The sequence below is a fragment of the Mus musculus genome, chromosome 6, assembly GCF_000001635.26.
Source record: "Mus musculus strain C57BL/6J chromosome 6, GRCm38.p6 C57BL/6J".
In the NCBI taxonomy this organism is placed as follows: domain Eukaryota; kingdom Metazoa; phylum Chordata; class Mammalia; order Rodentia; family Muridae; genus Mus; species Mus musculus.
Genome location: NC_000072.6, coordinates 121997610 through 122141788, shown reverse-complemented (window position 1 = coordinate 122141788; position 144179 = coordinate 121997610). Strand labels below are relative to the sequence as shown.

Here is a 144179-nt window from a genome sequence, read left to right as displayed (position 1 = left end):
GGAGAGAGTGGACAGCCTTGTCTGGTCCCTGATTTTAGTGGGATTGCTTCTAGTTTCTCACCATTTACTTTGATGTTGGCTACTGGTTTGCTGTAGATTGCTTTTATCATGTTTAGGTATGGGCCTTGAATTCCTGATCTTTCCAAGACTTTTATCATGAATGGGTGTTGGATTTTGTCAAATGCTTTCTCCGCATTTAAAGAGATGATCATGTGGTTTTTGTCTTTGAGTTTGTTTATGTACTGGATTACGTTGATGGATTTCCGTATATTGAACCATCCTTGCATCCCTGCGATGAAACCTACTTGGTCAAGATGGATGATTGTTTTGATGTCTTCTTGGATTCGGTTAGCGAGAACTTTATTGAGTATTTTTGCATTGATATTTATAAGGGAAATTGGTCTGAAGTTCTCTATCTTTGTTGGGTCTTTCTGTGATTTAGGTATCAGAGCAATTGTGGCTTCATAGATTGAGTTGGGTAGAGTACCTTCTGTTTCTATTTTGTGGAATAGTTTATGAAGAACTCGGATTAGATCTTCTTTGAAGGTATGATAGACCTGTGCCCTAAACCCATCTGGTACTGGGCTTTTTTTGGTTGGGAGACTATTAATGACTGCTTCCATTTCTTTAGGGGATATAGGACTGTTTAGATCATTAACCTGATCTTGATTTAACTTTGGTACCTGGTATCTGTCTAGAAACTTGTCCATTTCATCCAGATTCTCCAGTTTTGTTGAGTATAGCTTTTTGTAGAAGGATCTCATGGTGTTTTGGATTTCTTCAGGATCTGTTTTTATGTCTCCCTTTTCATTTCTGATTTGGTTAATTAGGATGCTTTCCCTGTGCTCTCTAGTGAGTCTTGCTGGGTCTATACTCTTAACGAAAACTAATTTTTCCCAATAGCTGTCATAAAAATTGCTCATCAGCTAGAAGTGTTACTTCATTTCCATCTACCTTCTCCATGCAAGGATTATTTTTTAATTTTATGTGCTTGTGCATGCTAACCCAGCTCTAAGTCCATATGGGCAACTGCCATGCTGTGTTTAGAGGATTGTTCCCTTGCATTTATTCTGTCTCTAATAGTCTTCAGCTCTGGCTCTTCAGCTTTTCCTTCGTCTCTGACAAAATAATCTCAGTGTTTCGGGAAGCGAGGATGTGATTTAGATTTCCAATTTAGGATTCCATATTCTATATCACGCCAGTACAGACAGGAACCATCATCTCTACTTGCTAGCTTCCATACAGCTGGAAGGTGTAATCCATAATAACAGAGGGGGAGATGATGATCTATCTCACCCAGCTGTGAAGCCTATGAACTATGAGAACCACTGGCTGGGTAAAACATCCCCACTGGTGCAGTATTAGGACAAATGTGAAGGAAGTGACCAACCTCTTCTGACTGAACTTAAGTCCCACTGTACAAGATGAAATTTACACACTTGTCATTGTAGAGCCAAGATTCTGAGGTTTCATGCATCATAGGCCCCAATCAAGAAGCCACTACTATTATGCTGCTAAAGGACACAGACAGGATTAAGCCAACTGTTACTGATTTATCTTTAAAGCACCCCTCATCCCTCATCAGAGAAGCTTCTTTCTCATATTAGAAGGAACTTAACACAGGTCCCCACAACTTGCCTGAGTACAGAGAAGAGACTGAAATGCAATTTTGTTCTTTAAAGACTGTATTTAGGGAAGAATCCAAGTTTTAAACACAAAGTTGTAAAAATAATAGAGACTGTGAGAGAAGTAACCCTGTTACACTAGAAATGGATTACGTAAGGATGGCACCAAGTAGCAGAATCTGCAAAAGTAATGACTGAAAAGCATAAGCAGCTGAAAGATTCTATCCAATAATAGTCTCCACAAAGAAAACCCAAAGATACTTAACCAATAAGCTACAAAATAAGGACACTCACATACAAAGAAGCCATAGGATGGCCAATGGTGAGTGAGGGGTATAAACGGGCAAAAGATTAGAAGAAAAAACAACTCATGCCTCAGAAGGGGCTGGAAATTATAATATTGCACTGACATTTTTGTCTTGAATAATCCACCAATACCCACAGGTTAAAGACTCACCAACTCATTCAGGGGGTGTAGAGTTTTATCCATAGAGACAACCCGAAATTTAACTTGAAAAAGAGAGAGAGAGAATTTACTAGTGAGGTCCATAGACACAGCCCTTCTTGCCATGTTCAGAATGGTGTCTTAATTCCTTTGTCCACAGTGGAGCTTCATACCTGATTGTCCTGGTTTGTACACGGGCTTATCTGTCTGGACAAAGACAACACTTTCTTTGTTCTTCACAAGCACTGCTTTCCTTTTGCTGAATTCGTGGGTTGGCCCTTTGATGTCCACGTAGAGAAACTCCTCCTCATCAGGAGAGTTGAGTGTAGGGATCTGAGAACATCAGGAACAAGAGACCCTTCACCATCTGACTCTCAGCACTTCTTAGAATACCTCACTAACCGTCTCTCCTTCCACCTCACAGGAAAGAGATGGAGGGTCCATCAGTTTCTCTTTAAGGATTACATGGAGGAAAAAACAGTGTCATGGAAAAAATAATGAAAAGAAAATAAAACATTTTGTGTAAGTCAATGTGAGTTTATATGGGCACAAAACACAGTGATTTTTATGGAGTAAATAGAATCTCAATAGAAAATTAACTCTCAGAAATGAAAGAAAATTAGCTCTAACTCTGAAACTGAGGTTGAGAGAAAGGCAATATATTACTGATTACAGGAATTATGTCTTGAGGATAGGTCCCAAAGAAGAAACCCAGCACTTACTCAGGATATCAGGGTTATGAATAGGAGATGTGGTTCTAATTAGATGGAGTGCTGTTTGAAAGTTTATTAACTCACTAGCGGGAAGTACTATGAATTGGCAAACCTTTTCTTTCTCTGGGCCGTAGGCTTTCTTTCTTTCTATCTTTCTTTCTTTCTTTCTTTCTTTCTTTCTTTCTTTCTTTCTTTCTTTCTTTCTTTCTTTCTTTTTGAGGCAATTCAATGGAAAAGCAGTGTATATGCACAAGTATGGTCTCTTCTTATTTTGTGGTGGGATGATCTATGCTATTTGTTTATTGACTAAATGTTCTAAATTTCTATTGTTTTCAGTTCACTGATATGCTTCTAGATTAACTTTTTAAGAAATATATAGGGATATTATATATACATATTCACAATATGTTCATAAATATAAAATAAAGCAGGACAGGTATATAGTACTCACAATGAAGGAAACACATTGGAACAAGTCCTTGTCAACCACAAGCTCATCGAACAGGTTTCTCCTTTCCAATTGAGATACCAAGAAATCTGTGATATGCTCATCGAACAGGTTTCTCCATCTTGATTGAGACACCAAGGAAGCTGTGACGGTCACTGTCTCATTCAGATGGTATAGATGGAAGCAGATTTTCTCAGGGGTCTCAGTGTAGAGCTGAGAAGGGACCAGCACCATATACTTCCTAGAAAGGAAGGAGATCAGGCCAGGTGATGACAGAGCTCATTGTCTATAACTGGAGTTTTACCAAAGTAACCATTACCATTCATATTTCGACAGCTTGAGATGGCAGGTTAACAGTGTGGCAGATGTCACAGCTTGCCACACAGCAGAGTGGCAAGACAGTTATCAGCTTATCAATCATCACATTCAGAAGTGATACCTGCTGCTGCAGGTTCAAATGCCATGTACTCCCTTCACTAAACTGCCAGAGTTCAAGTTCTAGAAAGTTTTTATTTTTTTAAATGAAAATATGAGAGAGATGAAATTGCTTTCATAAGAAATTATCATGAGTGCTTTTCATTAGTATTTACAATTCCTTTAAAATTATTTTTTTATTTTATGTATACGAGAACACTGTAACTGTCTTCAGACATGCCAGAAGAGGACATAGGCCTCCTTACAGATGTTTTTGAGCCACCATGTGGTTGCTGGGAATTGAACTGAGGAGCTCTGGAAGAACAGTCAGTGCTTTTAACCACTTAGCCATCTCTCCAGAATCCATATTTAATTCTTTTTTTTTTTTTTAATTAGGAATTTTCCTCGTTTACATTTTCAATGCTATCCCAAGGGTCCCCCATACCCACCCCCCAATCCCCTACCCACCCACTCCCCCTTTTTGGTCCTGACGTTCCCCTGTCATCACCCTGTTTCTATTTTTGGTTACTCTTCAACCTAAGATTTATAATGTGACAGTTAAATTCCAACTCACATAATTCACCTATGCTGTTCTTGGGCAAATATCAAAGGCTATCTGTAGGAATCATTCTCTTCTTTTTCCTAGAATTAGAGATTTTTGTCCCCCAAAATCTAGCCTGTCACTGCTATATCACAGTATGCAAAAATATCACTAGCTTGTTTTTTATTTTTAACACCTTGAATATATTTTTCTCATCACAGATACAAAAAAAAGTTACTCAACAATATAATCCTATTTTATGGTTATTTTTGACATTAAAATAAATTCTCCTGGTAGTTTAATCCAAGGTCTTTGATCTTAACCAATGTATTATTTTAGGACACAAACATCCACAGAGTTCTGATGTGCCTGAAGTTTTATCTGTCTCAAGGTTACACCACTGGCTAAACATTTCCAACCAAGAATGTTAACAGTCTATATGCTTACTTTTCAAAGTGATTACATAGTTTCAACACTAGAGAATGTCTCTGACCATTGGGATTTGAGATACTACTGGTTCAGTAATAAGGGGAAAGCTATTCTAAATCACACCACACCTCAGTTTAGTAACAATGATTGCTTTAGAGTAGGAAAAATGATTATCCAGAATCATGCAATACTAAAGTTGAAGCACACATATACAATTATTTGCTAGTTATAAAGCAAAAAGAATTTAAGGAGGGTTTCAGGGGAAAGGACTGTAAAGGAAAATTGATTGTTTTTTTTTTTTTTTTTTTTTTTGATTTGAGGAGAGAATATACGAAGAAGGCTTTGGAGGTACTCACGGGTCTCCATTGAGTGAAGATGCAGAAGGCAGGAAGGCAAGAAGAACTGAAAAAAGGTACAGCTGAGCATATCTGTTCTTCCACATGGTGTGGTAAGAAAGGACAGGAGGACAGAGCTTATGGTGTCTCCTCCTTAACACTGTCTCCAGAGTCCTCTACAGCCAGCTTATTTATGAGTCCTCTCTGAAAACAAAACACACTGCCCAAGGTGTTTAAATAACAAAATAGAATATTTGTTCTCTGTTAATGTCACTGTGTTCAGTGGTGGCCTGAGAATAACTCAAATAAATTACAACAGTCTCAGAAAATGTGCCAGCAGAGCTGTGGATGGTGTTGGTAAAGGGTCAAGGCCACAGAATTTGCTTCATCTGAACTAGAGAAGACTTTCTCAGTCTTAACTACCAGTAAATCTTTGCATTAGGTGGCTATGCTCTGACTATGTGTCATTTGTCACCTAACTGCTTTTACTCACTTATAATCTAGTAGCACTCTCTGGGAATGTGACATCTCCATTTCTCTCCTTCCTCATTTGAGTGTCACCAGAGTAGTCCACGTTGCAGATTTTAAGTTCTGTTTCTGATTGTTCAAGTATCTGCTTTTATGGGTTTTGTGTATAAAAACGGGACTGTAGATACTAGGTAACATTGAGTAAAGAGAAAGGACATGCTGGCAGGGGTGTGACATAAACATGGAAGAGATGAAAAAGAAAGAAAACTTATGCCTGACATGGTGGTGCACCCCTTTAGCCCCAAAACTAAGGAGGTAAAGGCAGGCATATCTCTGTCAATTTGAGGACACCCTGGTCTCCAATGCCATTTCAGAACATCCAGGGCTTGCACAGAGAAAAAAATCTGGTTTGAAAGAAAAGCCAACACAAAACATGTGTATTTCACTGATGGACCTCTGAACCCCAAATTAATCAATAGTAGACTATTGCTAGTTCCAGATGTGTTGGTTAACGCAAGTTCAGGGACATCCAGGTGTGGGTGAAACAGGACAGGCTTTAAGATTTATTGTACATTTTTGTGCTTCAAGTCATGTTTGATATTTATAAGAAACAAAGACAACAGTGGGGAAAATATACAAGGGGGTTTTGTATTTTAACTTAGCTTTAAAAGTTGTATCTTTAATATCAATAATGGATATTCTGGCTGAATTGGATGCAGAGATGAACATGTCCAGAGCCAAGCAATGGCCTCATAGCATAGGAGACTTTGTTCCTAGGAAGTGGAAGGGAAGTAGCCTGCATAAATGGATGACATTCATAGTTCCTCTGAAGATATCATCTCTCAGGGACTAATTTTTCTCGTATTTTATAAAATTAGGTAGCCTTTGTCTTGAGGAATGATGGGCAGATATATGACAGTTTTTCTGCTTACATGCTATGCAGACGAACTAACCTTATTCCTCATACTACCCATTGTGACAGAAATTTTATAACTATAGTCATCCTGAGTTTATCATCTCTTCCACTTCCATGTCCTCAATCCTTGTGAGTCAGGTTCTGAATAGTATCTATCTATCTATCTATCTATCTATCTATCTATCTATCTATCATCTATCTACCTATCTACTATCTCATACTTCAGGATCAGAGGTGAGTTCTCAACAGCTCTTTAGAGTCAGACCACTCTGCTTGTTGCCAAGTTCTCCTCAATAATGGTCACAGATTCTAATTTTCTTGACTGGGAGCCTCAAAATTTGATGTTTTCCCTTATAAATTACCCTGATGATGGTACTTTTGACGTGGCCATAGATTATAAAATACAAAAGAAGGAATGGGCCTCACCAGTAGGTGGATAGTGGAAGGGAAATGATCCAGGGCATCACAGAACCAAGATTCAAGTCCTTATTATAATTACCTGCTGTACTATGACTGTCTGAATGGGTGGGTAGAACAGATTACTTTATCAACTGGCTATAGGTGTAAGATGTAGCCAAGGATGTGAATTCCATAAACACTGATAAGCTGTTACAAATGACCAAATTCACATTGACCACAGCCAGCTGTCTGCAGACAAAACACAAATATGTCAGAGTTACATAAAGTCCAGGCTTCAGAAACTTATCTTGTGATCCCCACCAATTATAACTCTGCACTTCCTGTCTGCTGGGCAGCTTTTGTTGACTCAGAGAGCTGCTCCCTACCTGAAAGTTAGTAAGATGAATATAGTAGACTCCTAATCAGCAAGGCTCTACATTATACTACTTGCTCATAACTACAGATGCCAGAGCCAGCCAGCCAGTCAACATGGGAATCAGGACTGTGAGAGTTATGATGATTATAGGAAAGGCAGAAAGAAGATGCAAGAGACAGATATGGGATTGCCACTTGTCAAACCCAGGCCAGCAAGTGAATGTATTTTCTCAGTGTCTGTAAAAGGGAAGTAACACAAAGCATGAACATGCATGTGGGAAGATAAACAATGGACACAACTCCTTATGTGGTGAGTTTATGGTTCACAGTTATCTATGTTTGACTAAGGCCACTTCCTTCAGGCTGAGGCAGTCTCTCAAGGATATATGTGTAAGTGAAGGAACTTGGTAGGGTATAATGTAAACATGTCTTAATTAAAAACAAAGACAAATGTCTGCAGACTTATTCATAATCAATCACAAGCAAGAAGTCACACAAAGATAACTCCATAAGTGCTCCCTCTCCACAAGATCATGACAATTAAGGTTTCCTCTTAATTCTGATTCCAAGGTGGGCACTGGCCATAAGTAATTCCAAGGATGCTGCTCTTGTTGGGGCAGTGACTTCTACAGCCCTGTCAGTTCCTACTTACCTGTCTACAGTAAACAGAACTGTCTTCTAATTTTAGTCAAAGTCAATGAATTCCCTCATTGGCACATGAATTCATATCTATGTAAACCTTTGGATGGGGGAACAAGTCCACAGGACTTGGAGAAGATAAAAGTCACAGATCGTACCAGATCAGTCCAAGAATGGATAAAGCAGAAAAGGAAGAGGCTTCTGGGAAGAATGTAGCTTCTCTTCTCTACAGTAGTGTCCTGCCTCAGTACCTCAAGACAGGAACAGATTTCACACACAGCATCTAATTGGTACAACTTGGTATAAGCTGGAACCCAACAAGAAGATACACTCTTCTCTTTCTGAGTCCACATGCACTCCACAGCTCTCCTTTGTAGGGGAAGATTATTCCTGTTCAGGCTTCTCCATGGCACCTGTCTCCACCCAGCATGCTCATTATTTTCTTCTCAGATTCCTCACTGACATTTCCTATAGTAAAACTATCCTCCTTCCCTCAACTTCCTATCCCTTTCTCCTTCCTCTCTTATCTTACACCTTTCCTTCTCTCTTCCTCCCCTCCCTTCCCTTCATCCCCCACTAGTGATGGCAGAACCATGAACTTATGCAGTATGAGATAGTAACAACTTCTTTAGGGATAGGAAATGTAGAGAGCTTGTACTCTGGTTTCTGGGGGATGTCTAACAGGTTAAAATGGATTTTGGGGGTACACAGCCTTCTCAATTTCTGACCTAGCTTACTTCTGTGGCTGTTTGACTATACATGGTCCAACACAGACCCGTGGTTTAAGAACTACGGACCTGTGCCTCTTCTTAATCCCTGTATGGAGACACAATCAAAGGCCTCTTAGTGACTTTGACATAGGTAGGACTTAGTACTGGGCTACTCTGTTGTCCAATAGCACTGCTGTACCAAGGCCTCCCTTCTGAGCCTGTGAACCTTTCAGGAATCCTTATTCCCTCCTTCTTCCCTCTATCCCCAGTCCCTGGTCACATCCTCTGCTTTGTGTTTTTGGCTCAACTTCACCAGAATGCTGTAAGTGGGATTCAGTGGGAAATCTCCTTCTAGGGTCACACAGTCGAATGGTTTATGTCCTTTATAAATGGGTACAGCCTGTTGGTGAAAAAGAGCCTTGAAAATGCAAAGTTCAAATTCACAAATGAATGTTAGTGGCCACTCTTACACAGGTTCCCTTGGGGTGTCATTTCTCATACCCTGTTGTTCCTTACCTATGTGATGTGTCTCCTTTCTTAGGGGTGGGGAGGCAACAGCACAAGCTACATCCTCACTCCCTCACACCCTTCTTCAGTTATTGGTGTGTGCTATGAGTGCCTCCTCAGTCTGGTCTTTGCTAGATGTAGATGATAGATGCTTAAGGATATTTGTTACTTGGTATTTTTATAATTAGTGTTCCCATCCTGGGGAGGTTCCAAGAAGTCTATATTATTACATGTTGTCTTACTGAACTGTAGTTCAGTTCTATGCGTGTATTTAGTTGTGTGGATGCTATCAGTTATGTCAGCATCATCCTGTGTTTCTGGGATCCCATGGCAGTTGGAATCTTCCAGGATCCACAGTACATCAAGGGATGTGTGACTGTGATGGTTCTCCTAGTCTCCTCAATCTCTTCCTTCTATACCCTTGTCCCTTGGGGCTTAGCTCGAATACAAAGTCATGTCCTGCAGGTAGGAGAGGAGGTTTTTGGATGTGTCATCATATGAAATAGATGTGTTATGCATTCACAAGTTTCCCCTGTGGGTCAGAACTCCAAGGTGAGCTGATATCTAGTGTGTTGTATAAATCAGGTGATCTGAACCTAAAGAGCCCTTGATACTTATTTCCTTCACTTATTGCCTAACCTTTGTTTTCCTCAGATGCCATGATTGTGGGCAGGGAAGGTTGGATCCTTCCCCCCATTAAGAGAAAGAGGGATAGTTAGAGGACATGCAAAGCCAGAGTGATAGTTAGAGGACATACAAGGTCCTTGTTTAAATGGATCTTTTGAAGATGCCCTATTACACCAAGGATGTATCCACTAACTTTTTCTGGTGGAAGACAATTTTTTGTTAAATGGCCATGATATCATTAAGCATCTTTGTTTGCCCTGTTAGTGGCATGTAGGTAAATAAATGCATAGCATCCACAATGGTGGAGATGGCTCACCTAGAATGTCTTTCTCTAAATTCTATTGGCAAATTTGCATCACAGAAATCCATACATGGAAATTCCACCTCCAATTTCTCCACCCTGTAGATGGGAAATGACACTAATACAAGATGCTAGAAGAAAAAAAAAAAAGGAAAAATGTAAAGGCAGGTCTAGGAGCCAAGTTTATGCCTATCAGTTTCTATATCACAAAAATCACACATAACACAAGCATCCTAATGATACAACTTGTGCTCAGAGATTAAAAAGAACAACAAAACACCCAACTCATATCCCAAAGCAGTTATGGAAAGGATAGGTAGGATCAGAGCTGGAAATAAGCAGACATATATAAGATGAAACAAAGATCACAGAAACAAAGACCTGGAAATATGATAAGACAAACAAATCTGGCAAACCCTTGGTGTTAATCACTTAGAAGACACAAATTATTAAAATGAGAGACACAGAATACACAAGTTAGAATCCATTTGATCCCTAACAGCTATGAGGTAATCTTGTATTCCATAGTGTTGACAATCCTGAAAGAAAGATATTTCTCACTTCACAAAACAGACACCAAAAAACTAATCAGAGGTTATCTAATATGAACCACCTGCTACCATTCCACTTTTAATCCTTGGGTGTGATGATAAATTCTGGATGTTACAAAATATATGAAGAGATCAATAGAGGGAAAAGACGGAAAGAGGCGATATAATCTCCTCTAACTAAGAAAGCCTAGATCAACAGATTGATGGATTTGACCCACTGACTGTAAAGTGTCATGAAGAATGGTCAATCTTCTTCACCAGAGGGAGAAGGAGAGATCATTCTAAAAAGCCTGCAAAGCCAGTATTACTCTGGTGTAGGAGCCATAACAATACATGCACACATGTGCATGTACACACCCACGCACACACATATATGCACATACCAATATCCTTGCCGATTCACATGTACATCCTTTATGAGATTACTTGGTAGTTCAACACATGATAGAGATGCTGTTTCATGTTCATGTTGGATTCACCTTGGAATCTTAGGATAATTCCACACACAAAGTGGTCAACAACAAGTATATAAGGAGTTCAAGGAAAGAGATCCATGCTCAGCCATAAAAAATGAATTTTGTCTTTTTCTGAGATGTAAAATGGACTTAGGGTTGCTCGTCTACAACAAGCCAGTTCCAGAGATAAGGTGAGCATGGTCCTAGAGACTTCAAGGGTACTGTGCCTATTTTCAGTCAGATAGGTTCCAAGCATAGTCATGGTCAACATGGTCTTACCTGTGATGGGGTGGACACCATCATCTTAGCAGGGTTCCTTTTCTTAGGTTCCTTTTCATTCATTCTAAGGGCTGCTTCCTCCTCTCAGTTGCCTGTCACTGGCTATCTAGTCCATCACACTGGAAAGGTGAGGGACCAACCATTAGCTGGATTATTTTAAGGGTCGTTTGTAAGAATGTCATCAAAATCGTTTTCCAGATCTCTCATCACAAGCTGGTGGTAATGAGTTTGCAAGGGTTGGGCCTTAATTGCATCTATTTATCCTTAAATAAAGGCCATAATTTTATTAAAAAGAAAAGGTCTTAGTGATAGTAGAATTAGTAAGCCAAGTATTGGGTCATGGAAGGGGCAAAGGTAGGGTAGAATTCTTTTCCAGGTGTTCCACATGCGGTTCCTGATGTCTCTCCTTCCAGTGCCTGCAAGCTTCTTTCAGAATACCAAGGTCCTGTAATAATACTCACAGGCCATAAAAAGAAAAGTTGGTTGATATAAGTAGAGCCCTGGATATATAGCTGAAACCTTAACAAAAAGGATAGGCTTTCAGGCCTATTCCAGGGCCTTCTGCAATGTTATAGAGCAGAATATGGTCCAATATGTAAATATATAGAAGTGTCACAGGAAAATTCTTTACCCGTTTCAAATAAGAAAATGAAACCACAGAGAAACAAGGAAGACTCAAGCTGTTGAAAAAGGAAAAACTAAGAAAATTTAACATACAAGCAGAAATCAATGCTTCAAGCAAAAGTATGGAGAGTGTGACTAAAAAGGAAAATATAGAATACAATGACCAAACAAACAAAGAGGAAACCTGCCCATATCAAGGTCCAAGAGATTAGGAAATCCAAAGTTTATCATGGCCAATGCTAAGGTCTAAGGGGCATGTTTTGTTTTTTCAAGGAGTGGTCGTGGCAAGATAGTTATCAGAACAGGCAAAGTGTAAGCTCATCAAATCCTAGAGGATATAACAGTACAGAAGGTGTATCCAAGTGTATTGTACAACGAGATTCCTTATTGTGTACTTCTTATCACACTAATGAGGCTTTTAAGAACAGAAAAATTAAATTGAAAAAATATCAAAGAATCATGCTTGTTTAGTAATAGATTTATGGGTCTAGAAAACAGGAAACTCAAAGAGAACCACAAATCAGATCAATAATGTCTGGTTTCAAGAAATCAATAATACCAACATCTACAAGAACTAATATCTGAGTCCAACCTCTCTGTAGCCAACCAAACAACAGGTTCTCTTTAGTGAGATCCAGAATCTCCTCACCTGACCCATTTCTGGTCTTCAATGTGAGGGGTTTGCATTTCCTCACAATGTACCAATGAGGTCATAGCAAGCAATGAGTCTATCATCATGGCTCTTCACATCCAAAAAAGAATGTTTTCATTTTCTGTCTCTGAGCACCCCATTACTTTTATTGCCATGATCAAATCCCTGAGAAGAAGCAACATACAGAACAAAGGCTTCATTTTGGCTCAGGCTCTCGGAGAATACGGAAGGGATGGCTGAAGACTCTGGAAGATGGTTCTGAAGCAGCTGCTTAGATGGGTTTGCCAAGTTCCATCACCTCTAATGAGCGAGTTCTTCCTGATGGTTTCCACTGTCCTGGTGTTTAAAAACTTCTCCAAACACACACTTGTAAGAGTTAAGCAATTCAGAGACAGAAGGTGGTGTCACCTCTCCCATTCAAATCTTAAGGAGGACATTTTGACCTTGATAAGAGCAGCAGTTATAAGAATGGTGAGCTCTGTGCCAATTTGGATTTGAGATGTGGTTTAAAAGTGAACACACAGCCTTCTTTAAGGCTTTTCTCCAGTTCTTTTCAAGAGAGGTAAAGATTATTTAAGCTTAGACCATCAAATTCTCTAATGACAAACTACTGCAGACCTCCTATTGTCTACCTATAGGCATGAGACCTACTTCTTTTTTCTTAACCTCTTAGTTACAGACATCAAAAAGATGGTAACCTGTCTGTGACAATGTGATGCTGTGAGGAAATGTGCTGTCCCTCAAGAACCCCAGGGTATATTTTTTCTCCTGAGTAGCAGGGTGTGGGAGGTCTCAACATGATAGGGGGATTTATCACTGCAGGGTCAGGTTTGGGGATGGGTTGGGGGTAGTAACAAGCCAGTGGTTATGACCCAAGTACAAGGATAGGAGGAGGATTTAGATTTACTCTGTAATATGTGTTTGAGTGCATATATTCCTAATTAATAGTGGAAACGTGTTTGGTAACACATTGACATCAAAGGAATGTCCCCATTGTAAAATGTTCTGAGTCATCAGAAGCAAGATAGAAAAAATTAAGGATGTTATTTAATAGATGATGTCCCAGGGACAGGATGGAGACTTAAATGCCAGGGGCTTTTGGGCCCCACCAGGTCCCTCTTTTTTTGTAAACAAGGCATACTTAAGGTATTAGTGTCTAAATCAGCATGGTCCTAGAGACTTCAAGGGTACTGTGCCTATTTTCAGTCAGATAGGTTCCAAGCATAGTCATGGTCAACATGGTCTTACCTGTGATGGGGTGGACACCATCATCTTAGCAGGGTTCCTTTTCTTAGGTTCCTTTTCATTCATTCTAAGGGCTGCTTCCTCCTCTCAGTTGCCTGTCACTGGCTATCTAGTCCATCACACTGGAAAGGTGAGGGACCAACCATTAGCTGGATTATTTTAAGGGTCGTTTGTAAGAATGTCATCAAAATCGTTTTCCAGATCTCTCATCACAAGCTGGTGGTAATGAGTTTGCAAGGGTTGGGCCTTAATTGCATCTATTTATCCTTAAATAAAGGCCATAATTTTATTAAAAAGAAAAGGTCTTAGTGATAGTAGAATTAGTAAGCCAAGTATTGGGTCATGGAAGGGGCAAAGGTAGGGTAGAATTCTTTTCCAGGTGTTCCACATGCGGTTCCTGATGTCTCTCCTTCCAGTGCCTGCAAGCTTCTTTCAGAATACCAAGGTCCTGTAATAATACTCACAGGCCATAAAAAGAAAAGTTGGTTGATATACCACTGTTGCAGACTGTCCAGTGGCTCGCAAGAAACGGGGTAAGGCTGAGGAGGCAGAATCGAGCTGAAAGAGAGGGAACTAGATGGACAAGAGAACGAATGGTGCTAAATCAAGTTTTCTTGATCAAAGCTCAACTTTAATGTTGCTGAACATGATTTATAAAGAAGAGGGGAGGCCCATTTCCATTCATGCAAAGTTCCTTTGAAGTTGTCAGAACAGCCTTTTAGCAGGAATTTGTGAAAATCATAGTTTGGTGTTAACTCTGGAAGATCTTGGAGAACAGGTTTGGTCTCAGTCAGGTAGCATGCCATCACATATCAAAGGAGAGGGCTGAGAAGCAGCACAGCAGGTGGCTCTGCCTCAGTGGAGGATGGTCTGAGCCAGCCTGGCTAGGCTGGAAGGAGGTTACATTCTCTCTCCCCCCCTTAAATAATATTAAACAAAACTGGAGTGAGGCATAACATTTTTTTCTGCTCTAAAGTCCAGCCTGGGAGTTATGGTGGCTGGTGTCCCTGCCTGTCTTAGGATCTCAGATCCTCCTGAACCATCCAATTCTGTCCTGGAGGGTACCTTCAGCTAGTTTGTGTTATATTTCACACAAACATGGCTCTGTGGTGTATTATCAACAGCCACGGCCTTTTGGAATGTACCTCTGTCTTAGATTGGTATGATTCCGTAATCTGGTTGCCAGTCATTGACTGTCAGGCACTCATAGCACACCATACTCCCAATTCAGACCAAAGCCACAATATGTACTAGAATGCTTCTTGATGGATGGAGACTAATAATAACTGCCACCTGCGTTGTTGGAAGCAAGATTTTACTCCTGCTGCAGTCAGGCTGAACTGTGTTAAGTGACCTGCTTGAAAAACAAAGTTGGGACTGTGAAAGGCAACAGTATAAAAGCTGCTTTCAGAAGTCCAGGTACTCCATTCAGTTGCAAATTAGCAAAGATTAAGCTCAGGCTCTGGCCTCCCAGTGTGGGGGAGCTGTCTTTGAGAATTAGCAGAAAGACTGCAGCTTCTCTGGGAGTGGAGCCTGTGCTCCAATTTAACTTTTCGGCTAAAGAGGAAATTTAGCCATAATCAAGGTTAGAGTCTTATTTATTAGAAGATTCATGATCTGTGTCCAGTTGACGAACCAATCTCTCAGGCAGCCATCATGCTCCATCTTCTTTTTGTGAAAAAACACAGACCGAGAACCTTCCCCAGATCAGGACCTAGTCTGGACCCTTCCATTTGTTAGTAAATGGGTCCCTCCACTTTACCATGGCATAAGAACTAGAAGTAACTGGATGCCAGTGGCGATCCGCTGCAGACTGACCTTTAACATCAGTTTGCAAAAAATTTAGAATAAAGGAAAGGCAAGATGTGCCTTTGGTGACCTTGGGGGATATAACTGCCCCTGTTTTGTCTTAAAAAGCCAATTTTTAAAAGTGTGATGAGCACATTCAAATATTCCTTGTCCCATGGGGTTATAAGGAATTCCAGTTTTATGTTTGATTCCAAATTCTTTACAAAATGAAGTAAAATTTTTTGCTAGAATAGGATGGCCCATTATCTGTCTTAATAAGTTTAGGCAATCCTATGGCATTAAAGGCTTGTAGGCAATGATCAATTACAGTTTTAGAAGCCTCTCCTATAAGCAGAGAAGCAAATAAAATATCCTGAACAAGTGTCAATACAAACATGTATGTATTTTAATTTTCCAAATTCTGTATAATGAGTTTCATCCATTTGCCAAATATGATTAGGCATAAGACCTCGTGGATTAACTCCTAAATGAGGCACTGGAGATAATGTAATACATTTAGGACATTGTTTTACAATCATTCTTGTCTGCTCCTTAGTGATCTTATGTCAGAGCATTAAGGTATGGCTAGAGAGATGAAACTTTTCATGATCACGTTTGGCCAAAGCGACAGGATCCGAAATTAAGGCTTCTCCTATTAGAGCTCTGTTGCCTTCAGCTAAAGGTCCAGGAAGACCAGAATGAGATCGTATGTGGCCAATATAGAATGGATATTTCCGGACAAGAATGATGTTTTGCAATTGTGAAAACAAGGATTCTGCTGGTGTATTAAAGTTAAATGTACCACAAGTCTCCAATAAGGGTACTGATTGTGCAACATATAAGCTATCAGTAAAAATATTAAAAGCCTCATGCACAGACTGAAAGACATCCAGTACTGTTGTTAATTCTGCTAATTGAGCTGAGAGGCCAGGAGTCTCTATGATTACTTGTTGATTATTAATAAGATATCCAGCTTGCCCTTTAGAGGAGCCATCAGTAAACACCAGAAGAGCATTGTGTAAGGGTTGTAAAGAGGTCATATTAGGAAATATCACCTCATGAACCTTTAAAAATTTTTATCAACCCATCTTGAAGGTAGTGGCTTTCTATAGTTCCCTTAAACCCTATTTGAGGAAGCAACCAATCTTTACTGTGCTGTTTCAGCCAGGTGTCTTGACTTATGCTGTAAGGCTGAACAATAATATCTGGCTCTTTGCCAAAATAAGTTAGTGCCTGCTTCCTTCCAAGTATAATCATTTGAGCTACGCTTCATAATATGGCAAGATATTATGTTTAAGAGAAATCCTAGAATGTACCCACATTAGAGGAGACTTTTGCCATAACAATCCTCTAGGCGTATGAATCGTATTAAAATTAACAAATGTAAAGGCATAGAGAAATCTATATAAGTGACAAATTGCTCTTCAATAGGGTTTTCCACTTGTTGTAAGGCCAGCAATCCTTCTGAGGTTAAAGATCTAGGAGAGGTAGGATCAGAACTCCCTTTAAGAATATCAAATAAAGGTTTCAACTCTCCCGTAGTAAGCTTTAAATAGGGGTGAAGCCAATTAATATCACCTAACAATTTTTGAAAATCATTTAAAGTCATTTAAAATCATTTATAAATTTTTTTAAGTTGTCCCTGCGGATAACTGTCTTCTGGTGAAAAACAGCTTGATTAGTAAGTCTAAAACCTAAATAATTATAAGGGTCCCGAGTTTGTATCTTTTCAGGAGCAATCTGTACTCTTTTATCAGCTAAAGCCTTTTGTAAATCTCTATAACACAAAAGTAAATCCTGGAGGTCCTTTCCTGCCATCAAAACATCATCAGTGAAATGAATGATGTAGATCATAGGCCATTGTTGTCTCACAGGTTGAATGGCCTGTGCCACAAATTTTGGCATAAGGTAGGACTATTAGCCATGCCCCGTGGGAGGACTGTCCATTGATATCTCTTCATAGGTTCCTTAAAATGTATAAAAGGAACACTAAAAGCAAATCTTTCACAATCCTTGGGATACAAAGGAATAGTAAAGAGACAATCTTTTATATCTTTCACAATTTTATAATATCTTTTAGGAATGGCTACCAGAGACAGAAGCCCAGGTTGTAAAGCTCCCATAGGCATCATGGTCTCATTAACTTTTCTTAAATCTTGTAACTATCTCCATTTACCAGATTTTTTTCTTGATAATAAAAATAGGTTTATTCCAAGGGGACTGAGAGTCTACTAAATGTCCTGCTTCTAGCTGCTCCTGCACCAGCAAAGAGGCAGCTTCTATCTTTTCTTTAGGTAAAGACCACTGATCCATCCACACCGGAATATCATCAAGCCATTGAGTTTTATCAGCATGGGATGCAGGCAAGATAGTGGACACTACTGAAAATACCTCAAATCTCTAGTGTTAGAATAAGGTTTAGGATCTTCAAAAGTCTTAATTCTTTGTCCCTCCTTTTTTAGCCCATGACCAGGCAAAAGTCCCTCTCTGAGCATCTGTTTAATCACCATCTCTTAGGACTGCACATTATAACGTCCATCTGTGAGATTTCAATAAATAAACAGAATGGGAAAAATAAAATCAATACAACCTAAATACAAAATTAAATAGTATGGAAGAAAAAGTAATTTTAACATGACCAATCAATAACAAGATTTAGAGCCTTAGCACATGGACTAACGTTTGTTTGAAAGCCAGATCATGTCCCAATTTTATCTATTGCTATCATATCATCATACAGAACTGCAGCTAACTTTCAAATGTCTCTAAAAATATCCACAACCAGTCTTCCAAATGAAGACTGTTATTGCCAGTATTGGATTGAATTATAGACAAGTCCATGATCGAGTCAGAATAACTGATCATTTTAAAGGAAAGAGAAGAGTCATCATAACTTCCCCTTTTGATCAAGTTTTTGATGGCAGTTTCCACAGTCTCCATGTTTTCTGTCCCACAAGGTGTAAAAGCTTGAAGCAAGGGAGCCTGTCCAATCTGAGATACAGGCAAGCAAAGGTGAGTCAGGAACATATGTCCAAAACAACTTCCCAGTCACTGTTGTCAGGGCACTCTGAGAGCTCCCATCAGCATCATTCTTGGTCCTCACTTCAGCATGTCTCACCAATCACACTGAAAGCTAGCTTGATCCTTCAGCATCTTGAGGGGGAAAAACACAAACATTAATTTTGCCTAAAATGTTTACTATGCAATAGGCCATATATAAATATTCTCCAATAACCAATTTAATTATTGTTCAACACAATGAATAGATGTCTCATCTGGTTTTTAAGACATTCTTTCCAAAATACTTTCATGATTCTATCCTACAATTCTTTATTAACTCTTTCCAACTCCACAACAGCTTCATAGTAGGATATTAAAACTTTACTTGGAGATGAAGAAAGATGAATCCACATTAATATTCTTGTTTTGACAAAAAATTGCTTTGGGCACTTTGAGTAACAATAACTAAAATAAGCAGTTAACACTTGATTACAGAAGCTTCTGGTACTTTCTTCAAAGCTTGTATCTCCCTTGATGACATCCAACAAAGGTTTATATTCTCTTGTGGTGAGCTTAAGGTGAGGTCTTAGTCAATTAATATCTCCTGGGAGCTTTTGAAGATATTCTGAAGTAAGTAAATCATCTTTTCTTTCTTGAATTTTCTGTACCACAACTTCTCTAGGATATAACTGAGGCCCTAAATATTGAAGGAGATACTGCCTCTGAATCTTTTCTGGAGCAACAACTAGTTCTAAATTTTCAAAGCCCATTGTATAAGAGCAAAGGCCTGTAATGAAACTCAATGAATAATATACATGGAGAAATTCAAAGTTCTAACTTACTGTAGTGAAGGAGAGACAAATTTTTTTTTTCACATAATGTAAGGCTGTTATCCATTCTTCGGGCAAAACTTTGCAATGATACTGCTTCATGGGTTCTTTAAAATTAGCTCACTAAAAGCAAAACTTTAAAATTAGGTCACTAGAAGCAAATCCTTTCCAATTATCAGGATGCAAAGGACTAAGAAAAACAATCTTCCAAATACCTAATAATTCTATATGGAGTTGGTAGGCCAAAGTCTAATGCTTCTACAAGTTCCATAGCCTCATTAACCTTGCATAAATATTTAGTTTGAACTTTATTTTGAACAACACCTGGATAGATCTGTTAAAAATGTAGTTCCACACTGAAACTTTTTGTCCTGACCTGTAGGACAGTTGAACAGGGTCTGAGGACCCACCTTTGGAGAGAATGGGTGACAAGAATTACAAAGAACAGACAGTAAGTATTACTGATCAAGCTGGCAAATTTTATTTTTTCCAGGCAGGTTTTATACCCATGGAAGCAGGATATGGAGAGGGGGATGATCAGAAATGCTTTGTTTCTGGGGGAACGCACCTGTTCTGAAAAGCAGGATATTGGCTAGGTAAAAAGTTCAGCAGGAGGAACAGAACAGAGTAGTTTGCTAGGTAACTGTCCACAAAAATCTATAGCTATTTGTTGTTAACTGGGGGCAGTACTTTCCTACAGAGGCCTCAACTTTTCCCACAGAAATCTCAACCAAACTAGTACTTTCCCACTAAGGCTAAGACTTTCTATGTAAGTAATTATGGCTGACAAGGCAGTTAACATTCAAACAGGGTTGCTCCCAACATCTCTCCCTTCCTTTTAATATAGAAGGACTGTGGTGATTTTATTCTTTGCTAAGGCGAGGATAGAGGTCTGCCCTCCAGTGACTTAAGGGGACCTTGTAATGGCTCAGGTCCTCCTGGTGTTGTCCATGAGGCATGGGGGTCATACTGTCCCGATGTCTTTTTCTTGGAGAGGTGATAGTTTGTACATCAACCCCTATACACTAAGGCGTGTCCCTCTGTGAACCCAGAAAAAATGTTTTTAGTTTTTGCTTTATATTCCCTTGCAGCACATTCCCTCGCAGCCCAAGCAAGAACTTAGATCAGTGTTCAGAGGGGGTTCTGGGTGGCCCCTCTCTACTCGGTCCTGGGGTGGGAGTCCCCTTTCTTTTGTTGTGTGGACATGTCTTTTGGGAACACCCTGGAGGAAATAATATCTTTGTCTTGAGTCTCTTGGTCCTCCATAGCTAACTTACTATAAGGCACCCGGGTAGGTTTTGCTGCCAAATTATCTATGTGATGTTTCACAAAATTGTTAAGATTATTAAGCGCCCAAGGCCTAAGAGAAATAAGCAAAACCAATCCAACTAATGGTCCCAAAAATGGAAGGAAATAGGGTTGACAATCACAGAGACGTTGAAAACCACTTTTAAAAAAAGTCATCTCTTTCTCTCTGTCTGCCTGCCTGTCTGTCTGTCTGTCTTATTTCTAGGTCTTCTCTTACTTTTTCATGTTTTTTGACCATCCCTGTCTTATTTACATAAAAGCAACACTCTTCCCTAAGAGCTGCACACAGCTCTCCCTGTTGTAAAAAGAGTAAATCAAATTGGTGGAGGTCTTAGAACTGGACCAAACAAGATCATCTCTTTGATAGGATCACCCAAGTATAATTCCAAGGGAGATGTCTATAATTAGGAGGTTTGGGTAGAGGCAGCTGAAGGTTGGTGGTCATTGCGGTCAGCAACAGGATCAGGAGGAGTAGGATCAGGAGTAGCCTTGTTTGGAGCAGCATCTGGAAAGGAAATAACATTTGTCTCAGGAGGAGACAATTGCTCCATTCTGGACACAGACATGTTACTAGTTTTTACTCACTCCATCTGGACACAGGCAGGAAAACATCTTTTAGTAGCATCTCTGGTAACCATCTTGGGCCAGCGTTTTTTTTGTCATAAATGCAATCAGACTCTCGTCCCCATATAAGGACGGGATCTGGTCCTTTCCATTGCCCAGCGAGGGTATCTCTCCAACACACTAATGCGTGAGAATCTTGTGACTTAGGATGCCATAGGCAGTCAGCTGCTGACCTGCCTTCATTCTCCAGGGACAGGAAGTTAAGAACAAAGAAAACATGATTGAGCCTGTTTCAGGGTGTCATGTGGGAATAAGAATCTGTAACTCCATTCAACTGCTGAAGCATATTTTTTAGAGTCTGATGGACTCGTTCTATGTTGGGAGTTATTAAGACAACTCTATTGTCTTGATCTCCGAATTGGGCCTCTCCCCCTGAGAAGAAAAGGGGGTCAAAAGTGGGCCACCGACGCACCGTTCTGAGAACAACCACAGAATGTTCCAGCCCTAAGTCAGCACCAGACGTCCTGACCACAAGATGTACCCTGATACCACCAAGTTCCTGCTTCCACGTGCAGCTGCCAAAAGAAAATTTTTCACTGCCCCACCCCTCCTGTTGAGAAGTACTTCCTCTTTTGCTTGTGCATTTCTGCTGCCCCATTCCTCCTGCTGAGAAGTACTTCCCCTTTTGCTTGTGCATTTAAGCCTTGAGCCTTGCTGAATACAGTGAGACCTTGATGCTACTCAGGCTGTTTATGTGTCGTTCCTGCACTTGGTTTTCTTCTCTCCCTCCCCCCATTTTGGTTCTTAGGAGAAGATCCCCTCGAGACCCTCGAATAACTGGACCTGCTGGACGGGTCAAGTGGTGCCAGATGTGGGGCACGAGGTACGACCACCCTCCGGACAATGGATTCAGGAGGTATTGCATAGACAGTGAGACGGTTCCCTGCCACTTCGCTCAAGTGTAGCGGACATCGAGAGGTAAGCCCGGGCATAAAATTGTTGTCCCATTCACCATGGGGAAAGTTCTGTCCAAAGAGACAGTTTTTATTCAAGAGATAAAGGGGTCTCTTAAGGAGAGAGGGATAAGAATTAAGAAAAAGGATTTAATAATTTTTTTTTTTTTTGTAATGTGGACGAGAGATGTACATGGCTGGTATTGAATGGTCCTGAAATACGCCCTTTAACTTGGAATAAAGTAGGCAAAGATATCAATGCTTTGATAAAACAAGGAGAAAGTGTTCCTGAGTCCCTTTTTAGTTATTGGGGAATCATCAGAGACCTCTTTGAGCAGGCAGAAAAGGGCAGAGAGGGAGCTTGCCTCCTAGCCCTTACTGAAGATTTTTTAGAAAACTCCCGATCGCCGTCTTGCAAAAGCGAAACTAAGCCGCTGGCGAATTGTCAGTCTTGGCCATCATTGATTATTGATGCCACAGTCCCTAAGGACTCCCTGCCTTCCCCTCTTTCTCCCTACATTACATTAGATTCTAGAAAAGGGGCTACTCCTTGATCCCCTGTTAGACCAAAAATGATTTACCCCATTTTGTATAAGGAGTTGTCAGATGAACCCCTCGATCCTGCCTCGGAGGCAGAATTGGATGAGGAAGCCTTTAAATATGAACAAGACCACTATGGTCCCAGGCCCGGTGCCTATCTTACCATTGAGCCCTTCAATTTCCACCCTCCTCCTTATTTGCCCCCCTTACCCCAATCCTCAGCCTAATCCTCGGCCTGGTCACTTCGTCCGTTTAGTGATTACTTCAAACTAAAAGAGAACTTCAGACTCAGATCACCAATCTTAAAGATGTTCTAGGACCTCAAAAAGAGCTACAATACCTCAGTCTAGAGACTCAGAGTCTACAAAGGGCCCTCATGGGGGACTTTCAAGGTCCCATCCCCCAAACCCCTCAAACTGGCCGCAAGGGTCCTTCTCAGAAACAAGGGAATGAAAAATTGACCTTCCCTGTCCTCACCCGATCTCGAGCCTGTCAGGCTGCTCCAGGTCATGAGGATCCCCCCCCCACTGGCTCCTCTGATAAAGATCAGGGGAATCAGAGAGTGATGAGGAGGGGGATCAAGCAAACTCTGATTCCTATGAGGGTGGCATGTCCCCCAATGAAGGGTTGGACATCAACAGCCAACCAGTCTATAAAAAGCTAAAACTGAGACATGTATAAGATCTTCATTCAGCAGTCAAAAATTATGGGGTTAATGCCCCATTCACAGTATCTATATTAGAAGGTTTAGCAGGAGAAGGCTACTTGATACCCAATGAATGGAATAAAGTTGTTCAGTCTGTCCTCACTAGAGGCCAATATTTAACTTGGAAGTCAGAGTTTGTAGACAGAGGAAAAAATTTGGCTGCAAATAATAGAAAGAATCCTGCTAGTAAGACAGCTTCCTGGACTGCTGATAAAATCTGCGGTAAAGGCAATTTCACTGCAGACAAAAAACAATTAGGGCTCTTCCCTGGTGTCCTCGCCCAGAGGGCACAGGCGGCCCTGGGAGCTTGGCGCACTGTCCCTGCTTCAGGGGCACTGACTACGCCCCTAACCAAGATTATACAAGGGCCCCAAGAGTCCTATGTTCAGTTCATTGCCAGATTGCAGGAAGCAGCTGAGAGAATTTTGGGACCTAGGGAAAGTGAGGGTCTGTTAGTCCAACAACTTGCTCTTGAAAACGCCAATTCAGCATGTAGGGCTGCCCTGAAAGGTACAACCAAGAGTTTAGATATAAATCGTATGATCAAGCTTTGTAATGAGGTAGATGTGTTTTCCCAACAAGTTTCTAAGTCTATCAACCTGGCTATTGGGGCTACCTTACAACTAAATAAAGGAGAAAAAACTTGCTATAGATGCAACCAACTTGGACATTTTGCTAGAGGATGCCCTACACAAAGACAGAGCACCCTAGTCTCAACCATGCCTGATACCCAGCAAAAATTCCCCCCTCCCGTCTTTGCCCTAAGTGCAAGAGAGGCTGCCATTAGGCATGAGATTGCCGATCTAAGACTGATATCAATGGCCACCCACTCCCTGTGGTCCAGGGAAACGACCAGAGGGACCCCTGCGGGGCCCGTCTCCCCTGATGACAACTGCAGACAACTCCCTAGCCCCCACAGATGATTGTGCAGGGTTCCGGCAGAGAGCTTAGTGAGCTTGGGAGTGCGGCCTTCTTTGCCCCGGCCCCTCACGGCCTCGGCCTAAGCCGGGTGAGCCTGAGGGGCCTGGGAGCAGTCTCAGTCCCTACCCTGTGGACGCCAGGAGCCCTCGCCCTCAAGGCAGCCACCGGCTAGGCCACACGGCCATTCCGCAGTGACTCTTGCCCTGTCAACAATGCTGACTCCACCGGCGCCCTGCTCTCCAGGGTCGGGCCCACGGAGGAGCCCCAGCCAGGCCTTCGAGGACGCCTCGAAAGTGGCGCGAGCGTGGTGTGGCGGGAAGAATGGCGGCCACCTGAAGACCAAGGCTGGGCTTTTGGGCCTTCTGCGGCCTGAGGCAGCAGGTCTGAGCAAGAACACTCTGCCATCGCAGGCATGGGACAGGAGGCCCGCCCGTGGCCGAGCTCACAGACCTGGATGAACTGAGGCCTCGATGGGCCTGGACAAAGGTGAGCGGGGGGGGGGGCCTCTTCCACTGATTTACTGTTGTCTATATTGAATGCTTCTGCTTTAGCCTTGCTGGATAAGACACAAAGAGATAATGTGTCAGAATTTGCAGATTGTTGGATGTGCTTTTCTGCTTCCCTGCCCTTTTATGAGGGCATAGCCTTATTTGGAAATTTTACCCTGCTTTCAGATGCTAGGCAGCTCCCCTTCAAGTCAGTTCAGCTTACCTTGACAGAACTCTCTGGGATAGGAAGTTGTGTGTTGGGCCCAGGCATGCTTCTGCTGCGGCCCTTGCTAGAGATTTGCAATAACACATTTAGAGTAAATAAAAATGGGTTTTCTTATCTTCTTGCCCCAAATGATACCTTTTTGGCATGTTCCACGGGCCTTACACGGTACATTATTGTACAAGATTTTATAAATAATAGAGATTATTGTGTCTTGGCTCAGCTTCTTCCAAATTTTAGTATTTATGAGTCAGATGACTTACTGAAGTTTTGGGATGGAGGTGCCTCCTTGCCATCCTGCCACAAAAGAGTGCCTATCTCGGCGGTGACCCTTGCAGTCCTTCTTAGCCTGGGTGCTGCTGGGACTGGGACCGGAATCAGCATCACAGCCCTTGTGTCATCTCAACAGAATGTGTGCAATTACCATCTGCTCAATGAGGCTATTGGCCAAGATATAGAAAATATAAAAAGGGGTCTAGATGATTTTACTGATTTCTTGGTCTCCCTTTCAGAAGTTGCCCTTCAAAATAGAAGGGGATTAGATTTGCTCTTTCTACTATAAGGAGGCTTATGCGCTGCACTTAAGGAAGAATGCTGCGTATATGTTGATAAAACTGGATTAGTTAAAGATAGCATTGCCAAGGTTACTGCCAGTTTAGAAAAAAGAAAAAGAGAGAGAGAAAACAACAAGAGTCATGGTACCAAAATTGGTTTTCAACCTCCCCCCTGGCTTTCTACCTTGTTGCCCTCCCTTTTGGGGCCCCTATTGGGACTCCTATTATTGATTCCCTTTGGTCCTTGGGCATTTCAGAAATTTACCCGATTTGTTAAATCTCAAATTGAGTCATCTCTTTCAAGCGCATCTGTTTCAGTTCATTACCATCGGTTGGAGGTTGGCGATAACAAGAAGGTTACTGGAGAAGAGTCAGACGTGGATACTGCTTCATCACCCTCGACTCGGGGAGAGAGACTCAATTTCCATAAATGCTTAAGTAAGATCATTCCCCTCCCCCTAAATTTGGTCATCAGTCTCATGCCACGAATCATTTATAGATTGCCGTAGTCTGTGCTTCTGACATGGTAATATACATTCTTGCCACATTGGAAACTAAACAGTCATCCCAGGCTAGACACATCGAAAAATCGGAACTTGAAGCCGTTGCCCGTGAGAGTTGTAAGACTAAGCACTGCACAGAGATTAGTCTGGAAGCTGTTAGAAAGTCTCTGAGAGGCATGTCTGATTGCATGAAGGTTGAGTGCCCTAGGGTCCTTCCCCCAGGAAAAACTGCACGGGAGCAGGTCAGGGTTACTCTGAGTAAAAATCTGTGGGCCTGAAAGTCAATCCTGTACATGACGTCTAACTGGGAATCAGACCTCTACCTCTACCCACAGAGCTTGCTTTGTTCCTAAATCCCTTAGCTAGCCCAGGTTATACCAAACAGACTGGAACCATTAATTTAAGCCTCATAGATGACTTGTCCTTGTGTCCTTCGTGGTTTTAGAGAATCACCGGGTGAGCAAACAGATGTTTAGGTGGTCGTTAAAAATGTGGCTACAAATTTATTATAAAATATGCCTTTATAAAAATATTAAAACAGGGGAGATGTTGGGAGCGATTAAGACAACTCTATTGTCTTGATCTCCGAATTGGGCCTCTCCCCCCGAGAAGAAAAGGGGGTCAAAAGCGGGCCACCGACGCACCGTTCTGAGAACAACCACAGAATGTTCCAGCCCTAAGTCAGCACCAGACGTCCTGACCACAAGATGTACCCTGATACCACCAAGTTCCTGCTTCCCCATGTAGCTGCCAAAAGAAAATTTTCCACTGCCCCACCCCTCCTTGTGGGGAGCTGCCCTCACATTCACCATTACAAGATGGCACTGACATCCTGTGTTCTAAGTGGTAAACAAATAATCTGCGCATGTGCCAAGGGTAGTTCTCCACTCCATGTGCTCTGCCTTCCCCGTGACAACAACTCGGCCAATGGGCTGCAGCCAATCAGGGAGTGACACGTCCTAGGCGGAGGATAATTCTCCTTAAAAGGGACGGGGTTTTGCCATTCTCTCTCTTGCTCCTGAAGATGTAAGCAATAAAGCTTTTGCTGCAGAAGATTCCGGTTTGTTGCGTCTTTCCTGGACGGTCGCGAACGCATGTAAGAATTGGTGCTGAAATCCGGGAATCACCATCACCGGCGCAAGGAAGATCCCTCATTCCGGAACCAGAACTGCGGGTCACAGTCATAAAGGTTCCCATAAAACAGACTGTTGAGAAGAATCCGGCGTGGATTCAGAACTCTTCAGCTGGGGAACGGTGGTAATGAAGTGTTCCTGCAAAACAGACTGTAGAGAAGGATCCGGCGTGGATTCAGAACTCTTCAGCTGGGGAACAGTCGTAATGAAGTGTTCCCGTAACACAGACTGTTGAGAAGGATTCAACTGCGTGGATTCAGAACTCTTCAGCTGGGGAATGGTGCTAATGAAGTGTTCCTGCAACACAGACTGTTGAGAAGGATTCAACTGCGTGGATTCAGAACTCTTCAGCTGGGGAACAGGGGTACCCGTAAGTACAGCTTTACAAGGTACGTCTGGCCTTGAACTTTCTAACGAAATTCAAGACAGTCTATCAGAAGTAAAGTGGGAAATAGCTTTACAAGGTACGTCTGGCCTTGAACTTTCTAACGAAATTCAAGACAGTCTATCAGAAGTAAAGCGGGGAACAGCTTTCCAAGGTATGTTTGGCCTTGCGCTTTCTCCAGTGTTAGGAGCCTTTTTGTTCCTTTTCACATGTTATCAAGCGGTTAAGGCAGGGCTGAAAATTCTGGATGAAATTCAGGGCAATCTATCAGAAGTAAAGCGGGGAGAGAGAGTAGGAGCAAAGAGGAAATATGGTGCACAAAATAAGTATACAGGCCTTTCCAAGGGTCTTGAACCCGAGGCAAAGTTTAGGTCAGGGAAAAATACCTGGGGAGAGATTGGAAGGAAGGAGAAGGAAAAAGAAAAGAAAAAAGATCAATCAGCGGAGGTTTCTAGGAGAAGGAGCCTATACCCATCACTAGATGAGCTCAAGGAGCCAGCTCTTAGTAGCTCTGAATCAGATGAAGAATTCTCCTCTGAAGAAACAGACTTGGAGGAGGAAGCAGCTCATTATGAGAGAAAAAAGTACCAGCCAGATAAAATGCTAGCTAATCAGTTAAGGAAAAAGCCAAAAGCCGCTGGCAAAGGCCAGCATGCTGCTCGGCCTCCGGGCAGTCGGCTTCAAGGTCATAGTGCACTTCCGCCCTATGCGGAGGCCCCGCCCTGCGTAGTGTGCCAGCCCTATGCAGAGAGGCAATGGACAAAGAGGCAATGCGCAGACTCGTTCATTCCCAGAGAGGAACAAAGGAAAATGCAACAGGCATTTCCGGTCTTTGAAGAAGCCGAGCAGTGGTGGCGCACGCCGTTAATCCCAGCATTTGGGAGACAGAGGCAGGCTCTTGCAGCCTACAAGGTCTTATTGTCCACCTTGGAGTTGTAGATCAGGATTATAAAGGGGAACTTCAGGTTCTCTGTTCTTGTCCTCAAGTTGTCTTTTCTATATCACAAGGGGAAAGATTAGCTCAACTAATAATTTTGCCAAGCCTACATGGTTGTTTTTCCTTCCTCTAGTATTCCTCGAGCTGCCAGAGGGATTGGTTCTACTGGAAATGATTCTGATTACTTAATAATGCCTTTAGATTGTTGTCAAATTTTATCTACTCCTCATGTAGGGGTAAACCCTCGTGGCATCAGGCCATTACAGGTCTGACAAATGGATGTCATGCATATTTCCTCCTTTGGGAGAAATCAATATTTACATGTCTCTTTTGACACCTGCTCTGGCATCATGTTTGCCTCTCCTTTAACGGGAGAAAAAGCCTCACATGTGATTCAACATTGCCTTGAGGCATGGAGTGCTTGGGGGAAACCCAAACTCCTTAAGACTGATAATGGACCAGCTTATACATCTCAAAAAATTCCAACAGTTCTGCCGTCAGATGGATGTGGCCCACCTGACTGGACTTCCATACAACCCTCAAGGACAGGGTATTGTTGAGCATGCACATCGCACCCTCAAATCCTATCTATTAAAACAGAAAAGGGGAGTCGAGGAGGCTCTACCCCAAGTACCAAGAGAGTCTGTGTCTATGGCACTCTTTACACTCAATTTTTTAAATCTTGATGCTCGTGGCCATACTGCGGCTGAACGTCATTGTTCAGAGCCAGATAGGCCCAATGAGATGGTTAAATGGAAAAATGTCCTTGATAATAAATGGTATGGCCCGGATCCTATCTTAATCAGATCTCGGGGAGCTGTTTGTGTTTTTCCACAGAATGAAGACAACCCATTTTGGATACCAGAAAGACTCACCCGAAAAATCCAGACTGACCAAGGGAATACTGATGTCCCTCGTCTTGGTGATGTCCAGGGCAACAATAACAAAGAGAGAGCAGCGTTGGGGGATAATGTCGACATTTCCACTCCCAATGCCGGTGATGTATAATGCTCAAGTATTCCCCTGCTTTTTTACCACTAACAAGGAACTGGGTTTGGCCTTGATTCAGACAGCCTTGGCTCTGTCTGGACAGGTCCAGACAACTGACACCATTAACACATTGTCAGCCTCGGTGACCACAGCCATAGATAAACAGGCCTCAGCTAATGTCAAGATACAGGGAGGTCTTATGCTGGTTAATCAACACATAGGTCTTGTCCAGGAACAACTAGATGTATTATGGCAAATAGCTCACCTGGGATGTGAACAAAAGTTTCCGGGATTGTGCGTTACTTTCATTCAGTATGAGAAATTTACTAGGGCAGCTAATTTGTCAAAAAGTCTTTCTCAGTATATGTTACAGAATTGGACGGCTGAATTTGAACAGACCCTTCGGGAATTGCCATCATTCAGGTCAACTCCACGCGCTTGGACCTGTCCCTGACCAAAGGATTACCCAATTGGATCTCCTCAGCATTTTCCTTCTTTAAAGAATGGGTGGGGGTGGGATTATTTGGAGATACACTTTGCTGTGGATTAGTGTTGTTTCTCTGGTTGGTCTGTAAGCTTAAGGCCCTAACTAGGGGAGACAAGGTGCTTATTGCCCAGGCGCTTGCAGCACTAGAACATGGTGCTTCCCCTGATATATGGTTATCTATGCTTAAGCAATAGGTCGCTGGCCACTCAGATCTTGCACCCCACGAGGCTAGTCTCATTGCACGGGATAGAGTCAGTGTGCTTCAGCAGCCCGAGAGAGTTGCATGGCTAAGCACTGCAGTAGAAGGGCTCTGCGGCATGTAGGAGCCTATTCTAGGGAGACATGTCATCTTTGAAGAAGGTTGAGTGTCCAAGTGTCCTTCTCCCCAGGAAAAACGACACGGGACCAGACCAGGACCCCTCTGGGTGATGAGCCTGGGAGGAGGTTATGTGTACGGCTCCTTTACCTGCACACTGGGGATTTGACCTCTATCTCCACTCTCATTAAAATGGGTGGCCTATTGCTCTTATTAAAAGGAAAGGGGGAGATGTGGGGAGCCGCCCTCACATTTGCCTTACAAGATGGCGCTGACATCCTGTGTTCTAAGTGGTAAACAAATAATCTGCGCATGTGCCAAGGGTTGTTCTCCACTCCATGTGCTCTGCCTTCCCCGTGACAACAACTCGGCCAATGGGCTGCAGCCAATCAGGGAGCGACACGTCCTAGGCGGAGGATAATTCTCCTTAAAAGGGACGGGGTTTTGCCATTCTCTCTCTTGCTCCTGAAGATGTAAGCAATAAAGCTTTTGCTGCAGAAGATTCCGGTTTGTTGCGTCTTTCCTGGCCGGTTGCGAACGCGTGTAAGACCTCCTGCTGAGAAGTACTTCCTCTTTTGCTTGTGCATTTCTGCTGCCCCATCCCTCCTGCTGAGAAGTACTTACTCCTTTGCTTGTGCATATCTGCTGCCCCATTCCTCCTGCTGAGAAGTACTTCCCCTTTTGCTTGTGCATTTAAGCCTTGAGCCTTGCTGAATACAGTGAGACCTTGATGCTACTCAGACTGTTTATGTGTCGTTCCTGCACTTGGTTTCCTTCTCTCCCTCCCCCCATTTGGTTCTTAGGAGAAGATTCCCTCAAGACCCTCGAATAACTGAACCTGCTGGATGGGCCAGTTCTACGATTCCCTGACCCTGAGGATAATAGAGAACACCAGTGACATGTTTAATGTCAAAATGAGAACAAAACTGTTGAGAGTTGGTTTCTATATAACCAGGGCCATTGTCAATTTTAATAATCTGTGGTTTTCCCATGGCAGCCATACACTATAAAGTATATATTATTACATCACATGATGCCTCTCCAGAAAGGGGAGACAGATGTATAAATCCACTATAGGTTTCAACTATAACATGCACATATTTTAACCTTCCAACGAAGGAAAATGGGTAACATCAATCTGCCATCATTCATTAGGAATGAGTCCCCTGGGGTTAACACCCAGGTGAGGAACAGCCAGCAGAGTGGCACATCTACCACGAGACTTAACAATTTCACTTGCTTGATCTCTAAAACTCTTAAACATTTGGCATAAGGTAGAAGCATTTAAATGATGCAAAGCATGAGCCCATTTAGCCAAATCTATGGAGTCATATAAGGTGGGGAATGCTGTGTGAGTGGCCCTGTGGGCTAAGTCTTTTACAGTAGCTAAAGGTAGTAACAGGTATCTTTATAGGTCCAAATGCTTCATAACAATCTTTGAAACAATCACCAACTCTGCACCAGCATTTCTCATCAGTTGTCCACTCTTGGGGGAACCATGGACAAATGTCTCCTACAAAATCTAGAATTTTATTAAATCCTTTTTCTTAACCCTAGTTCCTTGTGATCTGAGCAACTCCTTGAGCCCTATGACAAAAAGGGACTGCTTAGAAAATACTTGTCCCACATCTTACAGTATTTCTCCTAAGATCTGTGCCACTATATTTTTTCTTTCTGGTCTGTCTCACGACAGGTTGGACCGTGGCATCAGTTGAACCACAGCTGCTCTCTGATGCTTCTCACGATGAGTGGGTAGGCGTACCCTCCAATGATGAGCAGCATTCTTTCCTCTCTGATCTCCTTGGGTCCCTGTACAGGCGCCAGTTTGCCCAAACCCAGAGTAAAGTCAAACAGGGTCTGAGGAACCACCTGTGTAGAGAATGAGGGACAAGAAACACAAAGAACAGACAGCAAATCTGATTGATCAAGCTGACAAATGTTATTTTTCCCAGGCAGGTTTAATACCCATGGAAACAAGATATGGCGTAGGGAATGACAGAGAATCACTTTCTTTCTTGAGGAACACACCTGTTCCCAAAAGTAGGAGAGTGGCTAGGTAAAAGGTTCAGCAGGAGGAACAGAACAGAGTGGGTTGCTAGGTACCTGTCCACAAGATCTATTGCTATTTGTTTTTAACTGGGGGTACTACTTTTCTACAGAGGCCTCAAATTTTTCCACACAAATTGCAACTAAGCTAGTACTTTTCCCCTAAGGCCAAGATTTTGTAAGTAAGCACTTAGGGCTGGCAAGGCAGTTAACATTGAAACAGGGTCACTCCCAACGACTTTTTAAGTGGGGTTTACAAGACAAAGGGAGTGCCACACCAACGTTGCTGAGGCTGCTCTGAGCTTTGCATTAACTCAAAAGTAAATATTTCTTTCTTTTTTTAAATTAGGTATTTATTTCATTTACATTTCCAATGCTATCCCCCACACACCCCTACTCACTCCCCCACCCACCCACTCCCACTTCTTGGCCCTGGCATTCCCCTGTACTGAGGCAGATAAAGTTTGCATGACCATTGGGCCTCTCTTTCCACTGATGGCCGACTAGGCCATCTTCTGATACATATGAAGCTAGAGACATGAGCTTTGGGGCAGTACTGGGTAATTCATATTTTTGTTCCCCCTATAGGGTTGCAGATCCCTTTAGCTCCTTGGTACTTTCTCTAGCTCCTCCATTGGGGGCCCTGTGATCCATCCAATAGCTGACTGTGAGCATCCACTCCTGTGTTTGCCAGGCTCCAGCATAGTCTCAGAAGAGACAGCTATATCTGGGTGCTTTCAGCAGAATCTTGCTAGTTTGTGCAATAGTGTCAGCGTTTGTATGGTGATTTGGGATGGATCCCCGGATATGGCAGTCTCTAGATGGCCCATCCTTTCATATCAGCTCCAAACATTGTCTCTGTAACTACTTCCATGGATGATTTGTTCCCAATTCTTTTTTTTTAAATTAGGTATTTATTTCATTTACATTTACATTGCTATCCCAGGAGCCCCCCCCCCCCCCATGCTCCCCCAACCAACCACTCTCACTTCTTGGCCCTGGAGTTCCCCTGTACTGAGGGAGATAAAATAAGCATGACCAATGGGCCTCTCTTTCCACTGATGGCTGACTAGGCCATCTTCTGCTACATATGGAGCTAGAGACGTGAGCTCTGGGGGAGTACTGGGTAGTTCATATTGTTGTTCCACCTATAGGGTTGCAGATCCCTTTACTTCCTTGTTTACTTTCTCTAGCTCCTCCATTGGGGGCCCTGTGATCCATCCAATAGCTTACTGTGAGCATCCACTTCTGTGTTTGCTAGGCCCCGGCATAGTCTTACAAGAGACAGCTATATCTGGGTCCTTTCATCCTTTCATCTCAGCTCCAAACTTTGTCTCTGTAACTCCTTCCATGGGTGTTTTGTTCCCAATTATAAGAAGGGGCAAAGTGTCCACATTTTGGTCTTTGTTCTTCTTGAGTTTCATGTGTTTCACAAATTGTGTCTTATATCTTGGGTATTCTAAGTTTCTGGGCTAATATTCACTTATCAGTGAGTACATATTGTGTGACTTTCTTTGTGAGTGGGTTACCTCACTCAGGATGATGCCATCCAGGTCCATCCATTTGCCTAGGAATTTCATAAATTCCTTCCTTTTAATAGCTTAGTAGTACTCCATTGTGTAAATGTACCACATTTTCTGTATCCATTCCTCTGTTGAGGAGCATCTGGGTTCTTTCCAGCTTCTGGCTATTATAAATAAGGCTGCTATGAACATAGTGGAGAATGTGTCCTTCTTACCGGTTGGGACATCTTCTGGATATATGCCCAGGATAGGTATTGCAGGATCCTCCGGTAGTACTATGTCCAATTTTCTGAGGAACTGCCAGACTGATTTCCAGAGTGGTTGTACAAGCCTGCAATCCCACCAACAATGGAGGAGTGTTCCTCGTTCTCCACATCCTTGCCAGCATCTGCTGTCACCTGAATTTTTGATCTTAGCCATTCTGACTGGGGTGAGTTGGAATCTCAGGGTTGTTTTGATTTGCATTTCCCTGATTATTAAGGATTTTGAACATTTTTTCAGGTGCTTCTCTGCCATTCGGTATTTCTCAGGCACAACAATCAAAGAAAATGGAAAATGATCGAGCCCCGGGCTACCTTGCCAGCAGAGTCTTGCCCAACACCCGCAAGGGCCTGCACGGGACTCCCCACGGGATCCTAAGACCTCTGGTGAGTGGAACACAGCGCCTGCCCCAATCCAATCGCACGGAACCTGAGACTGCGGTACATAGGGAAGCAGGCTACCCGGGCTTGATCTGGGGCACAAACCCCTTCCACTCCACTCGAGCCCCGGGCTACCTTGCCAGCAGAGTCTTGCCCAACACCCGCAAGGGCCCACACAGGATTCCACACGAGATCCTAAGACCTCTAGTGAGTGGAACACAACTTCTGCCAGGAGTCTGGTTCGAACACCAGATATCTGGGTACCTGCCCTGCAAGAAGAGAGCTTGCCTGCAGAAAATACTCTGCCCACTGAAACTAAGGAGAGTGCTACCCTCCAGGTCTGCTTATAGAGGCTAACAGAGACACCTGAAGAACAAGCTCTTAACAGTGACAACTAAAACAGCTAGCTTCAGAGATTACCAGATGGCGAAAGGCAAACGTAAGAATCCTACTAACAGAAATCAAGACCACTCACCATCATCAGAACGCAGCACTCCCACCCCACCTAGTCCTGGGCACCCCAACACAACCGAAAATTTCTTGCTTTTTCTAAGGCATAATTTCCCTCCTTGTGTTGGAGTTTTCACTTTATTAGCCTTTGAAGTGCTGGATTCATGGAAAGATATTTTGTGAATTTGGTTTTATCATGGAATACTTCGGTTTCTCCATCTATGGTAATTGAGAGTTTTGCTGGGTATAGTAGCCTCGGTTGGCATTTGTGTTCTCTTAGGTTTTGCATAACATCTGTCCAGGATCTTCTGGATTTCATTGACTCTGGTGAGAAGTCTGGTGTTATTCAAATAGGCCTTCCTTTATATGTTACTTGACCTTATTCCCTTACTGCATTAATATTCTATCTTTATTTAATGCATTTGTTGTTCTGATTATTATGTGTTTGGAGGAATATTTTTCTGGTCCAGTCTATTTGGAGTTCTGTAGGCTTCTTGTATGTTCATGGGCATCTCTTTCTTTATGTTAGGGAAGTTTTCTTATATATATATATATATATTTGCTTTTGTTTATGTTTTGTTTTGTTTTTTTCAGAATAGGGTTTTTCTGTATAGCCCTGGTTGTCCTGGAACTCACTTTGTAGACCAGGCTGGCCTCGAACTCAGAAATCTGCCTGCCTCTGCCACCCAAATGCTGGGATTAAGGGCATGTGCCACCAATGCCTGGCTATGTTCTATAAGTTTGTTGAAGATATTTGCTGGTCCTTTAAGTTGAAAATCTGCATTCTCATCTATTCCTACTATCCATATGTTCAGTCTTCTCATTGTGTCCTGGATTTCCTGGATGTTTTGAGTTAGGAGCTTTTTGCATTTTGCATTTTCTTTGATTGTTGTCTCCATGTTCCCTATGGAATCTTCTGCACCTGAGATTCTCTCTTCCATCTCTTGTATTCTGTTGCTGATGCTTGCATCTATGGATCCTGATTTCTGTCCTAGGGTTTCTATCTCCAGAGTTGTCTCCCTTTGGGTTTTCTTTATTGTTTCTACTTCCCTTTTTAGTTGTTGGATGGTTTTGTTCAATTCCATCACCTGTTTGGTTGTGTTTTCCTGTAATCCTTTAGGGGATTTTTGTGTTTCCTCTTTAAAGGGCTTCTTCCTCTTTAGCAGTGTTCTTCTGTATTTCTTTAAGTGGGTTATTAATGCCCTTCTTAAAGTCCTCTACCAGCATCATGAGATATCGTTTTAAATCTGAGTCTTGCTTTTTCGGTGTGTTGGGGTATCCAGGACTGGCTGAGGTGGGAGTGCTGGGTTCTGATGATGGTGAGTGTTCTTGGCGTCTGTTAGTAAGATTCGTACGTTTGCCTTTCGCTATCTGGCAGTCTCTGGTGTTAGTTGTTATAGTTGTCTCTGGTTGGAGCTTGTTTCTCCTGTGATTCTGTTAGCCTCTGTCAGCAGTCCTGGGAGTCCAGCTCTCTCCTGAGTCTCAGTGGTCAGAATACTCTCTGTAGGCAAGCTCTCCTCTTGCGTGAGGTGCACAGAGGTCTGCATTCAGACCTTTGTTTTGGTTGGAGAGGAAGGCCCGAAACAGGGCCTGACCCAGAAGATGTGTTGCCTCTCCATTTTGCATGCTCACTTACACAGACTGGTCTCTAAGGGACCAGGGACACAAGATGGCTCTCTCACCTGCTCTGGCAGTCAGAACCCTCTCAGGTGGCCACCTCTTTCTGGTGGGGAAAGGTGCCCAGAAGTCTGGAGCCTGAATCAGGGGTCTGCCCCAGAAGCTGTGTTGCTTCTGCAATCTGCTAGCTCACCCTCCGAAGTCCGAGAGCTGACCTGCACAGACTCGTCTCCAAGGGACCCAGGACAGAAGATGTTTCCCTCACCTGCTCCACCTCCTCTGGAAGTCAGAGCCCTAACAGGCAGACACCTCTCCTTTGGCAGGGAAGGTGCCTGGAAGGCTGGAGCCAGAAATGGGGTCTGTCCCAGAAGCTGTGTTGCTTTTGCTGTCTTCACTCTCACCTGCTCAGACTGGTCTCTGATGGGGTCTGGAACACAAGGTGGCTCCCTCACCTGCTCCTGTATTCAGAGCCCTACCAGGGAGATTCCTCTCCTCTGGCAGGGAAGGTGCCCAGACATCTGGAGTCCGAAATGGGATCTGTCCCAGAAGCTGTGTTACTTCTGCCTGTTCCAGAAGCTGTGCTGCTTCCGCAGTCCTCACAGTCACCTGCACAGACTGGTCTTTGAGGGACCCGGGTTACAAGATGGCTCCCTCACCTGTTCTGGTGGTCAGAGACCTACCAGGCGGACACCTCTCCTCTAACAGGGAAGGTGCCTGGATGTCTGGAGCCCGAAACCGGGGTCTGTCCCAGAAGCTGTGTAGCTTCTGCAGACTGCTTGCTCACCCTCCGCAGTCTGCGGGCTGACCTATGCAGACTAGTCTGTGAGGGACCCGGGCACAATATCAGTAATTTCTTTTCTGATCCAATCTATATGGAGTTTTGTAAGCTTCTTGTATGTCCATGGGCATCTTTTTCTTTAGGTTAGGGAAGGTTTCTTCTATAATTTTGTTGAAGGTATTTACTGGCCCTTTAAGTTGGGAATCTTCACTCTCTTCTATACCTATTATCCTTAGGTTTGGCCTTCTCATTATGTCCTGGGTTTCCTGGATGTTTCAGGTTAGGAGCTTTTTGCATTTTGCATTTTCTTTGACTATTGTTTGAATGTTTTCTCTGGTATCTTCTGCACCCAAGGTTCTGTCTTCTATCTCTTGTATTCTGTTGGTGATTTTTGCATCTTTGACTCCTGTTTTTTCCTAGGTTTTCTACTCCCAGTGTTGTCTCCCTTTATAATTTCTTTATTTTTTTTCTATTTCCGTTTTTAGATGCTGGATGGTATTATTCATTTTCTTCATTTGTTTGTTTTATTTTGTTGTAATTCTTCAAGGGATTTTTGTGTTTCCTCTTAAAGGTCTTCTACGTGTTTGCCTGTGTTCTCTTGTATTTCTTTAAGGGTATTATTTATGTCCTTCTTAATTTCCTCTATCATCATCATGAGATGTGATTTTAAATCAGCATCTTGCTTTTCTGGTGTGTTGGAGTTTGCTGTGGTGGCAGAACTGGGTTCTGAAGATGCCAAATAGTCTTGGATTCTGTTGCTTATGTTCTTCAGCTTGCATTTTCCACCTGGGTATCTCTGGTGTTAATGGTTTTCCTGCCTCTGACTTCAGCTTTTCCCTTATGCAGCCCTGTGCCTCAGTATTCCTGGGAGACCAGTTATCTCTTTTATAGAGTAATTTGGGTATGGAGCGCTGTGGTACATGTTCAGCAATGGTGTGCAGAGAGAAACCAGAAGGAGTCAGTCCCTAACTGATCCTTGGTTTTTGTGTTCTGATGGCTCTGTGAGGCCCCTTTAGGGCCAGGAAATTGAAGAGAAGTGGTTGTCTTACTTGTTCTTGCAGGTGTGTAGGCACTCCTTGGAGACCAGCTCTCTCCTGTTGGTATTTTTGCATGTAGTTCTGTGGCACAAGATCAGCTCTGGATGCAGTGGGAGACTGAAGACTCCCATCCCAGGCAGCCCCTTGGTTCCTGTGTCCTGAGGTTTCACAGTGGGTTCTTCTGAGCAGCAGCAGTGGTCCTACCTGCACTCATAGGCTTGTCTGAGGTCCTCAAGAAGGTGCTTGTCAGTGTTACTTTGTGTGTGTGTCCTTATCTAGTTTTGGTGTCAGCGTAATACCAACTGTTGAAGTGTTTTATTTGAGCATTTCCTCCCACTCATGGGAGTTTAGGAAGCATTTATTTCTTTCCTCTTTAGTTTATGGAACAATGTGAGGGATATTTATGTTAGTCCTTTTCTAAAGGTTCTATAGAATTCAGAAGTGGATCTATTAGGTCTTTAGTTCTTCTTCTGGGGAGATTGCTACTGCCTTGTTTTGGTTTCATTGAACGTTGTACCAAAATCACTAGGGTGATACCATCTTGCCCTGGCTCTGTTTTGTTTTTTACAGGCCTACACACTTCTAAGACTTCTCCTCCCCCTACCACCAAGTAGCCACTGCCTCCTTGTCAATACTTTTGAGACTGTCTATGACTATGGTCCAGACGTGTTAACCTAAATTATTAATGTTTGTGCTGGGTAAAACATAAAACCAAAATAACTAGGTGGAAGTGTAAGCCAAAAATAATTCTCCTGTGGTGTCTGGAAAATACCACTAAGTTCTGCAAAAAGACCTATGTTGCTCTGACCCCATCAAACACCAATGTAATTTTTGTTTTTTGTTTTTTTTTTTTAAATGTAAGCTGTAGCACCAAGAGACTTTGAAATGTGAGTCCACTCTTAGTCACTTGTTAATAAAGGATTCATATATTTTTTGGCTTAATTAGCATGCTGTCAATAACTATCTTCTGTACATCATTAGTTCTCTTTACACTGTTGATGTTCCTTGGTCTATATTATACATATGTCAATAAATGTATATGATCTAGTCATATGTATGTCATCAACTGTACATACTTTATCAGCCACATACTTGATTAGAAATTTATTATTTACTCTAGACTTTCTGGTTACTGGAGTTTGAACTTTTAAAAAAATTTTCGTTATCTCTTACCCCCAGTAACCCTTTTTCTCAGGGACTACAGTGGAATTAATGCCATGCTAAAGTCTGTGTCCACTTTTTCTCTAATAATCTATTTACTGCTTTATTTTCAGTATACACTTACCCTGATACAGGTCTAAGGTTCTTTTAGGAAAGAAAGCATTGATTGTGCATGTTTGGTTCCACAGGGTTCTTTCTTCTTGGAAGTCAAACCCCCCTTCTCTGTAAACTGGCTCATGTTTGGGAATTGGCTTTGACAGTTTTGTAATTCAGTACAGAGTTTATGTATTTGACTTGAAGTTTTTCTGTTTATAAAGATCAAATGATAGGAGTCAGTAGGGTTATTTGTTTTATTTGTGGCTGTGGTCATTAATTAGCCCGTTCACTATTGTGGATCCATTGGAGTCACAAAGTTCATTCTGTCACATTGACCCTGCTGTTGATTGTGATAGCCAAGTCACCATGGACTTCATGATTCTGACCCTTCAACATTTGCAAGTTCTCATTCCCAATATGATGCTATTCAGAGTTGGGGGTCTTTGGGAAATTATTAGTCTATGAGGGTGAATCTTTCACCCACATAACTATTGTCCTTCTAGGAGAAGGTAAGAGACTTAATTTAAAGATCATTTTTCCAGTTCAGCAGATCCGCTCATCACCAAAACTCACAGAGAGGAGAAGATTGTTTCCTCAAGCTGTGGAGCCTGACTCCTGTCCAGCAATGCTGAGGGCTGAATCACTGCCCCATCATGGAATTTAGTTGTACAGTCCACATGGATCTGTTGTGGAGTTGGGGCTGTGGCTTTTGCTGGGTTAAAGTGAATGGAATATCATGTTTTATATGTAAGTTTTTATTTTACCATCTCAACTTTCTACAGTTATTTTCCTTTCACCCATATCTCTTCCTTTTGGCTGTTTTTGTTTTTTATTCATTCTTTGATCATCTTGCCCACCTCATGTTCCTCTCCCAACTTCATCTTTCTCTTCTTCCTCCTTTGTCGTGCACTTAGTCCAATTAGAGCTGTTTGTCGGCATGTGGTAAAGGACCGCCCACTAGAGTATGTTCCCAATTTCTTATTTTTTTGCATGGTTTTAACAAAATGTCAGTACTTGTATTTTTAGATTTTGCTGCCACCATCTGGTAATCTAGACACATACATGTGTAGAACTTCGTTTAGCTATCATCTAATTATTATTTACAGAAACCATTAAGGAGATAATTACACACATATATATATATTTATTATATACTATATTCATATATTATATATCATATTATATATTATGTATTGTTTTATATATCATGCATTATATATTATATATATTATTTGTTATATTTTGATGGAAGAAATACATTTACTGTACTAGACTTTTAATTACTATTTTGAAGTATATACCTAGCTCTAACAAAAGCAAAATCCACTGTAAAACTTGACTCCTTACTGTACTGGGGAAGTGGGGGCAGAAGGTTTCAGCTTCTTCTGAGCAGACCAGGAGCAAACATGCACACATTAAATAACAAACATGCAACAGAATATGAGAAATGCGTCCAGCACTGTCGTTTGTCTGTCATAATAGTATTTATGCTTTAACATTCCACTAATCTTTACTTAACTTAATTTGAGAAGTCTCCCATTCTTTTTTCTTATTTTATTTATTTTTTATTAGACATTTTCTTTATATACATTTCAAATGCTATCCTGAAAGTTCCCTATACCCTCCCTCTGCCCTGATCCCCTACCCACCCACTCCAGCTTCTTGTCCCTGGCATTCCCCTGTACTGGGGCATATAAAGTTTGCAATACCAAGGAGCCTCTCTTCACAGTGATGGCCGACTAGGCTATCTTCTGCTACATATGCAGCTAGAGATATGAGCTCTGGGGGTACTGGTTAGTTCATATTGTTGTTCCACCTATAGGGTTGCAGACCCCTTCAGCTCCTTGGGTGCTTTCTCTAGCTTCTCCATTGGGGGCCCTGTGTTCCATCTTATAGATGACTGTGAGCATCCACTTCTGTATTTGTCAGCACGGGCATAGCCTCATACAAGACAGCTATATCAGAGTCCCTTCAGCAAAATCTTTCTGGCATTGTGCAATTGTGTCTGGGTTTGGTGCCTGATTATGGGTTGGATCCCCAGGTGGGATAGCCTCTGGATTGTCCATCATTTCAACTTAGCACCAAACTTTGTCTCTGCAACTCCTTTCATGGGTAATTTGTTCCATTTTCTAAGAAGGAATGAAGAATCCACCCATTGGTCTTCCCTCTTCTTGATTTTCTTGTGTTTTGCAAATTGTATCATGGGTGTTCTATGTTTCTGGACTAATATCCACTTATCAGTGAGTTCATATCTAATGACTTCTTTTGTGATTGGGATACCTAACTAAGGATGATATCCTCAAGATACATCCATTTGTCCAGGAATTTCATAAGTCCATTGTTTTTAATAACTGAGTAGTACTCCATTGTGTAAATGTACCACATTTTCTGTATCCATTCTTTTGTTGACAGACATCTGGATTCTTTCCAGCTTCTGGCTATTATAAGTAAGGCTGCTATGAACATAGTGGAGCATGTGTTCTAATTACCAGTTGGAACTTCTTCTGGGTTTATGCCAAGGAGAGGTATTACTGGATGTTTTGGTAGTATTATGTGCAATTTTCTGAGGAACCTCCAGACTGACTTCCAGAGTGGTTGTACAAGAATGCAATCCCACCAGCAGGGGAGGAGTGTTCCTCTTCCTCCACATCCTTGCCAGCATCTGCTGTCACCTGAATTTTTGATCTTAGATATTCTGACTGGTGTGAGGTGGAATCTCAGGGTTGTTTTGATTTGCATTTCCCTGATGATTAAGGATGTTGAACATTTTTTCAGGTGCTTCTCAGCCATTCGGTATTCCTCAGTTGTGAATTTGTTTAGCTCTGAACCTCATTTTTAATGGGGTTATTTGAATTTCTGGAGTTCAGCTTCTTGAGCTCTTTGTATATATTGGATACTAGTCCCTTATCAGATTTAGGATAGGTAAAAATCCTTTCCCAATCTGTTGGTGTCCTTTTTGTCTTAACAGTGTCTTTTGCCTTACAGAAGCTTTGCAATTTCATAAGGTCCCATTAGTCAATTCTTGATCTTACAGCACAAGCCATTGCTGTTCTTGTTTAGGAATCCCCCCCCCCCCGTGTCCATATCTTTGAGAATTTGACCTACTTTCTCCTCTTTTAATTTCAGTGTCTCTGGTTTTATGTACAAGTCTTTGATTTACTTAGTATTGAGCTTTGTACAAGGAGATAATAATGGATCAATTCTCATTCTTCTACATGATAACTGCCAGTTGTGCCAGCACCATTTGTTGAAAATGCTGTCTTTTTTCCACTGGGGGATGGTTTTAGCTCCCTTGTCAAAGATTAAGTGATCATAGCTGTGTAGATTCATTTCTGGGTCTTCAATTCTATTCCATTGATCTACCTCTCTGTCACTGTACCAGTACCATGCAGTTTTTATCACAATTGCTCTGTAGTACAGCTTGAGGTCAGGCATGGTGATTCCACCAGAGGTTCTTTTATTGTTGATAATAGTCTTTGCTATCCTAGGTTTTTTACTTTTCCAGATGAATTTGCAAAATTGCCCTTTCTACCTCAGTGAAGAATTGAGTTAGAATTTTGATGGGGGTTGCATTGAATCTGTCGATTGCTTTTGGTAGGATAGGCATTTTTACTATATTAATCCTGCAGATCCATGAGCATCGGAGATCTTTCCATCTGAGATCTTCTTCAATTTCTTTCTTCATAGACTTGAAGTTCTTATCATACAGATCTTCCACTTCTTTAGTTAGAGTCACGCTACGGTATTTTATATTATTTGATAATATTATGAAGGGTGTTGTTTCCCTAATTTGTTTCTCAGCCTGTTTATCCTTTGTGTAGAGAAAGGCCATTGATTTATTTGAGTTCATTTTATATCTAGCTACTGCACTGAAGCTGTTTATCATGTTTAGGAGTCCTCTGGTGGAATTTTTTGGGTCACCTATATATACTGTCATATCATCTGCAACAAGTGATATTTTGACTTCTTCCTTTCCAATTTGTATCCCCTTTATTTCCTTTTGTTGGCGAATTGCTCTGCCTAGACCTTCAAGTACTATGTTGAATAGGTAGGGAGAAAGTGGGCATCCTTTTCTAGTCCCTGATTTTAGTGTGATTGCTTCGAGTTTATCTCCATTCGTTTGATGTTGGCTACTGGTTTGCTGAATATCGCTTTTATTATGTTTAGGTATGGGCCTTGAATTGCTGGTCTTTCCAAAACTTTTATCAAGAAGGGGTGTTGGTTCCTTTTTTTCTAGAGCTTTTAAATGTGTTGTCAAGCTGCTAGTATGTGCTCTCTCCCGTTTCTTCTTGGAGGCACTCAGAGCTATGAGTTTCCCTCTTAGAAATGCTTTCATTGTGTCCCAAAGGTTTGGGTACATTGTGGCTTCATTTTCATTAAACTCTAAAAAGTCTTTAATTTCTTTCTTTATTCCTTCCTTGACCAAGGTATCATTGAGAAGAGTGTTGTTCAGTTTCCACGTGAGTGTTGGCTTTCTGTTATTTTTTTTGTTATTGAAGATCAGCCTTAGTGCATGGTGATCTGATAGGATACATGGGACAATTTCAATATTTTTGAATCTGTTGAGGCCTGTTTTGTGACCTATTATGTGGTCAATTTTGGAGAAGGTACCATGAGGTGCTGAGAAGAAGGTATATCCTTTTGTTTTAGGATAAAATGTTCTGTAGATATCTGTCAGGTCCATTTGTTTCATCACTTCTGTTAGTTTCAGTGTGTCCCTGTTTAGTTTCTGTTTCCATGATCTGTCCATTGGTGAAAGTGGTGTGTTGAAGTCTCCCACTATTATTGTGTGAGGTGCAATGTGTGCTTTGAGCTTTACTAAAGTTTCTTTAATGAATGTGGCTGCCCTTGTATTTGGAGCATAGATATTCAGAATTGAGAGTTCCTCTTGGAGGATTTTACCTTTGATGAGAATAAAGTGCCCCTCCTTGTCTTTTTTGATGACTTTGGGTTGGAAGTCACTGATAAGTGGATATTAGCCCAAAACCTAGGATACCCAAGATATAAGATACAATTTCTTAAACACATGAAACTCAAGAAAAATGAAGACTGAAGTGTGGACACTATGCCCCTCCTTAGAAGTGGGAACAAAACACCCTTGGAAGGAGTTACAGAGACAAAGTTTGGAGCTGAGATGAAAGGAGGGACCATGTAGAGACTGCCATATCCAGGGATCCACCCCATAATCAGCATCCAAACGCTGACACCATTGCATACACTAGCAAGATTTTATCGAAAGGACCCAGATGTAGCTGTCTCTTGTGAGACTATGCCGGGGCCTAGCAAACACAGAAGTGGATGCTCACAGTCAGCTAATGGATGGATCACAGGGCTCCCAATGGAGGAGCTAGAGAAAGTACCCAAGGAGCTAAAGGGATCTGCAACCCTATAGGAGGAACAACATTATGAACTAACCAGTACCCCGGAGCTCTTGACTCTAGCTGCATATGTATCAAAAGATGGCCTAGTCGGCCATCACTGGAAAGAGAGGCCCATTGGACACGCAAACTTTATATGCCCCAGTACAGGGGAACGCCAGGGCCAAAAAGGGGGAATGGGTGGGTAGGGGAGTGGGGGTGGGTGGGTATGGGGGACTTTTGGTATAGCATTGGAAATGTAAATGAGCTAAATACCTAATAAAAAATTAAAAAAAATAAAATAAAATTAAGTAGAAAAAAAAAGAAAAAAAAGAAGGGGTGTTGGATTTTGTCAAATGCTTTCTCAGCATCTAACGAGATAATCACGTGGTTTTTGTCTTTGAGTTTGTTTATATAGTGGATTATGTTGATGGATTTCTGTATATTAAACCATCACTGCATTCCTGGGATGAAGCCTACTTGGTTCATGATGAATGATCATTTTGATGTGTTCTTTGATCCGATTTGCAAGGATTTTTTCTTTCTTTCTTAATAATTATTAGGTTTTTTTTCTTTTTCTTTTTGTTATTATCAGGCTTATATTTCCTTCTTTTTTTATTAATTAGGTGTTTTCTTCAATTACATTTCCAATCCTACCCAATAAGTCCCCAAACCCTCCCTCCCCCACTCCCCTCCCCCCACTCCAACTTCTTGGCCCTGGCGTTCCCTTGTACTGAGGCATATAAAGTTTGCAAGACCAATGGGCCTCTCTTTCCACTAATGGCTGACTAGGTCTTCTTCTGATACATATGCAGCTAGAGACACAAGCTCGGGGGGTGGGGGGTACTGGTTAGTTCATATTGTTGTTCCACCTATAGGGTTGCAGATCCCTTTAGCTCCTTGTTTACTTTCTCTAGCTCCTCCATTGGGGGCCCTGTGATCCATCCAATAGCTGACTGTCAGCGTCTGTGATTGCTAGGCCACAGAACTGCCTCACAAAAGACAGCTATATCAAGGTCCTTTCAAGAAAATCTTGCTAGTTTATCTAATGGTGTCAGCGTTTGGAAGCTGATTATGGGATGGATCCCAGGATATGGCAGTCTCTACATGGTCCCTCCTTTCATCTCAGCTCCAAACTTTGTCTCTGTAACTCCTTCCATAGGTGATTGTTTCCAATTCTAAGAAGGGACAAAGTGTCCACACTTTGGTCTTCGTTCTTCTTCAGTTTCATGTGTTTTGCAAATTGTGCCTTATATCTCGTTATACTAAGTTTCTGGGCTAATATCCACTTATCAGTGAGTACATATGATTTGAGTTCTTTTGTGATTGTGTTACCTCACTCAGGATGATGCCCTCCAGGTCCATCCATTTGCCTAGGAATTTCATAAATTCATTCTTTTTAATAGCTGAGTAGTACTCCATTGTGTAAATGTACCACATTTTTTGTATCCATTCCTCTGTTGAGGGGCATCTGGGTTCTCTCCAGCTTCTGGCTATTATAAATAAGGCTGCTATGAACATAGTGGAGCATGTGTCCTTCTTACTGGTTGGGACATCTTCTGGATATATGCCTAGGAGTGGTATTGCTGGATCCTCCGGTACTACTATGTCCAATTTTCTGAGGAACTGCCAGACTGATTTCCAGAGTGGTTGTACAAGCCTGCAATCCCACCAACAATGGAGAAGTGTTCCTCTTTCTCCACATCTACGCCAGCATCTACTGTCACCTGAATTTTTTATCTTAGCCATTCTGACTGGTGTGAGGTGAAATCTCAGGATTGTTTTGATTTGCATTTCCCTGATGATTAAGCATGCTGAACATTTTTTCAGGTGATTTTCTGCCACTTGGTATTCCTCAGGTGAGAATTCTTCGTTCAGCTCTGAGCCCCATTTTTCAATGGGGTTATTTGATTTTCTGGAGTCCACCCTCTTGTGTTCTTTATATATATTGGATGTTAGTCCCCTATCTGATTTAGGATAGGTAAAGATCCTTTCCCAATCTGTTGGTGGTCTTTTTGTCTTATTGACGGTGTCTTTTGCCTTGCAGAAGCTTTGCAATTTTATGAGGTCCCATTTATCGATTCTAGATCTTACAGCACAAGCCATTGCTGTTCTATTCAGGAATTCTTCTCCTGTACCAATATCTTCGAGGCTTTTCCCCACTTTCTCCTCTATAAATTACAGTGTCTCTGGTTTTATGTGGAGTTCCTTAATCCACTTAGATTTGACCTTAGTACAAGGAGAGAGGAATGGATCAATTCGTATTCTTCTACATGATATCCGCCAGTTGTGCCAGCACCTTTTGTTGAAAATGCTGTCTTTGTTCCACTGGATGGTTTTAGCTCACTTGTCAAAGATCAAGTGACCCTAGGTGTGTGGGTTCATTTCTGAGTCTTCAATTCTATTCCATTGGTCTACTTGTCTGTCGCTATACCAGTACCATGCAGTTTTCATCACTATTTCTCTGTAGTACATCTTTAGGTCAGGCATGGTCATTTCCCCAGAGGTTCTTTTATCCTTGAGAAGAGTTTTTGCTATCCTAGGTTTTTTGTTATTCCAGATGAATCTGCCGATTGCCCTTTCTAATTCATTGAAGAATTGAGTTGGAATTTTGATGGGGATTGCATTGAATGTGTAGATTGCTTTTGGCAAGATAGCCATTTTTACTATATTGATCCTGCCAACCCATGAGTATGGGAGATCTTTCCATCTTCTGAGATCTTCTTCAATTTCTTTCTTCAGAGACTTGATGTTCTTATCATACACATCTTTCACTTCCTTACTTAGAGTCATGCCAAGGTATTTTATATTATTTGTGACTATTGAGAAGGGTGTTATTTTCCTAATTTCTCTCTTAGCCTGTTTATCCTTTGTGTAGAGAAAGGCTATTGACTTGTTTGAGTTAATTTTATATCTATCTATGTCACTGAAGCCATTTATCAGGTTTAGGAATTCTCTGGTGGAATTTTTAGGGTCATTTATATATACTACCATATCATCTGCAAAAAGTGATATTTTGACTTCTTCCTTTCCAATTTGTGCCCCCTTTATATCCATTTGTTGTCGAATTGCTCTGGCTAGGACTACAAGTACAATGTTGAATAGGTAGGGAGAAAGTAGATAGCCTTGTCTATTCCCTGATTTTAGTGGGATTGCTTCCAGCTTCTTACCATTTATTTTGATGTTGGCTACTGGTTTTCTGTATATTGCTTTTATCATGTTTAGGTATGGGCCTTGAATTTCTGATCTTTCCAAGACTTATCATTAATGGGTGTTAGATTTTTGTCAAATGCTGTCTCTGCATCTAAGGAGATGACCATGTGGTTTTTGTCCTTGAGTTTGTTTATATAATGGATTACATTGATGGATTTCCATATATTAAACCATCCCTGCATCCCTGGAATGAAACCTACTTATTCAGGTTGGATGATTTTTTGATGTGTTCTTGGATTCGGTTAGCGAGAATTTTATTGAGTTTTTTGCATTGACATTCATAAGGGAAATTGGTCTGAACTGCTCTATCTTTGTTGGGTCTTTCTGTGGTTTAGGCATCAGAGTAATTGTGGCTTCATAAAATGAATATGGATAGAGTACATTCTACTTCTATTTTGTGGGATAGTTTTTGAAGAACTGGAATTAGATCTTTGAAGGTCTGATAGAACTCTGCACTAAACCCATCTGGACCTGGACTATTTTTGGTTGGGAGATTATTAATGATTCCTTCTATTTCTTTAGGGGATATAGGACTGTTTAGATCATTAACCTGATCCTGATTTAACTTTGGTACCTGGTGTCTGTCTAGAAACTTGTGCACTTCATACAGGTTTTCCAGTTTTGTTGAGTATAGCCTTTTGTAGAAGGATCTGTTGGTGTTTTGGATTTCTTCAGGATCTGTTGTTATGTCTCATTTTTCCTTTCTAATTTTGTTAATTAGGATGGTGTCTCTGTGCCCTTTAGTGATTCTAGCTAAGGGTTTATCTATCTTATTGATTTCTCAAAGAACCATCTCCTTGTTTGGTTGATTCTTTGAATAGTTCCTCTTGTAGCCACTTGATTGATTTTGCCACTGAGTTTGATTATTTTCTGCAGTATACTCTCTTGGGTGAATTTGCTTCCTTTTTTCTAGAGCTTTTAGGTGTGTTGTCAAGCTGCTAATGTGTGTTCTCTCTAGTTTCTTTTTGGAGGCACTCAGAGCTATGAGTTTTCCTCTTAGAAATGCTTTCATTTTGTCCAATAAGTTTGGGTATGTTGTGGCTTCATTTCCATTAAACTGCAAAAAGTCCTTAATTTCTTTCTTCATTCCTTCCTTGACCAAGGTATCATTGAGAAGAGTGTTGTTCAGTTTCCACGTGAATGTTGGCTTTCTTTTATTTGTTATTGAAGATCAGCCTTAGTGCATGTTGATCTGATAGGATGCATGGGACAATTTCAATATTTTTGTATATGTTGAGGCTTGTTTTGTGACCAATTATGTGTGTTCAATTTTGGAGAAGGTACCATGAGGTGCTGAGAAGAAGGTATGTCCTTTTTAGGATAAAATGTTCTGTAGATATCTGTCAGATCCATTTGTTTTATAACTTCTTTTAGTTTCACTGTGTCCCTGTTTAGTTTCTGTTTCCATGATCTGTCCATTGGTGAAAGTGGTGTGTTGAAGTCTCCCACTATTATTGTGTGAGGTGCAATGTGTGCTTTGTGCTTTATTAAAGTTTCTTTAATGAATGTGGCTGCTCTTGTATTTGGAGCATAGATATTCAGAATTGATAGTTCATCGAGGAGGATTTTATCTTTGATGAGTATGAACTGCCCCTCCTTGTCTTTTTTGATGACTTTGTGTTGGAAGTCGATTTTTTTACATATTAGAATGGCTGCTCCATCTTGTTTCTTCATATCATTTGCTTGGAAAATTGTTTTCCAGACTTTCATTCTGAGGTAGTGTCTATCTTTTTCTCTGAGATGAGTTTCCTGTAAGCAGCAAAATGTTGGGTCCTGTTTGTGTAGTCAGTCTGTTAGTCTATGTCTTTTTATTGGGGAATTGAGTCCATTGATATTAAGAGATAGTAAGGAAAAGTAATTGTTGCTTCCTATTATTTTTGTTGTTAAAGATGGCATTCTGTTCTTGTGGCTGTCTTCTTTTAGGTTTGTTGAGGGATTACCTACTTGCTTTTTCTAGGACGTGGTTTCAGTCCTTGTATTGTTTTTTTTTTTTTTTCTGTTATTATCCTTTGATGGCCTGGATTCATGGAAAGATAATGTGTGAATTTGGTTTTGTCGTGGAATACTTTGGTTTCTCCATCTATGGTAATTGAGAGTTTGGCTGGGTATAGTAGCCTGGGCTGGAATTTGAGTTCTCTTAGTGTCTGTATAACATCTGTCCAGGCTCTTCTGGCTGTCATAGTCTGTGGTGAAAAGTCTGGTGTAATTATGATCGGCTAGCCTTTATATGTTACTTGACCTTTTTCCCTTACTGCTTTAAGTATTCTCTCTTTATTTAGTGCATTTGTTGTTCTGATTATTATGTGTCGGGAGGAATTTCTTTTCTGGTCCAGTCTATTTGGAGTTCTGTAGGCTTCTTGTATGTTCATGGGCATCTCTTTCTTTAGGTTTGGGAAGTTTTCTTCTATAATTTTGTTGAAGATATTTGCCGGTCCTTTGAGTTGAAAACCTTCATTCTTATCTACTCCTATTATCCGTAGGTTTGGTCTTCTCATTGTGTCCTGGGTTTCCTGGATGTTTTGAGTTAGGATCTTTTTGCGTTTTGCATTTTCTTTGATTGTTGTGTGGATGTTCTCTATGGAATCTTCTGCACCTGAGATTCTCTCTTCCATCTCTTCTATTCTGTTGTTGATGCTCACATGTACGGTTCCACATTTCTTTCCTAGGGTTTCTATCTCCAGCGTTGCCTCACTTTGGGTTTTCTTTATTGTGTCTACTTCTCTTTTTAGGTCTTGGATGGTTTCATTCAATTCCATCACCTGTTTGGTGTTGTTTTCCTGCAATTCTTTAAGGGATTTTTGTGCTTCCTCTTTAATGTCTTCTCCCTGTTTATCAGTGTTCCCCTGTATTTCTTCAAGTGAGTTATTAAAGTCCTTCTTGATGTCCTCTACCGTCATAATGAGATATGCTTTTAAATCTGGGTCTAGCTTTTCCGGTGTTTTGGGGTGCCCTGGCTGGGTGACGTGGGAGTGCTGGGTTCTGATGATGATTAGTGGTCTTGGTTTCTGTTAGTAAGATTCTTCTTTTACCTTTCGCCATCTGGTAATCTGTGGAGTTAGTTGTTATAGTTGTCTTTGTTTAGAGATAGTTCCTCTGGTGATTCTGTTACCCTCTCTCAGCAGACCTGGGAGACTAGCTCTGTCCTCTGAGTTTCAGTGATCAGAGCACTCTCTGCAGGCAGGCTCTCCTCTTACAGGGAAGGTGCACAGATATCTGGCATTCAGACCTCCCTCCTGGCCGAATATGAAGGCCCAAAACAGGACCTTTCCCAGAAGCTGTGTTGCTTTGGCCTGTCACAGACGCTGTTAACTTCTGTAGTCCACACTCTCACCTGTGAAGACTACTTTCGGCGGAGTCTCTGAACCAAGATGTCTTCCTCCGATCCTGAGGCAAAAGCCTCCCAGGCCGGGCGGTCATCTGTCCTCTGGCTGGGAAGGTGGCCGGATGTCTGGAGCCTGAAAAGGGCGCTGCCTCAGAAGCTCTGTGGCTCCTGCCTGTCCCAGAAGCTGTTAGATTCTGTAGTGCACACTCTCACCTGTGCAGACTACTTTCAGCGGAGTCCCGGAACCCACAGCTACTCATAAACTGGCCTAGTATTCTCTTACTAGGAACACTCTTTCTTGCTTTTTCTAGGGTGTAGTTTTCATCTTTGTATTAGTGCTTTCCCTTTATTATCCTTTGAAGGGCTGGATTCCTGGAAAGATATTGTGTGAATTTGGTTTTATAATGGAATACTTTGGTTTTTCCATCTATGGTAATTGAGTGTTTTGCTGGGTATATTAGCCTGGGTTGGCATTTGTGTTTTCTTAGGGTCTGCATAACATCTGTCCTGGATCTTCTGGCTTTCATAGTCTCTAGTGAGAAGTCTGTTGTAATTCTAATTAGCCTACCTTTATATGTTACTTGACCTTTTTCCCTTACTGCTTTTAATATTCTATATTTATTCAGTGCATATGTTGTTCTGATTATTATGTGTTTGGAGGAATTTCTTTTCTGGTCCAGTCTATTTGGATTTCTCTAGGCTTCTTGTATGTTCATAGGCACATCTTTCTTTATGTTTGGGAAGTTTTCTTCTATAATTTTGTTAAAGATATTTGTTGGCCCTTTAAGTTGAAAATCTTCATTCTCATCTACTCCTATTATCCGTAGGTTTGGTCTTATTGTGTCCCCGATTTCGTGGATGTTTTGAGTTAGGATCTTTTTGTATTTTGCATTTTCTTTGATTGTTATTCCGATGTTCTGTATGGAATCTTTTGCACCTGAGATTCTCTCTTCCATCTCTTGTATTCTGCTGCTGATTCTCGCATCTATGTTTCCTGATTTCTTTCCAAGGTTTTTTATTTTTATCTCCAGTCTTGCCTCACTTTGGGTTTTTTTTAGTGTTTCTCCTTCCCTTTTTAGGTCTAGTATGGTTTTTTTCAACTCCATCACCTGTTTGGTTGTGTTTTCCTGTATTTCTCTAAGGACTTCTACTTCTTTAGCAGTGTTTTCCTGTATTTCTTTAAGTGAGTTATTAAAGTCCTTCTTGATGTCCTCTACCAGCATCAAGAGATACTGTTTTTCATTTGAGTCTTGCATTTCGGGTGTGTTGGGTTATCCAGGACTTCTTGAGGTGGGACTGCTGGGTTCTGATGATGGTGAGCGGTATTGGTTTTTGTTAGTAAGATCCATAGGTTTCCCTTTCGCCATCTGGTAATCTCTGGAGTTAGTTGTTATAGTTATCTCTGGTTGGAGCTTGTTCCTCCTGCGATTCTGTTAGCCTCTGTCAGCAGACATAGGAGTGTAGCTCTCTCCTGAGTTTCAGTGATCAGAGTACTCTCTGAAGGCAAGATTGCCTCTTGCAGGAAAGGTGCCCAGAAATCTGGCATTTGGACCTGCCTCCTGGCTGAAGATGAAGGTCCAAAAAAGGTCCTATCCCAGAAGCTGTAGCAATCTGCCAGTCCCAGAAGCTGTGTCGCTTCTGTAGTCTGCACTCTCACTTGCACAGACTAGCCTCTGAGGGATTTGGGACCCAAGGTGGCTCCCCCAGGTACTCCCAGTTAGAGCCCACCCAGGAGGAGCATACAGTTCTCCTCTGGTGGGGAAGGTGCCCAGATGTCAAGAGCCTGAAACAGTATCTGTCTCAGAAGCTGTGTTACTTCTTCCTGTCCCAGAATCTGTGTAGCTTCTATAGTCTGCACACTCACCTGTGCAGACTAGTCACTGAGGGATCCATGACCCAAGATCTAGTCTCCCATTCTTAATTCCATTTTAAAATAAGATATGCCCCTCTTAGGGATCCATCCCATTTGTATTTTACTGAGCCAGGGTATCCCAGTAGAATAGTTAGGAGGATTGAAGGAGCTGAAGGAAATTGCAATCCCATATTAAAAACAATACCAACTAACTGGAACACCCAGAGCTTCCAGAGATTAAACCATCAACCAAAGAGTATACATGGAGGGAGCCAGGATTCCACATACTTATGTAGCAGAGGGTGGTCTTATCTGACATCAATGGGATGGGAAGGAGGCTTGATTCCCCAGCATAGGGGAATGATAGAGGCATAAGGCATGAGTGTGTGAGTGGGTGAAGGAACACCCTAATAGAGGCAAAGAGAAAGGGTTATAGGAGAGATAGGAGAGGGGGTTTGTGGTTGAGTAACTGGGAAGGGTAATATCATTTGAAATGTAAATGAATAAAATGAATAATCATAAAAAATGATGGTCAATGACTCTGGAAACTCATTTTCCATAATGTTTCCTGACCTAAATAGAGTCTAAAAAATTTGCATAGGAAGCTGGGCCCAGTCTTCAGAAATATTCCACTGTTAAAATCTTTTAGGAGACTTTCATTTTGTCTTAGAACTTATTTTATTAGTGGAAACAATTTTGGCATTCCCTAAAACTTAAGTAACAACTGCTCTAAAGAAGTCGAATATATTTATAATCAGTCTCCCAAAGTTTCCATTAGACAGATTTGTTGTAACCTTACCACCACACTTTTTTTAACCATTTGTTGCCCTCCCAAACCACACGTGATTACACAGTTATGATAAAGACCCTCAATGAATGAGCCTCAACTCATTTCCCCAGTCTCAGAGTGGAATGAATAAACACTGCCATCTTGCTTCTCCTAGGACAGCCTTTTCTTTACTGGAGCACACAATTGACTTAGAAAGGGAAAGTTTCATTTTGATCGATTGATTGACCCTGCTCCTTTAGGTTCTGTGATGAGGGACCACTGAGGCCACAGGGTATAGTAAACCAAAACAAAATAAGTCAAGCTCTTACCTCATAGTCACCAAAGATAAACATTAAGCCACTGAGGAGGATACAGGTGTAGCCCTGTGAGGATAACATTCAGTACTTGAAATATCCATCACCTCTGAAAAGGTCACAATAACAACTACAGCCTTTATAACTAGGTACTTGTATTCAAGGTTTGGCCCTCAGCCTGTGGTGCTATTGGTAGGTGGTAGAACTTTGAAAAGGGGCTGGCCAAAGGGCAACAGCTAGGTCACAGACGGGATTATGGGACCCAGCCCTTTCCTTTCTCTGTCTTGAATTCTTGTCCTTAAGTGAGTGGATTCCCTCCCTGTGACATGCTGCTGTGCCAGAGGCTCCAGAATAACAGGCTAATGAACTGATAGGGTTTGAATCTCAAATTTCTCCATAGGCTCGTGTGTGTAAACACCTAATCCTCAGCTGACGGTTCCCAAATATAGGCAGCACAGCCTGTCATGGTGGCTAGGAATGTTTATGTTCAAGGATGCAAAAGCTTGGGAAATGGATTCCTCACACTTTACAGGTCAAGAAGCAAACAGATTTTTGACTGGGCTGAAATTCTTAAGCTTCACCCCAATGGCCAGCTAGGATCCAAATTCCAAAAATGTTAGACCCTTGCAGAACAGCACCAGCTTGGGACTCACCAAGTGCTCAAACACCTGAGCCCACTGGGGACAAAACAATAGATTTATCATTGTGGTCTTCAATATGGCACTTTGTCAGCCAGTCAGGGTAGCTATTTTCCTGGATATCCTGACTCTCTCTCTCTCTCTCTCTCTCTCTCTCTCTCTCTCTCTCTCTCTCTCTCATTTGTAAACAGTGTTTTTACCTGGATGTATTACATCCACCATTTTCCCCGTGTTAGAAATTGAATCCACAGACTTGAAAATGGTCAAGTATTTTACTATCAAGCCATAGTTCCTGCCATTTTATTTTTTGAGAGATGGTGTTGTTATGAAGCCCAGGCTCACTTGGCACTTGCAAAGTAACCTGGCTCACTTTTGATTTGTGATTCTCCTGCCTCATCCTCTAGAAATGCTCTGAATGCATGCTTGAATCACCCTTTCTTGCTTCCAGTATAGTCTTCCTTCACTAATAAACCCATCATGATTATCTGACGGAAGTAAGTTTGGCATGGTGTTAAGATTCATGTTTGGATCTCTGTCTTCTTGAAGCATTTGTCCCCATGTTCCCAATGCATGCTCTTCTGTTTAAATGTCATTTCAGTCATCATAAATGTGAGGCTATTGGGAAAAACACTAACTGAACATGGAGTACATTTGGATTAAGTGAAGAAATAATGACAGAGACTCTCGAGAACTAGGCATTTATTTATAAAGCTTTTTCAGTATTTGTATATCAGAGACAAACACAAATCACCATCTTGAAGATTCCTGGGTCTGGGGATTTCAGCAGTACCTTCTCCATAAATAGGAGTTTCAAACATTTTGTTTGTCTGTGTATGGGGATAGAAGAAAACAACACATATGATGAGTATAATCTACCTGGACACAGATAGCAGGGGTCTCTGCAGGAAAGCAAACTGGTAGTGATGGAGAATGGTTTCCTTCAGATTTTCTACTGTAATCTACTATACACTTTGGTAAGGAAGTTGGAGGATTCTCCCAGTGTGGAATGCCAATCCAAATGTGCACATTTCTGCATTTCCAGTCAGTGTGAATTGTCTGAAGTCATCTAACAAAAGTTCAGGTTAGTGTTGAGGGGAAGGAGTCCAGAGTAAGGCTTGTGGAAGGCATGCTGGGTGCTCACCTGAGCTGCAGGGACTGCTGTATTCAGCATAAGCCACTTCATCTGAAAGACACGGGATTCAAACTTGAGAATGGGAGGTTTTGAGAGAGGCGTCTGTGGAGGGTCATGTGTTAGACTGACCGATTTCCTCAATCAGGACCTGGATGATTGCTTAAAAGTCATCTCTCTGGGGACATCAGACAAACCAAACAAGGGAATTTCTTCCCTTGAATGCACTGTTTGACACTTTTACCCTGGGCCAGCAAGATGGCTCAGTGGGCAAGAGTGTTGCTGACATGCCTTATGACCTTAGTGAGTTCAGTCCTCAGGATCCACATGGCAGAAGGAGAGAACACATTTACCTTAATGGCCCTCAGACCTCCAAAGGCACAGTACTGTGCCAGCCTCTTCCAAAATAAAGAAAGAAACATATATCAATACTGGAATCATTTACCCTGTGGAGAAATCCAAGTGTGCTTCTTCTACAGTATTTGAGTAGAGTCGCAGCTGGGGTAATTTTACACATACATCCTTTCAGATTCTGTGCTATGTTTCTGTTTTCCCATCAATATTTCTTGAATTATTCTAGTCTGAAACATTTGGTATATCTCTTCACTTGATAGCAAACCCCCCAATTAATTCCCCAGCTCTGACTTTGCTGTATATCTTTGGTCACCACTGTGCACACAGACTACAGTTCTCTCTCATCTTTTTATTCCTTCTGTAAATATTTGTACAATTCCTCATCTTCCCATTGCTGTGTTAATAGGAAGATTTGTGTGCCTTTCAACCTAGAGGCCCTGTTTTGTATAATGTTTGGTCCCTTGGGTTATGTGAACATGTTTGATCCCCCATGATTGCTTGGACAAACAGGAACAAGGCATCAGTAGATGAATAAACTCAAATTTGATAAATGGTTGTCTGACTTACATAATGGGTCAGTGGTTGAAAATCAATTATTTTTAACAGTGGGTATGATACCATATTCCTGTTATGTCAGCATTTGGGAGGCTGAATCGAGAGGTCTGAGAATTTGGACCAGCCTGGTCTACACAGTGAGGAAGTGTAAATAAAAGAAAACCACAAGGGTCCATCACCATTTCTTGCTCACCTGTCTCATAGTAGTCATAGACTTTCACAATGGCAGGCTGCAGGTTCCGTACTGAGATGTCTTGTTGAATGATGAAGGAGAAGGCCAGTGTCTGATTGGTCACCTGGGAAAGAGAGGAAAACAATCCAGACTCAAGAGAGGGACCAGTGTTTTTCTTCAGTTTTTCATTGGATAGCAGTTAACCTCACAGTCAAGATCTTCTTTAAAGGCCCACCTATGTGGATGGTGATATGGTGATATGGATTTCAAACTGGGGACTGGGGAAACTGAATAGAAGCTCCTGGGTGTATAAGAAGCTCTTCCAGTCTATCAAACCATTCCAAAAGTCCATATTCCTCCTTAATGTATGAGATTTGACTTTGTCCATTTTAAGAGGCGGTAAACCCTTTGACTTGCTGACTTGAGACCTTATGTGAGGTCCCAGCAATGAAGAAATAAGATTTAAAGATTTTTATTTTTGTATAATAATAATAATAATAATAATAATAATAATAATAATAATAATAATAATGTTTAGTGTGTGTGTGTGTGTGTGTGTGTGTGTGTGTGTACTCATGGATCATAGAAGAAGGAATCAGATCCCCTGGACAGGAGCTACAGGTAGTTGTGAGTTGGTATGGATTCTGGGAACTGAATTCTGGTCTTCTACAAGAGCAGTATATGCCCTTAACTGCTGAGTCATGTGTCAAGGCCAGAGAAAAAGAAATCAAAATATCATGTAGTGTGAGGTATCGATCCTGTAATTTTAAAGGGTTCCTTTAGAATTGCTTCCCTTGTGCTATGTGCTTCCCACGTAGACTCACCAAGAGAGACACCTCACCTTCGCAACTATAGGAAGGTGGGAAGGACCCTCACCTGACCCACATAGATCAAGGACTGTCAATTTCAACATGTCTAGGGAGGCAGGAAGGAATCGTACCTGATCCAAATATAATAAGACATTGTTGTTGCTCACTTCTGTTCTGCTTATGTGCTCTAATCTTTCAAGCTGAAAATGAGAGAAAACCCCCATATTAATGAAAAAGCAAAGGCCTTGGAAGGGGAGTGAGAGAGGCACATGAACTGTTGAAGTGAAGGTCTTAAAAAGGTGATGTCATTGAATTCATTTAAATGAACGGGAAGAAACTTTTCCAATAAGAATGAAAATATATTCTGAAAACTGTGAATGCTACTCTACTATAGGCCCAACTGAATGTATTAGTATGTATTTTTGACTTTATTTGAACATAAAAATAGTCACCCATTTGGTAGTACTTACTCAATATTCTCTGTGCTCTGCTATCAACCTTCGCTTGTTGTTAATTTTCATAGTTCTTCAAACATTTAAAACTACACCTACAATTCTGACATTTAATAATATTGTCTACTGAATCACTACTGACCAGAATCATTACACTTTAAAAGTTACTGTTAGCTAGATTGTGGACTCAATGAATTCAGAGATCTTTCTTATATTTCTTGTGCTGGCTGCTGTCACCACCCATACCTATATCAGCATATTAACACCATCCAAATGTGTTAAATTAGTTCTAACATTGCTTTGACATGGATGGGTTGACATAATTCTGATGGTGTTGGCAGGCTCCTAATCTGCAGATATAGAGAATCCAAACATCTCATCTCTGTTTACCTTTTTCACTGTTGGTTTCAATGGGATGAAACCAGATAGCATCTTCACATCAGCAATCACCATGTTGGAGGCTGGCCGGCTGCCTGTGTAACTACAGACCAAAGAAATGGACAGAAGGAGCCATCTTAATAGTTTGAATCCTTCCTACTTTAAGGTCCAGCTAATATAGCCTGAGTGATTATTCCATATTTTATAATACATGGCCTTTACTATCAATATAAATAGACTGCATAACAATATCATCTGGAGAGTTCATTAAAATGGCTGTGTCCTTCAAGCATGCTGGCTCACCAGCAGAGTCTGCTTAGCCAGTAAGAGACCTCATATCTCAAACAAGTATGTATGGAACCGGAGGGCTGATGGCTGACATTGTCCTTTGCCATACACACACATGCTGGCACATATACTACCCCCCCCCCACAATCCCACATACACACACTCAAACACACTCTCTCTCTCACACACACACACACACACATGCACACACACACACACACACACACACACACACACGCGCGCGCGCACACATACACACACTTGCACATGTATGATGATAAGTCACTCTGTGGATTTCTTCTTTCCATCCAAGATCCCTTTGATTTCTGCAGTTAGACCCTATTGCTGGCTATATTTTGCACAAAGATTTTCACAAGTTACAGAAGAACTTAATATCCTTTTTCTCCTAGAAAAATGGAATCTTAAAACACCAGGAAGGCTATTCTTTGTTGGTGAAGAAAAATAATGTATGTTATGGTCTCTTGGAAAAGAATAATGCATTATTTTATTATGATAGTGAGAAAGAAAGGGATCCTAAAAGTAGACTAACTAGAAATCATAAATCTACAATTCTTCGTTGTTTACTTTGTTGAAGTCCAGTATTCTTAATTATATTTTTTTACAGATAAAACAAAATGCTAACAAACAGACTCATTTTAGATATCTTTGAACCTGTTACATGAAGAGTTCTAGGAAGACAGCCTGATAGTAGCTGAGGGACAGAGACAGATGATCATACAGGGACAAGACAGATTCTCATACAGAGACAGAGACAGAGTTTCACACAGAGACAGAGACAGAGGTTCACACAGAGACAGAGACACATGCCTATCTCATACCTGATTTCTAGTGAGATCTGGAAGCTGTTGTGGCCTTTGGGGTTATTACAAGTTAGAGGTACTGTCTGTACCCGTAGAGCAAATGCAGACTGCTGCTTCTCCAAGTGCATGTTGTATCTCAGTGTAGTCTGACAAGTAGTGAACAGAAATATTTCACCTCCATTGCACTGTGTCCTTGGATCAATTTTTCCCACTTTGAGCATAATGTGTGCAGGTAGGCAAAGTCAGACTTTCCATTTTGGGGAAGAAGGCTCACAGCTGTACACCCATAACTTCTCAGCATCTTACCTGAGCATACACACATCCTTCCCCTGATACACTGATGGTATAGTCCCCAGGAATGTCTGGTAATGGGACCTGCTGAAGTAACAGGCAATTACTGTTCTCCACTTGGAACTTTTGGGAAAATGACCCTGTAGATTGGATGGTCACCAAAGAAGTTTTCTGCCTTCTGGAAAAAGTCACTGCTCCATATTTGGACAGAGCATCAAGGGCCACCACAGTGTCCTGATGGGAATGAATAAATATATTAAGGTAGCATCCATTTGGAAGGTCTTTAGCTCTTTTCAAAGTTTGTTCTAGCTGTCACAAGCTCTCATGAGATTTTATCTCTAGTTATTTGTGTTCTAGACGTTATTTCAGGTTTTAGTATAGAATACATACATTCGAGAGTCAAAAACATTCACATAGTTTTCCTCTTTGGAGCACTTGTAGCCATCAAAAAATATAAATACAAATTAGATTTTCTCCTGGCATTCATTGTTTTTCTTCCTTTGTCCCTGGTTCCCTTGTATATACCCTCCATATTCCAAAAAATCACAACCCTGCACTCCTCGATAAATTTGCTTCTTTCCTTGCTGATCCATCAGGACACACAAACAGCATGGCCAAGTGCCTGCACTGACTCAGTCTTATTAAACAGGGAAATCTATGATCTAGTGTTGTCTTTCACTGCCTTGCTTTTCAGTGGCATACTCTGGGCAAGTGTACTTCCTGCTCCAGAAAGGATCTCTGTCACATGATCCTTACCTATCCAGAGAGGTCCAGATACTACCTTGAGAACAGAGCCCAACCAGAGAGCAGAAACATGCATATCGAGTTTTACTGTCACAACATGGACAGTCTATTGAAAGGAAAGATGGAAAGAACTGAACTGCAAAACATGGTGTCTAGTATCACAGAAGTTTTCTTTTTGTACATTGTCTTTCCCTTTTAGAGGACCCTGCCATCTCGCTATATTTCTTTGGAAAGTAATTCTGCCATATCTGCCCAGAATACCTAGGGCATAAATTATAGTTATTATGGAAGATGTGTATTTCCAGGGATGTGAGATATTATCTCTTGAGAGTTTTACTGACTAGATGTTAAAGAGAATAGTTTACAGTCCTGGTTATTTCCAAGTATCAAGAGGTACAGCTGGGCAGCAGGACCTCCTCCTGGCTTGTAGAAAGCCTGAGGGTGATCTATCCTTACATAAGATTAGGAGAGTATGTCAGGAGAAGGGAAACAGCTGTACCTAATGTCAGTAGGGAAAATGACATGTCGTTTGGCCTTAGGTCTCCACATACTGCTCTAGGGCACAGGAGCTATGTCTAGGATTTTGGATGGCTCAGGATTTTTGCCATTGTTTTATATTAAGAACTGGATTTGGGTTAGAAGTTCTCAGTATATTGGCCTGTTTCACTAATCATGGTATGAAGAGAACTCTTGTGGCTGGGCACAGGAACTATGGCAATTTGTTACAGGATATATCTTCCATCACTTCCTACTGACAGAAAATATCCTTGACTAATATTTCCTTGTTCTTATTTCCTCTTCACCATTTTACTGTTTTGTGTCTCTTGTTCAAATCTCATAACCCCATGGGGACTCTGAAGGAAAACCACCAACCTGTGTGGAGGAGAAGCCACCATTGGAATTCTGTTGCTTTGTGAGCCACATGATGGTGCTCCTTGACAAAGTCAGATCCTCAGGGGATGGGGCTGGCTGGGCAGTGAGGCGAGCCAGGACCACATAGGCATTCATCTCTACTTCAACAGAGGAAGCCTGGGGTTTGTACAAATTGTGTTCGGATTTCCTGGGTTTCTGAGGTCTTTCCCAGTGGATGGAGTTGTCTTAGGATAAAATTAGAGAAATAATTTAAAGTCTGAGTGGTCCATGACTTCAAGTACATATGTAGAAAGAAGGAAGTATAAAAGGTTGTAGAGGATTTCAAAAATTTCAGTCATAGTACTCCCAGATTTCCTAATTCTCAGTAAAAATTTCCAGTGAGTGCAATCGATTGTGATTGAGAAAGACCATGAAAAGAAATGTATAAGCTGTTAACTAAACTACTCCTCAATGGTGCTCTAGCAGAGGTGCTGAGGAGACAATGGCAGACATGATACTTTTACTCCTTATTTCCCTCACACCGAACAAAATGTTGCTCGTTCAGTGTTCAAAATATGATTTAGTAAAGTTTCCCAGTGTGTTTAGAGTTGCAATTGAAATAGCAAAACCTCAATGCATCTTTCCTCTTTGTGTTCTTCATAGTCTTTACTGCTCGTGGTAGGTATATCCTTAATAGAGAGAAATGCTAAGCTTTATTTATATTCACATTTGTAACCTAGTTAGACCAGTGTGCATTCTACTATGATAGTATATTTGCTGATTTTGTTCACACTACTAAAAAATACCAAAGAGAAGGCTGTTGTGTAGAAGGAAGACTCATTTTTTTAATGGGGCAGTCCAAGGAGATGAAACTTCAGCAAGCCACAGAGTCAGGACTAACAGCTCTTTCCATGCTCTATACCCTCACCTGCTTTTCTTCATGGGAGCCAAACAGAGAGGAACTTGAGAGCACACATTCTTACCTTCTTTTATAGCTTCCTCATCAAGTGACTTCAGGATTTCATTTCTCTTATCCTGGTTTCCCGCCAGAGCGAAAGCATAGGCCATCAGTGCCTTGGTATACACAAAGTTGGCATTTCGCCCTTGTTCTATGGTCTTCCAGGAAGACTCCAGGCAGCTCAGGGCTTTGGAGACAACAGGATGCTGTTGAGAGAACAAGATAAACTGAACTATGTGAAAAAGGGTCCTAGCAGGCCCTGGGACAAAAATGGAGGCTTCAGGAGGCTATGCTTTTCAAATCAATCCTCCCTCCCTCTCCTCCCCTCCCTTCTCTTCCCTCCCTACCTCATTTGCTTTCTCTCAGTCCCTCCCTCACATTCCCCTACCTCTCTCTCCCTCCTTACATCTCCCTCACTCCCTTCCTTTCTTCTTCCTTACCTTACTTCCTCTTCTCTCCCATCCTCTCTCCTTACTTCCCCTTCTCCCTCCCTTCTCCTCTCTCCCTTCCTCCTCCCTCCCTTCCTCCTCCCCATTCTTTCTCTTTCTCCTTCCTGCTCCATCTCTCCCTTGCCCTCCCTCCCTCTCCTTTTTCCTCTCTCCCTCTTCCCCTCTTCCCTTCTTCCCTTTCTCTCTTCCCCTCTCTCATCCCTTCTTTTCTCCCTCCCTCCCTTCCTTCCTATTATCTCCCTTACCTTCCTTTCCCCCTTCCCTTCTTTATTTCTCATTTCCTTCCTATCACTGGTTATCTGTCTTCTCTCTCCTCCATCTGTTGGGAGCCATTTCTTTTTATAAACTATGTTCCATTTAATATACAGACAAATAGTGCTGTGTTTTTGGGTTGATTTTTGGAACACATACAGGATTTCAATGAGCAAGTTGATGCTCATGGATGCACTCTGACAAATGCATTGCAGTGTAAAAAAAATGCTGCCCCTTGGCTTTAGAGAGGGTAAAAAGCCACAGTCTTTACCAGTTTGGGATGTTGGCACCTACCCTGGCTGGGAGTGAACTTTCCAGAAGGGCCATGGTTATGTAGGCAGAGAGGGTCATTTCATCATCTACTCCCCCCTCCAAACAAGAATGAGTGAGGCCAGCGGAATATACATCGAGACACCCATCAAAGATGCCTTCCCTGCTCATGGCCAATCCACGTGTTCTATAGAAGTTCCCATTCATATCCCCATTATGAAAAAAATACAGTCCCAGCCTAGAGGCTTTTTCCTCCCCATGGCAAGTAGCATGACCTAACTTTAAGTGGTTATTAGGTCACCATTCTTAAAAGCAGTTCAGAAAAGGTCACCTTTATGTCATTGTGGAACAATGATCCGGAGCTCCGGAAGCAGCCATTGTCCTTCTGCTGCTGGGAGAGCCAGGTGAAGGCATGGGTGATGTGTGATTCATCGATGAAGATGAAGGCTCGAGCTTGGGCAAAAGACTTGAGCACAAAGGCTGTGAGCCTGATGGGGGAGAGAGAGTGGGGAGATGAATCCTTTGTTCTGAGGCAGCACCTACAAACATGGGTTTCCAGGGGCCCGGTCCAGTCTCATGAGCAATGAGTCTAAGGGTCTCTGTGAAGAACAGCTGGGAAGTGTCTCTGGCTACTCCAAAGTATTCCTGCATTTCTTGGTCCACTTGGATGGGCAAGCAAATGTTATAGAAAATGTTCTACATTTACCCAATGGAGTACTACTCAGCTATTAATAACAATGAATTTATGAAATTCTTAGGCAAATGGAGGGAGCTGGAGGATATCATCCTGAGTGAGGTAACCCAATCACAAAGAACTTACTTGATATGCATGCACTGATTAGTGGCTATTAGCCCAGAAACTTAGAAGACCCAAGATACAATTTGTAAATTTGTAAAACACATGAAGCTCACGAAGGAAGACCAACGTGTAGATACTTCATTACTCCTTAGAGTAGAGAACAAAATACCCATGGAAGGAGTTACAGAGACAAAGTTCAGAGCTGAGAACAAAGGATGGACCATTCAGAGACCTCCGCAACCAGGGATCCATCCCATAATCAGCGACCAAATGCAGACACTATTGCATATGCTAGCAAGATTTTGCTGAAAGGACCCTGATATAGCTGTCTTTTGTGAGGCTATGCCAGTGCATGGCAAATACAGAAGTGGATGCTCACCACCATCTATTGGATGGATCACAGGGCCCCCAATGGAGTAGGTAGAAAAAGTACCCAAGGAGCTGAAGGGGTCTGCAACCCTATAGGTGGAACAACAATATGAACTAAGCAGTACCCCCAGAGCTCGTGTCTCTAGATGCATATGTAGCAGAAGATGGCCTAGTAGGTTATCCTTGGGAAGAGAGGCCCCTTGGTCTTGCTAATTTTATATGCCCCAGTACAGGGAAAAGGCAGGGCCAAAAATTGGGAGTGGGTGGATGGGGGAGCAGGGCGGGGAGGTATAGGGGACCTTCGGGATAGCATTTGAAATGTAAATGAAGAAAATACCTAATTAAAAAAAGGTGAAAAAACAAAGAATAATCTCCTTTCCTGAAAACCCATATGTTTTCTGCCTCAAAAATTAAAGCTATCTTCTTGGTTTATCTCTGCTTTATGGCAGTTTCTTTTTTCTTTGTCACCTGTTGGTCATTTGTCTGTGTGACTTATCTAAATAACATAGTATGTTTGTTTTGTTTTGGGTTTTTAAGTAAAGGGGTAATTTAAAAAAAGATTCATTTCTTTATTTTACATATGTGAGTACACAGTTGCTGTCTTCAGACATACCAGAAGAGGGCATCGGATCACATTAGATGGTTATGAGCCACTATGTGGTTGCTGGGATTTGAACTCAGGACCACTGGAAGAACAGTCAGTGCTCTTAGATGTTGAGCCATCTCTGCAGCCCTCAGTAATACATTCTCATATAATGCAAGGTCACATGAAGAATGACAAGAACTTTTTGAGTCTCAGATATGAGCATCTCTGGATGCTCAGCAAAATGTAGCCAGACATTTGATGATGAATATTCCTGAAGAGAAATGAGAAAGCCAGCTTCCTGAAGCCAGGAAAGCACATGGTACAGAGTCAAACAGATGAGACTCGGGGAATCTTAGTTCTGCAGTTTATGATGTGTACTACCTCAGACATGTTCCTCTCAGGCCCAGGCACCCACTAGACTTCCATGACATACAATGCATGTATAGCTGCTGTGAGGAACAAGAGTTGATCAAGGCCTGGCACACAGTGGACTCTTCTTACCAAGTGTTTCCCTCTCTCTCGCCATTTTGATCCCCGAAGGCACTGTAGGAGCCATCCTTGTGTTTGTAGTTCAGCTCTCTCTGATAACCTGGAATAGAAGGCTTTGGGTGTGTTCTGAAGAAATGATACATCAGAGAATGGCAGACTGTAAATCTGAAGGCAGAAAGGCCCTCACATACCCTGGCTTATAGGACTGATCAAAAACAGTGCTCTGCTCTCCCCTCCAATGCTACCCCATTTCTAGACATTTCTGGAGTGAACATTTACAAGAACAAGGTAGAGTTTCTGAGCCTTACTGACCAGCTCTAAGGAAGCCGAGGGCCTTAGTCTTGATCTTCTGAGTCAGCTGTTGGGTTTTATCCAGATATTTCAATACGTAGATGTTGGGAGCAAAAAGGACCATGTTCTGCTCCCCACAGCCATAGGGCATATGGAGAAGGTTTTGTGTGTTTTTTATGGCTGAACTCAAGATATCACCTGGAAGTGAGAGGAATTACATCAGAATGGCCAATATCTTCAAGAACAAATTAGTGTCTTCCAAACTTTTTATGCCCCAGTACAGGGGAATGCTAGGACCAAGAAGTGGGAGTGGGTGGGTAGGGGAGCAGGGGGGGGGAGGGTATAGGGGCCTTTCAGGATAGCATTTGAAATATAAATGAAGAAAATATCTAACAAAAAAATTGAAAGAAAAAAAAAAAGAATGAATGCCTTTTCAGTGATGGGAAGGAATTTTATGGGTGATGTGTGCTAGAAGCCAGTGGGAATTGAGGGGATTAAGACAGAAGAAGGATGTTAAAGCGATCAAGTGTAGTAGTTTGGAAGCTACATTTGGAATCATGGTGGGGGGCAGGGTTGTGGTAGTGAATATTGTTCCAAGTCCCCCAGGGATGGATTGACTCACCCATCACAGAGAAATGCGCTCTTGCTGAATCTTTCACTACTGTTGGTGGGAGGACCAGGGACATTTTTTCAGATATCTCAGCATCTTAATAAGCAAAAGAAAGGGGTAGATGATCATCTCTGTACTCTGCACATCTACAGAGTCCTAAGTTCAGTGTCTTCAGAACTACATTCTTGCTTCTCTAGAAAAGTGATTTAGACGTAAATATCCCAAATCCATGTTTCCTGGTACCACAGGTTTGTCAAGCTCCAAGCATGTTCTCTTATCACCCATTGCCTTGGAGCAAAGCATCTTTTCAACATGGAACATCTGTGCCTCTATGATCTGTGTTCTACTTTTATCAATGCTTTAATTAGTTTCAATAAACAAACAAAAATGTGTTATAGGCTGAATTTTGGTGTAGGAAAATCCTGTGTGTGTGTGTGTGTGTGTGTGTGTGTGTGTGTGTGTGTGTGAGTGAACTTTTACATAAGTTAGAGTTTTTTGGGGAGTGGGGAGCCTTTATTGAGAAAATGCCTCCCTAACACTGGGCTGTGAGCCAGTCTTAAAGCTTTTCTTTTTTAACAATAGATGTGGTAGGTCATGGCCCAGTGTCTGAATTCTGTGGAGTATAAGAAAGCAAAGGGAGCAAAGGCCAATCAAGCTAGGAAGCTGCACCCTTCTACAGCTTCTGCTTCAGTTCCTGTTTCCAGATTCCTGCCCTGCCTTTGCGTCATGATAGACTGTGAGCATGTAAGATGGTCAGCTTTCTAAGTTGCTTTAGTCACGGTGTTTTATCTCAAGGATGGAAATCTAGAACCAAGCAATGTATGCGTAAACATGCAGTGTGTCCAGATAAGTGAATGGAGAAATCTTGAGCGACCTTTTGCTCTTTCTGGTCCCTGAGTTGCTTGGGAAACTCTCTGATCCCATGCAGTTGTCCCAAATGGCTTTCCTATGGCAGGGATGATGGGTGGATTGCCTTGTAATCATTAGCTATGAGGGGAAGCAGAGATGACCAGTGGAAAGAATACAGCTTTTGTTATCCATTCTTTGGCTTTTAAAAAAAGTATCTCCAGCGACCCCCTTCCTGCTCTTTCTTTCATGGAAAACATTAAAAGGATTTTGGTATTATATGGTGATTTTCTTCCACCTACTGTTAGGTTTTTCTACAGTAGTTTACCTGCTTTACAAAAAAGTTTGCATTATTTCATGTGTTTTGTTAAGTTTCATATAATAATGGATTTGACATTAAATTAAATGTAAATTCTTTACTCTTTTGACAAATATTATTTGAGTAGACACTACAAGGACTTGAAACAGAGGTGCCAGCTTTGGAGTCATTATTGTGAGTGGACAGTCCCTGACCTTATGGTTGTTCCTCATAGGCAACAGCGAACTTCCTCTTGTGGGAAAAGTTGCAATATTTTCTCTGTAATAGTTAGCTTCCAGTGAGCAGCAGGGATAAATGAGCAAGTCATAAAACAACCACTGGAGAAAAATGTCATGCTAAGTACACACCATGATTTTGCTTGGCTAATGTATGAAATTTTACAACCATATAAATCTTTGTTTTTATTTATGCTCTAAACAAAGAACACATATGGTTCTTCACAAGGTATTCTCTATATTTCCAACCTCCCCCTTGATTTTAAGAAAATTTCAGTCATGAGCTCATCTCAGTCATTCCATATCTACACTTTCTAAGTATTGAAATGGATGTAGAGGCTCCTGTATACTTAAAGAAGAAAAGGCTACACTCAACCGTGTAGTCCCAGGGGAACTAAACTCTTGAGAGCTGCTTGGGGTAAGTGATGATCTTAATTTACAAGACTTAGTTTAGTGTTTTAGGGGTTATAAGGTACACAGTATTCTGATTTTCTTATAGGAATATTGCAAGATCTCTCAGTAGGTGACTTAACTTACTGTCTAATTCCTGTTTTGAAAGGTTCTCACCTGATGCACAGAACAGTGAGTTGAAGGTATGCTCTTGCTTGATTCCTTCAGGCTTGGACAAAAAGATAGGAAATTCAGACGTGAGAAATCAAACACTGAGTATGCAAACAACAAATGTGCAAGCACAGAATTGTTGCAGGCAATTTTTGGTTTTGTTTTGTCTTTTGAGAAACAGATTTACTTGTGAGGCCATGGGCTGGAATGGCTTCAGCATGTGAGAATCTGGGCATGCCAGGTCAAAAAGAAGGCAATAGGGAAAGATAACACAGACAAAGGGGTAGACATAATAAGAAGAAAGCAGTATAACCTTAAGAAGATAAACTGGCTTAGATTATCCTCCTTGCCCCCTAAGCTTCAGTTAAAAGCCTAGGAATGGAAAAGAAAGCACAACACATATCTGTTTAGAAGCACGTGCTTGCCAGCTATGAACTATCTCAAGATCACATGATATTATCTTTTAATTTTCATCTATATATAGTCAACAGTGCTCCATTTTCTGGACTCAGCACACTGTTGACCGGGAAGGTTTACTCACCTCAACTATCAGGACTTTGACTACTGTGTCCTTTCTCCCAGTTTCAGGAACTGTGGCCACCTCAGAACCACAGGGCTCTGAGGACTGTTGTGCTTCCACAGACACAGAGAAATTCACATTCCCTGAAACAAACAGTCCAGAGAGCTGAGCTCAGATCTGCCAGGAACCTGGCACCTACCAAAGCCCCTAGATCTGCAGTGCCTCCTTGGTTCTAGGAGTGGTCCAAGAGCTTGTCTTGTATTAAAGGTGTAGTAAGCATACACCAGAGTTAGTAATGACTGGGCGCTTCCTCTTTGGGACCCAATGAGAAGAAAATAACTAATGAAATACTTACCTTTTCTGGGTAGATCCCCCTCACAAATTTTCACTCACCTAAAGACTTGGGAGTTACCAGCCAGGATGAGGTGTGCCTCCCATTGGCACTGAGGCAGTAAGAATCGTGGTCATCTCCCACTGGGACAGCTGTGAAATCAGGAGAGGCTTCCAGCTGCACACTCATCTGTGGCCCCACAGGGAAAAAGAAGCAGCAAAATAAATAAATGAAAAGAAAAATTTTCACCATGGAAGGACAGCATGTTATGCATGGTAGTAGGTAGGCCAAAGTCTTATGGGGATTTGTGTTAGAAAGAGAAGAGAGGGGATGTGTTTGGAAAACATGCCTAAAATGTCACGTAAGTTGACACAGAAGGCTTGCAAAGATGTCGTTTGCACATGCATTTCTAGAGTGTTATTTAGCTATCATCTATGTATTATCTACACAAACCATTAAGGGGATAATTATATATATCTACTAATATTTGTTTTATTTTGATGGCAGAAGCACATTAATGTACTAGATTTTTATGTAACAGGTTTAAGTATACACCTCCATCTAATGAAAGAAAAATTCATTGTAAAACAATGTATCATTTTATCCTGGCAACAACCTCATACATATATATGGACCATGTCTTTTGATTATATACAGAGGCTACATGCAATATCCTCTCTCTGCTACTACAGTATGTGCTGTTTACATACTGGCAAAACCACCTAATTTTATGTCATGTTCATACTCTTGAGCAACTCTTTGCTGTGTATATATAGCTAGCATATGGGAATTGTTTAAACATTTGGCACTACTTGCTGACCAGTCCTGTACAAACTCTTCCCCACGTTATTTATTCTTTTAAATTAAGTCTTAGTTAAAATCTACACACACTAATCGTCCCCTCTGGTCATGCTGAATTCAGAAAGGTGTTCACCCGCATGCTTGTAGGGAGGTAGTTCATCACAGTGGCTTTGAGCATGAAGGCTTCTCCACGGACCACGGAGTAGGGCAATGAGACTTCCACAAAGAAGGGCTGGAAGGCTTGGAGAGGTACCACAGAAGAGAGGCCAAGGCCAGTGTCATTGGATAGGCAGAGGGCTCCGGCCTTCCATTCAGTGATGGTGTCAGGGACTGTCATTTCCACTTCAGCCACTCCTGTGGAGCTTGGAGAGGAAGAGTGTAAAGCACAGAAAGTGAGCCCATGAATTAGTTATCTCTGAGATGGTGACTCTGAGTGTGACAAGAAACTATTCCTTTAGTCCTTCAAAGGAGTGATAGGGAAGGAACAGTGTAACAGGGACTCTAGATGGCAAAATAAAAGGTCTTTCAGCAATCTTGTTTTTCCAACTCAAGTAATAGACCCACAACATTTCAAAGTTCATATGTTCATGATAATCTCAACATAGATTTGAAGTATTCTCTGACTTCCCATATTCAACATATAATACAAGTGTTGTATGACGCCTTCTGGTCGGCCCCAGCACCAACAAACCCTGGGAGCTGAGTCTGTGGACACCCCCAAGGTCCCGACAGGACTTTGCATGGGATCTTAGGATCTCTCATGAGTGGAACAGAACTTCTGCCATGAGGCAGGTTTGAACACCTGATATCTGGTCAAATTCTTTGCAAGAGTAGTGCTTGCCTGCAACGAGTACTCTGACCACTGAAACTCAGGAGAGAGCTAGTCTCCCATGTCTGCTGATAGAGGCTAACATAATCACCGGAGGAAAAAGCTCTAACCAAAGACAACTATAACAACTAACTCGAGAGATTACCATATGGTGAAAGGCAATGTAAAAATCTGAGTAACAGAAACCAAGACCACTCACCATCATCAGAACCCAGCACTCCCACCCCACCCAGTCCAGGGCACCCCAACACACCCGAAAAGATAGACCCGGATTTAATAATATATTCTATGATGATAGTAGAGGACATCAAGAAGGACTTTAGTAAATCACTTAAAGAAATACAGGAGAACACTGCTAAACAGGTAGAAGACCTTAAAGAGGAAGCACAAAAATCCCTTAAAGAATTGCAGGAAAACACAACCAAACAGGTGATGAAATTGAATAAAACCATCCAAGACCTAAAATGGGAAGTAGACTCAATAAAGAAAATCCAGATGAGGCAACGCTGGACATAGAAACCCTAGGAAAAAAATCTGGAACCATAGATATGAGCATCAGCAACAGAATACAAGAGATGGAAGAGAGAATCTCAGGTGCAGAAGATTCCATAGAGTACATCGGCACAACAATCAAAAAAATACAAAATGCAAAAAGATCCTAACTCAAAACACCCAGGAAATCCATGACACAATGAGAAGACGAAACCTACGAATCATAGGAGTAGATGAGAATGAAGATTTTCAACTTAAAGGGCCAGCAAATATCTTCAACAAAATTATAGAAGAAAACTTCCCAATACTAAAGAAAGACATGCCCATGAACATACAAGAAGCCTACAGAACTCCAAATAGACTGGACCAGAAAAGAAATTCCTCCTGACACATAATAAGAAGAACAACAAATGCACTAAATAAAGATAGAATACTAAAAGCAGTAAGGGAAAAAGGTCAAGTAACATATAAAGGCAGGCCTATCAGAATTACATCAGACTTTTCACCAGAGACTATGAAAGCCAGAAGAGCCTGGACAGATGTTATACAGACACTAAGAGAACACAAATGCCAGCCCAGTCTACTATACCCAGACAATCTCACAATTACCTATTACCTAAGATGGAAAAACCAAAGTATTTCACGACAAAACCAAATTCACACATTATCTTTCCACAAATCCAGCCCCTCAAAGATAATAACAGAAAAAAATCCAATACAAGGATGGAAACCATGCCCTAGAAAAAGCAAGAAATCCTTCAACAAATCAAAAAGAACACAGCCACAAGAACGAATGCCAACTGTGACAACAAAAATAAAAGGAAGCAACAATTACTTTAACTTAATATCTATTAATACCAATGGACTCAATTCCTCAATAAAAAGACATAGACTAACCGACTGGTTACACAAACAGGACCCAACACTCTGCTGCTTACAGGAAACCCATCTCAGGGAAAAAGACACCACCTCAGAGTGAAAGGCTGGAAAACAATTTTCCCAGCAAATGGTCTGAAGAAACAAGCTGGAGTAGCCATTCTAATATCGAATAAAATCGACTTCCAACCCAAAGTTATCAAAAAAGACAAGGAGGAACACTTCATACTCATCAAAGGTAAAATACTCCAAGAGGAACTCTCAATTCTGAATATCTATGCCCCAAATGCAAAGGCAGCCACATTCATTAAAGACACTTTAGCAAAGCTCAAAGCACACATTGCACCTCACATAATAGTCGTGGGAGACTTCAACACACCACTTTCATCAATGGACAGATTATGGAAACAGAAACTAAACAGGGACACAGTGAAACTAACAGAAGTTATGAAACAAATGGACTTAACAGATATCTACACAACATTTTATCCTAAAACAAAAGGATATACCTTCTTCTCAGCATCTCACGGGACCTTCTCCAAAATTGAACACATAATTGGTCACAAAACAGGCCTCAACAGATACAAAAATATTGAAATTGTCCCATGCATCCTATCAGACCACCATGTATTAAGGCTGATCTGCAATAACAACATAAATAATGGAAAGCCAACATTCACGTGGAAACTGAACAACACTCTTCTCAATGATACCTTGGTCAAGGAAGGAATAAAGAAAGAAATTAAAGACTTTTTAGAGTTTAATGAAAATGAAGCCACAACATACCCAAACTTATTGGATACAAGTAAATCATTTCTAAGAGGGAACCTCATAGCTCTGAGTGCCTTCAAAAAGAAACTAGGGAGAGAACACACATTAGCAGCTTGACAACACACCTAGAAAAAAGGAAGCAAATTCACCCAAGAGGAGTAGATGCCAGGAAATATTCAAACTCAGGGGTGAAATCAACCAAGTGGAAACAAGAAGAACTATTCAAAGAATTAACCAAACGAGGAGCTGGTTTTCTGAGAACATCAATAAGATAGATAAACCCTTAGCCAGACTCACTAGAAGACACAGGGATAGCATCCTAATTAACAAAATCAGAAATGAAAAGGGAGACATAACAACAGACCCTGAAGTAATTCAAAACACAATCAGATCCTTCTACAAAAGGCTATACTTAACAAAACTGGAAAACCTGGATGAAATGGATAAATTTCTAGACAGATACCAGGTACCAAAGTTAAATCAGGATCAAGTTAATGATCTAAACAGTCCCATATCCCCTTAAGAAGTAGAAGCAGTCATTAATAATCTCCCGACCAAAAAAAAAGCCCAGGACCACATGGGTTTAGTGCAGAGTTCTTGCAGACTTTCAAAGAAGATCTAATTCCAGTTCTTCACAAATTATTCCACAAAATAGATGTAGAAGGTACTCTACCCAACACATTCTACGAAGCCACAATTACTCTGATAAATTAAGCAAGAAAGATCCAACAAAGATAGAGACCTTCAGACCAATTTCCGTTATGAATACCGATGTAAAAATACTCAATAAAATTCTCATTAACCGAAACCAAGAAGACATTAAAACAATCTTCTTCCTGACCAAGTAGGTTTTATTCCAGGCATGCAGGGATGGTTTAATATATGGAAATCCATCAACGTAATCCATTATATAAACAAACTCAAATACAAAAACCACATGATCATCTCCTAGACACAGAGAAAGCATTTGAAAAAAAATCCAACACCCATTTATGATAAAAGTTTTGGAAAGATCAGGAATTAAAGGCCTATACCTAAACATGATAAAAGCAATCTACAGCAAACCAGTAGCCAACATCAAAGTAAATACTGAGAAGCTGGAAGCAATTCCACTAAAATCAGGGAATAGACAAGGATGCCCACTTTCTCCATACCTATTCAACATTGTACTTGAAGTCCTAGCCTGAGCAATTCGACAACAAAGGAGATAAAGGGGATACACATTGGAAAGGAAGAAGTCAAAATTTCACTTTTGCAGATGATATAATAGTATATATAAGTGACCCTAAAAATTCCACCAGAGAACTCCTAAACTTGATAAACAGCTTCGGTGAAGTAGCTGGATATAAAATGAACTCAAACAAATCAATGCCCTTTCTCTACACAGGAATTAACAGGTTGAGAAAAATTAGGGAAAAAACACCCTTCTCAATAGTCACAAATAGTGTAAAATACATTGGCGTGACTCTAACTAAGGAAGTGAAAGATCTGTATGATAAGAACTTCAAGTCTCTGAAGAAAGAAATTAAAGAAGATTGAAAGATCTCACATGCTCATGGATTGGCAGGATCAATATCGTAAAAATGGCTATCTTGCCAAAAGCAATCTACAGATTCCATGCAATCCCCATCAAAATTCCAACTCAATTCTTCAACGAATTACAAAGAGCAATCTGCAAATTCATCTGGAATAACAAAAAACCAAGGATAGCAAAAATTCTTCTCAATGATAAAAGAACTTCTGGTGGAATCACCATGCCTGACCTAAAGCTGTACTACAGAGAAATAGTGAAAAAAACTGCATGGTACTGGTATAGCAACAGACCAGTAGACCAATGGAATAGAATTGAAGACCCAGAAATGAAACCACACACCTATAGTCACTTGATCTTTGACAAGGGATCTAAAACCATCCAGTGGAAGAAAGACAGCATTTTCAACAAATTGTGCTGGCACAACTGGCGGTTATCATGTAGAAGAATGCAAATTGATACATTCCTGTCTCCTTGTACTAAGGTCAAATTTAATGGATCAAGGAACTCCATATAAAACCAGAGACACTGAAAGTTATAGAGGAGTGTCTTAGTCAGGGTTTCTATTCCTGGACAAACATCATGACCAAGAAGCAAGTTGGGGAGGAAACGGTTTATTCGGCTTACACTTCCATGCTGCTGTTCATCACCAAAGAAAGTCAGGACTGGAACTCAAGCAGGTCAGGGAGCAGGAGCTGATGCAGAGGCCATGGAGGGATGTTCTTTACTGGCTTGCTTCCCCTGGCTTGCTCAGCCTGTTCTCTTATAGAACCAAGACTACCAGCCCAGAGATGGTCCCACCGACAAGGGGCCTTTCCCCCTTGATCACTAATTGAGAAAATGCCTTAGAGTTGGATCTCATGGAGGCATTTTCTCAACTGAAGCTCATTTCTCTGTGACAACCCCAGCTGTGTCATGTTGACACAAAACTAGCAAGTACAAGGAGAAAGTGTGGAAAAGCCTGGAAGATTAGGGCACAGAGGAAAAATTCCTGAATAGAACAGCAATGGCTTGTGCTGTAAAATCGAGAATTGACTAATGGGACCTCAATAAACTGCAAAGCTTCTACAATGGAAAACACATGGTCAATAAGACAAAAAGGCCACCAACAGATTGAGAAAGGATCTTTACCTATCCTAAATCATATAGGGGATTAATATCCAATATATATAAAGAACTCAAGAAGGTGGAGTCCAGAAAATCAAATAACCCCATTAAAAAACGAGGTTCAGAGCTAAACAAAAATTCTTACCTGAGGAATACCTAATGTCTCAGAAGCACCTGAAAAAATATTCAGCATCCTTAGTCATCAGGGAAATGCAAATCAAAACAACCCTGAGATTCTACCTCACACCAGTCAGAATGGATAAGATCAAAAATTCAGGTGACAGCAGATGCTGGCGAGGATGTGGAGAAAGAGGAACACTCCTCCACTGTTGGTGGGATTGCAAGCTTGTACAACCACTCTGGAAATCAGTCTGGCTGTTCCTCAGAAAATTGGATCCCGCATTATGACTCCTGGGCACATATCCAGAAAATGTTCCTACTGGTAAAAAAGACACATGCTCCCCTATGTTCATAGCAGCCTTATTTATAATAGCCAGAAGATGGAAAGAACCCAGATGCCCCTCAACACAGGAATGGATACAAAAAATGTGGTATATTTACACAATGGAGTACTACTCAGGTATTTAAAAGAATGAATTTGTGAAATTCCTAGGCAAATGGTTGGACCTGGAGGGCATCATCCTGCGTGAGGTAACCCAATCACAAAAGAACTCACATGGTATGTACTCACTGATAAGTGGATATTAGCCTAGAATCTTAGAATCCCCAAGATATAATATACAAATTGTGAAACACATGAAACTCAAGAAGAACGAAGACCAAAGTCTGGACACTTTGCCCCTTCTTAGAATTGGGAACAAAACACACACTGAAGGAGGTACAGAGACAAAGTTTGGAGCTGAGACAAAAGGATGGACTATCTAGAGACTGCCATATCCAGGGATTAATCCCATAATCAGCCTCCAAACGCTGACACCATTGCATACACTAGCAAGATTTTGCTGAAAGGACCCTGATATACCTGTCTCTTGTTAGACTATTACGGGTCCTAGCAAACACAGAAGTGGATGCTCACAGTCAGCTATTGGATGGATCACAGGGCCCCCAATGGAGGAGGTAGAGAAAGTACCCAAGGAGCTAAAGGGAACTGCATCCCTATAGGTGGATCAACAATATGAACTAACCAGTACCCCGTAGCTCTTGTCTCTAGCTGTATATGTATCAAAAGAAGGCCTAGTCGGCCATCACTGGAAAGAGAGGCCCATTGGTAATGCAAACTTTATATGCCCGAGTACAGAGGAACGTGAGGGACAAAAAGTAGGAGGGGTAGGAAGCGGAGTGGGGGGCGAGGGTATGAGGGACTTTTGGGATAGACTTAGAAATGTAAATGAGGAAAATACCTAGTACAAATATTAAAAAAGAAAAAAAAAGTGTTGTATGACTTCTATAGTTTACTGCATGTCGCAGTCCCATAATCTGCTCCAAGGAAGACTGCCCCACCTACTACTCAATATGGTGATCCTGAATAATTTTAACTATCAGGCAGGTACGTGATAGTTTTTATGTGCATTTTCTGGGAGTAATGGAAATATATGTATTTTATACTGGATTGTTTGATATGCTATGGTTTTCTAAATGACCAATTTCCTTTGTTTATGATAAAATTAACTAGAGAAATATAAGAAAACACAGAAAAATTATACCCAGCTCAAATAATACAAATGAAAATCTGTTTGACTGTCTGTCACTACATCCTAATCTTGCCCATCTACTCTAGAGACTTTTTTCTATGCAGGCACAGGGGACCATAGGGTCTGCGGCAGAAATCACTTACTTTACTGTGACTATATCCCAGACCCAGGTTTCAGGAAAATATTTTCGAATGGTCTCGGCAAGTGGATCTTTAGGTGGTGGGTCTTCACGTGGTGGCTCTTCAGGTTGAGGTCTTTTACTTGATCCCTTTTGCAATGTCCCAGAAACTTCACTACTAAATGCAAGATCAAATTTCCCACGAGGCCCTATGAAGTTACAATGGAAGAAATGAATATAGTAAGAGAATTCAATGGAACATAGTGGTGTAGTGTACATGTAGCAGAATTTTCAGTTTCTTCTTGACTGTTAACACTATAACAGTGATGCACTGAATCACTCATTTTGGAGGAGACTGGGTAACATCTTTGTCATAGCGAAAACTCTTCTCAAGAATAAAAGAACCTCTGGTGGAATCACCATGCCTGACCTAAAGATGTACTACACAGCAATTGTGATAAAAACTGCATGGTATTGGTATAACGACAGACAAGTAGACCAATGGAATAGAATTGAAGACCCAGAAATGAAACCACACACCTATGGTCACTTGATCTTTGACAAGGGAGCTAAAACCATTCAGTGGAACAAAGACAGCATTTTCAAAAAATGGTGCTGGCACAACTGGTGGTTATCATGTAGAAGAATGCGAATTGATCTATTCCTATCTCCTTGTACTAAGGTCAAATCTAAGTGGATTAAGGAATTCCACATAAATCCAGAGACACTGAAACTTATAGAGGAGAAAGTGGGGAAAAGCCTCGAAGATATGGGTACAGAGGAAAAATTCCTGAATAGAAGAGCAATAAACTGTGCTGTAAGATCAAGAATCGATAAATGGAACCTCATAAAGTTGCAAAGCTTCTGCAGGGCAAAAAACACTGTCAATAAGACAAAAAGACCACTAACAGATTGATAAAGGATCTTTACCTATTCTAAATCAGATAGGGGACTAATATCCAATATATATAAACAACTCAAGAAGGTGGACTCCAGAAAATCAAATAACCCCTTTAAAAAATGGGGCTCAGATGTAAGCAAAGAATTCTCACCAGAGGAAACCGAATGGCAGAAAAGCACCTGAAAAAATGTTCAACATCCTTAATCATCAGGGAAACGCAAATCAAAACAACCCTGAGATTCCATCTCATACCAGTCAGAATGGCTAAGATCAAAGATTCAGGTGACAGCAGATGCTGGCGAGGATGTCGAGAAAGAGGAACAGTCCTCCATTGATGGTGGGATTGCAAGCTTATACAACCACTCTGGAAATCAGTCTGGTGTTTCCTCAGAAAATTGGAGAAAGTTCTACCAGAGGATCCCGCGATACCTCTCCTGGGCATATATCCAGAAGATGTTCCAACCGGTAAGGAGGACACATGCTCCACTATGTTCATAGCAGCCTTATTTATAATAGCCAGAAGCTGGAAAGAACCCAGATGTCCCTCAATAGAGGAATGGATACAGAAAATGTGGTACATTTACACAATGGAGTACTACTCAGCTATTAAAAAGAATGAATTTATGAAATTCCTAGCCAAATGGATGGACCTGGAGGGCATCATCCTGAGTGAGGTAACACAATCACAAAGGAGCTCACACAATATGTACTCACTGATAAGTGGATATTAGCCCAAAAACTTAGGATACCCAAGATATAAGATAAAATTTGCAAAACACATGAAACTGAAGAAGAATGAAGATCAAAGTGTGGACAGTTTGCCCCTTCTTAGAACTGGGAACAAAACACCCATGGAACGAGTTATAGCGACAAAGTTTGGAGCTCTGACAAAAGGATGGACCATCTAGAGACTTCCATAATCAGGGATCCATCCCATAATCAGCTTCCAAACGCTAACACCATTGCATACACTAGCAAGATTTTGCTGAAAGGACCCAGATATAGCTGACTCTTGTGAGACTATGCCGTGGCTTAGCAAACACAGAAGTGGATGCTCACAGTCAGGTATTGGATGGACCACAGGACCCCAAATGGAGGAGGTAGAGAACATACCCAAGGAGCTAAAGGGATCTTCAATCCTATAGGTCAACAACAAGATGAACTAACCAGTATCCTCCTGGAGCTCGTGTCTCTAGTTGCATATGAATCAGAATTGGCTTAGTTGGCGTCAGTGGAAAGAGAGGCCCATTAGTCATGCAAACTTTATATACCTCAGTACAAGGGAATGACAGGGCCAAGAAGTGGGAGTGGGTGGGTGGGGGAGTTGGTGGGGGAGCGTCGGGGGAACTTTTGGGATAGCATTGGAAATTTAAATGAAATAAATACCCAATAAAATAAAAGGTTAAAAAAAAGAAAGTCTGTACTCTGCTGTTTTTCAAGGACAAGTATACACACTGGCCTAGTTAAGGCTTCCCCTAAGTATTTCCCAGCTGATTTCCAAGCCTAGAACATCTTTCTCAATATTTTAATTCACATACACACACAGAGCTTCATTTCTATAGGACCTTCCCTGTGATAGCCACAACCTGTAACCTGACTGTGGTCTTTATATTTGCCTTCAAGAACTAAGTATTTTCTAGTGTTTTAAGTTCTTCACCCAATTACTTTAACAGCTACAGGGATAGTTGCCAAATTATTCCATTGTCTAGAGTAGTCACAGTGCCTCAGGTCCTCTTGCTTTTAGAAACGTGTGAAGATATTCCAATTTCCTTTCAAATCATTGTGAGGAAAATTAATATAGTCCAGTCACAATAATGTTTTATTTTATGTTAACACAGATATAAAAATAAAGTTTAGTGTTTAGAATATAAATAATGATAAAGATAGGGTTTCATGGTTTTAAGTTAAATTGCAGAGGTATAGGAATAAAACCTACATGGTAATGGCATAAAAATTGACATGTAGATCAATGGAACATAACAGAAGACCCAAACACACTCATGCAATCACAGGCATCTGATAGCTGACATAGATTTCAAAACATAACCCATGGGAAAGACAGCATCTTCAACAAAGGGTTCTGGGAAAACTGGATGCTCACATACAGAAGAATGAATGTAGACCTATATGTATGACCCCACACAATAATCAACTCCAAATGCATCTAAGACCTGAACATGAAACCTCAAACTGCTGGGGGAAGAACCATAGACAGCAACCCTAAAAAATACATGAGTAGGAAAGGACTCTGAATAAGACCCATTCACTCTAGAAATTAAGGTAAATACTGGACAAATGGGGACCTCACAAAACTGAAATGCTTTTTGCACCACTAGGGAGCAATCAATTGAGTGAAGTGGAAGCCCAGAGAGTGGGAGAAAACCTTTGTTAGCTATATATCTGATAGAGAATAGATACTCCGACTATGTAAAGAATTTAAAAACAAAGACTTAAGAAAACAAACACCCTGACTTAAAGAATGAGGTGTGGATCTGAACAGTGGTTTCAAAAGAAATTTTAAAAGGTTAAGACACATCTTTTGTCAGTGTTTGTTATGCTAGCAATTCACGAAATGTAGATTAAAACAACCCAGATTCCATCTCACCCCATTTAGGATGGCTAAGTTCAGTAAAAGGATTGACAGCAAGGGCTGGAGAAGACAAGGGGAAAGGGAGCCCTCATTCACTGTTGGTAGGGATGCAAATGGTGCAGTCACTCTGAAAGGGACTCAGATGAGAGGAGGAGGAAGATTAAGTGGTTCCTTGGTTAATATATGTCTGTGCATACACCTTTTCACACTTCGTGCAATGATCCTATATCACAAAAATGATTGCATTTTGTCTTATTTTAACATTGATGGAAGGACTTCCAGTCTTTAACGTCCTTGTAGCAGCATACATCTGGACACATTTTGCGCTAGTATGCTTGAGTTCTTTTTCTCTTACTGGATTGTCACTGCAATTTTATTTTATAAGCTTTGATAAACAATTCACACGTATTTTGTTCTGAAAATACTGATTTGTTATTTTACCTGACATTGGAGCAGAGTCAAAACAAATTTTAGGAAGTTTGATCTTCAAGTTGGTGAATGCCTTTAAATCCATGTCCTAGGAAGAAAAATTTTAATCAGTTAAAATAGCTCAAACTCCTGAAAAAATGTGTATAAATATTGAAGTAAATATTTCACATAGTTTTGCATGTTCAAGTAGGATTCCTATTCAAATTGTTTGTCTCCGACTTGTTGGGGAACACAGTGAAGGGCATATAATTTATAGTGAGGCATATGCAGGTCATCTTTCTGGTACAATACTGTTACTTTTAGAAGTCATTCACAGCCATGCATGATGGTGCATGCTTTAATTCCAGCACTTGAGAGGCACAGGCAGACAGATCTCTAGGACTTTGAGGCCAGCCTGGTCTATAGAGTAAGATCCAGGACATCCAGAGCTACTCAATGAAAGACTGTGTGAAAATTCATTTATAATAGTAATAATAATAATAATAATAATAATATCCACCACTCTATGCAAGATTCCTCAATAGAGAGAAAAAATAATTGTCCAGCCTGGCCACTTTCCAAGATGTAGATTTTGGAATGCTTAGGATTTGAACCCATGAACCAACACATACAAGGTTCTGACAGTGACTTATATCCCTGGCCTGAGCCTAAAATTCTTTACTAATATTGCATTTCATTAAACCTAAATAATTCACAGAGCAGCATGTTGGTAGATAATAGGGCTTACCTCCACATATCTGTAGACATCCTTCTCTCTTCCATGTGGTACCCAGTCTGTGTGCTTCTCAGCCACCCATGAACTGTACAGTATACAGTCTTCTCGGTCTTCAGACAGACTGGAACTTGGAATGAATTTGTTGTGCTGCATACCTGGCAGATTGTATATCTGTAAGAGACAAGAGATGAGGGCAGGATATGGGGGGCAATTTCCTAGTTAGCCTTGGCTAACATTGTGGTTCCTGAGTTGACTGACTTGTTGGTTTTGGCAGGACCCTCTTTCTTGGAACATACTCACCCTCCCCCCCTCCCCAAATAAATGTGAGGACTACAAATACCTGAATGTCCAAGAATAGCTCTTCTCATCAATAGTACAAGGCACCCAGTGCACAGAGATGGCAGGGTGGTGTGAGCAAGGGAACTCCAACCCCTTTAAATAACCCTTTCATTTTTTAAAGGAATTGCCAGTATTTGTCAGCTAAAAACAACTGCTCAAGAAATCTCTGTTGAATAGACTTGGGGAAAGTAAAAATCAAAAAAATGAAAACATTTTAGCAGGATGCTTCCCGAAGCATGTTCTGCATGAGCTTCATAAAATCTCATCATTGAACTTAATTTAATATTGGTTTAATTTACATGTTAGTTTAAGACTGGTAATTTCACCTTCCAATCCACTCCAGCACAGGGGTTCCTTTCCCGTGGAGTCTCCGGACACCCACAAAGACCCAATCAGGATCCCCCACGGGATCTTAAGACCTCTGGTGAGTGGAACACAGCGTCTGCACCAATCCAATTCTGTGGGACCTGAAACTGCATTAACTAGGGAAGCAGATAACCCGGCATGATCAGGGGCACAAGTCACTTCCGGTCCACTCCAGCACTGAGGTTCCTTGCTCAGGAGTCTCCGGACACCAGCAAGAACTCACACAGGAACCCCCACGGGATCGTAAGACGTCAGGGGAGTGGAACACAACTTCTGCCAGGAGGCAGGTTTGAACACCAGATATCTGGGCACCTTCCCTGCAAGAGGAGAGCTTGCATATCTCATGATGATGGTAGAGGACATCAAGAAGGACTTTAATAACTCACTTAAAGAAATAAAGGAGAACACAGCTAAACAGGTAGAAGACCTTAAAGAGGAAACACATAAATCCCTTAAAGAATTGGAGGAAAACACGACCAAACAGGTGATGGAATTGAATAAAACCATCCAAGACCTAAAAAGAGAAGTAGACACAATAAAGAAAACCCAAAGTGAGGCAACGCTGGAGATAGAAACCCTAGGAAAGAAATCTGGAACCATAGAGGCGAGCACCAGCAACAGAGTACAAGGGAAGAAGATTCTCAGGTGCAGAAGATTCCATAGAGAACATCAGCACAACAATCAAAGAAAATGGAAAATGCAAAAAGATCCTAAGTCAAAACATCCAGAACATCCAGGACACAAGGAGAAGACCAAAACTACAGATAATAGGAGCTGATGAGAATGAAGATTTTCAACTTAAAGGGCCAGCAAATATCTTCAACAAAATTATAGAAGAAAACTTCCCAAACCTAAAGAATGACATGCCCATGAACATACAAGAATCCTACAGAACTCCAAATGGCCTGGACCAGAAAATAAATTCCTCCCGACACATAATAATCAGAACAACAAATGCACTAAATAAAGAGAGAATATTAAAAGCAGTAAGGGAGAAAGGTCAAGTAACATATAAAGGCAGGCCTATCAGAATTACACCAGACTTTTCACCAGAGACTATGAAAGCCAGAAGAGCCTGGACAGATGTTATACAGACACTAAGAGAACACAAATGTCAGCCCAGGCTACTATAACTTGCAAACTCTCAATTACCATAGATAGAGAAACCAAAGTATTTCACGACAAAACCAAATTCACACATTATCTTTCCATGAATCCAGCCCTTCAAAGGATAATAACAGGAAAAAAAAAAAAACAATACAAGGACGGAAATTGTGCCCTAGAAAAAGCAAGAAAGTAATCTCTCAACAAACGAAAAAGAAGACAGCCACAAGAACAGAAAGCCAACTCTAACAACAAAAATAAAAGGAAGCAACAATTACTTTTCTTTAGTATCTCTTAATATCAATGGACTCAATTCCCCAATAAAAAGACATAGACTAACAGACTGGCTACACAAAAAGGACCCAACATTCTGCTGCTTACAGGATACCCATGTCAGGGAAAAAGACAGACACTACCTCAGAATGAAAGGCTGGAAAACAATTTTCCAAGCAAATGGTCTGAAGAAACAAGCTGGAGTAGCCATTCTAATATCGAATAAAATCGACTTCCAACCCAAAGTTACCAAAAAAGACAAGGAGGAACACTTCATACTCATCATAGGAAAAATCCTCCAAGAGGAACTCTCAATTCTGAATATCTATGCTACAAATGCAAAGGCAGCCACATTCATTAAAGACACTTTAGTAAAGCTCAAAGAACACATTGTACCTCACACAATAATCGTGGGAGACTTCAACACACCACTTTCATCAATGGACAGATTATGGAAAAAGAAACTAAACAGGGACACAGTGAAACTAACAGAAGTTATGAAACAAATGGACTTAACAGATATCTACACAACATTTTATCCTAAAACAAAAGGATATACCTTCTTCTCAGCATCTTACGGGACCTTCTCCAAAACTGACCGCATAATTGGTCACAAAACAGGCCTCAACAGATACAAAAATATTGAAATTGTCCCATGCATCCTATCAGACCACCATGTACTAAGGTTGATCTTCAATAAAAACATAAATAATGGAAAGCTAACATTCACGTGGAAACTGAACAACACTCTTCTCAATGATACCTTGGTCAAGGAAGAAATAAAGAAAGAAAAGACTTTTTAGAGTTTAATGAAAATGAAGCCACAACAAACCCAAACCTATGGGACACAAAGAAAGCATTTCTAAGAGGGAACCTCATAGCTCTGATTGTCTCCAAAAAGAAATTAGGGAGAGAACACACTCACAGCATGACAACACACCTAAAAGCTATAAAAAAAGGAAGTAAATTCACCCAAGAGGAGTAGATGGCAGGAAATAATCAAACTCAGAGGCGAAAACAACCAAGTGGAAACAAGAACTATTCAAAGAATCAACCAAACGAGGAGTTGGTTCTTTGAGAAAATCAACAAGATAGATAAACCCTTAGCTAGACTCACTAGAGGGCACAGGGACAGCATCCTAATTAACAAAATCAGAAATGAAAAGGGAGACATAACAACAGATCCTGAAGAAATCCAAAACACCATCAGATCCTTCTACAAAAGGCTATACTCAACAAAACTGGAAAATCTGGACGAAATGAATAAATTTCTAGACAGACACCTGGTACCAAAGTTAAATCAGGATCAAGTTAATGATCTAAACAATCCCATATCCCCTAAAGAATTAGAAGCAGGCATTAATAATCTCTCAGCCAAAAAAAAAAAAAAAACCCCAGGACCAGATGGGTTTAGTGCAGAGTTCTATCAGACCTTCAAAGAAGATCTAATTCCAGTTCTGCACAAACTATTCCACAAAATAGAAGTAGAAGGAACTCTACCCAACTCATTCTATGAAGCCACCATTACAAGGATACCTAAACCACAGAAAGATCCAACAAAGATAGAGAACTTCAGACCAATTTCCCTTATGAATATCGATGCAAAAATACTCAATAAAGTTCTCGCTAACCGAATCCAAGAACACATTAAAGCAATCATCCATCCTGACCAAGTAGGTTTTATTCCAGGGATGCAGGATGGTTCAATTTATGGAAATACATCAACGTAATCCAGTATATAAACAAACTCAAACACAAAAACCACGTGATTATCTCGTTAGATGCGGAAAAAGCATTTGACAAGACCCAACACCCATTCATGATAAAAGTCTTGGAAATATCAGGAATTCAAGGCCCATACCTAAACATGATAAAAGCAATCTACAGCAAACCAGTAGCCAACATCAAAGTAAATGGAGAGAAGCTGGAAGCAATCCCACTAAAATCAGGGACTAGACAAGGCTGCCACTTTCTCCCTACTTATTCAACATAGTACTTGAAGTCCTAGCCAGAGCAATTCGACAACAAAAGGAGATCAAGTGGATACAAATTGGAAAAGAGGAAGTCAAAATATCACTTTTTGCAGATGATAATGTAGTATATATAAATGACCGTAAAAATTCCACCAGCGAACTTCTAAACCTGATAAACAGCTTCGGTGAAGTTGCTGGATATAAAATTAACTGAAACAAGTCAATGGCCTTTCTCTACACAATGAATAAAAAGGCTGAGAAAGAAATTAGGGAAACATCACCCTTCTCAATAGTTACAAATAATATAAAATATCTTGGCGTGACTCTAACTAAGGAAGTGAAAAATCTGTATGATAAGAACTTCAAGTCTCTAAAGAAAGAAATTAAAGAAGATCTCAGAAGATAGAAAGATCTCCCATGCTCATGGATTGACAGAATCAACATTGTAAAAATGGCTATCTTGCCAACAGCAATCTACAGATTCAATGCAATCCCCATCAAAATTCCATCTTAATTCTTCAACGAATTAGAAAGAGCAATCTGCAAATTCATCTGGAGTAACAAAAAACCTAGGATAACAAAAACTCTTCTCAAGGATAAAAGAACCTCTGGTGGAATCAGCATGCCTGACCTAAAGATGTACTACAGAGCAATTGTGATTAAAACTGCATGGTACTGTTATAGTGACAGACAAGTAGACCAATGGGATAGAATTGAAGACCCAGAAATGAACCCACACACCTATGGTCACTTGATCTTCGACAAGGGAGCTAAAACCATCCAGTGAAAGAAAGACAGCATTTTCAACAAATGGTGCTGGCACAACTGGTGGTTAAAATGTAGAAGAATGCAAATTGATCCATTCCTATCTCTTTGTACTAAGGTCAAATCTAAGTGGATCAAGGAACTCCACATAAAACCAGAGACACTGAAACTTATAGAGGAGAAAGTGGGGAAAAGCCTCGAAGATATGGGCACAGGGGAAAAATTCCTGAATAGAACAGCAATGGCTTGTGCTGTATGATCGAGAATTGACAAATGGGACCTCATGAAATGGCAAAGCTTCTGCAAGGCAAAAGACACTGCCAATAAGACCAAAAGGCCACCAAGAGATTGGGAAAGGATCTTTACCTATCCTAAATCATATAGGGGACTAATATCCAATATATACAAAGAACTCAAGAAGGTGGACTCGAGAAAATCAAATAACCCAATTAAAAAATGGGGCTCAGATTTGAACAAAGAATTCTCACCTGAGGAATACCAAATGGCAGAAAAGCACCTGAAAAAATGTTCAACATCCTTAATCATCAGGGAAATGCAAATCAAAACAACCCTGAGATTCCACCTCATACCAGTCTGATTGGCTAAGATCAAAAATTCAGGTGACAGCAGATGCTGGCAAGGATGTGGAGAAAGAGGACCACTCCTCTATTGTTGGTGGGATTGCAAGCTTGTACAACCACTCTGGAAATCAGTCTGGAGTTTACTCAGAAAATTGGACTATGGGAGGATCCAGCAATACCTCTCCTGGGCATATATCCAGAAGATGTCACAACCGGTAAGAAGGACACATGCTCCAGTATGTTCATAGCAGCCTTAATTATAATAGCCAGAAGCTGGAAAGAACCCAGACGCCCCTCACAGAGGAGTGGATACAAAAAAATGTGGTACATTTACACAATGGAGTTCTACTCAGCTATTAAAAGGAATGAATTTGTGAAATTCTTAGGCAAATGGTTGGACCTGGAAGGCTTCATCCTGAGTGAGGTAACACAATCACATAAGAACTCAAATGATATGTACTCACTGATAAGTGGATATTAGCCCAGAAACTTAGTATACCCCAGATATAAGATACAATTTGCAAAAAACATGAAATTGAAGTAGAATGAAGACTAAACTGTGGACACTTTGCCCCTTCTTAGAATTGGAAACAATCACCCATGGAAGGAGTTACAGAGACAAAGTTAGGTGCCGAGACAAAATGATGGACCATTTAGAGACTGCCATATCCAGGGATCCATCCCATAATTAGCCTCCAAATGCTGACACCATTGCATACACTAACAAGCATTTACTGAAAGGACCCTGATATAGCTGTTTCTTGTGAGACTTGGCTGGGCCCTAGCAAACACAGAAGTGGATGCTCACAGTCAGCTATTGGATGGATCACAGGGCCCCAAATGTAGGAGCCAGAGAAACTATCCAAGGTGCTAAAGAGATCTGCAACCCTGTAGGTGCAACAACATTATGAACTAACCAGTACCCGGGAGCTCTTGACTATAGCTGCATATGTGTCAAAAAATGGCCTCTTCGGCCATCACTGTAAAGAGGCCCATTGGACATGCAAACTTTATATGCCCCAGTACCGGGGAATGCCATGGCCAAAAAGTGGGAATGGGTGGGTTGGGAGTGGGGGGAGGGTATGGGGGACTTTTGGGATAGCATTGGAAATGTAATTGAGGAAAATACGTAATAAAAAATATTAAAAAAAAGGGCTGGTAATTTCCCAGCATTATCTTAACTAAGGAGTTCTGTTTTTATTTTTACATATCTACTCTACATTCAAAAACATGCTATTAGCAGTGTCAAAAATAATTTTTACACATTAGAGTGATCATATAATTATTCCTAATTAATCCTGTTTTTAATTCAATAAAAATAGGAGTTTTACTGTTAATATCTTGGTGGAGACACCTATAAATAGTGGATGATTTCATTTGTGCTTCTGAGAATTTTCAAAAGAAGTTGAGAACCTTTTATTTTAAAATTTAAAAATTTAAATCATTCTATCCTTTTTTTCTTATTTGGGTAACTCTTGAGACTACAAGATTCTACTTGTGTAAAAAGTTTCTTTTGACCCCCACATGCAGCATGACTCTGATAAGCTCCACCAAGAACATCTGAAGTGGACAAACCACTCCCGGGACAAGACAGGTACAGTAAGAGCACAGAAGGCTCTGCAACTCACAGAGCGCCTTATTTCCTTCCATGTCTTCAGTTTATTGGCTAAAGTTTTTTGATCCGTTATTCAGGATTTTACAATGAAGAGCTCCCTTACAGAAGCTGTCAGCATTAAATGCAGTATTTTTACATTTAAGATCCCTAGTGTCTGAACAATCACTGTTTCATCAGAGCCAGGGTCACTTCTGGTATCTATGGATGGTTTTTGGACAGAGGCAGAAAGGGACTCACCCAGGAAGGGGAGAGCTCATCCTCGGGCTTCAGGAGCAGCACGCTCTGGTCCACAGCTCTCAGGCCACAGAGGGATTGAGGAGAAGCTGTGACCTGCAGACGGGTTTGTGAGGCGGGAAGACTTTGAGATGAGCTGAAGCTCAGGTCCACCTGCGAGAAGGAAAATGAAGCTTAGCAGTGAGGTTTCCTGCTTTTGCAGCCCTGAAACCTGTCACACTAAGTCACCCATAATCTCTGCACACACATCTGTTTTTCCAGATAATGAATACTGTCAGAAGCACAACTGAAGTTCCTTGCTTCCCCTTTCTCCCCTGGGATTGATTTAGGAAGTCAGGAAATGTCTTCAAACTCTAAAGCAACAAAAGGACAATTATTCTCCCTGAAATTCTTCAACTAACTCACTTTTGGTGTATGTGCACATGTATGTGACTGTGGTGTAATGCACACATGTGTGCAAGTTCATACACCCGTGCACCCATCAGAGACCACAGGATGGTGTGAGTGCCCTGCTCCCACTTTCTAACGTATTCTCTTGAGAATGTCCCTCATAATCTTGGAGCAAAATTGGCAGAAGGAAGTCCTAGCAATTCTCCGGCCTCTAGCCTCCACAACACTGGGGTTGTAAGACCCTCTGGTCATGCCTGGCATTTACAAGAATGCTGGATTCAGAATTCAGTGCTGCAAGTGCTATTACTACTGAGCCATCTCTGCAACACAGAAGGTACACTCCCTCTCCATCATCTCTCCTTCTTTTCCTACCCCTCCTCTCCATTTTCCCTCCCTCTCTCTTTCCATCTCTGTCTCTCTATCTCCATCTTTGTGTCTCTCTGTCTTTGTCTCACTTTCTGTCGAGGTCTGTCATTCTCTGGTTCTCTCTGTTTCTTTCTCTCTCTCTCTCTCTCTCTCTCTCTCTCTCTCTCTCTCTCTGTCTCTCTGTCTCTGTCTGTCTCTCTGTCTCTGTCTCTCTCTCTCTCTCTCTTTCTCTCTCTCTGTCTCTCTGTCTCTGTCTCAATCTCTCTCTCTCTCTCTCTCTCTCTCTCTCTCTCTCTCTCTCTGTGTGTGTGTGTGTGTGTAGTCCTGGCTGTCCTGGAACTCACTTTATAAACCAGGCTGGCCTTGAACTCAGATCTGCCTGCCACCCCTGTGCTTGGATTAAAGGATCATGCCACAACCACCGAACATAGTTACTTAATTTAAAGTACTTTTTCATGATGAGTATTATACCTAGTGTAGAAAAATCAGATCAGTATTCTAATTGGAAATACATCTACATCTGCCTCTCTGTCTGGCTATCGGATTATCTGCCATTCACCTTCATCTCTCAATCCTTCCTATTTCAATTCAGAGACAGAATAAACTGCTGAAGACTGGGGTGTATAGAAAGGGGCTGATGAAAGCAGATCAGAGGTGTCCTTAGCTACTCTAGAGTAAGAAAAGCCCAGATGCTCACCAACAGACATAGTTTCAGGTGCCTAATGTGACTAGGAACTGATGATGTGTGATATAGCACACACTCAATATGCTGTGTCATAAAATTTAATACTAGCAAGGGTCTTATGTTCTTATCACATCCTAGAAAAAATCATAATGAAAAACTAGAGGGAAAATAAATATCCTAACAATTGATAGGCCTGGATCTTATGACTGGTCTTGCATAAGAATATATGACATTAAAGATCTATGAGATGGACCAGTGGGTAAAGGCGTCACCAGTCAAGCCTGTTGACCTGAGCTTGACCCCTCAGACTCATGAGGAAGAAGAGCACAGACTTGTAAAACTTGTTCTCTTTCTTCAACATATGTGCATTCACATGCACAGGTGCACGTGCAGATAAATACAATAAAATGTAACTTAAACAACTTAATGTAGTCATTAAAAATTCGGTTCTCCTCTCTTCCTGTACACTTCCTCTCTCTTAACCCTCCAACCATATGTGGGGTTTATAAATTGAAATCTGGCACTCTGGTACTGTCCACATCTTTGCCATGGAGGCAAACACCAATGAATGGATTTAGCATATTTATGTGAAATCTCTGTCCTTCAGACCCCCCCTTTTAAAAATAGAAATTATAGGTAATAAATCCCTCACTTTGTTGCGAAGACACTTTTCAATTTCAAAGTTTACAGAATCTGCAATCACTTCTCCATCAGGCAAGATGGTGTAGATGAGCATTTTAGCCATGGGGGCCATGCTGAACTCCACAGGAATCTCCAAGTCAAAGTTGCCTTTTACTGGAGCTGGGGGAAGAGATGGTTATGGGTCAGACAACTGACAGGAAACCCCAAGTAACTGAACACAGGGGTTTGGAGGTCAGTCTATATGTAGAAGACAGTCTAACTGTCCTGTGGTTAGTTGCTGGCAAGCTAATGATCTCAGGAGAATATCACAAAGATATCTTCCACCAAGGTGTTCACTTTCAAAATTTATGTTGGTTATTTAAAGCTAATCATATACTAACCTCTTATCTCTTTTATCCCTTAGCATCCCAAACAGCATGCTATATTTTATAAAAAGGACTGAGACAACCTTGACTGATGTCCCATTTTTTTATTCAGATAAAAGGAAGACTAACAGACAGGAAAGCCTGGTAATTAGGGAGCTGAAAATTAATAATCATCTCAGAGGAGCTAGCCACACTTGGCAATAATAAGCATATCTTTGGTAATGAACTTTTTCTCAATGCAATGTTCACAGTGTTTACATCTTTTGGGAGAAAATGATGTCTCTCTCTTATTGTTGCTGGTGAACCTGAGGGGATTCATAAGCCTTCTCATGATGGGTGCTATGACTCCCACTTAATGTTTGTTGAAGAACCAATTGCATAATTTATCAAACAGATAAATAGTTTTTATAAATGATCAATGGCAAGGAAGCCTCTTTTCAGTAAATTTGTTGAGGGTTCACCAAGTATCTACCACTTCTAGAAATGACTTGAAAGATATCTATGACTGCATAGAGAAAGCATGTTTACATCTAAAACTTGCTATTATCCAGTGTCTATATAAATGTTAATCTATTAGAGTGATTATATGATTATTCCCAGTAAGTCCTGTTTTTAATTCAATGTACGAATACTTTTACTGTCATTGGCTTGCATGAGACTCCTATAAGTAGTATATGGTTTTAACAGTGCTCCATGCAGTCATTATGACCATGGAGAGAAATGAATAAGAAAAGGTATATTGTAGAACATGGGTTTGCACATGATACGTGCTGTTTTGGAAGGAAAGGATGGCAAGAACATCGAATTGAGATTACCAGGATTCAGTGGGTACTTGGATTTTAATAGGAGTGGGTGCAAGAGGCCCAAATAAGGGAGTGGAAAGGGAGTCATATTTTGGTAGAATCGAGCAAATATCACCAGAAGATGAGAAGGTGACTTCACTCATAAAGTCACAGCAGCTATGATTCCCTGCCCTGTACCTTCACAACAGCATGCCAGTCAATATTACATCATGGAAGGGTAGGCGTTTGTGAAGACCCACAATTAGTTGAGGAGCTATTGACAGTTGAGGGCTACTCGGTAGCAAAAGTCAGATCTCTTCAGCAATGTGACCCCTGGCAGACTGCCCATGTTTCAGGGGCTTGCCCAATACCTTTTTATGTATGAGTAGCACTAACTGAACTCAATAGGTTTAAAAAGAGATATAAAATAGGGAAGGGGCCTGGTGAGTCAGGGAGGGGTTTGTGGATTACTGGGGAGAGGGTTTGATTATAATACAGATAAATATATGTAACTTTCAAAGAATAAAAAAGTGTTTATAAGTAAAAATAATGAGCTGGAGAGAGAGAGGTCAGTAGTTAAAATCAGTTGATGCTCTTCTAGAAGACCCTGGTTTGATTTTCAGCACCCACACCAAGGTGCTCAGAACTGTAATTCTGTCTCCAAAATATCCAGGGGATCTGATGCCTCTGGGTTTCAGAGTACCTGTACTGACTTGCACCTCACACATAATTTAAAAATAATAAAAATACATGAAAATCAGTGTAGTTAGAATGTTAAGGACTAAGTCTGATATTTTTTTGACCAACAGTAAGATAACTCATTTGCCCTGTTGGGAATTGTCTGTATGTGAATGTATAAGTTCCTCATGTAGATTGTATCTTGGAGTACTTTGTGTATTCAGGTGTTACATATTCAGGATAGATATTTCACCATGTTGAATGATACTGAGGTTGGGACCCTGAGACTTTTCTGAAGGTTGGTATGATTGAGAACTTACATTGGACAGCAAAGCCATGAGTTCCTACTGTGGAGAGTGTCTATGGAGGCACACAAGCATGATGGCACTGTTAGTTGCTCTGTGGTAAGATTCCTTTGGTGAGTATGTGGACACTGAGTTGGGGAAATGTTACTGTGTGGGGAAACACTTACCTTCTCCTGGCTCCACCTGGTGAGTATGGTTTCCAGTCTGGATGATGCTTCCCTGGGCCATGACCTAAAAGGAAAATTATTTTCCAAGCTTACATCTATATTTTACAAGGCTTTGTTCTAACTGTGCTAGAAGAAATAGATGAATCGATCTTGGTTCCGGGACTCTGCTGAAAGTAGTCTGCACATGTGAGAGTGTGCACTACAGAAGCTAACAGCTTCTGGGACAGGCGGGCGCCACAGAGCTTCTGAGGCAGTGCCCTTTTCGGGCTCCAGACATCTGCCCACCTATCCCGTCCAGAGGACAGGTGTCCACCTGGTGCGGGAGGCTTTTGCCTCAGGATCAGCAGCAGTCATCTCGGTTGCTGGACTCTGCCAAAAGTAGTCTGCACAGGTAAGAGTGTGGACTACAGAAGCTGACAGCTTCTGTCACAGGCCAAAGCAACACAGCTTCTGGGAAAGGTCGTGCTTTGGGCCTTCATCTTTGGCCAGGAGGGAGGTCCGAACACCAGATATCTGTGCACCTTCCCTGTAAGAGGAGAGCTTGCATGCAGAGAGTGCTCTGACCACTGAAATTTAAAGGAGAGAGCTAGTCTCCCAAGTCTGCTGAGAGAGGGTAACAGAATTAACAGAGGAACAATCTCTAAACAGAGACAACTATAACAACTAACTCCTGAGATTACCAGATGGTGAAAGGTAAACATAAGAATCTTACTTACAGAAACCAAGACCACTCACTATCATCAGAACCCAGCCCTCCCACTTTGCCCCGTCCAGGGCACCCCAACACACCTGAAAAGCTAGAACCTGATTTAAAAGCATATCTCATGATGATGGTAGAGGACATCAAGAAGGACTTTCATAACTCACTTAAAGAAATACAGGAGAACACTGCCATACAGGTAGAAGACATAAAAGAGGAAGCACAAAAATCCCTTAAAGAATTGCAGGAAAACACAACCAAACAGATGATGGAATTGAATAAAACCATCCAAGACCTAAAAAGAGAAGTAGACACAATAAAGAAAACCCAAAGTGAGGCAACGCTGGAGATAGAAACCCTAGGAAAGAAATCTGGAACCATAGATGTGAGCATCAGCAACAGAATACAAGATATGGAAGAAAGAATCTCAGGTGCAGAGGATTCCATAGAGAACATTGGCACAACAATCAAAGAAAATATAAAACACAAAAAGATCCTAACTCAAAACATCCAGGACATCCAGGACACAAATGAGAAGACCAAACCTACAGATAAAAGGAGTAGATGAGAATGAAGATTTTCAACTCAAAGTACTGGCAACTATCTTCAGCAAAATTATAGAAGAAAACTTCCCAAATCTAAAGAAAGAGATACCCATGAACATACAAGAATCCTACAGAACTCCAAATAGACTGGACCAGAAAATAAATTCCTCCCGAATCATAATAATCGGAACAAGAAATGCACTAAATAAAGATAGAATACTAAAAGCAGTAAGGGAAAAAGGTCAGTAACATATAAAGGCAAGCCTATCAGAATCACACCAGATTTTTCACCAGAGACTATGAAAGCCAGAAGATCCTGAACAGATGATAAACAGACACTAAGAGAACACAAATGCCTGCCCAGGATACTATACCCAGCCAAATTCTCAATACCATAGATGGAGAAAACAAAGTATTTCACGGCAAAACCAAATTCATACATTATCTTTCCATGAATCCAGCCCTTCAAAGGATAATCACAGAAAAAAAAAAAAAAAAAAACAATACAAGGACGGAAACCACGTCCTAGAAAAAGCAAGAAGATAATCCCTCAACAAACCTAAAAGAAGACAACAAGAACAGAATGCCAACTTTAACAACAAAAATAACAGGAAGCAACAATTCCTTTTCCTTAATATCTCTTAATATCAATGGACTCAACTCCCCAATAAAAAGACATAGACTAACAGACTGGCTACAAGAACAGGACCTAACATTTTGCGGGTTACAGGAAACTCATCTCAGAGAAAAAGATAGACACTACCTCAGAATGAAAGTCTGGAAAACAATTTTCCAAGCATGTGGTATGAAGAAACAAGCTGGAATAGCCATTCTAATATCTAATAAAATCGACTTCCAATCCAAAGTCATCAAAAAAGACAAGGAGGGGAACTTCATACTCATCAAAGGTAAAATCCTCCTCGATGAACTATCAATTCTGAATATCTATGCTTCAATTACAAGGGCAGCCACATTCATTAAAGAAACTTTAGAAAAGCACAAAGCACACATTACACCTCACACAATAATAGTGGGAGACTTCAACACACCACTCTCACCAATGGACAGATCAAGTAAACAGAAACTAAACAGGGACCCAGTAAACCTAACAGAAGTTATGAAACAAATGGATCTGACAGATATCTACAGAACATTTTATCCTAAAACAAAAGGATATACCTACTTCTCAGCACCTCACGGGACCTTCTCCAAAATTGACCACATAATTGGTCACAAAACAAGCCTCAACATATACAAAAATATTGAAATTTCCCATGCATCCTATCAGATCACCACGGACTAAGGCTGATCTTCAATAACAAAATAAATAAAAGAAAGCCAACATTCACGTGAAAACTGAACAACACCCTTCTCAATGATACCTTGGTCAAGGAAGGAATAAAGAAAGAAATTAAGGACTTTTTGGAATTTAATGAAAATGAAGCCACAACATACCCAAACTTATGGGTCATGATGAAAGCATTTCTAAGAGGAAAACTCATAGCTCTGAGTGCCTCCAAAAAGAAACTAGAGAGAGTACACATTAGCAGCTTGACAACACAAGTAAAATCTCTAGAACAAAAGGAAGCAAATTCACCCAAGAGGAGTACACTGCAGGAAATAATCAAACTCAGGAGTGAAATCAACCAAGTGGAAACAAGAAGAACTATTCAAAGAATCAACCAATGGAGGAGCTGGTTCTTTGAGAAAATCAACAAGATAGATAAACCCTTAGCCAGACTTACTAGAGGGCACAGGGAAAGCATCCTAATTAAGAAAATCAGAAATGAAAAGGGAGACATAAAAACATATCCTGAAGAAATCCGAAACATGATCAGATCCTTCTACAAAAGGCTATACTCAACAAAACTGGAGAACCTGGTTGAAATGGACAAGTTTCTAGACAGACACCAGATAGCAAAGTTAAATCAAGATCAGGTTAATGATCTACACAGTCCTATATCCCCTAAAGAAATAAAGCAGTCATTAATAGTCTCCCAACCAAAAAAAGCCCAGGACCAGATGGGTTTAGTGCAGAGTTCTATCAGACCTTCAAAAAACATCTAATTCCAGTTCTGCACAAACTATTCCACAAAATAGAAACAGAAGGTACTCTACCCAACTCATTTTATGAAGCCACAATTACTCTGATACCTAAACCACAAAAAAACCCAACAAAGATAGAGAACTTCAGACCAATTTCCCTTATGAACATCAATGCAAAAATCCTCAATAAAGTTCTCCTAACCGAATCCAAGAACACATCAAAACAATCATCCACCCTGACCACGTAGATTTCATCCCAGGGATGCAGGGATGGTTCAATATATGGAAATCCATCAACGTAATCCATTATATAAACAAACTCAAAGACAAAAACCACATGATCATCTCGTTAGATGCAGAGAAAGCATTTGACAAAATCCAACACCCATTCATGATAAAAGTCTTGGAAAGATCAGGAATTCAAGGCCATACCTAACCACGATAAAAACAATCTACAGCAAACCAGTAGCCAAGATCAAAGTAAATTGTGAGAAGCTGGAAGCAATCCCACTAAAATCAGGGACTAGACAAGGCTGTCCACTCTCTCCCTACCTATTCAACATTGTACTTGAAGTCCTAGCCAGAGCAATTCGACAACAAAAGGAGGTCAAGGGGATACAAATTGGAAAGGAAGAAGTCAAAATACCACTTTTTGCAGATGATATGATAGTATATATAAGTGACCCTAAAAATTCCACCAGAGAACTCCTAAGCCTGATAAATAGCTTCAGTGAAGTAGCTGGATATATAATTAACTGAAACGAGTCAATGGCCTTTCTGTACACAAAGGATAAACAGGCTGAGAAAGAAATTAGGGAAACAACACCTTTCTCAATATTCACAAATAATATAAAATATCTTGGCGTGACTCTAACTAAGGAAGTGAAAGATCTGTGTGATAAGAACTTCAAGTCTCTGAAGAAAGAAATTAAAGAAGATCTCAGAAGATGGAAAGATCTCCCATGCTCATGGATTGGCATGATTAATATAGTAAAAATGGCTAAGTTGCCAAAAGCAATCTACAGATTCAATGCAATCCTCATCAAAATTCCAACTCAATTCTTTTATTTATTTATTTATTTATTTATTTATTTATTTATTATATGTAAGTACACTGTAGCTGTCTTCAGACACTCCAGAAGAGGGAGTGTCAGATCTTGTTACAGATGGTTATGAACCACCATGTGGTTGCTGGGATTTGAACTCTGGACCTTCGGAAGAGCAGTCGGGTGCTCTTACCCACTGAGCCATCTCACCAGCCCATCCAACTCAATTCTTTAACGAATTAGAAATGGCAATCGGCAGATTCATCTGGAATAACAAAAATCCTAGGATAGCAAAAACTCTTCTCAAGGATAAAAGAACCTCTGGTGGAATCACCATGCCTGACCTAAAGCTGTACTACAGAGAAATAGTGATTAAAAACTGCATGGTACTGGTATAGCGACAGACCAGTAGACCAATGGAATAGAATTGAAGACCCAGAAATGAAACCACACACCTATGGTCACTTGATCTTTGACAAGGGATCTAAAACCATCCAGTGGAAGAAAGACAGCATTTTCAACAAATGGTGCTGGCACAACTGGTGGTTATCATGTAGAAGAATGCGAATTGATCCCTTCCTATCTCCTTGTACTAAGGTCAAATCTAAGTGGATCAAGGAACTTCACATAAAACCAGAGACACGGAAACGTATAGAGGAGAAAGTAGGGAAAAACCTCGAGGATATGGGCACAGGGGAAAAATTCCTGAATAGAACAGCAATGGCTTGTGCTGTAAGATCGAGAATTGACAAATGGGACCTCATGAAACTGCAAAGCTTCTGCAAGCAAAAGACACCGTCAACAAGACAAAAAGACCACCAACAGATTGGGAAAGGATCTTTACCTATCCTAAATCATACAGGGGACTAATATCCAATATATATATATATATATATAACTCAAGAAGGTGGACTCCAGAAAATCAAATAACCCCATTAAAAATGTGGCTCAGGGCTAAACAAGGAATTCTCACCTGAGGAATACTGAATGACTGGGAAGCCTTAAAAAATGTTCAGCATCTTTAATCAAAAGGGAAATGCTAATCAAAACAACTCTGATATTCCACTTCATTCCAGTCAGAATGGCTAAGATCAAAATTTCATGTGACAGCAGATGCTGACTAGGAAGTAGAGAAAGAGGAACACTCCTCCATTGTTGGTGGGATTGCAAGCTTGTACAACCACTCTGGAAATCAGTCTGCCGGTTCCTCAGAAAATTGGACATAGTCCTACCGTAGGATCCCGCAATACCTCTCCTGGGCATATATCCAGAAGATGTCCCAACCGGAAAGAAGGACACATGCTCCACTATGTTCATAGCAGCCTTATTTATAATAGCCAGAAGCTGGAAAGAACCCAGATGCCCCTCAATAGAGGAATGGATACAGAAAATGTGGTACATTTACACAATGGAGTACTACTCAGCTATTAAAAAGAATGAATTTATGAAATTCCTAGCCAAATGGATGGACCTGGAGGGCATCATCCTGAGTGAGGTAACACAATCACAAAGGAACTCACACAATATGTCATCACTGATAAGGGGATATTAGCCCAGAAACTTAGGATACCCAATATATAAGTTACAATTTGCTATACGCATGAAACTCAAGAACGAAGACCAATGTGTGGACACTTTGCCCCTTCATAGAATTGGGAACAAAACACCCATGGAAGGAGTTACAGAGACAAAGTTTTGAGCTGTGATAAAAGGATGGACCATCTAGAGGCTGCCATATCCGGGGATCCACCCCATAATCAGCTTCCAAACGCTGACACCATTGCATACACTAGCAAGATTTTGCTAAAAGGACCTAGATATACCTGTCTCTTGTGAGACTATTCCAGGGCCTAGCAAACACAGAAGTGGATGCTCACAGTCAGCTAATGGATGGATCACAGGGCCCCCAATGGAGAAGCTAGAGAAAGTATCCAAGCAGCTAAAGAGATCTGCAACCCTGAAGGTGCAACAACATTATGAACTAACCAGTACCCCGGAGCTCTTGACTCTAGCTGCATATGTATCAAAAGATGGCCTCTTCGGCCATCAGTGGAAAGAGAGGCCCATTGGACTTGCAAACCTTATATGCCCCAGTACAGGGAAACGCTAGGGCCAAAAAGTGGGAGTGGGTGGGTAGGGGAGTGTGTGTGTGTGGGGGGAGAATATGGAGGTCTTTTGGGATAGCATTGGAAATGTAAATGAGGAAAATAACCTAATAAAAAAAAGAAATAGATGAATCTATTGTATTTCAGGAAGAAATACCCAGATAGAACCCAATGTGTATAGAGAGACAAGGTCAGGAGAGGAAAGAATTCTGTTGTGTTATGTTTTGGTTTTTTTGTTTTTGCTGTTTTTTGTTTGGTTGTTGTTTCACTTTGGAGCCAGTACTCACCAGGTAGTAGAAAACGAGCTCTTTCAGCACTCCTAAGTCCCCCTTCAGAATAAAATGTGCCTGAACTGTGTGAATCTGGTTGCAGGGCAAGATGCTGCTGGTCTCTTTGACAAGGTAGATGTAGCTCTTGCTGAGGGAATAAACAGCATAGGCCACATGCTCTGCACTTGCATATCTTTCCTCCATGCAATAGAAAAAGTAACATGAATCTTTCCCTTTGTGGTTGACCTGGAGAAACAACAAAATACTATGCTGTAGATTGCCTAGCAGACAGAATATCTCTTCTGTGATTAATCAGTGGATTTTCCCATTTCATTTAATGATCGAATATTTTGTACATGTTATTAAAACTTGAGGGAAGTTCATTAGATGGATTGATGTCTAACACCCTGAATTTTCAGAATCGAAGCAAATATTTCTACCATGGAAGAGGGAAAAAGGAAATGCATTATTTTTAGGAGACAAAGGAACCATTTATTGTGCATCTAATATATAATGAAAAAATTTACAGATGTAAATTATATTGAATAATGAATGTACAAAATAATGATTTAACAGAAATATTTTCATATATTAATTTAGTGTACTCTGAGTATCTTCATCCACCTCACAATGAAATCCTATGTCTCCTGCTGGCTCCCTTCTTCCGTAATCGACCCTCTCTGCATTCGTTCCTCTGTTTCCCTAGGTTCCACATATGGGGGACTTAAAGACATAATTTCTCCTAGTCTCATACTCATTCCTTATAATGACAATCTACAAATCCATTCATTTCTCTATAGACAAGATGACTCTCTTTTAAATATATGAGTAAAAGTCCAATGTGCACATATTTACAATTTTCTCTATCCACTCATGTACCTGGGATTTCCCCCATGTGTCCAAGTTCATAAAAGTATGAGTGCAAGAATGAATTATTCAATCATCCTGTTTATTCTTTTCTGTTGGTTACCTCTCAGTTTGGGGCAAATCTCTCACACCTAACCCTACCCCAGAAATTCTCTCTATACCTGAACTTCCACCTCCCTGTTTCCTGCCGAAGATAATATGCTAATGGCAATTTATTGACAGGTGATACTTCCATAAATTGCCCAAGAGATTCTCTGTAATCCAGCAATAGGTATTAAAATTGGCTCCATTTCTCAACACTGTTGAGAACTGATGAGACTGCCATAGGGATGTAGATGTCTCAATTATATGTTAGCTTTGATTCATATGGGTATATATGGGCGTCGCATACCTGTATTCTATACTGGTTTTACTTTGGAGTTTTGTTGAATCTCTGAGCTTAATTGTCATAATAATTTAATGTCATACCTGCTGTGAAAATAGATTCTTTTGTTTTCATAACCTGCAGTTTATTGAGATCCATATGTGTTGAGCATCTTTGTGTGTTTCTTGACCTTTTGTAACTAGTGTCTTGAAAACAGACATCTACTGAGATGACCATGTGGTTTTTAACTCTTGATTCTATTTATATGCTGTTTTACAGTTGTTAGCTTACATTTGTGAAACCATCCATGTATTCTTAGTACAAAGTCAGTTTTATCATGGTATATAATTTGCTTAATGTGTGGTTGAATTTGGCATGTAAGAATTTCAGTGTGGTCTTTCTTTTAACACTCATTGGTAAATTAGTGTGAAGAGTTCTTGTCACTGTATACTCATCTGCTTTTGGTCTCAGGTTTATTCCAGATTCATAGAACAGCTTTGGAAGCATTCCTTTTTTTGAATCTTTATACAACAATATTTCCTTTTTGAAGTTTGGTTCTATTCAATAATGAGATCTTCCCAATCTCAGATTTTATTGTGCCAGGTCTCTTTAATTGTTTCTTCAATTCTATTTCTCATTGCCAATCCATTCAGGTTTTTCACATCCTTTTGGGTCACTTTTGGTAGAATATAAATATCCAGAAAATCATTTATTTATTCTGGATTTTAAAATTTATTGTAATGAACGTTTTCAGATTATTTTGTAAGAAACCCATGGATTTCACAGTGTGTGCTGTAATAGTAACCTCTAATTGGCTAATTTGGGTTTTAACTCTCTTTGGGTTTAGATGAGGGCTAATCAGTTTCACTTGTCTTTGTGATTTCAGTATCATCGTTGGTTTCTCTGGACCTTTTTACTGTTCCCTTTGGTCTCTATTATTCTGCTATATTTATTATTCATTATTCTCTATCATTCTGCCATATTTATTATTTCCTTCCTTTCATCAATTTTGAATTTGGCCTGTTCTAGTGGTGCTAACAAATTGAGGTACAGCATTAGGTATATTATTTATTTGATATCTATGTGATTACTTAGTGCAGAATTTTATTCCTTGTAGACTGTACAAAATTCTTTTCTCTTTTTCTCAGACTTCCTTTTCTGCTACTTTAGTAATAAAGCTTCTCTCTATTTTTTAACTTAACTGTTTAAGTTACATTGTATTTTCCATTTTGAATTCTTTGGAACTGGGGGTATAGTGGCTGTTTTTAATATTTTAAATTGTATCCACACATCAGATTTGCTTTGGTGTTGATGAATTTACTGAATTTTTTCTATGTTCCTGGGATTTGCCTTTAAAAGAGAGCTACTCATTATGAAAATTTTTTATAATACCAGATGTTCTATAGGTATCACTACAGATGTAAAAATTAAAACATCAAAATGGGTGAAATATGAAAAAATGACTTACTATAAATCTCTTAATTTTCCTATAACTGAACTCAAAGCTATTGAAGCATATGAAATATTATGTAAATAATATTACAAGTTTAATCTTAAAAATTATTGACAAAATTGGGGACACACACACAGTGGAATAAATAAGAGATTATATATTTTACCCAAAAAAATCAGGAAACAAAAATTGTGAAATAACCTTTTTTTTCTTTATTCGATACAGGGTTTCTCTGAATAGCCATGGCTCTCCCCCACTTTGTAGACCAGGCTGGCCTCAAACTCAGAAATCTGCCTGCCTCTGCCTCCCAAGTGCTGGGATTAGTGGCATGTGCCACCATGACTGGCAAAATAATTTTTAAAAATTGAAATCTGAGAAATAAACAGATCAGTAAGCTAAATAAAGTTATGTGGAAGATTTCACTAATAGTTTAGATCCAAAGGAAGAAAAATACCAGGGATTTGAGATAATCGAAAATTATTTTTACACGTAATGAGTGGTAAAGAAAAATTAAAAAATTCTTGCTACAACTTTCAATGCCTCTGGAACCCTGATAAGATTCAAAGTTTGAAGATGTTGCTGTCCCACAGAAGTAAGAATTTGAGGATGCATAGCACCTATCCTTGTCTATATAGATAAAAATGGACCTTTAATCATTGTTTTACATGAAGGTCCTAACTTGAGGTATTGAAAACATAAATAAAGCAAAAGATACAATGGAATAAAAATGTTGTTAAAATGTGTTTGCAATGTATGCTCATACTTTTATTAATAATCAGAACATTTTTGTGTTTTTCCCTTAAATAAGAGAGTTTGGCATGGATTTTTTTTTCATTAGGCTATACATCATTGAGTTCAAGCTGTTGCAAAGCCTTGCCTTTTGTCTTTTGTCCTCCTCATTTCTTACTTACTTTGATATGGAGGGAAGAGCCCGAGAAGCCAGCAGTGTCTATGGAGAACTTTGCCAGGCCATGCTGATCAGTGGTAGTAGCACTGGTATAGCCAAGTACTTGTGCTTTGATGAAGACTCTCTCATTTGGGATAGGGTCTCCCTTGATATCCACTAGGCGGACCTAAGTTGAACAAGGAAGAAAAGTATAGTCTAAGCATGGAAATATGACAAAGAATGTAAGAGAAAACACTGTTTCAGTGTTTTAGAAAGATTTCAAAGATGCATCAATAAATTCAGCACATGCAAAAACTGGTTCCAGAAAATCCATACCAGCAGCACTAGTTATGCTGTGAAAGTATAAAGGCTGAAGGTATCATATTCTTAACACCGTAATAAATGCTTGATAGATGCTTTCTACTTTCTTATTATTCATAAGAAACCATCATTGACTCCTTTGTGTAAAGTACGGGAAACAGATGCTCTGTCAATATCACAAGAACAACTTGTGAGGGCACAGAGGCTAATGGAGAGCGTGGATCTGTTATGAGTATGTAGCATATGCTGCTTCACCATTGAAACACAGTGACACTTTGGGGTGTAAGGTTTTCAGAAAACGTATTTATAAATAAAAATTTTGCAGCCTATGTTTTAGATTTGGAGCCTCCAGATAACCTAAGTCTTCAGTTTAGTTCTGAAAATTGAACTCATATACTTGGGCATAAGAAACATACACTCCACCCCTAAGCTGCACTTCTTGTGTTGCAATCAATGATGTCAGACATGCTTAATATCTAGCAGAATGGCTTTGGTTTTGAAGTACCACTCTACAACTAAACAGGCTATGAACCAAAAAGCACCTTACTTTCACAAAGAATGGAATCCCATGTCTGAAGTGTGAATCTGCCTTCAGAAATATGAGCTTGTTTGTGATTCTTTCAATTTTAGTTGTTCCATATCCATTGAACTCCAGTCCTGAAGAAGAAATTAGTGACAACATTGAAAGCCTAAGTTGGTTAGAGAGTTGCTTGCTTTCTGTGTCCTTTGAACCACCATTTTGATGTGAAAACGTGTCAGTTTTCACAGCTTCATCTTCTATATTCTTTGGTTACCCACATACCTGTCCCTTCTTCTGTAACAGTTGCATTCACATGGAAAAGCTGAACCTCATAATTCCTTTTCTTTGATTGGAGCTCAGTGATGTTCACTTCTTGTGTACTGCAGCCATTGTTGTCTAGCTGATATGTAAGATAAAAGCAAGGTAACATGGCACACTTGTCAGATCAATGGTTTACTCAAATTCACTCATGAGGACTTCTTTCAGAAAAATGACAGCTTAGTACACGATGTTCTGGTTATAAGCATGGGACTCAGCTCAAACCCTGGGCTCATGTATGCCAAGGTCATGACCAGTCCCAGTGTTGCCTTGGCTTAGTCATCTATAAAAATAGTGATTATCTATAAAGTACTAAGTGATATCTATTAAGGAGTATTAAGTAAACTCACAATTATAATGTCTGAAGCAATTAACTTGCATGCCATTAGGATTTAATACTTAATTTCTATTATTAAAATAGCAACCCCAGGCATGGATGTAGCCCAATGGTACATTTTCTAGCAGGCATGACACTGTTGCCTTGAAACCTAGTGGCAGTAAGTCAAGTGAAGTCCATTCCCAGAGTGAAATGGTGTTTAGAAAAGTCTTCATAAGAAAGAATTGAAATTATTCTGAACTGTGAAAGACTCACCAGAATCATTGTTTTGTTCTTAGTTAAATTTTACCTTCACTGTTTACTTTTTTTTTGCCCCTTTCATCATTACAATTATTGTTGGTTTAGTAGTATACTTTATTTCATTTAGATTACTATGCTCAAACAACTTCAGTTTTCTGCTGTTGTGGCACTTTGTCTGGATCCCTTTTCCCTTTCTGTGCTGCCTCATCTGCCCAAACTCCATAGAAGAGGTGCCTAGTCTTACTGCAACTTGATATGCCAGGGCAGGTTGATACCCATGAGAGGCCTTCCCTTTTCTGAGGACAAGGGGAGGAGCAGTGGGCGGGTGGGGTGAGAGGAGGTGAGAAGGAAGGACTGGGAGGAGAGGAAGGAGGAGAACCTGTGAGCAGGTATATAAACAAAATAAATAATTAAAAAAAAGAAATACAAGAAACACAATCAGCATGGAAGCAGGACATGTACAAAGGGCACATCTTTTCACTAACTGCATCCTAGGATACAGGAATTGTCACAGTGTTGGACAAGTAATCCAATAGTCTAGTTTTGGAAATAACTAGTGACCCAAAAGAGAATTTAAGCAAGTAGATGAGGATATGGATGCTATCAATTCATACAAGACTGAGAAACTCAGCAACAGATGTTATGATTAATAAAAGATAAATAGCATGTGAACCAACTCGAACAGCCAATACAGAAATAAGAATAAAAACAAAATTATCAACAATAACCCTAAGTGTAAATGATTTTGAACTCTTTAATTTAGAGTCCTAGGCAAGGGTTCTTGCTGCAGCAATGCAAGTGTAAGAACCTGGAGTGGGAGCTGGGGACCCCATGGGTTGGAAGAAAATGGCAGGTAAGCCGGCCTTGGGTGAAATCGCAGGCTTCAATTAGGCCAAGCTGAAGAAAACCAAGACTCATGAACAGGATAACCTGCCAACCAAAGAGACCATTGAACAGGAAAAGAGGAGTGAAATTACCTAGAAGCCTGGGAGGATTTCCCCACCCAACACCATGAACTCTGAGACCCCCTCATGATGTAGAAGAAAGAAAATGAAACACTGCAGAAAAACATCTGGAAGACAGTCCAAGTGAGAGAGACATATCTAGTCCTGATGGCTGCTGAAAATGAAGAAAAAATAGAACAGAAATAAATGAGGTGATAATATAAATCCAAGATTCAGAAAAAAGAACAAACAATCCAAACTCTGAATTAGTAGGTAGGAAGAAATAATAAAAACCAGAGCAGAAACTGGTGGAGCAGAGAAGAAATAAAGAATACAAAGAATTAATGAGTCTAAGAGACAGTTATTTAAGAAGATATGACCAAGAACAATCTTTGGCACAATTGACCAAAAGAAAGAAATAAAAAGACCCAAGTTAATAGAATCAGGAATGTGTAGGGTAGAACTACACAGAAATTAAAGAGAATTGGACTAGTATAAGAGAATACTTTAAAAACTTGTACTGAATTAATTTAGAAAACTTAAAACAAGTGGAAAGATTTCTACATTCGTGCAAAACACAAATGTTAAATGAAGAAGTAATGGATAATTTCAACAGTCACATAGACTCTTTTGAGAGCAGCCTACTATTGCCATTTTCCTTAATCAATGTATACCTGACTGTATCCAAAGTCTTATCCTTACAGATGCATGTGGGTATTACCTCACTAAAGAATCTTATTTTTCAAGAGACAGGGACCTTTATATTCATCCACAAACCATCAAAGTGCAGAGAATTGTTTGTGATTGCTGAAGCCAAACAATACATCTCCAACATAACTCCTACATCAAAGGATCGGGGAAAATCATGGAATAAGGGTCAGAAAGATTGTAAAATCTACCAGTTGCCTGTTGCTAAAACAGGGAAAATACACCCATAAAGATCTCAACAATGTGGTTGCCTGAACAAGATTTACAAAATGGAAAAAACAAGTTAACCTGCTAATGTGGTGGAAAGGGGAAGTTTCACAAATTCCCACTCCTAGATAAAGAGCTACAGGTAAGCAATAGTTGCTGACAATGACTGGGATGAATATAAAAGTCTTTGTAATTCAAGAGTCAATTGGCCCTACAGATAACATAGAGTTCAGGCAGACTTTTGTAAAGTACAAATGATATCTTCCATAATTATGGGTATTATTGAGCAGGAAACTGTTTAAGATAAAAGCCTAGAAAAGAAGAGTCTGGAATAGATTCAAGTATGGCTTTCCCTCATCTGCTGAGGAGACAAGCTTGTGTGTTTAACATTCTTGTGTTCTCTAATTCTTATGTATGAACACAAGAGCCTCAGGTCCTATCCATCTCACACCTTGTGGGTGAGACTTCAACCTAGTACAGCCACTACCCATATCAGAATAGATGCTCCTCAGACAATGAAAGGTCAAGGTACCATATGACCACCTATCAGTGTTGTACCCTCCAAATTACTGATGCTAAGTCTCTGCAGTTAACTGTTTTTTGCTTGTTGGAAGCCTCACCAAAGAGTCTCCAGTATTGTGTGTGGTTCGCCTCTGAGTTTTTTCCCTGCAAAAGCTCCCATCTTCCCTCCCTTCCATGCAAGCACAGCACACTGGCAGTTGGTTTCATTGCTCCATCTCCCTGCAGCAAGTTCAGGGCTTCCCCCCACTCCCAGGCCACTCAGAGGGAACCCAGACTGGTGTTAGAATGGCACTTCCCATAAACACCCTCCTTAATAAAAACACCCAGAGAAGCCAGATGCTAGCTTCATACAGCCTCCCTGCCTATGCTACACCAAAACTACCTCTCCCACTGATAAACAGTTGAACTCTTCAGGTGCCTGTCGGTAGGTCCTTAAAAATATAACAAACTCAAAGAAGTTTAAGGCCCCAGGTTTACATCATAGAAAAAAGGTAATCAGAGGTCACAGACAGTTATGGGTAGCCATAAAATTAGTTTTTGATAACCCCACAAAAGACACTCTTTAATTGCCCTCACAGCATAAGTCCATCCTACCAAATGGCATAGGGTTTGAGTTATTACCTCCCTAATACTGCCTCCACTCCGCTTTACCCTAAGCATTCAATAAATTCCTAACTGCACTGTATATAAACTCAGTGCTCTTCAGACTCGTTATCCCATGAAAGTGGAGGCTTGTGATGAGTCCAGACTCAAATTAATAAAAAAAGATTCTCTCGGAGCCATCTTGGGCATGAACTCAGAGGATGGTCCCATGGTCCCCAGAGGACTCTCCATGCTGCAGGCACCCTAGCAACCCAGGATCTTAGGACACTGGTGAGTGGAACACAACATCTGTTCCAAACCAATCGTGATAGGCCTGTGACAACAGGACTAGGAACATAAGAGCATTGCCTGAGTAGCGGCTCGGGTTTCCTCTGATTGGTGCTGGTATACCTTGGTTTCAAACACATCTGATATCCCCATGGTCCCAAGAGGAGACACCACTTCCAGGCTCTGTAACACACCCAGGATCTTAAGATTCCAGGATCCAAGGATACCAGGACCTTGGTCACACCAGGATCTGTGTCTCAGAGGAAGCTTGACTGCCAAGAACTCTGACACACCTAGAATCTCAGATTCACAGGATCCCAGAATCACAGGATCACAGAGAAAGCTGGACTCTGAGGAGTCATGAATCAACCAGGATTATAGGAAGGACAGGCTCCAATTAGATATATTGAGGGCAGCAAGGTCTTGAGATAATCAGATGGCAGGAGGCAAGCTTAAGAACAGGAGCAACAGAATCCAAGGTTATTGACATCATCAGAACCAAACTCTCCCACCACAGTAAGTCCTGGATACAGCATCACACCAGAAGAGCATGATATGGATCCAAAGTCACTTCTCATGATGATAATGGAGGATGTTAAGGAGGAAATAAATAACTCTTTTAAAGACATACAGGAGAACACAGGTAAACTGCTAGAAGCCCTTAAAGAGCAAACACAAAAATCCCTTAAAGACTTATAGGAATACACTACCAAACAGGTGAAAGAATTGAACAAAATCATCCAGCATCTAAAAATGGAAGTAGAAACAATAAAGAAATCACAAATGGAGACAACTCTAGAGATAAGAAATCCTAGGATAAAAATCAGGAACCATAGATGTGAGCATTAGCAACAGAATACAAGAGATGGAAGAGAGAATCTCAGAAGATTCCATAGAAAACATGGACACAACAATCAAAAAAATGCAAAATGCAAAAAGATCCTAACTCAAAACATCCAGGAAATCCAGGATACAATGAGAAGACCAAACCTAAGTAACATAGGTACAGATGAGAATGAATACTTTGAACCCAAAGGGCCAGTAGTATCTTCAACAAAATTGTAGAACAAAACTTCCCCTGGCCAGGCGTGGTGGCACACGCCTTTAATCCCAGCACTCGGGAGGGAGAGGCAGGTGGATTTCTGAGTTCAAGGCCAGCCTGGTCTACAACGTGAGTTCCAGGACAGCCAGGGCTATACAGAGAATCCCTGTCTTGAAAAAACAAAAAACAAACAAACAAACAAAACAAAAACAAAACAAAACAAAACAAAAAAAAAAAAAAACCCTTCCCTAACCTAAAGAAAGAAGATGCCCATAAGCATACAAGAAGCCTACAGAACTCCAAATAGACTGAACCAGAATTGAAATTCCTCCTGACACATAATAATCAGAACGAAAAATGCACTAAATAAAGACAGAATATTAAAAGCAGTAAGGGAAAATAACACATAAGGGCAGACATATTAGAATTACACCGGATTTCTCACAAGAGACTATGAAACCTGGAAGATCCTGGACAGGCGTTATACAAACCCTAAGAGAAAACTAATGCCAGCCCAGGCTACTATACCCAGCAAAAATCTCAATTACCACAGATGGAGAAATTAAAGTATTCCATGAAAAAACCAAATACATACAATATCTTTCCATGAATCCAGCCCTTCAAAGGCTAATTAAGGGTAAACTCCAACACAAGGAGGGAAATTATGCCCTAGAAAAGCAAGGAAGTAATCCGTCAACAAACCTAAAAGAAGATAGCCTCAAGACCAGAACCCAACGCTAACAACAAAAATGACAGGAAGCAACAATTACTTTTCCTTAATATCTCTTAATATCAGTAGACTCAATCCCCCAATAAAAAGACGGACTAACAGCCTGGCTACACAATCAGGACCCAACATTTTGCTACAGACAGGAAACCCACCTGAGGGACAAAGACAGACATTACCTCAGAGTAAAAGGCTGGAAAACAATTTTCCAAGTAAATGGTCTGAAGAAACAAGCTGGAGTAGTCATTCTAATATCGAATAAAATTGACTTCCAACCCAAAGTTATCAAAAAAGACAAGGAGGGGCATTTTATACTCATGAAAGGTAAAATCTTCCAAGAGGAACTCTCAATTCTGCATATCTATGCTCCAAATGCAAGGACATCCATGTTCATTAAAGAAACTTTAGTAAAGCTCAAAGCACAAATTGCACCTCACACAATAATATTGGGAGACTTTAACACCACATTCTCATCAATGGATAGATCATGGAAATAGAAACTAAACAGAGACATATGGAAACTAACAGAAGTTATGAACCAAATGGATTTAACAGATATCTACAGAAAGTTTTATCTTAATACAAAAGGATATGGCTGTTTCTCGGCACCTCATGATACCTCTTCCAAAATAGACCATATAATTGGTTAAAAAACAGGACTCAACAGATACAAAAATATTGAAATTATCCCATGCATCCTATTAGATCACCGTGGACTAAGGCTGATCTTCAATAACAACATAAATAACAGAATGCCAATATTCACATGGAAGCTGAACAACACTCTACTCAATGCTAACTTGGTTAAGGAAGAAATAAAGAGTGTTTAGAGTTTCATGAAAATGAAGCCACGTACCTAAACTTATGGGACACAATTAAAGCAGTCTTAGAAAGAAAACTCCTAGCTCTGAGTGCTACCAAAAAGAAACTAGAGAGAGCATACACTAGCAGCTTGATAGCACACCTAAAAGCTCTAGAACGAAAAGAAGCAAATTCACCTAAGAGAAGTAGATGGCAGGAAATAATCAAACTCAGGGCTGAAATCAACCAAGTAGAAACATAAAGAACTATACAAAGAATCAAGAAAATCAGGACCTGGTTCTTTAAGAAAATCAACAATATAGATAAACCTTTAGCCAGACTAACTAGAGGGCACAGACAGGGACAGTATCCTAATTAACAAAATCAGAAATGAAAAGGGAGACATAAAAACAGAACCTGAGGAAATTCAAAACATCATTAGATCCTACTAAAAAAGCCTATGGCCAACAAAACTGGAAAACATTTATGAATTGGACAATTTTTCTAGACAGATACCAGGTACCAACGTTAACTTAGGATCATATTAATGATTTAAACAGTCCCATATCCCCTAAAGAAATAGAAGCAGTCATTAATAGTCTCCCAACTAAAAAAAAAGCCCAGGACCAGATGGGTTAATTGCAGAGTTCTATCAGACCTTCAAAGAAGACCTAATTCCAATTGTCCTCAAACTATTCCACAAAATAGAAACAGAAGGTATTCTACCCAGTTCAATCTATGTAACCACAATTACTCTGATGCTTAAACCACACAAAGACTCAACTAAGGAAGAGAACTCCAGACGAATTTCCCTTATGAATATCTACTCAAAAATACTTAATAAAAGTCTTGCAAATCGTGTCCAAGAGCACATCAAAATGATCATCCATCATGATCAAGTACGCTACATTTCAGGGATGCAGGGATGGTTTAATCTATGGAAAACCATCAATGTAATCCACTATATGAACAAACTCAAAGACAAAACCACATGATCATCTCATTAGATGCTGAGAAAGCATTTGAAAAAAATCCAACACTCATTCATGACAAAAGTCTTGAAAAGATCAGGAATTCAAGGCCCATACCTAAACATAATAAAAGCAATATAAAAGAAACCACTAGCCAACATCAAACTAAATCAAGGGAAACTAGAAGCAAACCCACCAAAATCAGGGACTAGACAAGGCTGCCCACTTTCTCCCTACCTGTTCAATATAGTACTTGAAGTCCTAGCCAGAGCAATTAGACAACAAAAGGAGATCAAGTGGACACAAATTGGAAAGGAAGAAGTCAAAATATCACTTTTTGCAGATGATATGATAGTATATATAAGTGACCCTAAAAATTTCACCAGAGAATGCCTAAACTTGATAAACAGCTCCAGTGTAGTAGCTGGATATAAAATTAACTCAAACAAATGAGTGACCTTTCTCTAAACAAAGGATAAACACGCTGAGAAACAAATTAGCGAAACAACACCCTTCATAATATTCACAAATACTATAACATACCTTGGTGTGACTCTAACTAAGGAAGTGAAAGATCTGTATGATAAGAACATCAAGTCTATGAAGAAAGAAATGGAAGATCTCAAAAGATGGAAAGATCTCCCATGCTCATGGATTGGCAGGATTAATATAATTAATAACTTGATTAATGGCTATTTTACCGAAAGCAATCTACAGATTCAATGCAAATCCCCATCAAATTTCCAACTAAATTATTCACTGAGTTACAATGGGCAATTTGCAAATTCATCTTAAATAATATAAAACCTTGGATAGCAAAAACCATTGTCAACAATAAAAGAACTCTTGGAGAATTGCCATCCCTGACCTCAAGCTGTGCTACAGAGCAGTTGTGATAAAGACTGCATGGTACTGGTACAGGGACAGACAGGTAGATCAATGGAATAGAATTGAAGACCCAGAAATGAACACACACATCTATGGTCACTTGATCTTTGACAAAGGAGCTAAAACCATCGAGTGGAAAAAAGACAGCATTTTCAACAACTGGTGCTGGCTCAACAGTAAGTTATCGTGTGGAAGACTCAGAATTGATCCATTCTTATCTCCGTGTACAAAGCTCAAGTCTAAGTGGATCATGGAACTCCAAATAAAACCAGAGACACTGAAACTTGTAAAGAAGAAAGGGGGGGGGGGATCCAGGAAGATATGGGTATGGGGGAAAATTTTCTGAACAGAACACCAATTGCTTGTGCTGTAATATCAAGAATGGCATAGCTTCTGTAAGGCAAAGGACATTGTCAATAAGACAAAAAGGCCACCAACAGATTGGGAAAAGATCTTTACCAATCCTAAATCTGATAGTGGACTAATATCAAATATATACAAAGAACACAAGAAGATGGACCCCAGAAAATCAAATAACCCTTTTAAAATGGGGTACAGAACTAAACAAAGATTTCTCAACTGAGGAATATCGAAGGGCTGAGAATCACCTGAAAAAATGTTCAACATTCTTTATCATCAGGGAAATGCAAATCAAAACAACCTGAGATTTCACCTCGCACCAGTCAGAATGGCTAAAATAAAATATTCAGGTGACTGCAGATGCTGATGAGGATGTGGAGAAAGAGGAACACTCCTCCATTGCTGGTGGGTTTGCAAGCTGGTACAACCACTCTGGAAATCAGTTTCGTGGTTTTTCTGAAAACTGGACATAGTACTACTGGAAGATCCAGCAATACCTCTCCTGGGCATATACCCAGAAGATGTTCCAACTTGTAATAAGGACACATGCTCCACTATGGTCATAGCAACCTTATTTATAATAGGCAGAAACTTTAAAGAACCCAGATGGATACAGAAAATATGGTACATTTATACAATGAAGTATTACTCAGTCCTTAAATACAATGAATTAATGGAATTCTTAGGCTAATGGATGGATCTGGAGGATATCATCCTGAGTGATATAACCCAATCACAAAAGAACACACATGTTATGCACTCACTGGATATTAGCCCAGAAACTTAGAATACTCAGGATACAATTTGCAGAACACTTGAATCTCAAGAAGAAGGAAGACCAAAGCGTGGTTACTGCGTTCCTTCTTAGAATGGGAAAAAAATACCTATGGAAGGAGTTACACAGACAAAGGTCAGAGCTGAGATGGAAGGAAGGACCTTCCAGAGACTTCTCCACCCATGGGTTCATCCCATGACCAACCACCAAACCTAGACACTATTGCATATGGCAACAAGATATTGGTAAAAGGACCCTGATATAGCTATCTCTTGTGAGGCTATGCCAGTGCCAGGAAAATACAAAAGTGGATGCTCACAGTCATCTATTGGATGGAACACAGGGATCCCAATGGAAGAGCTACAGAAAGTACCCAAGGAGCTGAGGGGGTCTGCAACCCTATAGGAGCTAACTAACCAGTACACCCCAGAGTCCATATCTCTACCTGCATATGTAGCAGAGGACGGCCTAGTCAGCCATCAATAGGAGAAGAGGCCCTTGGTCTTGGGAAGATTATATGTCCCATTATAAGGGAATGCCAGGGCCAAGAGGCAAGAATGGGTGGTTTGGGAAGCAGGGCAGGGAGAGTGTACAGGGGACTTTTGGAGAGGAAACTAGTAAAGGGGATAGCATTTGAAATGTAAATGAAAAGAATTTCTAATAAAAATAATAATAAGAAAGAATTGCAAATTGTAGCAGACTTTGAAATCCTTGTGCTCATCTGGGTTTCCAGCAGACTCAGGGCATCACATCAGGAATCTACAAAATGAATCTATAGCAGCAGAACAAAACCTGTTCCCATGCATGGCTTGTCATTTATGTGTGTCACAGACAAGTGAGTCCATGAACTGATATACTGATAATCAAAACCAAATAAGAGAATGTTATGGGTGCAGAGATTATCACCATTTACAAAATATACCAGACTCTTATATACAACAATGCATGTTTTCTGATATAGGAGGTAAATCAAAACAGAACCAGAACACAACAAAACAGAAGTTGTTCGATTTGGGAAGAAGAAGGGTCTGGCAGGAGGAAGGATGGAGAGAATGGGGAAGGTAATGAAGGAGGAGGTAACCCAGTACATGATATACTTGTATTAATTTATCATAAAGAAGCCTATTGTTTTGAACCACTTACTTATATTTTATATGTGCTAACTGAAATATACTTTCTAAGAATAATCTATAAGGCATGGAAGTAGTAGAGGTTACATAGGAAGAGGAGAAGGACACATAAGAGTGAGGACCTTCAAGAGAGCAGAGGTGGCAATGGGACAGGGAGATATGGTTGGAATAGGTGACACTCTTGTATGGATATGTCATAAACCTACTATTTCATACAATGAATATATACACAAAATAAATTTGGTGGCCAAGTAAAGTTGTTGAAATATTCCTTTAATAGTAGTGGATCCCAGAATTATCTCTTTTGTCAGTGAGGGGCTTAGATGTGTTTCTGGGGTTTGCACACAAGCCTGGCTAGTGTTCCATCCCTGGGCTACAGCCCAAGGTCCCAGAACATCTTCTTTCAATGTGTGGGTATGTGTGTTCTCTTCTCTTTGCTGTCTGCATTCCTGTTAGACAGTCTTGGATATTTAAAACAGGCCTTAGAATGGATTCACTCACCTTGGAATTGACTTCTTTGCATCCAGCTTCAGTCTCATGGCAGATACTTATCTTCACCTGTCCTGGAACAGGCTTCCCATAGGTATATCTGTGACAAGATAAATTCACAGTAACCAAGCATCTTTCAAAAGGAGAGATGCACTGTCTTCTCACTGACTCTAGTTTCATAACGACAACAAACATGTCCCATTTTTATTAACTCCTGACAACTTCTAACCGTATATGTTAAGAATTTGGGATGTAAATTAATAGATAGATAGATAGATAGATAGATAGATAGATAGATAGATAGATAGATGATAGTAAAAATTAGACATATTAAGAACCTAGGGAAGATATGGTTTTCACCCTTTTGTGGTTCTGAAAAATATTAAGTAAGCAAACCAGCATTCTCAGCTACTAAATGATGAGGCTTAGACAAATGGGGGCATGAGAATCACTCAGAGCTGCTGTAAACAAACCTCCTCAATACTTTGCCTTTGTTCTACCATTTTAGTTTTTGAGTATGCCCATTGTAAGGACAAGGAATGGTGAGCTAAGGTCTTTGTCTTCTGTTTGATTCAGGCACATATTGCAAGCATCTCATATGGTTCTAGACTTCAATAGAAATTTTAGTTGTTGTAGTAAATGTCTTCATTTATCAGGTACAGAAAATCAAGTAGAAGACTGAGATATCTAAAGGTTAAATTTGACCTGCAGTAGTTTGAGCTGGAGGTAGATTAGGAGCTCTTTTTTTCTCTGTTCTTTCTGTCATCCCATAAGAGGCCAGTAAGATGCCTTGACTTAGGGCCTGTGTTCTCTTCACATTGTGAGTGGATTGTATTAGGTCCCTTCCTGTCTCTAAAGGCAGGACCTCTTTATTTCCTTATAAGATTGATTTTTATCTATAGATATCAGCAATGTATGCAGTGAATGATTGCAAATTAATCTATACAGGGCAGGAAGGAACACAAACAAGCACCACAGGGGAAACATTCTAGTGGAAAAGGACACAACTGTAGCATTTTCTACATATTCAACAAAGAGGCATCATCCCAGAGATTTTCTGTGTCTGAGTACTTTCTTAAGGATAGAAGTACAGAAGCCAGCAACTCACTTCCCACATACAGTCACTTGGAGCACTTCATCATTCACAGAGATGGCATTTGGGACCTTCAGGTCGACATTAAATCTGGGAAGCACTATTGTGAGAGAGAGGAGACACTCAGGAGTGGAATGACATGTATAGTTGCCTAAGTGATCACTCTCTGCCCAGAAATAGTGATTTCACATTAATAAGGCATGGCCCACCCCAATAAAGTTAGAATGATGAGTGTTTATACATTATATCACTTCTTGACAATCACAGGGATATCTACTTAAATAAGAAAAATGAACAAACAACAAAACAAAACAAATAATTTGCTTCTGAAAAATCCCAGAACTTTCTGGAACTCCCATGTTGCTAGATGGATAGCCTTAGCTAGAGTCAGATGGAACTCAATTTGTACAAAGTAATTCATCCTATGATAACCAGAATCCTATGAGATCTGCTTTTCCTTTTTGGTCTTCCCAATCCATACCAAATTCCATCACAGTAAAGGAGTGTTCTTCCTTCACCCCTGACTGTTTGTGCACCACTATCTTGTAGGGGCCCTGAATGGGCTCTGCTGCCAGGCTGAAGGACATTTGCTTAAGCCCATTCTCAGTCTTAATATCCCTCCACTGCATAATTCGGTTCTTTTTCGGATCCTGTAAAAGAGGTTGTAAATTTTCTAAGTCAATAAAGTATTAAGAACAACAATGCATGTAGGTTGCTGTTGATGGAAGCATTTTGAAACTTTGTAACATTCTTTTGTGGAGGGAAGGAATAAAGGTGAAGTGGGAAATAACAAGCCAGTTATCTCGAATGGGGTGGGCTGCCGACCCATAGCAGTTAGACTTTCCAATGTCAGGTTAATTTCATAATATTGAGTTCTCTTTGATTACAAAACACTTAAGTTTCTTACCTCAATGTAAGCCAGAGGAAGCTGAAACACAAGGAAAACAATGTTAGTTTAGAGCAACAGGCCACAACTGCTTTTGCAAACGAGTTTACAAAGATATTTACATTGGGACTCAAAACTATCAAAATCATAGTCATGTAGTAGCAACAAAAATATCCCCAAAAATGTGTTTGGGGTGGGGTCACCACAACATGAGGAACTAGATTAAAGGGTCTCAGTATTTGGAAGAATAAGAACCACTGATTTAGAAATTTCATACACATAGCAAATTCAATGAATTTATAGAATAGGCTTAGGATAGGAGTTTCAGCCAAAACTTAATATCCAGTAAAAAAGTCAATCGTAAGCCAATTCACCACCATAGAGAACTTTTGAGTGTATTTTCTAGAACTATCTTAGTCACACAAATCACTCAATAGATTGGGACTTACTATCTTCAAAAAGAACTTTGAGGAAAATCAGTAGTAAGTTTTCTCTGATGTTCTAGAGGACCTGCCCTGAGCCTTTACAGTACGGAGATTACAGAATTTAATGTCTCAATCTGGAAATTTTAGTGTGAAGAGCGGTTACTAGTTTTAAATATATCTAACCAGGACCTATCTTTCGAGAGTTCTAGCAAGCCATATACAAACACTGCACACAGGCAGTGCCTTCCATTCTTAGTCTGATGAGCTACAGAGGGATTAGCTCACCTCTGAACATAGCTCAACAGACTAAATTAGTGCCTAACTCTGCCCAAGAAATATAAAGAAAGGACTCAGTAGCTGCTCTTGCTTCAAAGGAAGGTTGATGCTGACCAGGGCAAGGGCTGCATGTTCAGAGCTTTTACCGGTGAAGGGTTTCTGATCTACTCAATGAAGTGTATACAGGAAAGACAGACAGGAACAGAGTCATTTAAGGTTCTCTGGTAACTGAGATGTCTAAAGAGGAATGTTTATTTTAGGCAAGCACAGATTTAAAGAACAGAGTCACTTCTAGCAGTGGAAAACAGAACAAGCAATAGCAGTTTAGGGGAATTACAGTGAGAGTGAACTCATTTCTGAAAGTATAGGAAAAGAAGCCATGACAACGGATCATGACAATGTGGTACAGGGGTAAAAAATGGATTTTTTTTTAGCTATGAAACCTAAAGTCACAAAACTTGCAGGGAAATGGATAGAACTTAAAAAAGTTACACAGATAAGGCAGACTCAGAAAGTTAACTGCTGTGTGACCTTTCTCACATGTGGCTCCTCACTTCAAATATTCATAGTTATATGTTTAATCTGGAGTACCTGTGAGAGCACAGAAACAAGAAGAGGGCCTGTTTGGGAAATTCCTCAAGTAATTCCTCGCAGGTCACATGAAAGCACAGTGTACTTGTGGGGAGTGGGGAAAATAGTTGAAAATAATATGGGTATGTGGGGTGAGAGAAGGTAGGGAGAGGGTAGGAGAAAGGAGGACCAGTGATGTGAGAAAAGAGTGGTAAGGGTAAGAGGGGTGGGTGGGTGAAGTGAGATGGGAGGGTGGGAGCAGTGAGAGGGTTAACCAACACAACTAATCTATGAAACTGTCATGCAGAAACTTACATATTTATACTTGAATTAAGAAATATAAGTTAAAAGGAGAGTTAGAAGGAAGATTCACTGTATTTCTTGAAAATGGTGTACCTGAAGGTCAAGGGTCATTAAACAAAGGTCTCAGTAATAGGCATGAGATACTTCCTCCATAAGTTGTTTGTCAGGGAGGCCTAGAGACTTTCCAAACAATAAAGCATCTTGTCACTCTTCTTGATTGCCTCAATGACTAGGTTGATAATATTCTATTGTGGAAGACACCACACACCTTAGTTAAAGGTTGTAGAGAAATGAAGCTGGTACTGTGGCTTCCTCCCTGCTGCCAAGCCTTCTCAATGCTACAGGGTACTGTACAGATTGCTTCAGAAGAGGAGACATCAATGGTCTCATCCATCTGAGAACCCTGTGAAGTATAGTCCCAACCTGCCAGGTAAGATGTACCCATGCAATATGGCACAACTTTTATGGTGGCAACAAGTGATCACTGATTAGTTTTGAATCTTGTTCTGAAAGATGGAATTAATATCAGGTACTGAAAACAATGTTAACAATCAATGACTGAGGAAGTCTTAAGCCCAAGGGATCAAGGTCTGGTGGATAATACTTTTGTATAGCTAATTTGTCATGGTGCCAATTTGTCTTCTTAATAAATTATGCTTAAATTCATACACAAATACTACACTCAGCTTGAAGCATTCAATCTGCAGTGTGACCTGAACAGTAGGCATCCTCTATTTTCTGTGTACTTTATTTCCTGACCTTTTGAATTAATTGGTATCTGGAACATACATGTTCTCTTTCCTGTTCTCACTCTCAGCTTTAAGTACTGAGAAGGAGCAGGAATCAGAGGAGGAAGAGGATTAGGAAGGAGAAGAAGGAGGAGGAGGAGAAGAAGAGAAAGAGGGGAGGAGGAAGAAGGATGAGAAGGAAATGAAGAAGAGGGGTAGAAAGAGGAGGAGGAGGAAGGTGCAAAGTGAAGTTTGAATTTCATAAAATTAGGATGAATCAAGGGAATAAAAGAGAAGTAATTGTTGACTTAACGGACTTTAAGAGCCAGGCATGGTGGCATATGCTTTAATACCAGCAATCTTGGGGGCAGAGGCAGAGGCAGAGGCAGAGGCAGAGGCAGAGGCAGAGGCAGAGGCAGAGGCAGAGGCAGAGGCAGAGGCAGAGGCAGAGGCAGAGGCAGAGGCAGAGGCAGAGGCAGAGGCAGAGGCAGAGGCAGAGGCAGAGGCAGAGGCAGAGGCAGGTGAATACCTACAAATTCTTGGCCAGCCAGAATAACATGGTGAAACCATGTCTGAAAACAAAACAAAACAAAACAAAACAAAACAAAACAAAACAAAACAAAACCATTGACACCTCAAAGTAGTCAAATTTGTGAAGTAAAAAAACTTTTCACAGAAGTCCTGAAGACCCTGGTTTATATGGCTAGGGAAGAAAACTGAGTTATAAAAAGTGAGTGAAGGAGAGCCTCTGAGGCAGCGCCATTTCCAGCTCCAGACAACCGGCCACCTTCCTGGTGAGAGCACAGGGGTCTACCCGGCCCGAGAGGCTTCTGCCTCACGTTCCGTGGGGGCCACCTTGGTTCCGGGACTCCGCGGCAGGCGGTCTGCGGGTGAGAGTGTGGAACACAGAGGCCAGCAGCTTCTGGAACGGGCGAGAGCCACAGAGCCTCTGAGGCGGTGCCATTTCCGGCTCCAGACAACCGGCCACCTTCCTGGTGAGAGTACAGGCGTCCACCCGGCCCGAGAGGCTTCTGCCTCACGTTCCGTGGGGGCCACCTTGGTTCCGGGACTCCGTGGCGGGCAGTCTGCGGGTGAGAGTGTGGAACACAGAGGCCAGCAGCTTCTGGAACGGGTGAGAGCCACAGAGCCTCTGAGGCGGCGCCATTTTAGGCTACAGACAACCTGTCACCTTCCTGGTCAGAGCACAGGTGTCCGCACAGCCCGGGAGGCTTCTGCCTCTCGTTCCGCGGGGGCCACCTTGATTCTGGGACTCCGCAGCGGGCAGTCTGCAGGCCAAAGCAACACAGCTTCTGGGAAAGATCCTGTTTTGGGCCTTCATCTTCGGCCAGGAGGAGGTCCAAACACCAGATAACTGTGCACCTCCCTGAAAGAGGAGAGCTTGCCTGCAGAGACTGCTCTGACCACTGAAACTCAGGGAAGAGAGCTAGTCTCCCTGGTCTGCTGATATAGTGTAACAAAATCACCAGAGGAACAATCTCTAAACAGAGACAACTATAACAACTAACTCCAGAGATTACCAGATGGCGAAAGGTAAACGTAAGAATCTTACTAACAGAAACCAGGACTACTCACCATCATCAGAACCCAGCACTCCCACTTCGCCCAGTCCAGGGCACCCTAACACACCTGAAAAGCTAGACCTGGATTTAAAAGCATATCTCATGATGATGGTAGAGGACATCAAGAAGGACTTAAATAACTCACTTAAAGAAATACAGGAGAACACTGCTAAACAAGTAGAAGACATTAAAGAGGAAACACAAAAATCCCTTAAAGAATTACAGGAAAACATAACCAAACAGGTAGAAGACATTAAAGAGGAAACACAAAAATCCCTTAAAGAATTGCAGGAAAACACAACCAAACAGGTGATGGAATTGAATAAAACCATCCAAGACCTAAAAAGGGAAGTAGACACAATAAAGAAAACCCAAAGTGAGGCAACAGTGGAGATAGAAACACTAGGAAAGAAATCTGGAACCATAGATGCGAGCATCAGCAACAGAATACAAGAAATGGAAGAGAGACTCTCAGGTACAGAAGATTCCATAGAGAACATCAGCACAACAATCAAAGAAAATGGAAAATGCAAAAAGATCCTAACTCAAAACATCCAGGAAATCCAGGACACAATGAGAAGACCGAACCTATGGATAATAGGAGTGGATGAGAATGAAGATTTTCAACTCAAAGGACCAGCAAACATCTTCAACAAGATTATTGAAGAAAACTTCCCAAATCTAAAGAAAGAGATACCCATGAACATACAAGAAGCCTACAGAACTCCAAATAGACTGGACCAGAAAAGAAATTCCTCCCGACACATAATAATCAGAACAACAAATGCACTAAATAAAGATAGAATACTAAAAGCAGTAAGGGAAAAAGGTCAAGTAACATATAAAGGCAAGCCTATCAGAATTACACCAGATTTTTCACCAGAGACTATGAAAGCCAGAAGAGCCTGGACAGATGTTATACAGACACTAAGAGAACACAAATTCCAGCCCAGGCTACTATACCCAGCCAAACTCTCAATCACCATAGATGGAGAAACCAAAGTATTCCACGACAAAACTAAATTCACCCATTATCTCTCCATGAATCCAGCCCTTCAAAGGATAATAACAGAAAAAAACCAATACAAGGACGGGAACCACGCCCTAGAAAAAACAAGAAGATAATCCCTCAACAAAACTAAAAGAAGACAGCCACAAGACAGAATGCCAACTTTAACAACAAAAACAACAGGAAGCAACAATTACTTTTCCTTAATATCTCTTAATATCAATGGTCTCAACTCCCCAATAAAAAGACATAGACTAACAGACTGGCTACACAAACAGGACCCAACATTCTGCTGCTTACAGGATACCCATGTCAGGGAAAAAGACAGACACTACCTCAGAATGAAAGGCTGGAAAACAATTTTCCAAGCAAATGGTCTGAAGAAACAAGCTGGAGTAGCCATTTTAATATCGGATAAAATCGACTTCCAACCCAAAGTTATTAAAAAAGACAAGGAGGGACACTTCATACTCATCAAAGGTAAAATCCTCCCAGAGGAACTCTCAATTCTGAATATCTATGCTCCAAATGCAAGGGCAGCCACATTCATTAAAGACACTTTAGTAAAGCTCAAAGCACAAGTTGCACCTCACACAATAATAGTGGGAGACTTCAACACACCACTTTCATCAATGGACAGATCGTGGAAACAGAAACTAAACAGGGACACACTGAAACTAACAGAAGTTATGAAACAAATGGACCTGACAGATATCTACAGAACATTTTATCCTAAAACAAAAGGATATACCTTCTTCTCAGCACCTCACAGGACATTCTCCAAAATTGACCATATAATTGGTCACAAAACAGGCCTCAACAGATACAAAAAATATTGAAATTGTCCCATGTATCCTATCAGACCACCATGGACTAATACTGATCTTCAATAACAACATAAATAATGGAAACCCAACATTCATGTGGAAACTGAACAACACTCTTCTCAATGATACCTTGGTCAAGGAAGGAATAAAGAAAGAAATTAAAGACTTTTTAGAGTTTAATGAAAATGAAGCCACAACGTACCCAAACCTTTGGGACACAATGAAAGCATTTCTAAGAGGGAAACTCATAGCTCTGAGTGCCTCCAAGAAGAAACGGGAGAGAGCACATACTAGCAGCTTGACAACACATCTAAAAAGCTCTAGAAAAAAAGGAAGCAAATTCACCCAAGAGGAGTAGATGGCAGGAAATAAACTCAGGGGTGAAATCAACCAAGTGGAAACAAGAAGAACTATTCAAAGAATTAACCAAATGAGGAGTTGGTTCTTTGAAAAAATCAACACGATTGCTAGCAATCTTAGCTAGACTCACTAAAGGGCACAGGGACAAAATCCTAATTAACAAAATCAGAAATGAAAAGGGAGACATAACAACAGATCCTGAAGAAATCCAAAACACCATCAGATCCTTCTACAAAAGGCTATACTCAACAAAACTGGAAAACCTGGACGAAATGGACAAATTTCTGGACAGATACCAGGTACCAAAGTTGAATCAGGATCAAGTTGACCATCTAAACTGTCCCATATCACCTAAAGAAATAGAAGCAGTTATCAATAGTCTCCCAGCCAAAAAAAGCCCAGGACCAGACGGGTTTAGTGCAGAGTTCTATCAGACCTTCAAAGAAGATCTAATTCCAGTTCTACACAAACTATTTCACAAAATACAAGTAGAAGGTACTCTACCCAATTCATTTTATGAAGCCACTATTACTCTGATACCTAAACCACAGAAAGATCCAACAAAGATAGAGAATTTCAGACCAATTTCTCTTATGAATATCGATGCAAAAATCCTCAATAAAATTCTCGCTAACCGAATCCAAGAACACATTAAAGCAATCATCCATCCTGACCAAGTAGGTTTTGTTCCAGGGATGCAGGGATGGTTTAATATACGAAAATCCATCAATGTAATCCATTATATAAACAAACTCAAAGACAAAAACCACATGATCATCTCGTTAGATGCAGAAAAAGCATTTGACAAGATCCAACACCCATTCATGATAAAAGTATTGGAAAGATCAGGAGTTCAAGGCCCATACCTAAACATGATAAAAGCAATCTACAGCAAACCAGTAGCCAACATCAAAGTAAATGGAGAGAAGCTGGAAGTAATCCCACTAAAATCAGGGACTAGACAAGGCTGCCCACTTTCTCCCTACCTTTTCAACATAGTACTTGAAGTATTAGCCAGAGCAATTCGACAACAAAAGGAGATCAAGGAGATACAAATTGGAAAAGAGGAAGTCAAAATATCACTTTTTGCAAATGATATGATAATATATATAAGTGACCCTAAAAATTCTACCACAGAACTCCTAAACCTGATAAACAGCTTCGGTGAAGTAGCTGGATATAAAATAAACTCAAACAAGTCAATGGCCTTTCTCTATACAAAGAATAAACAAGCTGAGAAAGAATTTAGGGAAACAACACCCTTCTCAATAGTCACAAATAATATAAAATATCTTGGCGTGACTCTAACTAAGGAAGTGAAAGATCTATATGATAAAAACTTCAAATCTCTGAAGAAAGAAATTAAAGAAGATCTCAGAAGATGGAAAGATCTCCCATGCTCATGGATTGGCAGGATCAACATTGTAAAAATGGCTATCTTGCCAAAAGCAATCTACAGATTCAATGCAATCCCCATCAAAATTCCAACTCAATTCTTCAAAGAATTAGAAGGAGCAATTTGCAAATTCATCTGGAATAACAAAAAACCTACAATAGCAAAAATTCTTCTCAAGGATAAAAGAACCTCTGGTGGAATCACCATGCCTGACCTAAAGCTTTACTACAGAGCAATTGTGATAAAAAGTGCATGGTACGGGTATAGAGACAGACCAGTAGACCAATGGAATAGAATTGAAGACCCAGAAATGAACCCACACACCTATGGTCACTTGATCTTCGACAAGGGAGCTAAAACCATCCTGTGCAAGAAAGACAGCATTTTCAACAATTGGTGCTGGCACAACTGGTTGTTATCATGTAGAAGAATGCGAATCGATCCATACTTATCTTCTTGTACTAAGGTCAAATATAAATGGATCAAGGAGCTTCACATAAAACCAGAGACACTGAAACTTATAGAGGAGAAAGTGGGGAAAAGCCTTGAAGATATGGGCACAGGGGAAAAATTCCTGAACAGAACAGCAATGGCTTGTGCTGTAAGATCGAGAATTGACAAATGGGACCTAATGAAACTCCAAAGTTTCTGCAAGGCAAAAGACACCGTCAATAAGACAAAAAGACCACCAACAGATTGGGAAAGGATCTTTACCTATCCTAAATCAGATAGGGGACTAATATCCAACATATATAAAGAACTCAAGAAGGTGGACTTCAGAAAATCAAATAACCCCATTAAAAAATGGGGCTCAGAACTGAACAAAGAATTCTCACCTGAGGAATACCGAATGGCAGAGAAGCACCTGAAAAAATGTTCAACATCCTTAATCATCAGGGAATTGCAAATAAAAACAACCCTGAGATTCTACCTCACACCAGTCAGAATGGCTAAGATCAAAAATTCAGGTGACAGCAGATGCTGGCGTGGATGTGGAGAAAGAGGAACACTCCTCCATTGTTGGTGGGATTGCAGACTTGTACAACCAGTCTGGAAATCAGTCTGGTGGTTCCTCAGAAAATTGGACATAGTACTACCGGAGGATCCAGCAATACCTCTCCTGGGCATATATCCAGAAGATGCCCCAACTGGTAAGAAGGACACATGCTCCACTATGTTCATAGCAGCCTTATTTATAATAGCCAGAAGCTGGAAAGAACCCAGATGCCCCTCAACAGAGGAATGGATACAGAAAATGTGGTACATCTACACAATGGAGTACTACTCAGCTATTAAAAAGAATGAATTTATGAAATTCCTAGCCAAATGGATGGACCTGGAGGGCATCATCCTGAGTGAGGTAACACATTCACAAAGGAACTCACACAATATGTACTCACTGATAAGTGGATATTAGCCCAAAACCTAGGATACCCAAGATATAAGATACAATTTGCTAAACACATGAAACTCAAGAAAAATGAAGACTGAAGTGTGGACACTATGCCCCTCCTTAGAATTGGGAGCAAAACACCCATGGAAGGAGTTACAGAGACAAAGTTTGGAGCTGAGATGAAAGGATGGACCATGTAGAGACTGCCATATCCAGGGATCCACCCCATAATCAGCATCCAAACGCTGACACCATTGCATACACTAGCAAGATTTTATCGAAAGGACCCAGATGTAGCTGTCTCTTGTGAGACTATGCCGTGGCCTAGCAAACTAGAAGTGGATGCTCACAGTCAGCTAATGGATGGATCACAGGGCTCCCAATGGAGGAGCTAGAGAAAGTACCCAAGGAGCTAAAGGGATCTGCAACCCTATAGGCGGAACAACATAATGAACTAACCAGTATCCCGGAGCTCTTGACTCTAGCTGCATATGTATCAAAAGATGGCCTAGTCGGCCATCACTGGAAAGAGAGGCCCATTGGACACGCAAACTTTATATGTCCCAGTACAGGGTAACGCCAGGGCCAAAAAGGGGGAGTGGGTGGGTAGGTGAGTGGGGTGGGTGGGTATGGGGGACTTTTGGTATAGCATTGGAAATGTAAATGAGCTAAATACCTAATAAAAAATGGAAAAAAAATAAATTGTGTCTTGCAAAGACAAAAAAAAAGTGAGTGAAGAAGTACAACTTTTTCTATCAGATCAAGGGACTAAACATTAGACCAATCCCTGGGAGGCTGACAGATATAAAGAGGAACCAGGTAATAAACATGGTGAAATCCTGGCTTCTTCCTCACACTCCTGGTCTAAGACAAATAAATATTTACCCAAAGGCCTACCATAGGGCTCTGCCTCCTAATTCTAGGGCACCTCTGCAGTAGAATTTTCTGACACCAGGAAAAGTTTACAAGTTCCAGGCCAGTCAGAGAGGGTGACTCAGAATCCAAGTTGCATGGCACCCTAAAACTTACACCTGAGATTGTCATATTATCTCCTGTCTAGCACAAGCATATGTACGTACACACACACACACACACACACACACACACACACACACACACACAGAAAAAAATAAACAGGCACTACATAGCCACACAAAGTACTAGGAAGCAAGTCAACAACTTTGGTGGTTTTGAATAGGAATAGCTCTCAAAGACTCAAGTGTTTCAATGAATGACCCTATAGAGAGTGGCACTATTAGGAGGTTTAGCCTTGATAGAGTAGGTGTTGTCTTCTTGTGAAAATATGTCATTGAGTGGGTGGGCTTTGAGATCCCAAATGCTCAAGCTATGCCCGGTATTACAGAGTCGCTTGCTGTCTGCCGATGAGGATGTTGCACTCTCAGCTCGTCTAGTACCTGCTTCATGACATGATGATAGTGGACTAAACCTCTGAAAGTGTGAGACAGTCCCAATGATATGTTTTGTTGTTGTTTTTCTGTTTTTTTTTTTGTGTGTATGTGTGTGTGTGTGTGTGTGTGTGTGTGCATTTCTTATTCTTTCCTTTTTTTCTTTTTTCTTTTTCTGTTTTATGAGTTGCCATAGTCATGGTGTTTCAGCATAGCAATAAAACCCTAACCTGCACTGTCAATTTTACCATGTCATAATCCTAATGGGTAAAGGGATTGAGGAATTGTCTCATACAATCCTATACATGTTTATATAATGAAGGATGGGACTTGAAATAATAATCCTAAGTGAGGCGATCCAGACCCAGAAAGACAAACATGATATGGCAATTATAAGCAGAAACAAGCTGTAAAGAAACAGATAAATTATACTTCAATCCACAGATGCAGACAGACTAAGTAACAAGGAGGGCTCTAGGGGATGCGTGGATCTCCCTGGAAATAGAAAACAGAATATATTTTACAGGTGTACTCAGGGAGGTAGGAGATGAAAACAAGAGGAATCAGATCAGGAAGGGAGGGACAAAGGAAGGGAGTAAGGGCAAGATGATTGGCATTGGAGACATGTAGGGGTTGATATGTTAACTTAGTGCAGTGGAAACCCCTGTAATTTTTTAGCGTGTCCTTTTTAAGGACTCCTAGTAATGGAGGATATGGAACTATCCTCTATAACCAGGTAAGGCTGCCAGTGGTGGGATTGGAACACTAACCCAGCCACAAAACCTTTGACCCACACCTGTCCTACCAGCAATATGTATGGATTCAATGGTGACTCAGAGCTTATGGGAGTGGCCAGCCAATGACTGGTCTAACTTAAAGCCAAGCCATGAGAGGGAGCCTATGCCCCCAAACTGCCTTCATGGCCAGGAATAAGAAGTTAGATAGCTCAGAGTCCTAGTGTAGAACCAAATATGACTAACAGAGGGGGAAAAGATCAACGAAGTGATTTGTAATGATATCCTGCTATACTCATAAGACCAGTGCTCAACCCAGTCTTCATCAGTGAGGCTTTCTCCAACAGCTTATGGGAGCAGATGTAGAGACTCACAACCAAACAATAGGCAGAGTTTGGGAAACCTTGAAGAAGAGTGGGAGCAAGGGTTGTAGGACTCACCGAGGTCAAGGAAATCAGTACAACATAGCCTACAGAATCAGTAAAACATGACCCATAGGAGTTCACAGAGACTAAAGAGACAATCATGGAGCCTGATGGGTCTGTGCTAGGTCCTCTGCATGCATGCTGTGCTTGTTTACCTCAGGGTGTGTGTAGGAGTCCTACCAGTGGAAGCAGGTATGTCTTTGACCCTTTTACCTGCTCTTGGAACCCTTTTCCCTCTTACTGGGTTGTCTTGTCCAGCATTTGTATGAGGGTTTGTGGCTCATCTTACTGAATCTTGTGCCATGTTCAGATGATATCACTGGGAAGGCTACTCTTTTCTGAAGGGAAGTGGATCTGGAGGAAAGGGATATTTGTTGGAGACTGGAAGGAACAGGGGGCAGGGAAGCTATGGCCAGGATGTTTTGATTAAAGGAGAATATATCATAGAAGAAAAGGTAAATACATACTTGATAAAATTATACAACAGATCATTGGGATAAACAGAATTTTTATACTCTCCAAAAAATGGTGTCCATTGTAATTTGTTATTTGTAAAGAACAATTTAACTAAAAGTGGATTGATACTCTGTTTAATATTTAAATATTTCTTTCAGAATTTTGTACAGTATTTTCTGATGATATTAATTCCTTCCAGATCTATCTCCTTTCCCTACATACCTGACTTAGTGTTCTCTTTTTTTCTCATCCATTAATTCCAATTTGTGCTGTGTATCTATATATTCTTGAATATGTGGACTTCCACAGGAGTATGGTAGGCTTAGAAGGGTACATACTCTTAAAGAAAACTAATTTTTCCCAATAGCTGTCATAACAATAGCTCATTAGCTAGAAGTGTTACTTCATTTCCATCTACCCTCTCTATGCAAGGATTTTTTAAATGCATGCTCTTGTGCATGCTAACCCAGCTCTAAGTTCATATGGGCAGCTGCCATGCTGTGTTTAGAGGATTGTTCCCTTGCATTTATTCTGTCTCTAACAGTCTTCAGCTCTGGCTCTTCAGTTTTTCCTTCGTCTCTGACACAATAATGTCAGTGCTTCTGGAAGTGAGCATGTGATTTAGATTTCCAATTTAGGATTTCATTATCTATAGTCAAGCAGGTAGAGACAGGAACCATTATCTCTACTTGCTAGCTTCCATACAGCTGGAAGGTGTTATCAATAATAACAGAGGGGGAGATGATGATCAATCTCACCCAGCTGTGAAGCCTATGAGAACCACTGGCTGGGTAAGACATGCCCAGTGGTGCAGTATTAGGACAAACGTGAAAGAAGTAACCAAACACTTCTGACTGGACTTAAGTCTCACTGTACAAGATGAAATTTACACACTTGTCATTGTAGAGCCAAGATCCTTAGGTTTCATGCATCATAGACCCCAAGCAAGAAGCCACTACTATTATGCTCCTAAAGGACACAGGACTAAGCCAACAGTTACTGATTTATCTTTAAAGCACCCCTCATCCCTCATCAGAGAAGCTTCTTCTCACATTAGAAGGTACTTAACACAGGTCCCCACAAGTTGTCTGAGCACAGAGAAGAGACCGAAATGCAATTTTATTCTTAAAAGAAGACTCTCTTTAGGGAAGAATCCAAGTTTTAAATACAAAGTTATAAAAATAATAGAGACTGTGAGAGAAATAACCATATTACACTAGAGATAGATTACTTAAGGATGGCACAAAGTAGCAGAATCCACAAAAGTAATGGCTGAAAAGCATAAGCAGCTGAAAGATTCTATCCAATAATAGTCTCCACAAAGAAAACCCAAAGATACTTAACCAATAAGCTACAAAATAAGGACACTCACATACAAAGAAGCCATAGGATGGCCAATGGTCACTGAGTGAGGGGTATAAACGGGCAAAAGATTAGAAGAAAAAAACAACTCATGCCTCAGAAGGGGCTGGAAATTAGAATATTGCACTGACATTTTTGTCTTGAAGAATCCACCAATACCCACAGTTTAAAGACTCACCAACTCATTCAGGGGGCGTAGAGTTTTATCCATAGAGACAACCCGAAATTTAACTGGAGAGAGAGAGAGAGAGAGAGAGAGAGAGAGAGAGAGAGAGAGAGAGAGAGAGAGAATTTACTAGTGAGGTCCACAGACACAGCCCTTCTTGCCATGTTCAGGATGGTGTCTTAATTCCTTTGCCCACAGTAGAGCTTCATACCTGATTGTCCTGGCTTGTACACGGGCTTATCTGTCTGGACAAAGACAACACTTTCTTTGTTCTTCACAAGCACTGCATTCCTTTTGCTGAATTCGTGGGTTGGCCCTTTGATGTCCACGTAGAGAAACTCCTCCTCATCAGGAGAGTTGAGTGTAGGGATCTGAGAACATCAGGAACAAGAGACCCTTCACCATCTGACTCTCATCACTTCTTAGAATACCTCACTAACAGTCTCTCCTTCCACCTCACAGGAAAGAGGTGGAGGGTCCATCAGTTTCTCTTTAAGGATTATTTGAAGGAAAAAACAGTGTCATGGAAAAAGTAATGAAATGAAAACACAACATTTTGTGTAAGTCAATGTGAGTTTATACGGACACAAAAACACAGTGATTTTTATGGAGTAAATAGAATCTCAATAGAAAATTAACTCTCAGAAATGAAAGAAAATTAGATCTAACTCTGAAACTGAGGTTGAGAGTAAGACAATATATTACTGGTTACAGGAATTATGTCTTGAGGATAGGTCCCAAAGAAGAAACCCAGCTTTACTCAGGATATCAGGATTATGAATAGGAAATGTGGTTCTAATTAGATGGAGTGCTGTTTGAAAGTTTATTAACTCACTAGTGGTAAGTATTATGAATTGGCAAACCCCTTCTTTCTCTGGGCCATAGGCTTTTGTTTTTCTTTTTCTTTTTCTTTCTTTCTTTTTTTTTTTTTTGAGGTAATTCAATGGAAAAGCAGTGTATGCACAAGTATGGTCTCTTCTTATTTTGTGGTGGGATGATCTATGCTATTTGTTTATTGGGTAAATGTTCTAAATTTCTATTGTTTTCAGTTCACTGATATGCTTCTAGATTAACTTTTTAAGAAATATATAGGGATATTACATATATATATTCACAAATGTTCATAAATATAAAATAAATCAGGACAGGTATATAGTACTCACAATGAAGGAAACACATTGGAACAAGTCCTTGTCAACCACAAGCTCATCGAACAGGTTTCTCCTTCCCGTTTGAGATACCAAGGAAGCTGTAACGGTCACTGTCTCATTCAGATGGTATAAATGGAGGCAGATTTTCTCAGGGGTCTCAGTGTAGAGCTGAGAAGGGACCAGCACCATATACTTCCTGGAAAGGAAGGAGATCCAGCCAGCTGATGTCAGAGCTCATTGTCTATAACTGAAGTTTCACCACAGTAACCATTACCATTCATATTTCGACAGCTTGAGATGGCAGGTTGACAGTGTGGCAGATGTCACAGCTTGCCACACAGCAGAGTGGCAAGACAGTTATCAATCATCACCTTCAGCTGTGATACCTGCTGCTGCAGGTTAAAATGCCATGCACTCCCTTCACTAAACTGCCAGAGTTCAAGTTCTAGAAAGTTTTTATTTTTTTAAATGAAAATATGAGAGAGATGAATATTGCTTTCATAAGAAATTATCATGAGTGCTTTTCATTAGAATTTACAATTCCTTTAAAATTATTTATTTATTTTATGTATATGAGGACGCTGTAACTGTCTTCAGACATGCCAGAAGAGGACATCGCCCCATTACAGATGTTTTTGAGCCACCATGTGGTTCCTGGGAATTGAACTGAGGACCTCTGGAAGAACAGTCAGTGCTCTTAACCACTGAGCCATCTCTCCAGAACCCATTTTTAATTCTTAAAATATAACTCATTACCCTGTTTTTACTTTTGGGTACTCTTCAACCTAAGATTTATAATGTGACAGTAAAATTCCAACTTGCATAATTCACCTATGCTGTACTTTTGCAAATGTCGAAGGCTCTCTGTAGGAATCATTCTCTTCTTTTTCCTAGAATTAGAGATTTTTGTCCCCCAAAAATCTAGCCTGTCACTGCTATATCACTGTATGCAAAATATTATTAGCTTGCTTTTTATTTTTAACACCTTGAATATATTTTTCTGATCACAGATACAAAAAAAAGTTACTCAACAATATAATCCTATTTTATGGTTATTTTTGACATTAAAATAAATTCTCCTGGTAGTTTAATCCAAGGTCTTTGATGTTAACAAATGTATTATTTTAGGACACAAACATCCACAGATTTCTGATGTGCCTGAAGTCTTATCTGTCTCAAGGTTACACCACTGGCTACACATTTCCAATCAAGAATGTTAACAATCTAAATGCTTACTTTTCAAAGTTATTACATAGTTTCAACACCAGAGAATGTCTCTGACCATTGGGATTTGAGATACTACTTGTTCAGTAATAAGGGGAAAGTTATTCTAAATCACACCACACCTCAGTTTACTAACAATGATTGCTTTAGAGTAGGAAAAATGATTATCCAGAATCATACAATACTAAAGTTGAAGCACACATAAACAATTATTTGTTAGTTATAAAGCAAAAAGAATTTAAGGAGGTTTTTAGGGGAAGGGACTGTAAAGGGAAATGGATTGTTTTTTGATTTGAGGAGAGAATATACGAAGATGGCTTTGGAGGTACTCACGAGTCTCCATTGAGTGAAGAAGCAGAAGGCAGGAAGGCAAGAAGAACTGAAAAAAGACACAGCTGAGCCCGTCTGCTCTTCCACATGGTGTGGTAAGAAAGGACAGGAGGACAGGGCTTATGGTGTCTCCTCCTTAACACTGTCTCCAGAGTCCTCTACAGCCGGCTTATTTATGAGTCCTCTCTGAAAACAAATCGCACTGCCCAAGGTGTTTAAATAGCAAAATAGAATATTTGTTCTCTGTTAATGTCACTGTGTTCAGTGGTGGCCTGAGAATAACTCAAATAAATTACAACAGTCTCAGGAAAGGTGCCAGAGGAGCTGTGGATGGCATTGGTAAAGGGTCAACGGCACAGAACTTGCTTCATCTGAACTAGAGAAGACTTTCTCAGTCTTAATTACCAGTAAATCTTTGCAGCAGGTGGCTATGCTCTGACTATGTGTCATTTTTCACCTAACTGCTTTTACTCACTTATATTCTAGTAGCACTATCTGGGAATGTGACATCTACATTTCTCTCCTTCCTCATTTGAGTGTCACCAGAGTAGTCCATGTTGCAGATTTTAAGTTCTGTTTCTGATCGTTCAAGTATCTGCTTTTATGGGTCTTGTGTATAAAAAGGGGACTGTGGATACTGGGTAAGCTAAAAAACTCATGTATTACAAGTCACTGTACCTAATTCTTTGTTATAACATCAATTTACAAGTCTCATCTGGAAGCATGCTTCTCTATCTCTACAGTTTGCTAGGATGCCCAGTATAACTGTCCCACTAAAGCTGTTTGCTTCAATTGTTGAGGGATCAGTATTTGGGATGCAGCTTGGATCTTCTGGAAGGATATTAATGTATGAGTTGGGAACCACATTAGAATTTCTAGTCTAGATCATAGGGATTTTTATTTTTGCTAAGATCCTGTGATATTGGCTAGAGAGGGAGGCATAGCATAAACTGAATCAATTATAATGCAGAGGCATTGAGAAAAGAGAAACGACATGCTAGCAGGGGTGTGATATAAGCATGGAAAAGATGAAAAATAAAGAAAACTTATGCCTCACATGGTAGTGTACCCCTTTAGCCCCAAACCTAAGGAGGTAAATACAGGCATATCTCTGTGAATTTGAGGACAGCCTGGTCTACAAAGCCAGTTCAGAACATCCAGGGCTTTCACAGAGAAAAACTCTGGTTTGAAAGGAAACACAACCTAAAACATCTCTATTTCACTGATGGACCTCTGAACCCCACATTAATTAATAGTAGACTATTGCTTAGTTGCAGACGTGTTGGTTAACTCAAGTTCAGGAACATCCAGGTTTTGGAAAAACAGGATAGGCATTAAGATTTATTGTACATTTTTGTGCTTCAAGTCATGTTTGAGGATCCTAATACTTATAAGAAACAAAGACAACAGTGCGAAAAATACACAAGAGGGTTTTGTATTTTAACTTAGCTTTAAAAGTTGTATCTTTAATATCAATAATTGATATTCTGGCTGAAATGGATGCAGGGATGAATATGCCCAGAGCCAAACAATGGCCTCATATCATAGACTTTGTTCCTAGGAAGTTGAAGGGAAGTAGCCTGGATAAATGGTTGATACTCATAGTTTCTCTTAAGATATCATCTATCAGGGACTAATTTTTCTCATATTTCATAAAATCATGTAACCTTTGTCTTGAGGAAGGAAGGGCAGATATATGACAGTTTATCTGCTTACATGCTATGCAGAGGAAATAACCTTATCCCTCATACTACCCATTGTGACAGAAATTTGATAACTATAGTCATCCTGAGTTCATCATCTCTTCCACTTCCATGTCCTCAGTCTTCGTGAGTCAGGCTCTGAAAACTTTCCATTGTTATCAGGCTTTCCCAAGGCAATTGCTCATTGACAGAACACTCCCTACACAATGGTGCACTGAATTGGAACATAACTTCATGTTCACACTGACATACTTTGGGAGAGTTACGGGTGAAAGACATTGACACTGAAGGTCCCACCTGTTTGAGCTAGTTGCCAAAGAACTATGGCATGGGATGTTTGACTGGTTGCTACCATGGTCAGACTTTATCATATATGGCAGACCACTGATTTTGTGTGTTCTATCTCTCAGTGGGGATTGTGAGGTTTGCTTGGTATTTGTCTTTTGTTTTTTTCTGAGACATAGTTAGGCTCATGGTTTAATCTCCTGAGTTGGATATGAGTCATCCAGCATAGGTGTGGGGATCCAACCATGGGTTTTCTACTGGAGGAGATTCACAAAATCTCTTCTTAGAGGAAGTAACGGGAGTGCAAGGATATCTTCTCATACCTTCTTAAGACAGTGTGGGTTCGTAAACCCGGGGGTTGGATTCCCTTTGGGCGTGCAGTGATCCTTTCACAGGTGTCACTTAAGCCCGTTGGAAAATACATTATGATTTATAACAATAACAACATTAGAGTTATGAAGTAGAAGCAAAAATAATTTTATGGTTGGGGGTCACCACAACATGAGGAACTGTACCAAAGGGCCACAATATTAGGAAGATTGAGAACTCAGCCCTAAGACAATCATAGAGGGACAAATCTGCAATTCTTGGGGAGGTTTTCTGAAGTGTCTACATGAGAAAAGAGACATGGGAGTTAGTTCTGCTCTCTGAAATGCATGCAGATCACAAAAGTGTAAGAATTCAACATCAGAAGCCAGTAGGATGCTTCCCTAAGGGGCTCCTCTTCCAAGTCTGCAGACAATATTGGGAGCTGGATGTAAATGACTCCCTGGACACATAAGATTTTAGTACTTTGATCCCCAGTTAGTGAAGCTCTGTGGGAATGATTAGGAGGTATTGCTTGATTGGAGGTGATTTGTTAGTGAGGGATGGGCCAATTAGTGAAAAAGCTATTCTCAGTGAATAGTATCTATCTATCTATCTATCTATCTATCTATCTATCTATCTATCTATCTATCTACCTACCTACCTATCTATCTATATCTATCTATCTATCTATCCATCTATCTATCTACTATCTCATACTTCAGGATCAGAGGTGAGTTCTTAGCACCTCTTTAGAATCAGAACTCTCTGCTTGTTGCCATGATTTCAATAATGTTCACAAACTCTAATTTTCTTGACTGGGAGCCTCAAAAATTGATGTTTTCCCTTATAAATTACCCTGATGATGATACTTTTGACCTGGCCATGGATTATAAATTACAACAGAAGGAATGGGCCTCACCAGTAAGTGGATAGTGGAAGGGAAATGATCCAGGGCATCACAGAACCAAGATTCAAGTCCTTATTATAATTACCTGCTGTTCTATGACTGCCTGGATGGGTGGGTGGAACAGACTACTTTATCAACTGCCTATAGGTGTAAGATGTGGCCAAGGATGTGAATTCCATAAACATTGATAAGCTGTTACAAATGACCAAATTCACATTGATCACAGCCAGCTATTTGCAGACAAACACAAATATGTCAGGGTTACATAAAGTCCAGTCTTCAGACCTCATCTTGTGATCCCCACCGATTATAACCCTGCACTTCCTGTTAGCTGGTCAGCCTTTGCTGACTCAGAGAGCTGCTCCCTACCTGAAAGTTAGTAAGATGAACATAGTAGAATCCTAATCAGCAAGGCTCCACATCATACTACTTGCTGATATCTACAGATGCCAGAGTCAGCCAGCCAGTCAACATGGGAACCAGGGCTGTGAGAGTTACGGTGAATATTGGAAAGGCCGAAAGAAGATTCAAGAGACAGATATGCGATTGCCACTTGTCAAAACCAGGCCAGCGAGCGAGTGGATTTTCTCAGTGTCTGTAAAAGGGAAGCAACACAAAGCATGACCATGCATGCAGGAAGATAAACAATGGCCACAACTCCTTATGTGGTGAGTTTATGGTTCACAGTACCTATGTTTGACTAAGGCCATTTCCTTCAGGCTAAGGCAGTCTCTCAAGGATGTATGTGTAAGTGAAGGAACTTGGCAGGTTATAATGTACACATGTGTTAAATAAAAACAAAGACAAATGTCTGCAGACTCTTTCATAATCAATCACAAGCAAGAAGTCACCCAAAGATAACTCCATAAGTGCTCCCTCTCCACAAGATCATGACAGTTAGTTTCCTCTTAATCTTGACTCCAAGGTGGGCACTGGCCATAAGTAGTTCCAAGGATGCTGGTCTTACTCGGGCAGTGATTTCTATTCATTTTTAAATTTATTTATTAATTTATTTATTTATTCATTTATTTTTTTCTTTCCATTTTTTATTAGGTATTTAGCTCATTTACATTTCCAATGCTATACCAAAAGTCCCCCATACCCACCCACCCCCACTCCCCTACCCGCCCACTCCCCCTTTTTGGCCCTGGTGTTCCCCTGTTCTGGGGCATATAAAGTTTGTGTGTCCAATGGGCCTCTCTTTCCAGTGATGGCCGACTAGGCCATCTTTTGATACATATGCAGCTAGAGTCAAGAGCTCCGGGGTACTGGTTAGTTCATAATGTTGATCCACCTATAGGGTTGCAGATCCCTTTAGCTCCTTGGGTACTTTCTCTAGCTCCTCCATTGGGAGCCCTGTGATCCATCCATTAGCTGACTGTGGGCATCCACTTCTGTGTTTGCTAGGCCCCGGCATAGTCTGACAAGAGACAGCTACATCTGGGTCCTTTCGATAAAATCTTGCTAGTGTATGCAATGGTGTCAGCGTTTGGATGCTGATTATGGGGTGGATCCCTGGATATGGCAGTCTCTACATGGTCCATCCTTTCATCTCAGCTCCAAACTTTGTCTCTGTAACTCCTTCCATGGGTGTTTTGTTCCCAATTCTAAGGAGGGGCATAGTGTCCACACTTCAGTCTTCATTTTTCTTGAGTTTCATGTGTTTAGGAAATTGTATCTTATATCTTGGGTATCCTAGGTTTTGGGCTAATATCCACTTATCAGTGAGTACATATTGTGTGAGTTCCTTTGTGAATGTGTTACCTCACTCAGGATGATGCCCTCCAGGTCCATCCATTTGGCTAGGAATTTCATAAATTCATTCTTTTTAATAGCTGAGTAGTACTCCATTGTGTAGATGTACCACATTTTCTGTATCCATTCCTCTGTTGAGGGGCATCTGGGTTCTTTCCAGCTTCTGGCTATTATAAATAAGGCTGCTATAAACATAGTGGAGCATGTGTCCTTCTTACCAGTTGGGGCATCTTCTGGATATATGCCCAGGAGAGGTATTGCTGGATCCTCCGGTAGTACTATGTCCAATTTTCTGAGGAACCGCCAGACAGATTTCCAGAGTGGTTATACAAGCCTGCAATCCCACCAACAATGGAGGAGTGTTCCTCTTTCTCCACATCCTCGCCAGCATCTGCTGTCACCTGAATTTTTGATCTTAGACATTCTGACTGGTGTGAGGTGGAATCTCAGGGTTGTTTTGATTTGCATTTCCCTGATGATTAAGGATGTTGAACATTTTTTCAGGTGCTTCTCTGCCATTCGGTATTCCTCCGGTGAGAATTCTTTGTTCAGTTCTGAGCCCCATTTTTTAATGGGGTTGTTTGATTTTCTGAAGTCCACCTTCTTGAATACTTTATATATGCTGGATATTAGTCCCTATCTGATTTAGGATATGTAAAGATCCTTTCCCAATCTGTTGGTGGTCTTTTTGTCTTATTGACGGTGTCTTTTGCTTGCAGAAGCTTTGGAGTTTCATGAGGTCCCATTTGTCAATTCTCAATCTTACAGCACAAGCCATTGCTATTCTATTCAGGAATTTTTCCCCTGTGCCCATATCTTCAAGGCTTTTCCCCACTTTCTCCTCTATAAGTTTCAGTGTCTCTGGTTTTATGTGAAGTTCCTTGATCCACTTAGATTTGACCTTAATACAAGGAGATAGGAATGGATAGATTCGATTTCTTCTACATGATAACAACCAGTTGTGCCAGCACCATTTGTTGAAAATGCTGTCTTTCTTCCACTGGATGGTTTTAGCTCCCTTGTCAAAGATCAAGTGACCATAGGTGTGTGGGTTCATTTCTGAGTCTTCAATTCTATTCCATTGGTCTACTTGTCTGTCGGTATACCAGTACCATGCAGTTTTTAATCACAGTTACTCTGTAGTAAAGCTTTAGGTCAGGCATTGTATTTCTACCAGAGGTTCTTTTATCCTTGAGAAGAGTTTTTGTCACAATTGCTCTGTAGTAAAGCTTTAGGTCAGTCATGGTGATTCCACCAGAGGTTCTTTTATCCTTGAGAAGAGCTTTTGCTATCCTAGGTTTTTTGTTATTCCAGATGAATTTGCAGATTGCTCTTTGTAATTCGTTGAAGAATCCAGCCCTTCAAAGGTTAATAACAGAAAAAAACCAATACAAGAACGGGAACAATGCCCTAGAAAAAACAAGAAGGTAATCCCTCAACAAACCTAAAAGAAGACAGCCACAAGAACAGAATGCCAACTTTAACAACAAAAATAACAGGAAGCAACAATTACTTTTCCTTAATATCTCTTAACATCAATGGTCTCAACTCCCCAATAAAAAGACATAGACTAACAAATTGGCTACACAAACAAGACCCAACATTTTGCTGTTTACAGGAGACATATCTCAGAGAAAAAGATAGACACTACCTCAGAATGAAAGGCTGGAAAACAATTTTCCAAGCAAATGGTATGAAGAAACAAGCTGGAGTAGCCATCCTAATATCTGATAAGATTGACTTCCAACCCAAAGGCATCAAAAAAGACAAGGAGAGGCACTTTGTTCTCATCAAAGGTAAAATCCTCCAAGAGGAACTCTTAATTCTGAATATCTATGCGCCAAATACAAGGGCAGCCACATTCATTAAAGAAACTTTAGTAAAGCTCAAAGCACACATTGCACCTCACACAATAATAGTGGGAGACTTCAACACACCACTTTCACCAATGGACAGATCATGGAAACAGAAACTAAACAGGGACACACTGAAACTAACAGAAGTGATGAAACAAATGGATCTGACAGATATCTACAGAACATTTTATCCTAAAACAAAAGGATATACCTTCTTCTCAGCACCTCATGGTACCTTCTCCAAAATTGACCACATAATAGGTCACAAAACAGGCCTCAACAGATTCAAAAATATTGAAATTGTCCCATGTATCCTATCAGATCACCATGCACTAAGGCTGATCTTCAATAACAAAAAAAATAACAGAAAGCCAACACTCACGTGGAAACTGAACAACACTCTTCTCAATGATACCTTGGTCAAGGAAGGAATAAAGAAAGAAATTAAAGACTTTTTAGAGTTTAATGAAAATGAAGCCACAACGTACCCAAACCTTTGGGACACAATGAAAGCATTTCTAAGAGGGAAACTCATAGCTCTGAGTGCCTCCATGAAGAAACGGGAGAGAGCACATACTAGCAGCTTGACAACACATCTAAAAGCTCTAGAAAAAAAGGAAGCAAATTCACCCAAGAGGAGTAGACGGCAGGAAATAATCAAACTCAGGGGTGAAATCAACCAAGTGGAAACAAGAAGAACTATTCAAAGAATTAACCAAATGAGGAGTTGGTTCTTTGAGAAAATCAACAAGATAGATAAACCCTTAGCTAGACTCACTAGAGGGCACAGAGACAAAATCCTAATTAACAAAATCAGAACTGAAAAGGGAGACATAACAACAGATCCTGAAGAAATCCAAAACACCATCAGATCCTTCTACAAAAGGCTATACTCAACAAAACTGGAAAACCTGGACGAAATGGACAAATTTCTGGACAGATACCAGGTACCAAAGTTGAATCAGGATCAAGTTGACCTTCTAAACAGTCCCATATCCCCTAAAGAAATAGAAGCAGTTATAAATAGTCTCCCAGCCAAAAAAAGCCCAGGACCAGACGGGTTTAGTGCAGAGTTCTATCAGACCTTCAAAGAAGATCTAATTCCAGTTCTGCACAAACTTTTTCACAAGATAGAAGTAGAAAGTACTCTACCCAACTATTTAATGAAGCCACTATTACTCTGATACCTAAACCACAGAAAGATCCAACAAAGATAGAGAACTTCAGACCAATTTCTCTTATGAATATCGATGCAAAAATCCTCAATAAAATTCTCGCTAACCGAATCCAAGAACACATTAAAGCAATCATCCATCCTGACCAAGTAGGTTTTATTCCAGGAATGCAGGGATGGTTTAATATATGAAAATCCATCAATGTAATCCACTATATAAACAAACTCAAAGACAAAAACCACATGATCATCTCGTTGGATGCAGAAAAAGCATTTGACAAGATCCAACACCCATTCATGATAAAAGTGTTGGAAAGATCAGGAATTCAAGGCCCATACCTAAACATGATAAAAGCAATCTACAGCCAACCAGTAGCCAACATCAAAGTAAATGGAGAGAAGCTGGAAGCAATCCCACTAAAATCAGGGACTAGACAAGGCTGCCCACTTTCTCCCTACCTTTTCAACATAGTACTTGAAGTATTAGCCTGAGCAATTCGACAACAAAAGGAGATCAAGGGGATACAAATTGGAAAGGAGGAAGTCAAAATATCACTTTTTGCAGATGATATGATAGTATATATAAGTGACCCTAAAAATTCCACCAGAGAACTCCTAAACCTGATAAATAGCTTCGGTGAAGTAGCTGGATATAAAATTAACTCAAACAAGTCAATGACCTTTCTCTACACAAAGAATAAACAGGCTGAGAAAGAAATTAGGGAAACAACACCCTTCTCAATAGTCACAAATAATATAAAATATCTCGGCGTGACTCTAACTAAGGAAGTGAAAGATCTGTATGATAAAAACTTCAAGTCTCTGAAGAAAGAAATTAAAGAAGATCTCAGAAGATGGAAAGATCTCCCATGCTCATGGATTGGCAGGATCAATATTGTAAAAATGGCTATCTTGCCAAAAGCAATCTACAGATTCAATGCAATCCCCATCAAAATTCCAACTCAATTCTTCAACGAATTAGAAGGAGCAATTTGCAAATTCATCTGGAATAACAAAAAACCTAGGATAGCAAAATCTCTTCTCAAGGATAAAAGAACCTCTAGTGGAATCACCATGCCTGACCTAAAGCTTTACTACAGAGCAATTGTGATAAAAACTGCATGGTACTGGTATAGAGACAGACAAGTAGACCAATGGAATAGAATTGAAGACCCAGAAATGAACCCACACACCTATGGTCACTTGATCTTCGACAAGGGAGCTAAAACCATCCAGTGGAAGAAAGACAGCATTTTCAACAAATGGTGCTGGCACAACTGGTTGTTATCATGTAGAAGAATGCGAATCGATCCATACTTATCTCCTTGTACTAAGGTCAAATCTAAATG

General features: G+C 40.5%; 1 protein-coding gene and 2 pseudogenes across 6 annotated transcripts in view; 1 reads left to right on the top strand and 2 right to left on the bottom strand.

The window, feature by feature from the left end:
- Gm10319 (predicted pseudogene 10319) overlaps positions 1-5161 on the bottom strand; it is a 14331-nt pseudogene extending 9170 nt beyond the window's left edge. The window contains exons 1-4 of the transcript NR_003624.3: positions 4972-5161; positions 3235-3472; positions 2244-2403; positions 2083-2135 (exon numbers count right to left, since the gene is read on the bottom strand). The product of NR_003624.3 is annotated as a predicted pseudogene 10319 (transcript). The remainder of the gene's footprint in view (positions 1-2082; positions 2136-2243; positions 2404-3234; positions 3473-4971) is intronic.
- A 50659-nt stretch (positions 5162-55820) lies between these two features.
- Mug2 (murinoglobulin 2) lies at positions 55821-135060 on the bottom strand. Of its 5 annotated transcripts, XM_006505700.2 has the most exons (36): positions 134845-135060; positions 133300-133483; positions 132348-132507; positions 132149-132201; positions 118742-118762; positions 118316-118484; positions 117850-117934; positions 116754-116841; positions 105695-105812; positions 105440-105549; positions 104597-104758; positions 101020-101247; positions 94291-94354; positions 92004-92152; positions 89914-90063; positions 82673-82831; positions 81958-82033; positions 78051-78234; positions 70783-71011; positions 69911-70037; positions 69539-69660; positions 69004-69055; positions 67069-67152; positions 66468-66644; positions 66168-66255; positions 64244-64400; positions 63937-64011; positions 62967-63147; positions 62005-62228; positions 60403-60621; positions 60115-60242; positions 59000-59090; positions 58289-58357; positions 57370-57472; positions 56280-56321; positions 55821-55965 (listed from the first exon to the last, which is right to left on the bottom strand). In XM_006505700.2, exons 1-36 carry the CDS (start codon positions 134928-134930, stop codon positions 55949-55951), a joined length of 4431 nt encoding a protein of 1476 aa, XP_006505763.1. In that variant the 5' UTR covers positions 134931-135060; the 3' UTR covers positions 55821-55948. The 5 variants fall into 5 exon arrangements, with proteins under 5 accessions (XP_006505763.1, XP_006505762.1, XP_006505764.1 ...); XM_006505699.2 differs by having other exon boundaries at positions 55821-56321; NM_008646.3 differs by lacking the exon at positions 63937-64011 and having other exon boundaries at positions 55822-55965; positions 134845-134991.
- Positions 107154-107288, top strand: Gm44184 (annotated as a pseudogene).
- Positions 135061-144179: the final 9119 nt, after the last annotated feature.

Excerpts from the sequence above, each read along its gene's own strand:
- Mug2 (XM_006505699.2), bottom strand. The coding sequence starts at position 134,930 with ATGTGGAAGAGCAGACGGGCTCAGCTGTGTCTTTTTTCAGTTCTTCTT. Across the intron at positions 105,813-116,753 it reads GCAAAGAAGTCAATTCCAAG|CTAGACAACAATGGCTGCAG; the intron begins GTGAGTGAATCC and ends CTTACATATCAG. Across the intron at positions 57,473-58,288 it reads TCTTATTATATTTGGATCAG|GTGACCAATCAGACACTGGC; the intron begins GTACGATTCCTT and ends TCTCTTTCCCAG.